This window comes from Mixophyes fleayi, chromosome 11 (genome assembly GCF_038048845.1).
Source record: "Mixophyes fleayi isolate aMixFle1 chromosome 11, aMixFle1.hap1, whole genome shotgun sequence".
NCBI lineage: Eukaryota > Metazoa > Chordata > Amphibia > Anura > Limnodynastidae > Mixophyes > Mixophyes fleayi.
In genome coordinates, this window is record NC_134412.1 from 81,278,621 (window position 1) to 81,422,799 (window position 144,179).

Sequence of the window (144,179 nt, forward strand, 5' to 3'; positions counted from 1 at the left end):
GTTTTAGAAAATATAAATTTTTCTTCATGCATTTGATGGGACATGTACTTATCCTGCAGTGTGTTCTATCTGTCTACATACAGCCAGTAACATTTAGGCAGAACGTTCGCATACCCAGATTCAAACATATCTTGAGGTCCACTTGGAATTGAATAAGGGAGCACTTATGCTCAATTTAAAAAAAAAAAAAAACGCATCTTGCGTGCAGGCTGCGTTGGAAGCTGAATCAGACCCATTTTGTCTACCTGTAAGAGTGTGAAGTTAAGATCTCAATGAAATTTTAATTAAAAAAAATATGATGCCCCTCAGACCAGGTGTAAACTATTAATTGCAAATGAGCTAACATTGTTACAATTACGACCACTACGTTTCCGAGTAAAATTCTGCGTTTGCTTCATTTGCGATTTTACGCCATATCCTACAATAGATCTCGCTTTTACGCTCATTGTCAGGCCAGGTTTCAAAACCAGCTTCCCACTTTATCAGCAGCCTATGAAAGGTAATTAGTCAATCAGACAATTAACATTGCCTGGACCCCCCCCCCCCCCCCCCCCCCCCAGATTAAATATACCTTTACGAATATGTCAGAGTAGGGGTTAAATTGACAGCTTTAAAACGCAGCGCTTAATCTGTAGAATTCTGATACATAATAATGAATGGAGACTCGGAGCTCGCTAATACACTCTACTCCTAAACCTCCATTCATTACCCTGCGCCGGTGCTTTAGCAATTAAGCTCTGCGTGTGAAAGCTGTCCCTTTAAACCCTCCTGTGATATTACCCATGTTGACACCAGTGATCAGATGGTGCACATGTATGAAGACCTAGCATGCAGCTGTGTAGACTAGTCATTGGCAGGCAGTAATGTGTGCTTTATATTGTATTATTTCCTTGCAAGAGCAGCAACATGTAAGGAGACGCTGGAGCTGGTCAGCAAGTGAAGCACAGGCTGCATTTTGACAATAGTGGGGATGTATTTTCCATGCACAGAACATTCCCCGTTTGTTTCCCCTCCCCCCAAGTCTGCTGCTATCTGATCTATGATGATATGTGATCTCTAGGATACACTCACACAAGTACCGGGCATTGCTGCACAGCTAGGCACAATGTCTCTCTCCTAGTCCCCCTCTCTGCTTTAAATCCTTTACCATGTTGCCATGCTTCCTCTGCTACATTTCACTCTTCTGCTTTTGTTGTTTGCTCATATTACCTCTAGGTCTCCTCTGCCCTTCAGTTTGTGTGTGTCTGGACTACCACACAATAGATTGCAGGGACCAAGGTCTTCCAAGACTCCCCAACCTCTTCCCATTGGATATAAGGAAACTGCTGGCAGCCAACAACCACATCCAATCGATCCCCGCCGATCTGTTCTTATTTTACGCCGATCTGGTCTATCTGGATCTGAGGAACAACTCGTTGACCTCGCTGGCTGAGGGCACCTTCAGCAGCTCCACCAGGCTGGTCTTCCTGGATTTAAGTTACAACAACCTGACGCAGCTCGATGCCGGGATTTTTAAATCGGCCGAGAAGCTGATAAAGTTGAGCCTGGGGAACAACAATCTGTCGGAGGTGCACGATGGAGCCTTCGATAAGTTGCAGTCGCTCCAAGTGCTGGAATTGAACGACAATAACTTGCAAAGTTTGAGTGTCCCTGCCCTGGAGTCGCTGCCATCTCTCAGGACTATCCGTCTGGAGGGTAACCCGTGGGTATGTGACTGCGAGTTTGCCAACCTCTTTTTTTGGATTGATGAAAACTCTAATAAACTACAAAAAGGTGGGTGATACAATAATCTAGCCGTGCCTCAGTTATACCAGCCTGGGACTGTCATTTCATTTAATTGTGTCCCATGTTTAAGTTTATTGTAGCAGAATTTAACCCTTGGGTTACATAAGGTTTCTCCATTGTAAAGAGCTGAGTATATTTTCACCAGTTAAGTAGTTAAATAAGGTGTTATGTGATTATAGATAATTAGACCACCAACAGACTTCCTCTTTACACCCAGACAGGAAATGAGATATGAACTTGGTTATTGTGATATGTACATATATAGTTATATGGTATTCCTTTTGCCCCATAACAACACATTGGCTTCCTGTTCTGACCGAATTTCGCCTCCCTTCTGCTGGAGCCCCGGTGCACCACTGCTGCCTGCCAGAGCCAGGTGGGCAGTATGCTACAAAGGAGCAGGATGGATGGAGTGCTGGGGTAATACTGGGCAGCTATGGGGGAGCGTCTGGGGCAATACTGGAGAGGTACAGTGGAGGAGCATGGGGTAAGGTCAGGAGGAATACTGGAGAGGTACAGTGGAGGAGCATGGGGTAAGGTCTGGGGTAATACTGGAGAGGTACAGTGGAGGAGCATGGGGTAAGGTCTGGGGTAATACTGGAGAGGTACAGTGGAGGAGCATGGGGTAAGGTCTGGGGGAATACTGGAGAGGTACAGTGGGGGAGTATGGGGTAAGGTCTGGGGTAATACTGGAGAGGTACAGTGGAGGAGCATGGGGTAAGGTCTGGGGCAATACTGGAGAGGTACAGTGGAGGAACATGGGGTAAGGTCTGGGGGAATACTGGAGAGGTACAGTGGAGGAGCATGGGGTAAGGTCTGGGGTAATACTGGAGAGGTACAGTGGAGGAGCATGGGGTAAGGTCTGGGGTAATACTGGAGAGGTACAGTGGAGGAGCATGGGGTAAGGTCTGGGGGAATACTGGAGAGGTACAGTGGAGGAGCATGGGGTAAGGTCTGGGGTAATACTGGAGAGGTACAGTGGAGGAGCATGGGGTAAGGTCTGGGGGAATACGGGAGAGGTACAGTGGAGGAGCATGGGGTAAGGTCTGGGGCAATACTGGAGAGGTACAGTGGAGGAGTATGGGGTAAGGTCTGGGGCAATACTGGAGAGGTACAGTGGAGGAGCATGGGGTAAGGTCTGGGGGAATACGGGAGAGGTACAGTGGAGGAGCATGGGGTAAGGTCTGGGGGAATACGGGAGAGGTACAGTGGAGGAGCATGGGGTAAGGTCTGGGGGAATACGGGAGAGGTACAGTGGAGGAGTATGGGGTAAGGTCTGGGGGAATACGGGAGAGGTACAGTGGAGGAGCATGGGGTAAGATCTGGGGTAATACTGGAGAGGTACAGTGGCGGAGCATGGGGTAAGATCTGGGGTAATACTGGAGAGGTACAGTGGAGGAGCATGGGGTAAGATCTGGGGTAATACTGGAGAGGTACAGTGGAGGAGCATGGGGTAAGGTCTGGGGCAATACTGGAGAGGTACAGTGGCGGAGCATGGGGTAAGATCTGGGGTAATACTGGAGAGGTACAGTGGCGGAGCATGGGGTAAGATCTGGGGTAATACTGGAGAGGTACAGTGGAGAAGCATGGGGTAAGGTCAGGAAGAATACTGGAGAGGTACAGTGGAGGAGCATGGGGTAAGGTCTGGGGGAATACGGGAGAGGTACAGTGGAGGAGCATGGGGTAAGGTCTGGGGGAATACTGGAGAGGTACAGTGGAGGAGCATGGGGTAAGGTCTGGGGGAATACTGGAGAGGTACAGTGGAGGAGCATGGGGTAAGGTCTGGGGGAATACTGGAGAGGTACAGTGGAGGAGCATGGGGTAAGATCTGGGGTAATACTGGAGAGGTACAGTGGAGGAGCATGGGGTAAGGTCTGGGGGAATACTGGGAAGCTACATGGAAGAGAATGGCGGAGAGCCTGGGAGAATACCGGGGAGCTACAGTGGAGGAGCTCATCCTCAATAACCAAATGATAGGTGAGTCCATGTGGCACCTGTATAATTAAGAAATAATAAGTACTTGTCACACAGAGATAGAACAACTGCACTTTATTCTAGAACTTAGGTCCTTGAAACAGTATTGACATAATGTCATTTTGAAAAGCAGAATAGGAGAAAAGTACTTTGAATTTAGGAGCCAAATAAGATTTTCTGTAGCCCGGGAATGTATGCACTCATTCAGACCTATAGAAATTACCCTAAAAGCATTGGTGACAGAAGCAATCTTTAGGACAACTCAACCTGGTTCTAGCTGTTTCTCCACTCCGGTCACAGAAGGTATATGATTTCCATCTCACTATTGGACTCTAAAAGAGAAAAGGAAAGCTTAGTCCTTGTTTAACTTTGCTCTTGACAGATAGCACAATCCAGCTACAACAGGAGTAGGAGCTGCATACGTTTGGTAAATATATTTATCACTTATATCTTGATTACAAATAACAGCTACTTTATCTTGGCACATTCACTATGTTTTTAAATTGGCCATAATGTATACTGCATGTTTGCAACATTTTTCATAACAATTGTTTGACTTTTTGTGAAAATGGAAATCATATTCTCAGAGACCATTGTCAGCACCTTTAACACCCGTTGGTACTATGCTGAATTCATTACTATAGAAACTTTGGCTTTATGGTATAAGTAGATTTTGTTTAATATTAATTTGTAGCTGAGAATAATTGGGGGCGATCCTGCAACAGTCTAATGGTATGTCTAGGGTGCTCCTAAAAGTGAATAAAAATGGTTTTCCAGGGAATTGAAGAAGCTCTGTATGTAGCACACAACACTGTACTACGAGTGACCTGGGAGCCTGGCTGTTACTAGCAAATTTTACCAGTGAGGATAACAGTGGAGATAAGTGCTTACAATCTATTTTAATGATTCCTTTTAATATCACACAAACTGTCAACGATGGTACAGTAAAGAAACATATAGATTCCTAGCCAATTAAAAGCTGGAAACTGAGTGTTGCTGTGGGATGGGATAAACTGAATTGATGTGGTGATTAGACATAATTAGGGTTAGTGCTGAATAAGGCTGGGTACATTCTACAGAAATTATTTTCTGATGCGATATCGTTAACACTTTTCACAAGGACTGAAAGTCCCGATCAGCATGCAGTTTCTTGTGTACACACTATACACGTATTACACGATTTACCTTCAGACCTGTGCTCTTCATCTGTCATAACCATCAGTCATAACCATCAGCTGAAAAGATCCTGACTTTGTAAACTCTATGGAGATCTGCCTACACTGCTGGTCCTGAGTGCGTACACACTGCTGCATATGAACGTGGTTCTTGTAATTCTGGAGCGGGGGTCAAAAAGTAGAGATGGTCACTGACCCCCTGTGAACTGGTTTTGGATCTGAATTAGCTTCGTGTTTTGGTTTTGGCAAAACCACCCTTGTGTGTTTTGGATTTTTTGGAAAAATCCTAAAATATGCTAAAATCACATAATGTTGCTCTTTTTTTTGTTCCTACATTTTTATTAACCTCAATAACTCTAATTTCAAGTCATTTGCAGTCAATTTTAACCACCTCACAGATCACAGTATTATTTTCATACACTTTTGGACAAATACTGCAACGACCTGGCTGGATGGTAAGCGACAGAGCAATGACACAAACACACGGCAGTTCCTAGTACATCTAGGACACATTGGCACACAGCAGTGGCAGAAAAGATAAATGGGGGTCCTCCCTCCCTCCCACCCTCCGTGATGTTGGATCTTAAAAAGGAATTCAAAACTCACGAGATCCGAGATCGTCACAATGACGTTTTGCCTCGTATTCAATTCAGAGGGCGCGTGACAGTATCGAGCACTTGGCTCCGCACTCGGATCCCCTAAGTTAGGTTGTGTTCGGTTCTCGAGGAACCGAACCTGAGTATCTCTATCAAAAAGTAGTCAGTTATTCCTAAGGGTGCACTCAGAGCTACAGCACCCAAAGGTCTATTTCACCTTAAGCATGGGACTGATATGCAGTTAAGCTGCTTTGCACCTGATAGTTGTTATATATCAGTTTTCAGTATTGGTGTAATGATTGCATTAAATCGAACACTGTAGTATAATAATATGGCATATTAATACATAGTGGGATAGCAATACCTATTAGTTCAATTAAATAGATAAGATAAGGGTTGAAATGTAACAAAATATATATGCTACATCTAATATGTTACCAATCACAGTAGTAGTTGATACACGTTTAGTAGTTTCACTGGTGGTGGTATCTCATGGCAAGTAGTATTTATTTTGTGTCAGGACAAAGTGGCAATAATATAAATTTTTGTCTAATAGCACATATGCCATGGTGTGTGTATTTGAATTCCTTAATATAAATTAAAAAGTGCATCAATTTAAAATAAACCTGTTTGCAATGGTGAATAACTATACTCCTGCCCGATTTGGCAAAATATCTTATTCCAAACTACCATAAATGTGTGTAGAAGCTTAGTCTATACTATTACATGCAAATACAGTTTTGTCACTCGTTCATTAATCATAATTACATCTACAGAGTACCATTATAAACCACTAATTTACTTTAGACCTTTACAGGAAGGAAATTGGCATTTTTATTCTTTACAGTTCAGTGCAGCTTGAAACACGGTGCCCAATAAAGGTGACTCATTTGCCTTGTTATAGGCATGGCTTAAATGTTTTTGTATCTTACGCCTCAGAACTTGATATTACATTCAAGCACTGAAAGTTTGTGCAATGTATGTTAACACAGACTACTAAAAGCTCTCTGACGCTGGGACTTGGGTGCAAACGCAGGATTTGTAGAGGGGGGGGGGGGTTTCCACATCACGCCGCCAGCGGGCGTGACCAATATGCATGGGGGCGTAGCTATAATTTTAGACAGTGCTTGGCTGCTCTCAAACTCTTCCTATCCCCATAATATACATGGGCAATGCTGCGTGCAGTACTGTTAGGTGCACGCAGCTCTCCCTTTTCAAGCAGAGCTATGTGAAGCGGGGGCAGCGTCCAGCCCCCTCAATTATACAGTGCCCCAGGCTTGGAGGGGGTTTTCAGGCATTAGGAAACCCCTCTCGGTTTGCCTATGAGACTCTACAGAAAATGTAATCAAATGGTCCTATTCACACACAGATTCTGACGAGCGCTCTCTTTCGTGTTGCCAGGTTTAATTTTGCTTGCTATAGAATGGGAGTTCTATAGGAGCGCTGATTTAGTACATAGTACACTATGCTGAAGGGAGGTTTTGAGAACACACTTTGAACACTCGGATAAAACAAGGAAAAAGAACAAAGTTTTGTCTATGCATTCGAATGGAGTTGTTGTTCACAGTGGGTTGAAATGGGGCATGGAGGCAAAGATGTCCCCTCATCCCCCTCGAGGCCCCAGTAGAAGACCACCCTTGTACTGCCGGGTTTTTCCTGTGCCCCCCCCCACCCCTTGTAATCAGGTTCTGCTGGCCTCACACAAAAACTATATAATGCTACCAGCTGGATAGCCCTGTTCTAGATAGTACAGCATTAAATGGATGTATTAGTAGCAGATCAAACAAATAAGACAGTGAGGCTTAGTTATGAGTCAGGTGTTTTCATTGGAGGTAGGGCTTCACCCTATCACAGCCCTCCGCCAGTAATAGCCGCTCCAGAAATATTTTAATGGTAATTTGCAGCAATAAAAGACTTCTTATCGATACGATAATCAGCACACATTGATAAATCATACTTGCCCCTAAACTATTTTCACAATTATGGCCAATTACAGAACGGGCCTAAGATTACGCAATATTTGCATCATTGAGCCCCGCCACCTATCTATAGCGGGGGCGAGAACCGGGAGGTTGCCCTGCTCTCCCGGATATTTTGGGAGAGTAGGCAATTATGCGTTAAAGAAAAGCAGCTAATGAATCCCTACAGACTGAAGTGTCTTTTACATTTCTGTCTCCGTCACTGAAGTCATGTTGTCTTACCTGTCAGTCTTTGACTAAATCTTGGTCTTCATGAAAATGGCCACCTCCATATGCATCAATACATGGACATAGGACACAATTTCTGAACTGTGTCATCATGCCACAGATGGCGAAGCCAACCACGTCTTGTACTGGTTTAGCATCAGGGAGAATGCCAGACTCTTCAGGGAGTGAGGGAGATCACCCCTATTTCAGGGAGTCTCCCTGACATTCAGGGAGAGTTGGCAAGTATGCTGTGTCCCCATATGCCGCTTATATACAGTGACTGTTCTCAAATTGTTTTCTCAGGAAGTTTTGTTTTTACTATATGTCGTGTTTTTGAATATTCTACAAATAAAACGGCGCAACTTCTGTTGTTTCTGAATGCTGGGTGCAACTCACAGTCCTCATTATGAAGACCTGCGGAAAGTGCTGTGGATACTGTGGCACCTTATTAATGAACTGAGGTGATGCTAATTGATGATCTCGGCACAACGTATACCATAATTGCTGCAGTCATCAGAATCTGATCTTAGTGTTGGATAATGACACAGTATCACCTCTCTCTTTTTCTGTGTGCTTGGTGCAATTCTCATTATCAGTTCTCTTTTTTGCATTCTAGATAAGTTAAGATTTATTGAAGGTAAGTATTTAAAATACTGTATCGTAAAATATATTATGATCATGTTCGAAGGTCTGTATTTAGCACTTCTGCCTCACAGCATTGGGGTCACGAGTTCGATTCCCGACCATGGCCTTATATGTGAGGAGTTTGTATGTTCTCCCCGTGTTTGTGTGGGTTTCCTCCGGGTGCTCTGGTTTCCTCCCACACTCCAAAAACATACTAGTAGGTTAATTGGCTACTATTACATTGACCTTGGTGTCTCTCGGTCTGTGTGTGTGTGTGTATATTAGGGAATTTAGACTGTAAGCTCCAATGGGGCAGGGACTGATTTGAGTTCTCTGTACAGCGCTGCAGAATTAGTGGTGCTATATAAATAAATGATGATGATGATGATGAGGGTCAGCTGCCTTGGCGATAAAATATTGTTCAATATTTTTTTATTACTTTAAAAATTATGTTTTTCACCATATAATGATAAATAGGCCTCAGCCCCTGACAACTGTGTTGAAAAGTTGTCAGCTGCGATATCTTGGAGCGTTCTCACAATTGCATATCGGAAGCCGCGGTTGAAGAACAGCTGGAGGAACGCGTTGCTTAACCTTCCCGTAGGACATTTAGAAGTACAAATATTTCACTTTTGCAGCGTGGAGCAAAAATGTCAGCACTAATTTAGCTAATATTCATTTTTTGTGTGTTTACAGTGCAGGTTGCAGCCATCTGTCTGAGGCACTGATGTACAAATCAGCAGCTCCAAGGACTGTGGGATGGAAAATCATTAAAGCCTTGGCGTCTTATTACTCCTTTAAATAATGGCTTGCTTTGTATATGGTGCCCAATAATATCATCTAATTATCTGTGAGGAGCCTGCGAGATTAAGGAGCTATTATCTAGTAGTATTAGGTTGTGTATATTCAGTAGATGTCACCATCCTTCACTCTCAGACAGCAGAGGTGATTGATGGATATGTGCAGGCGCTCTGGACAGTTTCATTAAACCAATGCAACTGTTGTCTGCTAATTACTTACTATTACATCCTGTATACTGTGTCCCACGTCTCCTTCCATGTACTTGTCTGTCCTGTTCTGCAAAAATAAGTAGTCATTATTTTTTTTTAAATAAAAATAGTAGCTATTGTTGTGTCTCTAAAATGACTACTAATCATTAAATCATATATTTATTATTTTATCTCAGATTATAGGAGCAGACTAAGGGGTTTATTTATTAAGCCATAAACGACGTGGAATTGATTTTTTCTCATGGTTTAGACATTTGTAAGTTACATCGTACTTGCCTACTCTCCCGAAATTCCCGGGATGCAGAAAAACTGAACAGAATCCGCAAGCAGAGGAATAGTCAGGAAAAGCCAAAAGTTAAAAACAATCCAACAGTGTAGTACAAAGTCAAGATCTAAATATCACAATGTCAGGAACAAGCCAGGTCAGTAATCATGAATCAAGCAGTAAACAGTATAACACACTCAGAACAGTAAAGCTGTTACTCTGGCAGGGAATGACAGGCAGAGCAGGTTTATATAGTGCTTGGAAGTTCAACTCTCCTTCTCTGTGATGTCAGCAATCACTTGATTGCAACTCAGTAAACTTACACCAGCTGTGCTTGCCACCGCGATGCAGTGAGAGTTGAATACAGAGTCCTGCATCTAAATACAAGATTCCTGACAGCTAGTGAGACACAGGTGCTTTGAGCGCCTCTCTATCTCGGCTTGTGGGATGCCAGATCATACATTCTGTACTTACCTGCACACAGTTGGCATTTTAAGTGCCAAGTTCCTGGCACTCTGTGGGAAATGCATTTATAGAGTATGACAGCACTTATATGAAATAAATGGTTGTATGTTAATTTTCATTTTAAATCTTTTTGTTGCTACTTAGCCTTTACAAACCATCTATTATTTTTCCAGTAAATTAATGGAATGGGGCCATTTTGGGGCATTGGTTTTTCTTTTCATCTTCTTCTTCTGATATACTTTGTAGTTGTACGTTTGTTCTCTTCTTATTAGCCACTATTCTCCGAAGCCCAGTTCAAAGGATACATTTTTTTGCTTCGGCGACACCCTAGGAGTGGATTTATAATGAACCATTACTTGACTTAGGCAACGCAGCCAGGCAGCAGGTGTATTCCATGCTTGTTTAAATTTGACTGTTGGTTTGTTACAAATAATGTAGAATAATAATAATAATAATATTATATCTCCCAACTGTCTTAATTTAGTTCTGATTCCGGAGAGCTTTTCCTACATCCAGGATGTTTGTTCCAACCGCTTGGAATGTTAGAGGTAAGCCCCGCTCACGGATTCTCTGCACAGTGGTACAAAGCAGAAGAGATCGAGTGGGTGCGACATTCCAAGGATGTTTCTGCGGTGGGGAAGTAGGTTAGGGATGGATTTTACTAGACACACCTTTAAGGAGTGACTATGCCCCCTCGGGACACTATCACGCCCCCACTGTGACGTGACCGTGCACCTGTCCCGATCCAAAATTGTATTGTTGGAAGGTATATAAAATACTATGAATAATTGCTATGTCTTTAGACAATAAAGCAAACAAGGCAGTTGAGAATTTGTGACTTTCCCCCTCCAGTGTTGAACATGCGTGTCTGATTAAATGGAATTTAATGATTAATAACTTAATTATTTTTTAAAAAAAATTTTTTTTACCCTGAAGCTTGCATTTTATTAGTCATGTAATAAGAATCTATCAAACAATGTTAATACGTACTATACTACTCGCACTGGTACTCCCTCATTACTGCCCAAATCTCCACACTCCGGTCTCCGCTCTGCCCTTTTCCCACTAGATTGTAAGATCTCGCACGAGCAGGGTCCTCCCTTTGTTTTCACATCTGCATTTATTTTGTCTGCTCTTATTTCCCTGCTTCAGATCTTCTCTGTTTTCCCAATTGTCCTGTGCTGCGCACTGCTGACAGCTTACCAATCAATAAAAATAATAATAATAATAATTTAGCAACATAAAACTTGTCGGACCTCCCGGGCAGTTACCATGGTAACCTAAGCCTAAATTTGAATTCGATTGATCTCTCTCAGGGGTTGTAAGTCTGCACACACTGAATATGAAACACACACTGCACACTTCATACAGTAGGCAAAACGTTATCTATTTTGTATATTTAAATATCAATTTAATATAATTTTATGGCATTTGCAATACATATTGCTTATATTTACTTATTATATTTACATTACATTATATTTATATTAATTATATTTACACTTGCTAAACAGTATGGTTAAGAAAAGATAAAAGTTGTAAAAATATTTAAACAGCTGAGACATGAAAGTGCTTTATTGAAATAATAAAACATTTTTAAATGATTTTCATTGTTACCACCATACTGAAATAGCGATAACAGGACAGGTATTACAGAGGTACGAATACCGCCATCAATTAAATGGGCTTCCTCCAGCAAAGGTGAATCTTACTGCAAATAGTGGGCTTGACTCCTAAGTGCGGACAAAATGAATGTAAATTGCGTTTTTTGGTTTTTTTTTAAACGCAAGTAAATCGGGCTTACTCACGTCTGCATTCAACAAGGAGCTGATCTAAAGATACGTCTGTTGTTGAATATGGGTCTAGGTACGCTCTGCTCTAACAGACACTGCAGGATACGTCCAATATATAATGTCTAAAAAGGCACAGAAAAAAATATATTCTATTAATGTCTCCTGTTAATAATATAGTCATTAGTGATAAAACATTAAAAAAAAAATAAAAAAAAAATTCACCCCCCCATAAAATATGCTTATTATAATGTTACTATTGTCTACTGTACATAAAATGCATTTTTACAGTTGCTTCTGATTGCAAACACATGTTCTAGCTGTATACACATGTTCTAGCTGTATACACAGCTGTCGTCACTATCACTCTGCACTTACACCTGACTTGAACCTGGTGCAAGTGATACGACAGAAAAACACCTACCTTAGAGATATACAGAGCTTGAATCGGACACTGCTGCGTGTGCTTGTTTTTGGTACGACCTTACTGTACAGTGACTACGTGCATATGCCCAGTCCCCTCTCTGTTCTGCCCATGAAATCGTAGGCTGTTGTAAGAGTCCTTTGTGCTCGAAGATGAATTAGATGTTGCTGCGTTATCTGGTGTATGAACCGGTTCTGAGCATGTGCAGAGGAATTTTAAGCAAAATACAGCACATATTCCTTAATGAATCAGGCCCGGCATAATATATTGTTATATAGGGCGCAGCTGAAAAAAGATAAAATGCCAAAAAAAACAATAGTTTTGACCAGTTGTACGACTATTCGCCCTTTGATAAATTGAGCCCAATTGGAAAATTACAGTTTCTTCTTGGAAAATTCAGTATCCTTTAAAATATATTTTCAATATACGTTTTCCTTTTTATATGTTGTATAAAATTGATTATAATTTATTAACAATTTTCGGTGTAAGGGTCAGGGCACATTCATACTTCAAAACTGGGCACACACGATCAAACAGGAGATGAAACGTGCGGGGTTAGAACAACCTGTCATCAATCGGAGCTTTGGAATGTTAACAGCAGTACAGAATATCTCCGCTCAGCCAGCTCATGTGCCCATATGTAGTCAAGTACAAGTGGGAGGGCAACAGATAGCCAATCAGAGCACCTAAACATGAACGACAGAAAACATTAGTGATGTGCGTCTCTAGAGACATTGTTGTCTTAAGTGTGCACCGCTATATGAAACATAGTTCATACAACAAACTTATTATATTTCATCATCATCATCATCAGCAGCTATTTATATAGTGCCACTAATTCCGCAGAGCTGTACAGAGAACTCGCTCACATCAGTCCCTGCCACACTGGAGCTTACAGTCTAAATTCCATAAAATTTTCCCCCAGCACACTGCTATAGCCAGCAACAGATCTGCCATTTCTACTGTGGATAAAAATGCAAAAGTCTTAGTTGCACACATTTGCAAATGTATGTTAAGCCCCCCGCCACTCCACAGCACTTTTGCTAATAGGGTGGTCCTAACTCTAAACAGTGAAAGTCCCATGTATTTGGGCCATACATATATGTTTTTAAATTGAGAGCTAACTTACCAAAGAGGTACCCCAGAAGCCTCCAAACAGCAATTCAGCACCAGTACTCACTCTCAGTTACTGACACCAACGTGCCTCTCGGACAAATACAGAAATGAAAGCTGTTTATAGGCTCATAGCAGGTGCTTGAAAGGGCGGGGTTATCCAGGCTGGCTATAGCAGTGTGCTGGGGGAACATTTTGTGTGTTTGTTCCTTTTAGGATAACCCCACCTTTTTAAGCACCTGCTATAGCCTATAAATTGATTAAGCGGCTTCCACTTCTGTATTAGTCTAAATTCCATAACATAGACACATATGCCGACAGAGAGACTAGGGTCTATTTAATAGCAGCCAATTAACTTACTAGCAGGGGAGGGCTGGCAAATTTCAGCCCGGGGTGCAAGACTCAACTCAGCAGCCTATTTTTAATGAAAGAAATGCAGATGGCCTAGAGATTCAGCCCAAGGTTACCCATTATAGGACTGCCCCCCCCCCCCCCCCCAGCCTAGCCTGCCCTTGACTACTAGTATGTTTTTTGGGGGTTTTTTGGAGTGTGGAAGGAAACCGGAGCACCCACACAAACACGGGGTGAACATACAAACTCCACACTGATAAGGCCATGTTACTTAATGCTGGGTCATTGAATTTAAGAGAAATGAAATAGAGCATAACAGCAGCATTATAGTGGCTAGCTTGACTTGTTACGATACTAGGCAAGTACTGTGTGCCTAAATAAAAGAAAAGGAGCGTTATATAATAGACTCCCACTTTATTTGATGGAGCTTTAATAAGCCTATTTTCTCTAGATTTACTAATCTGTATATATTGTATTGAAGTGCCTATTAAGATTTCACTAATTATACTGCCTGGGGGCCTAATTCATTAAGGAAATTACTCATTTTTATTCAGTTTTCTCCTGGACAAAACCACGTTACAGTGAAAGCATATGGTGCATATTAGTTTATTATTTTGCACATAAGACAAATACTGGCTTTTTTTTCCCCCTAGATCAACTTTAAATTTCTGTGTACAAATAAGCTATCAATTATTTGTGCGTTACATGAAAAAACGGACAGTATTTTCCCTATGTGCAAAATAATAAACTAATTTGCACCCCTTGCATTGCAAAATGGTTTTGTCCTGAAAACTTAAATAAGAAAACTTACTCAATTTCTTGCTTAACTTTCCTTAATGGATCAGGCCCTGGATCATTGTTACATGGGCAGCAAAGAAGATGGTAATGGGTTATATATATATATATATATATATATATATATATATATATATATATATATATATATATATATATATATATATATATATATATATAGGAAGGCACACTAAAAACATTACAGGAGCTCATTATAACATATTAGCGGCACGCTATAGCAGTGTACAGCTGCTATTTTTAACAGTTTGACATTTTAATTTTTTCTTTCATTATACTTTTTTTGATTATTTTGCTAATAAACTTTGATCTACATCTATTAAAGAAATTCTTGGGATTAACCGAGAATGTTTGTTTTAATGCATATCAATAAAACTTGTACGCATGTTTCTCTGGAGTGCCCCAATATACACATTTTTCTCTTCTTTCTTCATATTTTTTTTTGGTCAATACATTCTAGTTTAATAGGGTTATGGTCATGTGACAATGGCTGTTTTATTGTGATTGGCTCCTTTAGATTTGTTTGACGTTGAATGGTTTGATTCTACTTGTGGCCGTTTTTAGCCACCGAATCCTGTCAGAGCCGTTTCTTGATTTTTCTTAGGTTCGACTATGTCCGAGCTGTTTCGGACATGTCAATTGTTCAATCTTATAGACTTCATTGTATTTTTTTTACGGTTTTCCATGCAAATAGCGAACTTTGAATTCAAATCAGTGATGCTGTTAAAATTAAAAATACTATGGAATGTAGCTATTTAGGCTCCAACAGGCAATATTTTATAGTTTATTTTAGTAAGTATTTAAATGCAAAAGTGAGCTCGAACTTCCAATCATGAACGTGAGTTAGAGAGTCGCCGTACAAGGACATTAAGGTGACCGAAGTCCAGCCAGAAATCACCGATTGACCGCAAATAGCACAAGTTCACAGTCCTCAGACTGGCTAAATTAAGTCAAATTTAGAATCGGTTCCAATGATTTAAGCATCTATATCTAAGAGCTCTTATGTTATCATACATAATCGCTGCTGTCATCTAAAAGTCTATATTTCTAACTCTATCAAGCTTTATAGTTTAAACTACATTCTGTAGGCCGTCAACAAAATTTTACGGACATATATTTCATCACTTGTCTCAAAATATCTCCCAACTCGAAACCTCCGTTCTGCACAAGATCTGCGTCTCTCTTTCACTCTCATCACATCCGCCCCTTCCCGGTTACAGGACTTTTTTCCAGGCTGCACCCACTTTGTGGAATTCCCTCCAACGCACAGTAAGACTTTCCTCTAGTCTCCAAACCTTCAAGCATCCCTGAAAACCCATCTCTTCAGACAAGCTTAGTTATAATATTCCTCAACCACATTCTTAATCTCCCTAGGTTACCCTATTACCACCCTCTACACAGCTAACACAAGACAACAACCCTCTGACCAACATTGCTGTGTGACTGATCTCACAGCCCACTTTTACCTTTGCATTCTAGCTGGTCCAGTGTGCAGTATGATGTATCACATGCCCTTGTGTATCAAACTGCCATTGTCCTATAGATTGTAAGCTTGCAAACAGGGTTCTCTTACCTCTCTGTCTGTATGTATTACCCAGTATTGTTTTATTAATGTTTGTTCCCAATTGTAAAGCGCTACGGAATTTGCTGGCGCTATATAAATAAATGTTGATGATGATAAGGATGATTCTCAAATACAGTAAGCTGCTTTCAAACTAGAAAACAAATACAGAAAACGTGTAATAAACACAATCCATTTTCAGATATATTTGTGGCTCAATGTCTCATTGTCAGTCGTATCAAGCTTACATTTCTGATTTTTATGTTTATTTTTTTTTCCAAATTCCAGCTCGGAATTGAATTTAATCTGCTTTCAGACATTATCCTAATTGGGTACCATAAATGTAAAACTTTGAACAATATAATTTGCAGGCAGTGGTTTGCTATTATGATACTTTATGATCAGATTGTTAAAGAGAAACTGTGCACTGTATAATAATTTTGGGAGCTCTGGTTTCCTCCCACCAGTCGGTCAATTGGCTTCTGACCAAATGGACTCTAGTGTGTGTGTGTGTGTGTTAGGGAATTTCGACTGTAAGCTCCAATCGGGCAGGGACTGATGTGAGTGACTACACATTCTCTGTACAGCGATACATAATATCATTGGCACTATATAAATAATAATACATAATATTTGTTTTCTCCAGAGAGGACAGTAACACTTACTATTAACCAATTTTTGTAGGTGTACAGCAGGGTAGCTGGATTTCTATGTTTACATTAACCACAGTGTATGGACTGTGCTAGTGTTGGGGTGGATTGCATTATTTATGCTGCCTTCTTGTCCAATCAGCTATAGGCCTAAACCAGGACTGTTGAAACTTAGAGGTCAGGTGACTACATAGCATGGTTGTCCACTCTCCCGGGATGTCGGAGAGGCTCCCAAATTCTGGGTAGGTCTCCCGGGAGAGCAGGGCATTCTCCCGCATCCATCCTAGACAGAAGCCTCAGTAGCGCAATTTTGCCCAAGTTGAAGTTACGCGGTCGTCCCTGCTGCACTTGCACTTCACTCCCCTACGGGATCTCCTTCATTACGGCCCATATACTTTTCCCTTGAACCTCCCCTTTGGGGTCTCCTGGAGAGGAGGTCAAAAAACTAGGTCTTCCACGGAAGAGGGCTCGGAATTAGCAGCAGAATAGAACCATTGGAGCATATATACTTGTTTTAGCCACTGCTCTTTTCTCTAACAAACTAATGTAGAAGGTGCAGTTTGCTGGCTACTCAGGCTAAGAACTGAAATATACTCAGTTGGTGTGATAAGCCATAGGGCTAGATTTACTAAGCTGCGGGTTTGAAAAAGTGGGGATGTTGCCTATAGCAACCAATCAGATTCTAGCTATCATTTTGTAGAAGGTACTAAATAAATGAAAGCTAGAATCTGATTGGTTGCTATAGGCAACATCCCCACTTTTTCAAACCCGCAGCTTAGTAAATCTAGCCCATAGTGACAGAACGACTGCCATGGTAGGGGTTGCAGTGGCTTGGGGACCGGAGATCAGCGGTATTGCCCATAGCAAAATTTGAAGCAGGGTTCTGGCGGTGTAGTGTTCCGCCCCTACATAGCTGGCTAAATTTACTATTGTTTGGGGGTGAGTATTACTGGTTCTAATATTCAGGAAAGGTCAAGTTAGTGTAAAAAGATTAATACATCTAAACAAGTAAGATTCCGGAATTTTTTTAAAGAAAATCTTCACTATTAAATCTTCATTCAGCTGACTCACCCATTCAGGTATTCAAATACGACCATCTGAACCCATTAAATCCATGTAATTCTGCTAAACAGTCAAGTCATGGACAATGTGTTCAATGTCAAACAGAAGCATTATTCACGGTGCTTCCTTGAAGTCTTGTTTTCAAGGTGAAACCTTTGTAAAGTCCTGTTTGTGCAGGCATGTAGAACAGAACACAATCTGCTCCTCATCAGTTGTCCTGACCCTTCCTGGCATTATACTCCCTGCTAAGTGTAACATTGCTCTCGGTTTAAAGAGGAACGATGCCAGATACATCGTATGCTTAATTAGCGTCATAGGGACCTTTTCATTTAAAACCATCCCATGTTCGACTCAACGAGCGCACCCCCTACTTGATCCCAAGAACTATGTACTCCACGGTAAAACAGTCTACAATATTAGGCAGAACGCAGCTCAGGAATAAATTGAGTTTTGTCAAATTGTAACAATTCCTTTTAAAAATCAATATTGTGAAAATATGTTTTAAGTATTCAAATATTCATTCCTATACCATAATGTTTCAAAAAAAATTAAGGGTATGTTCAATTAAGTCCGGAGACCGCGGTTACACATTGCATAAGTAATACGGTACCGCAACAACGCAGATTTTCCTGTGCAATCCTATGGGGGGGCACGAAAGGAAATCTGCGTTAATGCGGTATCACATAGTACCTTCGCTGTCCGTTCCGGAGCAAAACCACGATCTCCGGACAAATGGAATATGTCCCTAAATGTCAAATTTATTTATTATTTTCTCTTTGTGACCTATTTATTAAATAGGATAAAGTCTAAAATCCTGTCCTATTTAACATAGACAGCAGTGGTATAATTATCGCCACTGTACTCCTGTCACTGTCGCCAAGATAACGGGGGTACTGTAAAGAAAAAATGCTTTATTAATAAAAAAAACTAGAAAATGTCCTTTTTTTTTTTTTTTTTTGCTTTTTTTTTAAAATTATTATTTATCTCTGACCTGCACCCATGATGCTCTTCTGCTTTTCTTTCATACCCTTCAGGTTGTGACTTATGCAGCTCAATATCCCCATTGAGAAATGTATTGATGTCCTGATGCTTTACTCCAGTATGTCATTGGTACATCTGTGTCACCTGCTTTCACAGACAGTGATGGTACGGTTACTTTATCTCCACTATTCCATTTTGTTCAGGGTTGTCTCGGTTATATGGTACTGTGCACTGGACCACAATTTGTTCCTTTTTCAAGGTGGCTTTTGTTTGACCACTTGTGTATTCACTCTCATTCTCTGCATATGGTATTTTTGCTATGCTGCCAAACTTATTTAAGCAAAATATTCCTGAGTTTCCACGTACTTCATTGTTGTTGGGGAGCAGATAGATTATTATGTGAGTCTTTTTTGAGCATATTGTCACTGCTCTCTGTTTATTGTATTCATCCACAAGCTTTCCATTGACATGTTAATGTGAACTTGTCTGAGCAGGGGCAAACGCAGGATTTGTAGAGGGGGGGTTTTCACACCATGCTGCCAGTGGGCGTGACCAGCGTGCATGGGGGTGTGGTTATAATTTTAGACAGTGCTTGGCTGCTCTCCAACTCTTCCATAATATACATGGGCAATGCTGCATGCACTACTGTTAGGTGCACGCAGCTCAAGCAGAGCCGTGTGAAGCGGGAGCAGGGTCCAGACACCTCAATTATACAGTGCCCCAGGCTTGGAGGGGGGTTTCCAGGCACTAGGAACCCCCCCCCCCTCCCCCCTCGGTTTGCCTATGCTGAGATACTAGCAATGCCACTACATAGATTTTTTTCAAATCGAAGCGGGTACATTTTTATATCGTCCTATACATACTGGCCCTTAACGAGTTTGATATCACTTTCTGATTAAATGCATATTCATTAACGAGATTTACTCTTTATTGCACTTTCTGTTGCTCCTCCCGAATTTCTTTTGCACTTTCACATTTACATATGTGCTGTCACACGACGGGCTTTTGGGTTCACCTCCCAGAGTCCGACACGCCTACCTGCCCTTCTGTCTCAGCGGAGACAGAAGGGCAGGTAGGACTGTGCGGCTTCTCCTGGCGTCCATGTTTTCAGTGATTCTGCGCATGCGCAGAATTGTTATTATTTCTAACCTCTTACCACTCGCTGATTGGTTGCCCATTCATTGTCCGTATTATAACTAGCAACTCCAAACTATGTGCCGTTTTTTTTAGTCAGTTACCTGTCTCTAGGCATTGTCCAGGTGTGCTGAAGTTAAAGATGTTTTTATTATAGAGCAAACCTTACTAGCTGCAGCAACACACATCTCATCAACTATCAGTTTCTAGTTTCCTGTCTTCTACTCTACCTGTTTCAACTTTACAAAACACAACACAGCACAATAGTTGTCTCTAAGCATATAATTAAACATTATCCTAACAAAACACTACTAGCAATAATATTGCCACAGAGGCATAAAAAAACATACATTTTACACAATTTAGATACATGTTTCTTCAAATCAGTGATTGACATAAGCTTTCTAAAAAGGTTATATGTATGCGTGTTTTGTTTTTTTCTTTTGATTTATATAGAAATGCACAGTTGCACAGTGAAAGGCTAGTTTTGAGTACCTTTCCCTACCACCCCCAGGGGCAAACGCAGGATTTGTAGAGGAGGGTTTCCACACCACGCCACCAGTGGGCGTGACCAGCATGCATGGGGGCGTGGCTATAATATTAGACAGTGCTTGGCTGCTCTCCAACTCTTCCTATCCCCATAATATACATGGGCAATGCTGCATTCACTACTGTTAGGTACACGCAGGTCTCCCTTTTCAAGCAGAGCTGTGTGAAGCGGGGGCAGGGTCCAGTCACCTCAATTATACAGTGCCCCAGGCTTGGAGGGGGGTTTCCAGGGACTAGAAACCCCCTAGGTTTGCCTATGAGGGTAGCATGTGGCAGGGGCAGTGTCATTATGGAGAATGAAGAGAAGCCGGAAGCCACAAACTGATAGTTTGATCGTGGAATGAGCAGAGTCCTCAACAGTACTTGTGAATTAATGAACATCAGCCTTTGATAAGTGCAGCCACGTTTACCATTTTACCCCAACATTATGATTAAATTAGTGCAATATGGGGAATGCGTGGCACATAGAGGCAAGTGTTCTGTTAATTGATCACTAAACATAAATATTAAATACACAGGTACCAAACATATGCACATTTATTTGTTTCCGGGCACTAGGAAACCCCCCTTCGGTTTGCCTATGACCCCCACCTAGCAGGACTGTGGGTGTCCCATGACCCAGTACTTTGCGGAAACGGACCTCTACAGGTGCCACCGGAACTTAAGACATTGTCAGCAGCAAGTTCAACTCCAAACAGTGCTGTGTTACTTTCTAAGACAGTCTCTGATTGGAAAGCGCTATATAGTTATAGCTAGAAAAGAACACCCTGGAAGACTGATTAATAAGTCATAGTGACTGATTCCATGTCCTATATGGCTTCCAGCTATAATAGCGTGGATGACTTGTTGTACACCTCCGTCCAGCCCTAATGATGTAGTCCATCGGCTGGGGGCCTCCAGGATAATCAGGATTATCGAACTCTTTACATGAATGTGCAGCCCTGGGCTCCTATCAAATTACATACAAGAGGAACTTCCAGTGGACTCCATTAACCAGTTCAAACCATACCTGACAACAGTCCAGGAAATATGTGGTTCATGCAGATCTGAGCCCTGTAAGTTAAAATCGTAATTTCTATGTATCTGAACTACTACCTAGGTTGTATTCGTACCTCTGTGATATGTGCAGCTGCTGGGGGCCCGGCAGGTAGGGTGGGACCAGCAAAGCATGTCCTATCTGATCCCCACTCTGCTCTCCCACGGTGGCCTCCACACTGATGAGTCACACAAAGTCACACGTTTTTAAAATGTACAAAATATTTAAAACGTATAAGTGATGTGTATAGGTAAACAATAAACTGTTAAATTGTTTCCAAATTGTCATGTTATTAGGCAAGATTGAAGATATTATTATTATCTAAATGGTCTGACTATTACTGACCTACTAACAACCTTGGTTACATTTACTTATTCCCACGTTAGTGTTGGTGAACATTTGACACAAGCAATAAGCAGATTCGGCGCCCAAATAGTTCTAAAGCGAAGCTTGGTGTTCAAAATCCTATTAATTCCCTTTAGTAGATATCTAAATAATCTTGTGAGATCTGATATGTATCATTTTTAATGTGACTATGATATTCTAAAAGGATTGTTGAATGACTCTGATGTTTACTAATATATCAATTCATGGGCAAACCGAGGGGGGGGTGTCTAGTGCCTGGAAACCCCCCTCCAAGCCTGGGGCATTGTATAATTGAGGTGGCTGGACCCTGCCCCCACTTCACACAGCTCTGCTTGAAAAGGGAGACCTGCGTGTACCTAACAGTAGTGCACGCAGCATTGCCCATGTATATTATGGGGATAGGAAGAGTTGGAGAGCAGCCAAGCACGATCCAAAATTATAGCCACACCCTCATTCATGCTGGTCACGCCCACTGGTGGCGTGGTGTGGAAACCCCCCTCTACAAATACTGCGTTTGCACCTGTAATTAGGCTTATCACAAAAATGTATAATTTAAGCCATTAGTGTTGTTTAATCCATTTTATAACAGGATGCAGATATTGGGACTGATTGATCTGCGGATGTAAGTCCTGTGCGTTCCGTATTTTGATTGAAATTGCGCATACTCAGAAGCTGATTCTACACCACTGAGTACGAATGACCCTTCCGACAGCCTATGTGATTATTAGCCGTACCACTTGCAACAGCTACAGGGCAGGTGTAAGTGCAGTAAACATTAATAACATCATGATAAACGTACTATAGAAAACACGTACCTTAGAGGTCCCCAAAACTTGAATCGAACACTGCTGCATGCGCTCGAGCTTAACACGCCCTTACTGCACATTGACTACGTGCATACGCCAAGTCCCCTCTCCGTCCCGGACATGAAATTGTAGGCTGTCGCAAGTGTCCCTTGCGCTTGAAGGTGAATTAGGACGTTCTTGTGTTCAATGGCGCATAGTCCGTTTCTTGGCGTGTTCAGTGCGATATAACGCAAAATACTGCACATATCTGCATTTACGTTCTTTAATGAATCAGGCCCAATATCTTATAGATGTCCTAGTGTATGTTCAGTAGCTGGTTATTGTAGCAATTTTGGCTGGTAATTATTCCTCTATATGGTCTACGTGCAGTAAAATTTATTGTAACTTGTTTCATGGTTGTTAATCTTTTTCTGTTTACCGCTGTGAAATCCTGTGTATAATAGATAGGCATTATATTATATTGTCGCTCGTCAAATTGTTTTAAATTGTTTTGAACATTATTCCGCAGCTATACATGAACACATTTTATAGCCTCCGTTGTTCTGAGTAATGTTACAGCTGGTCTATTGCATCCAAATCAGTTACTCTGTTCTGTGGCTCCTAACTCTTTATAGATCCACAAATCAAAATGATTTCAGATGTGTATCTATATTTCATAGATCTCTCATTAAACTGCAATGCAAATTGACAGAAATCTAAGCCACTATTGCTTATATGTGTATTGCTGTCTGAATATATTTGTCTTAAGCTGGGGACAAACTACAGGTTTTGCAACCAATTCACGTGTCAATCACACGATACATGACCGTTTGGTAATATATTGCATTAGTGTGTACGCTCCCACGATCATGTATTTTCGTACCAAAGCACACTGCATCGTTTGATTTTATAAACGTCCTAAAAATGATGATTTGACTATGGAACGATGTTGGGGCAATCAGAGCCGGATTAACAATAGGGCTAAAGGGGCTACAGCCCAGGGGCCTCGAGCAGCTGGGGGGCCCTCCGGCATTCATCGGGTCGGGTCCGACTGTCACCTGTTCAAGGAGAATGGCAGGCAGCTAACAGCAAATGTTATGCTGTTAGCTGCCTGCTGTCACTGTAAGTCTTACGCGGCGCGCAGTAATCTCTTTAGTGAGGAGATCTCATGAGAGTGAGACTATAGGGGGGGCCTCATGGCTGGGGGGACTCACAGTACCCTTAGCCCGGGGGACTTCCTTCCCTTAATCCGGCCCTGGGGGCAATGTGGAAGTGTGTACGCACTTGCGACCAGCAGCGTAGGGAGATATCTGTACAGAGTCACAATCTTTTCAGCAGATGGTTATGAGAGATGATCACAGATCTTCATCTCTCATAAATCAGCATGCTCATCGGGACTTTCAGTCATACTTACCTACTTTTGCGAAGTCCTTTCCGGGAGATGGGCGTCACTGGAGGGCGGGAGGGTGCGGGGCGCGGCAAATCGCGTAATTTTGGCCCTGCCCCCCGTGCCGAAAATGGTGTTTTGTCGCAGAGCACGGGACCAAAATGACGCGATTCACCGCGTATCGCTGCATTTTTAGAAGACAGGAGCAGGATGCGGGATATTTGCCAGCTCTCCCGGGAGTCTCCCGGACATTCCGGGAGAGTTGGCAAGTATGCTTTCCGCAGTTGATAAAATCGATACAGAAATCGCATGTGCAGTAATTTTCTATAGTGTGTACCCAGCTTTTTCTTTTTTTAATTTATACACTGTCACCAAGAGGACCGTGCATTTAAAATGAATGACTTTGAGTATCCCACTTTAGAATACTTTACTTCCTTTATGCTTAGTGTAATAATTCTTGGGAGCAAAGACCATATAAATACAATGCTGAATTGTGGTATTTAGTGAAACATTGGTAATAGAGTATACAGTAATATAATCCCGTATCTTGATTTCAATTTAGTGCAGAGTTGGGCCAGTCTGTCAGACTGTCTATAGATCCTTATGACAACCACTTTTTCCTCATCGTAAGGACAATCTCCGAACACCACACTCCCTATTGAGGAATAGAATAATTCTCATTATGTCTTCGCTACTTAAATCTTCAGGCTGTTGGCCCCAAATCTTTTGCATGCTGTCACTTGGCAAGTGTAGGAACCAGCTGGTACCCAAAAAATAAAAATGGACAGAACGATATTCTTGAGGCTGACTTTACCCTCTGCAGATCCACAAAGGCCTTTAGCCAGAGGTAATTCTGGGCCAGTTACACTGTTTAATTCCATAATACAACTGAGATTGCTACTTACTTATTACATTTGCCTGAAGAAATAAAATATTATATTTTCTTATATTGTTTTTTTTCTTCCCTAAAACTCTGCACAATACAGACTCTTGGAAATGTTCTTAATTTAAGTGGAGATTATATTAAAAATAACTTATTTTAAAATAATATGTAGTAGGCATATTATACCATGCATATTAGACAATGACATACCTATACATTTCTCTGAAAAATAACTTCATTGTCTGTGTGTTCTAATGTCAACTGTCACCTGTTATAAGCAGATATTGTACATTAACCCCTTCACTACACAACTAGTAAGATGCTCTTTAAATATAGGGATTTGCCTTCATTGGCAAGTAAGAAATCTTCCAAACTATACATGGGGTGACACAAATGGCAGCATCCTGCTTTACTTCCAGTGTCTCTGCAAATAAGGAATCCTAACATTAAAATCCATTTCTACAGCAACACAACAAACCTACTCCATCACTGAACACTTTTACTACTCACGAGACGGTGAATGGGGCTTTTTCTTAACAGCCAATGGACAGAATCAGGTTATCACAAAGTTTGGCAAAAGCATCTCTCTCAATGGTCCCAGGTTTTGGACCTTGAAATGGGTGTATGCGCTTTTGTAAAGTAGGCGTGGTTTTGTATGAATGTGGGAGTGGTGTGTCGTTCGAGCAGATTCTGGGTGGGGCTTATTTTGCCACCAATTAGTTTTTTAAAAGAGGCCTCCAAAATCTGGGGACCACTTGACCTTTCCTTGAACCCTGGGTTGCAGATATTGTGGAGAACATAAAAACTCTTCACCGGCAGTGGGCGATAGGTGGCCCGCGGGCACCGGCAACCCGCCCAGCCGTCGCTGCAGCCCCCCATCTTATAAGAATGGGGCCAGCAGACTTCTGCGTCATGTGACCCCCCTCCACCATACCTCCCAACAGTCCCAATTTTGGCGGGATATACTGATTTATGTGCTACAAAGGGGTGGTTCTTAATAAAAAGTGGGTGGGGGTTTGCTTAGATTAGCCTGTTTATGGGCGGCGTTTGGATGGAACCAGTGGCTCTTCAGCTACTGGCTGTTGTCTATTGCTGCTTTACAAAAATAACACCCTGGGCCAAATGGAAGCAATACAATTATTCTGCCAGCCGCTGAGAGACCACGGATTAGTAGAGGTGAGAGTCTGGGGAACTCTTGGGAGTATATTTACCAAACTGCGGGTTTGAAACAGTGGAGATGTTGCCTATAGCAACCAATCAGATTTTAGCTGTCATTCTGTAGAATTTTCTAAAAAAATGATACCTGGAATCTGATTGGTTGCTATAAACCCGCAGTTTAGTAAATATTCCCCTTGGGGTTTTTTTGGGTAAAGTTCTGGTTGTCGCTTAGCTATTACCTGAATCCAGGGGCCCCTATGTGTACTATGTGTGAGTTGTATTCTGGATCTGAGGCATCCAAGATAAAGGCCCAGGAATCGGTATTTAAGGATATACTTTTCATACCTTACTTCCAGGAGCATGACGTGGGCGAGGCAAAGTGAAGATGACACATATTACATCACCGCGCCACTGATCGCTCAGGAGGCTGGGCTTGATGATGCGGTTTGCATCATTATGACATGTCCCCGCCCACTTTGCAGACAGGTGAGTGGCATTCAGGGAGAATTGCCTACCCCTCAGATCTGTCAATAATCAGAAAGTTTCCTGGATTTTTGGGGAGAGTAAGCAGCTATGGTAACAAACTCTATTTATATATTTTATTATTTATTACTATTATTATTTTGTGTTCTTTTTTTACATATATAGTATCACTTATTTTCAGCGCGGTGGGTGCTATGTGTATATCTGTTTTTATTATTTATGTAGGACAATACCGGCACAATACCGTGTCACTTGTTCCATATGCTGCATGTCATTTTCAGCATCTGTTCACATGTATTATAGACAAGTGAGACCTCCGCTCCACCTGTTCTATATGCAGGACATCATCCCCTTTAGCTGTTCTTATTCACTGTCTACAGTCGTCTCAGTAGCACATCTTCTGTATTCTGCACGTTTAATGACTCAATCAATTTTTTAAATTCTTTTTATGACTGGTAGTTTGCATCTTAATGAGCAGAACAATTGTGTTTGTGTGCTGCATTGGCCTTGCTGGTTATATATATGTGTGTGTCTGTGTAATATATATATATAATATATATATATTTATAGTATATCATCATCATTCGCTATTTATATAGCACCACTAATTCTGCAGCGCTGTACAGAGAACTCACTCTCGTCAGTCCCTGCCCCATTGGAGCTTACAGTCTAAATTCCCTAACAAACATACACACAGAGAGTGAGACTAAGGTCAATTTAATATCTGCCAATTAACCTACTAGTATGTTTTTGGAGTGTGGGAGGAAACCGGAGCACCAGGAGGAAACCCACGCAAGCACGGGGAGAACATACAAACCCCATACAGATAAGGCCATGGTCGGGAATTGAGCTCATGACCCCAGTGCTGTGAGGCAGAAGTGCTAACCACTAAGCAGCTATGCAAAATGTTATTGTATCTATAGAAGACATTTGGTAGTATATTGAAATGCATGTACTCAAATGGGTGGCCAAATTGCAAGAGAAATAGTCTGGCAGAATGGTCAGTATCACTTCCAGACCAAATCGAGCCTATTAGTTTAGTTGGAAAGTAACCAGACACCGGTAGATAGTGGTCACTTTACACCCGAATACGATGCTGCATAATTATTAACTGTGTACCTCCCAACTCCCCCGATTTCAGCAGGTTTGTCCCAACTTGTGTCGAGTGGGTGTGAGCTGCAATTCAAGGGTGTTTTTAAGGGAGGGCAGGTGAGGGGTTTTGGAGGTGACCTAGTGTTTGGAAGCAGTGGGAACTTTCCCCTTAACATGGCACGGCCAAGCCCTCTTTCGATGAGGGCTTGTCTATGTCTGGATTTAGACATCATAAATATTGGGAGGTATGTAACAGGCCTTGTGCTTGGTCTGGACCCACATGTTTCCATATAAAATTGATTGCTTAATAGTGGCGGCAGTATAGCCGAGTATGTGGGCAGCCTCCGTGTTTTACATTATGTCCTGAAGTGAGATTCTGCAACTGGAATCTAGAGATGTACAAATGGCCATGATATCCTACTTGCCGACTTTCGGATTCTCCCAGAGGGGGGTGGAGAGGGGTTGGTGTGGTACTGCAATCGTGTCATTTAGGCCCTGTTCGCAACAGTGTCATCAAGGTCCCCCGTATCGCCAACTTCACTAGAAAGTGATCCGGGAGAAAGACCTGTAGTCTCGGGGATCCACGAGAGCTACCCCGAAATTCAAGACTCTTCCAGACATTCTGGTAGAGTACCCAAGTATGCTTTATATGCAAGGATTATATGAATAAACACAGAGGTTTAGGGGTAAATTTATCAAGATGCGAGTTTCTGACGGGTTTGAAAAGCAGAGATGTTGCCTATAGCAACCAATCAGATTCTAGCTGTCATTTTGTAGAATGTACTAAATAAATGATAGCTAGAATCTGATTGGTTGCTATAGGCAACATCTCCGCTTTTCAAACCCACCGGAAACTCGCATCTTGATAAATTTGCCCCTTAGAGTTAAACTAAATACTTTTTATCTGTGCGCCTCATCGGTAATTTTATTTACCATATTTAAGAGACATTAAAGGCAAAAATCATATTTACCACATGTAAACACGTTAGAACACATACACTGAATCTGCACTGTTAATAACGTCTGACATAGAAAACAATGAAAACAGCCCATGTGAGCCATCGTCCGTCATAGACTTCTAGGTTCTGTGATTACCGCAGGGAATTTAGGCCACACTGATGAATAATTGATAGTGAACACGGTCGCTCTATTACATGTGAAGGAACTTTGACATCTTTTTCATTTAATTACACAGGCTCGTAGCCGTATTCACCAAAATCTAAAAAGTATAAAATATATATAAAGAGAAAAACAATAATGGAAAAATTGTGTATTTTGGAGAAATGTGCAAATCAAATAAAAGTGAACACTAAACTTATTACTGATACAAATATTTTTCCTGATTTATATTATAAATTCTTATTTAAAGCTTATACCTAACATTGGCTTGGCATAATTCTAATAATTCTATTTTGCAAGTACAATACCTACCTATCTTAAAGGTTAGTGAAAATGTATATTTTAGATTGTTCGCTCCTTTGAGCAGGGCTCTCCTACCTCCTGTTTCCATCACTTTTAACTGCGCTCTCCAGCTACTCAGCTCACCTCCTCTCAGTCCCTCTGCCCTCTGTCTCCTCTCGCTTCTCTCCACTCCCCTCAGTGACTCTCAACCTGTCATCCCTGCCCACCCTCTTGGGCCATAGTTACCTGCCTGTACTCCCTTTTCCCCCTCCCTCTCTCTCTTTCATGCTGTGCCTGAGCCCCCAGAGTTATAGTGCTTACTGTTACTTGTACTGTGCTGTTTCACCTTGTACTGTGCCATTGTTTGTCCTTGTACGGCGCTACAGATACTTTGTGGCACCCTATAAATAAAAATTAATAATAATAATATTTTAAATACACAGTTGTGTGATTTGTGTCCACAAAGGTCAAATGTACTCACAGCCAAAAAGATGGTTTTAAAACAACAAGTTTTCTATGTGTCAGTGAATTAAACCTACAAACTAGTGCATTAAATATGTGTGTGTATGTGTGTATATATATATATATATATATATATATAAATGTTAACCCGTGCATGAAACTCATGCATTCTAGTCAAATCAAGCTACTTAAGGTGTTAAAAAGGTTCTTGTTATGCTTTTGGGCCTAGCCCAGGCCTCCTCAGGGGAAGAGCGTTACTTCCCGACGCAAGCGCCCTTTTTTAACGTGGTTTTGTCCACATGTCACCACCTCATCATTCTTCTCCATCACCTCATCCTTCATCTTCATCGCCACATCCTTCATCAAGCTACTTAAGGTGTTAAAAACTCCCCACTGTCAGCCCTGGCAACCACCAACCACTCCCAACTGTCACTTCTCCTTCAAGAAATATATAGGTTAGTGTATAACTCTGCCCAGCAGGTGGCGCTGCAGCTTGGTTTTTTGTTTTCCACACACGCCACTAGGCATTTATATAGTAGATAGATAGATAGGTAGATATATATATAGATAGATAGATATATATATATACATTGCACAAAAATCCTGAAAGGTTTTGGTTGTAGATCTGGATTTAATTAAGATTTGTGAAAAATGGGTAATATTATGTGATTTTGAGCTGTTTTTGCTCCTCTATTACTATTTATAGCAATGACATTTATTTACAGTCTATTTACTAATGATATCTTTACAACTGTCCAAATGTTCACTAGTTTTGTCCAAAATCTGGCTAAAATTAGTCACAGAGTAGCTGCAAAAAGACATGGCAGTTTACTAAAAGATACAATCACCATTTCTGCTTTCATTTTCTTTTCATTCAATTCCATATCTCACATTATAAGTCAATGTTTCCATCCTACATTGGGACCTTTTGTCAAGACAACCACCTAAAATAACAGAAAAGCTAGATATTAAATAAACCATTTAGTTACCTGACTTCTTATGCAATCCCAGATTGTCTTCAGTTGCAGCAAAAGGAGACACAAAGGTTTACTTAAGTGTGCACGCTAAGATGTAGTTAGTAACTAGAGATGCTCAAACTAGTCCCAGTTTGATTCTCTTAACTGGTTTGGAAAAATGAATAATTTTAGAAAAAAACAAAAATCGAGAAAGTGGAACAGGTTTGAACATATTAAAGCCAGTTCACACACTTCTGAGTTAAATTTTAATGTTGTTGTTGTTGTTGTTGTTGTTGTGTTTTTTTTGTTTTTTTTATTGTGAACCTCTAAATTATTTAAACATATTTGAATGTGTTTTAAAAAATAAAAATGAAACCCTAATTTTAACACAAGCGGTGAAGGCGAGACTCAAACGCGGACCTTGAGGTTGATCACCAATACTCACCTGCCAACATGGACAGCAAATTTGGAACTACAAGTACGAATCAGGGTCCATTGCCGATTGTACCAGAAGTATGTTTCGGGGTTCTCAAACTGGCTCAAAATTATCTTTTTCTTTCTAACTGTCTCCATGGTAAAGTTGACAGCAACACCCAACATCCTTACTGCTTTGTGATTGATATTTGGTAAACCTCAATTGCAGTACAGTATAAAGTTAGTGTGGTTAACTGACAGTCGTCAAGTGACACTGTAAGGGGGGTATTCAATTGTTGCCGGTAACGCTCTCAAACGAGCGCTCTAAAAATATTAGCGTTAATACGGTAATTACTCGCTAAATAGTAGGGCTTATAGTATAAACATCCAAAAAGAAGTAATCCCTTTCAGTGTATTGCCTCAGACAAAAAAATAGCCGTAACAAGTCAAAAAGGCATAAGCAAGCGTCTCAAGCCAGCACCTCTATGTAACTATTTCCACAATCCGTGCTCTTAACCACCGAGCCAATCTTTCTAGGAAATGTAAATTCCCTCATGTCTGATATATGAGCTAGATGCTTAAGAAACAAAAATAAAACATTTATGCTGTTGACCTTTTCAGGATTTCCAAGAAAACATCTCAGTGGCGAGCAACAGCAAAATCCAATCCCAGGTCAGGTGAAACTTACATTTCTCACATTTCCCCATTACAATTAGAAATAGACATTTGAGGATGTAGAAAATTCTTATCGCGTAACCATGCGTGGTTCTTATTTCCTACAAGTCACTGTATTACTCTGCTTATGTTGTATGTATGTTTATGGATGTCTGCCGATGTTTCGTGGTAGGCATTTAACATACTTGGTTGTATACAAAAGTTTTGACACCTCATTGAATCTGTTCTTGAAAAGACATTAATATAACCTTTGCTGTGCGTAATCCTAAACAGGACAAGTTTCTCCACATTATACTGAATAATTACTTTGGTACTTGTTAAGTATATGGGCACCACTACTTGAAACATGGACACCGCTCACCCGTCATTTCAGGGAGGATTCAATTGTTATCTTAAGCGTGAGTGGGGAGCTGACGCCGTTGTACTTAATCCCCCTTTCTCTCTCCAAATCCCATCTATAGCATTGTCTCCCCTGCCGCTGCGCAAGATCAAGTGGCGTTGGTTGTTGGATTGACCACCAAGCTCTAGGTACCCGGGAGCCGAAGGGGTCAATGCTGCTCATTGATCATCTCCGACAGTAGTTTACACTCAAGATGACTCTTCCTGAAGTGACAAGGGGTGTTGACTGAAATGTGTAGTTGGCTGTTCAAATATTGGCTATATATATATATATTTATTTTTTTATTGTGAATTTGACTTAGGTCAGAGCCCCTATCATTTTAAGCGGTCTAATTATGACCCATCTCATTTTAGTCACGATAATTATAATTTCTTAACGCAAAGATAAGAAATTATTCAATGTTGCACTTTATTAAAATTTTTCAGCCGGTACAACGACTCTGATAACATCCCGTCCTGGAGAATACTCTATAGTAATTGCAGTTGCGATCACTTTGGTACTAATGGCCTTTGCACAATTTGCATTGGGGAGGAGCACTAAGCCTGCTGGGGTCAAGCTCCAAATTTCCAGGATATTTTAGCGGTCCCGATAATTACCTATGGGGATTTTATTTGCGGTCGAAGCTGTGGGGAACCTCTAACAATAATTAGGCAGGATGAGTTAATCCTCTGAAAACTGCAGTTTTCTGGCGATTTAACGTGATAAAATCTCTTTGGAGGCCCATCTTCAAAACTGATTACACATGGCCATAAAAGAGATGAAGTTGGTGCAAATAGAAGTATCTGTAGACAAAGAGCCTTACAGAGGTGCTTTCATGCTTCATTATAGCATTTGTTAAAACTCGTCTTGTGCAATCTCATTTGCAGGAAATGGGGAGAGAAATTAATTTATACCGTAGTTGCCAACATTGGCAACTTGTGTCCCAGAAGGTGCGGGAGGCAGGTGGGTGTGTGGGGGCGGGTCTTGAAGAATTGCGTTGTTAGCCCCGCCCCATCACGGTTTTGGCCAATAAAAATAGGGGGTGGGGCCATGATGACTCATTTACGGCACCAGTAAGCCCGGCCCCCTCCATTTAATTTGTAGAGCCGGCCGGGAATTGTCAGAATTGCCTGCTCTCCCGGGAGACCAACCCGGATTTCGGGAGTCTCCCGGACATTCCAGGAGAGTTGGCAAGTATGATTTATACTAATTGTGTAAATTACTTTATTGTAAATACCAAAGCCAAGTTTGGCATGGAAGGCCCGTTAAAGCAAACCTCCCAACATGTGTTATTTAAAATGCAAACCGAGTGCATGAAGGATGCTGTGACATTTCAGGCAAATTTTATTTTGTGGTGGGAGGTGCACTTTTCCTGCTTTCCGCACTGTATTTGTAGATTTTTACATTTCACAGTATTTATATGTTCATACTGCTCTTTGGGGTGATTAGAGTATAATAAGTGAGTAGTCTGGGCTGTATAATAAATGACAGGAGAACTTCTGCTTGTAGCGCATAGTCCACATTCCACTGGAGAAACCGACACAATTCCACAGCCCACCGAAGACCATTCTACAGAACAGATCTGAAATTGTCCCTCTTCTCTGCTACACATACAACACATAACAGGTCAGTGATCACCAGGTGCCTCTTCAGCTTCTACAGAATCGATACCAGAATCTCTCTATGTACTTTTAAATTAATTACACCGTCCACAGAAATAAATAAATAAGTAAATGCACTCAAATATACCCCTCTGACCTGGCAGTGAATTCTAGAAGCACATGTCACAAGAGAACACACAAATCTAACCCCGGGTCAGGCAAATTACACTTTTCTCACGTTTCTCTCCCTAAATTTATAAATAGTCATTAAAGGATCATGAAGCACAATGTAATCAGGGCAATGTCATACAATCTCTTGGGCTTTAAATTAGCTACAACTTGTGTTTTAACCAGCACGGTAGTTTTTCTTCCACTTGTTTTATAGACCTGTGGGGTCTATTTATTAAGATCCCTCCGTCGCAAAGTTTTGGTTTTGGTTTTCGATTTTATAGAAAAAATCCTAAAATATGCTAAAATCACATATTTTTGCTCTTTTTTTGTTCCTACATTATTATTAACTTCAATAACACTAATTTCAAGTCATTTGCAGTCAATTTTGACCACCTCACAGATCACAATATTATTTTCATACACGTTCGGACAAATACTGCAGCGACCTGGCTGGATGCTAAGTGACAGAGCAATGACACAAACACATGGCAGTTCCTAGGACACATTGGCACACAGCAGTGGCAGAATAGAAAAGTGGGGCAAGATGGAATTGTCCTTGGGCCCGCCTTATGTTGGATCTTAAAAGGGAATCCAAAAATTGCGAAATCCGACGACGTAGCGCTACGGAATCTGCTGGTGTTATATAGATAACTGATGATGATGTATACCTTCGTCTATTGCCATCCCGAGTTGAAGATAGCAATTGGAGGACATTTGTTAAATAGATTTAAATAGATTTCCCTGATGAAGTTTCGTCAGAGACCCCTGTGAAGTTTCCCCTCCAATGTTGTTTTTTTGGCTGGAACTTGCGTGAACAATTTTTATAGAGGTGTATGATTTATTGCAAATACATAGGAGATATTGTATCCTGTTCCGTAGATTATAGGGATATCACAAGTCACTGAAGAATTCCACATAAAGACACAAAGCCATAGGCTGCATGCCTTTCTGGGGCTGGCTGGCAAATTTTAGCCAGCGGGGGCGAAACTCAGCTCAGCAGTCTATTAGGAACGTTTTAAAGTAAAAAAAAATACAGGTAAATCAGCCCGAGGTAGCCCACTATGGGACCGCCCGGGGGGGGGGGGGGAATTCTCCCACAACCCAGCCTGCCTATGATGTCTTTATTCACGTCATGGAACTTTGAAGTGAGTTTTAATTTCCTTATAATTTACTGTACATCATAGAATTATAATAAAATATGTTTGTTAAATTGAAATAAGTAATGTTTGCAGAAATAAAAGCTTAAATATTGAACACTTAGTTAAATGGTCCTGGTAATATTCTGATGCTAGGATGCTGAATCTATAGGTTTATTTTTTGTATAGTATTATTACTATTGCCAATCTACTATAACCAGGGGGATTAACTCGGTCAAGTCTGTAGCCAGACAAAACCTCTCTAACTTTATTTAAATTTTTGTGTGTGTGTGTATGTTGGGGAATTTAGACTGTAAGCTCCAATGGGGCAGGGACTGATGTGAATGAGTTCTCTGTACAGCGTTGCAGAGTTAGTGGTGCTATATAAATAAACAGATGATGATGATTATTTCAGTGACTTTTCGCTTATGGTGAATACTGGTTACACTTGAAAATTGCACTTACTGTCATTGTGTCCACAACATACCTGCCATCTCTCCCGGAATGTCCAGGAGGCTCCTGAATTTCCAGGAGTTCTCCGGGCTCCTTGAAGAGTAGGCCACCCCTGGTTTCTGCCTGAAGTGGACGGGACGAGAGCTTGATGATTCGATTTGCTGGAAATCACGTCATCATGGCTCCGTCCCATGCAGTGCTTTTTTATAGGGTAGAATGGTAGGACAAAGCCCGTCCTTCAGCAAACATGATTGAAGCTTTTTACAGAGCCTATATGACCAGAATATGATGTGTAATCACAGTGGCGGACAAAGGTCGTGGAGGACCACAGGGCAGAGACTATAAATAATCCCGACCTCACCTTCCAATTTTTTTCACTGGAATGTCTTCCAGTTCTCCCTTTTTCTCACCCACAGCTCTCCCATCCTTCAGCTCTCATGTATCTCTTTTTTTTTTTTTTTTTTTTTTTGTATCTGCTTTTTTTTCCCTCCACTTTGATTTCTTTAATCCATGTGATCCTTTTTTGTTATCCCCTCCTACTCTATTCCCACTCCGTGCTCTCTCATTTTAGCCACCACAATTCCCAAAAAACAGGTAGTTGGCTGCTCCTCTCCTTCCCACGCACCGTTCGTGTGTGTACGGAGAAAATTACAGTGTTCTCTAATCAGTCAGCATGCAGCGGTGGGGATCCCGTGCCCTGGGTAATCAGAACATAGTGCACACATACATAGTACTTTACAGAAGCAACACGCAATCATTTTCTGCAAAGTATTCTTGACCATGTAAGTGACCTCTTGTGGCCAAATAAGATATTACATATACATCAAGCTAAACGAACAAAAAAGCTTTTTTAATAAAATATCCTGCTGTAAACCAATCACACATTATTTATTTTTGCATATCTTGCACTAGACTAATAAAAGCAATTATCTGTTTTTTTTTGTGGGTTTTTTTGCTAGGGTTTACAGCAAATTTGCACTGCTTGGACTATGTTGCTACTAAACTGTTTCTGCTGATGTTATGGATGATTGTAATGAGAAATTCTGAAAAACAATATTTTCACTTTTTCTACTATAAAAATGGAGATAATAAAAGCACTTAGGTGGCCGGGGCAGTGCGGTGAAAGGCGGAAATCATTTATGTGTGTTTTTAGAAGATTTTGGATGTAATGCTCCAAATTCTGGAAAACAAACCTCTTATTCAGAGAGTCCCAAGAATTCCTAATAATAGATCAAATAAATACATATATATGTAACACTCATTCAGCCTTATTAAAGTTAGGCTACCATTACTTAGTAGAGATGCTCAGGCTCGGTATCTCGGAAATGGAACACACTCGAACTTAGAGGATCCGAGTACAGAGACGAGCCAGTTCGGTACTGTCGCGCGCCCTCGGAATTGAAAATGAGGCAAAGCGTCATTCTTGACGTCGTTGGATTTCGGATCTCGCGAGTTTTGAATTCCTTTTTAAGATCCAACATAGCGAGGGGTGGGAGGGAGGACGGACCCCCATTTTTCTTTTCTGCCACTGCTGTGTGCCAATGTGTCCTAGATGTGCTAGGAACTGCAGTGTGTTTGTGTCGTTGCTCTGTCGCTTACCATCCAGCCAGGTCGCTGCAGTATTTGTCCAAAAGTGTATAAAAATAATATTGTGATCTGTGAGGTGGTCAAAATTGACTGCAAATGACTTGACATTAGTGTTATTGAGGTTAATAATAATGTAGAGCAAAAAAGAGCAAAATTATGTGATTTTAGCATATTTTAGGATTTTTCCAAAAAATCCAAAACCAAAACACACGAGGGTGGTTTTGCCAAAACCACAGCACAAAGCTAATCCAGATCCAAAACCAAAACCAGTTCACGGGGGTTAGTGAGCATCTCTATTAGTTAGACATGTGATCCTCTGACCATGTACTGCATCAGTGTTTCTCAAACTCCTTCTCAGGATCCCTGACAGTGCAGGTTTTCCTGGTGACAAAGGTAATAATTAGTACCACCTGTTGATCTGTTACAATGTATCAGTCAGTAATGAATACACCTGTGCTCCAACAAGAAGATATAGAAAACCTGCACTGTTAGGGGGTCCTGAGTACAAGGTTTAAGAAACACTGCACTACCTGATATTCCTGTGAATGTAAATCTAACTCTGTTCCCTCCATTTGTTCCCCCTTTTTTTTCAGGCGTGGAGGAAATTCAGTGCACCTTAGAGGACCGTAAAATTTTCCTGCACGAACTGTCAGACATCAGTTTCAGCGAATGCAAATTCAGTTTGTCACTGACGGACTTTTTAATCATCATCTTTTCCGGAGTCGCTGTGTCAATCGCTGCCATTTTCTCCAGCTTTTTCCTGGCCACCACTGTGCACTGTTTCCATAAATGTGCCCCAAGCAAGGACGAGGATGAAGATGAAGAGTAAGAACTCCGCCGCGCGGGCACAACGTCTTCCTGGTGACGCGGGTACCATTGTGGTGCCTCTAAAATTATAGACTGTATGAGATCAAATTGTGTTTAATAACACCCCAGAGCTGGTAGTGTACTCCTGGTACAACCGGTGGATACTTACAATGGATTTCCATTAGTTATACGTTTCTGGTAAGAAAGAATACACCTATTTTGAGCAGATACTTAATGGGGATTTCCACCTTCAGATAACTTTAACTTAAATTTATTGGCTTCTATTTGCCCTTTTGCAACTTTTACTACACATGTTGCTTTGTGTTCATCCTTCTGTGTTTATGCAGCTATATGTTTATATAACCAGGCAGAGTTGCTGATATTCATTGTCCTCAGATATAAAACAGCTGTGAGCTTTTCGCATTGGGTACAACTGTATCCTGGAAGAACTTTGTGTCGTATCCCACGGCAACGGAACCTTTTGAAGATAAAAAAAGACCAGGCTAAAAAACTAGAAAGGAAAAGCAGCATAGGTAGTATATGTTACAGGGGAGCATTCACAAGCCAATATATTAAGGTTGTCAGTAGGTGAGTAAATTATTAAGTTAAAGTTGACACTGAAAAACAGCATTTGAAAATAAAAGTGTGCAAACTGTTATTTTTGGTGCTTGCGGATAGTCCTAAATTCTCCAGTAGTAACAACAATTCAGAATTGGCGTAGTTTAGCCTGTAGGAACTTTGCGTGGCAATAGCTGCCAGTGTAAAAGCTGACTCGATCAGAAACACTGCCTCTAGTGGAGGATTAGGACAATAACGACCCCAGGCTAGCCCTTGGGTTATAAGCCTCCAACACTGAAACATATATATATATATACCTCCATTGCTAAACTATTTACCTCCCATTCATAAGATGTTCCTGAAAATTGTCTACACAATTCCATTTTATCACCAATACCCCCCCCCCCCCCCCCAAGATCCTGAAAACCTCTCTCCAATATGAATATCCTTGTTTCACTTATCAGAGACATACATTCAGATTTATTCCATAAACCACTGAAAATGTTTCCAGCATTATGCAACACCTGTACTGTTATTATTGATACCTTTTAAGGGAATCTAAATTTCATACGGATGGGGTAGGGATATTGCAAGTAGAAGATATGATTCTCAACAACCCATATATAAATGTGCAATTTAAAGGCACACTAACACATTTTTCTTTTTAAAGAGTTCCTATATGATTTATCGTCTGGTTTTATAAAGAAATATATTTATATAATTATTTTTACAGCACGGCTTGCGGCACATTCAGCAATTAAACAGCCAACGTGAAGCATCACAATTGCTCTCGTTGTCTTTCCAGATAATATACTCTCTTAAATCTGTGTGTGAAAAAAATCCCCACCATCTCTACCTGCGTCCTTCCCCTGCTATACCACAGGCTAATTTCTTATCAGACGTTGTTCAGAGGGGAAGCAGAGTCCTGGGAGAGGGAGGGACCTCTAAGAACGTAATATACAGCTCAAAACAAACAGAGTTTTCACATTTACTTTTCTGCAAAAAAAGCATAAATAAATATTTTGAGGCTAGTGTCCCTTTTATTAATGATGTGTTAGATTACTGGTGCCTAGGAAAACTGTACTGTAACCCATAGCAACCAATCACATTCCGGCTGTCATTTTTCTTATACAGTTAACAAGTGGAAATAAATGTCTAATTAATTGCTAATAGCTCCTAAATATTCATAAGTGGCCCAAAATGTCTTCAAACACTTACCTATTGCTGTATCTTAATGTTGTATTTTCTTGACAGATTATGAAACATATCAAAAATATTTATCTCTAAGTACATGGATTTAAAACAAATGATTCACTAGAGCAATTTGTTTTTGCTTTCAGTTATACTAGCTGGTTAATGTCTGAATTCTAGAACACACCTGATATTAAGGTCCCTTTCGGAGACCTCTATGCACCCTGTGTAAGGTGTAACCGGCAGGATTGCATTCATTGTTGCATATTTTAATGCTAACTAGAGTTTACCATGTACTTACATTGCAGGAATGTGCTCATCAATAAATACTTTTAATAATGCTAATGTACTGGAAGTCTACTGTGTGCTGACAGCTGAGCTAGATTTTGGACGACCAACTAAATTCATATGAGATATAATGTAGGGTAAGTTATTTTTGCTTACAGTGGGCTATATCCAAACCATTATACAATTGCATTATTTAAAACCAATGAGGGGTAACATAACACTGACATAGTTTCCAGGTGTATTCTTCCACAGGCTAGGAAATGGTTGTTGCGCTCATCCGCTCAGTCTGTTTGTACTCAAAGAACAGGCCACACCCTCCTGTGTCACATGATGCATTCTGAAAATGTTCGTTGTGATGTCTGATTGTCGGTAAATAGCAAAAGAACCTTGATTCTGCCACTGTTGACGCCTCTGTCCAGATTGAGGTTTAGAGGTAAATGTGTCAAGCCGTGAATATCCGGCGGGTTTGAAAAGTGGAGGTATTGCCTATATCAGCCAATCAGATTGTAGTAATTTATTTAGTACATTCTACAAAATGACAGCTAGAATCTGATTGGTTGCTATAGGCATCAACTCCACTTTTCAAACCCACCGGAAACTCGCAGCTTGATACATTTACCCCTTGGTCTTTGACTAACTTTTCTCAAAAGATAAAATTACAAAATAGGAGAAGCATCAAATAAGCACTAACGACATACCTCACAACATTCAGAAAATCAGGACAAAATAAGCCCAATCCATGCAAACATTTCTACATGCCACACATCTGGTTGGGAGCCATGTAAAGGGATCATTTTTTTAGGGAACTCGCACAATATAGAAAATCTAATAATCTATTACAGCAAAATAATTAGTTTTTTTTAAATTAGTTATGACCGACAAAAAGAACTGAAATAACATTAAGATAAAACAGACCTTGCAATAAACCACTATACTCGGTGCATACTTGGCTTTAGAATTCTGACAAGGCAGTTGCTGGTATCTAATGCCACTGAATCGAATATCAGCAACTGCTTAGTCACAATTCTAATGCTCGTAATATTGTGACTAATAAAGTTTATAGCCTTGTATGCTTTTTTTTTTTCCCCTTTTGTGGTAGTTAACAATACTGAAAAAATAGTTATTTTGCAGTAATAAAACTATTTTATACATTTGTTTCAATTTTGTGTTAGCTCTCTTAATACCAAATGAGCTATAACCCATAGCAGCCAATCAGATTATTGCTTTTATTGTGTAAGCAGTACTGGAAAAAATAACAAATTCTGATTGGTTGTTATGGCTTACATTTGTGCATGTTCCATTATATTTCTATTAAATATAATAAAAATAGGTGTGGTGTTTCTAACTCAATATATTCAATTTTCAATTATATTGAATTTTACCTTATAATACATTTCTATATTAAGCCTATATCTTGCTGAGAGCTTTCCAATTAATAAAACATATTGTGGTATAAATATATGTGAAATAAAAAAAACAGCAGTGACCATTTGGTTATGAAATCGAAGAGACTTGATCATTACTCTAGTGCCATGTGTGGAATAATTTAAATAAATATTTATAAAGGACAGATGTTTTGTATTATGACTCCCAATATTGTATTACCCTATTGTGTTACAAATGTATTGTATGTATTTATATTGCACAATGCAATCTGGTGTGAATTTTGTTCCTTGTCCTTTATGATTTTGATGTCACAAATATGTTGTACATATTTGTTGTACTTTATTAATAAAATGATAGTCCACTCAATGTATTGTTTTGGTGATTTGTTGAGCTGCCGATAGCGTTTACCTAGTAACTAGCTTAAATATCATTTACACATCATCATGACCTGGTCAGTGCAATTAAGCATACTTGCCAACTTTTTCTCGTTGGCTTCAGGGAGATCCTGGGGGGAGTGGGGGGGGGGCTTGACAAATTACATCCTTTTGGCACCGCCCCCTAAATGATTGTCACAATTTTGGCCAATTACAACAGGGGCGGGGCTAAGAAGACACGGTATTTGTGTCATTAAGCCCCGCCACTTATCTATTGTGGGAACGAGATCCGGGAGGTTACCCTGCTCTCCCGGGAGCCCCGGAGGTCTCCCAATAATGCAGGAATCTCCCGGACATTCCGGGAGAGTAGGCAGCTATGCGTTAAAGAAAAGCCGCTAATGAATCTCTAGAGACAGAAGTGTCTTTTACATTTCTGTCTTTGTTACTGAAGTCATGTTGTCTTACCTGTCAGTCTTTGATTAAATCTTGGTCTCCATGAAAATGGCCACTTTCATAGGCATCAATACATGGACATAGGACACAATTTTTGAACTGTCATCATGCCACAGATGGCGAAGCCAACCACATCTTGTACTGGCTCAGCATCAGGGAGAATGCCAGACTCTTCAGAAAGTGAGGGAGATCCCCCCTATTTCAGGGAGTCTCCCTGACATTCAGGCAGAGTTGGCAAGTATGCAATTAAGACTGCAGATTATACAACAGTCTATAATTGATAATGCACCTTTATATCTCTCCAGATAACAATTTCAATACAGACCCTTTTTTAGAAGGACATATAGTCTCTAGCACAGTGTTTCCCAAACCCAGTCCTCAGGGACCTCTAACAGTGCAGGTTTTCCATATCTCCTTGCTTTAGCACAGGTGTAGTCATTACTGGCTGACACATTGTAACAGATCCACAGGTGGTGTAATTATTTTGCTTGTTACCTGGAAGTTCTGCAGTGTTAGGGGCCCCTGAGGACTGGGTTTAGCAAACCTTCGACTTTAAGATCTCATGGACAGGGTCTTCTCTACCTATTGTCCCACGTCTGTCTACTGTCTGACTCCCTCGTATGTCCTCTCATGTCTTTTTCATTACCTTATCTATGTGTGACTTGCTTCTCTACCCGGCGCCACGGAATCTGTGGCGCCTTATAAAAAAATGATAATGCATTCTTATAATCCTGTGCATTACTATGATCATTGATACTATTTGATATATGTTGGCTCAAAATGTACTTAAGGATATACTGATTCTATTTAGAAAGTTTGATGTCCTTTATTATGCCAATTTTTGGTACATTTTACAGTCACTTACAAATACATTTGCATTTTCGGGTCTGTTATTATTAATACACCATGTTCTCTGAATCATGTACACTTTTGAGATGTTGTTTGAGCTGCAATATGTGTGAATAGTTAACATTATAAGGTTAATTTTTACATCATTTGCTATAGAATATATACTATATGACACAGCATTAGATTATTACCAGGATAAAGGAACCAATTTAGATGATATTATATATTTATAAGAATTCCGTAGCTCTGGATAAAGTAAGCAAATCGGAAATAGATGAGTTTTATATAATTAATGGTTTTTATTCTCTTCTGTTCACAATTTCTAACTAATCAGGCTATAATTTTCCTTTAGATTTCACAAGGGAACACATACTAAAGGATTATTCATTTTTAGTATGTGGAGTAATAAATATTATATTTTAATATTGTTACAATTTCTTTCTTTCTTCTATATTGGATCATTTTTCTTGTTTTGTTTCTTTTCATTTACATAATAACAATATATTCCACAGAGCACACTCTGCAACATGAAGAGTAATATATATAAATTTACACTTAATTATATACAGGGTAAGAATCTTTTTCTGTGCAGATAGTATGTTTCTTTTACTTTTGCAGAAGGGTGAGTTCTCTCAAACTGCGTGGGGTACCTGGCATAGATCCTCACACTTCTGCTTGTTTGGGGAAAGGGAAGTCTTGAAAATATAAAATTTTATTTGGTGGTACACTTTAATACAAAACCGTAAACTATATATACATTTATTATTTTTATAGCAGTTTAGTTAAACATGAACAGTGAACTTTTCCGCAAAAATATTCTTCTTCTGCATTTGGTAGTTAAATGACGCGCGTTTCGCCAGCGGAATTCGGCAAGTCCTACTCCAACATCGCTGCACAGCAGGATGAACTGAGCTAGACCTATTAATTCACCAAAATATGAATTTACAATGCTGCAAAATGGCAAGGCAACAGTGGAACATGTATATTGTATAACCAATGCTTTTCACCCCTGCGCAATAGGTTGTTCCACCATGAATTTCGGTTCACGCTAAATTTTGAGGCTCTTTCTCTCAACTCTAAAGAGAATCTTTATTGTGACATCCATATATTGGCTAATATTATTAATAGAGAACAATGAAACTGTGCCATCCAGTGACCAACCTATCATTAAAAATAGATGACAGATTTGACGTTGCTAAGCTACACCTTTTTAAAGGCCGTATCTCCGAAATCCATTGTAATGTGCTACTTTAATTTAACATATAAGCCACTGAAAAGACTACAGGTAATCCCTCCCTCAAAATTAGATGAACTCAAAAGGGTTTATATGCAAATTTGCTTTAAAATAGAAGAACCAATCAACAATGAGCTTTTATTTGTCTAGTGTGAGTTAGAAAATGAAAGCAAATATGTTATTGGTTTGTGCAAATGTTACTAAACAACCCCCCAGTATGTGCTACCAGGAATGAAGTCTCTGAGGAGGACTTCTGACAACCCAAAAATTACTTCAGTGGAACCTTCAGCACCTTAGGTCAACCTTCTGTTTCCAGAACCAATGTTCATGATCATCATCACCATTTATTGATGAATCTACTGATAGAACATTAATGTGATTATGCTTCGATAACCCATGGAGACCTGTCCTTTCAGTGATTCTAGGACCAACGCTGTCATTGATGAAGCTGAAGAATACGGAACATCCTCCTAGCAACTTGTGAATATGGAAAACATCATTTAAAGTGTAAAAGTAAGAACAGATATTTCAAACTAATGAAGTATAGATTATTGTAAAATAATAGAATGTCCCTTCATTTCCATCTATACAGGGCAAATGGTGCTACTACCAGAAAGCAGATAATGTTTACATTACGAAACATCCATTATTTGTCACTTCTATACTAATAATCCAATGCTAATAACTCTTTCTTCAGCCCGACATCCACATGAACAAAAACCTGGCCACGGAACTTGTGTACAGATCCGGCTTATCCTCTAGGCCACGCAAGTACATTTATCTTGGAATTTTGTTTTTTTTGTAACCATTTACTTGCCTATGTACTGACTTGGGATCATCATCATCACCATTTATTTATATAGCGCCACAGGTTCCACAGCGCTGTACAGAGAACTCTCACATCAGTCCCTGCCCCATTGGAGCTTACAGTCTAAATTCCCTAACATGCACACAGACAGAGAGAGGGAGAGAGAGACTGGGTCAATTTTTAATAGCAGCCAATTAACCTACCAGTATATTTTTGGAGTGTGGGAGGAAACCGGAGCACCCGGAGGAAACCCAGGCAAACACAGGGAGAACATACAAATTCCACACAGATAAGGCCATGGTCGGGAATTGAACTCCTGACCCCAGCGCTGTGAGGCAGAAGTGCAAACCACTTACAATTGCTATTATCCCAACCCTGGTTATTCAAGAACAGCCATCTATTTGTTTATTGTGGTTCTGTCTCCACACTGCCTCCAGCGGTGGGGTGCACCTACTAGCACACAAGTAATAAAATGTATTCTTGTACTCACAAGTGTTAGTGACGTCACTGTGTCACTTGTAAACGCAGCTATTTTGTGAACCAATCAGATTGCAGTTTATTAATTCACTCGTGACAAGTGGCCTAATTGAGGCCTGTGTGAAGGCAGCCATTTTTAAAGATGAATTAATGTTTATTAGGATTGATACCTCCTCAGGAGCGGTTAACAGGTGCACCTTGGGGAATCTGTTTAGAAACATTGCGTTCTTAACTACAGTATATATATGATAGATAAGACTTTACTTCTTCTGCCCTGTTAAACACAATGCAATTTGTCACAACCGAGAAATGCACAGTAGACATAATTATCCCTAATTTGTTGGAACTTTTTTAAAGATCATGTTAGAAATTCATTCAATTTTTTTTTTTTTTATGGATGGTGAAATTTATTTGTTAGTAACGTGACTTCAGGGCTTATTCACAAATACCAAAATGGGTAAGAAAAATATCACCAGTGTCCCAGTCAATGTTCTACTTTATTCCATTAATAGAACCTGACAGATACAGAGCAAAAGAACTCTATGCTTGCTGTTCCGACACTGCTTCAGGACTAAAGTCATTTTTCAGAAGCCAACGTTGAGTACACATTCGAAAGATTTGTTCCTGATTTGACATCTCGATGTTAATATGAGTCAGCATTAAAGGCCATGACAATACAAATTTGGGAGATTTGTTTTCTAGGTTGACCAAAATAACATTTCAATTTCAGACCTTTATACCTTTAACAATGATTTTACTTTTTGTATAGCTAACACAAATCACATTGTTTTAATAATTATATGAATAGGTCATCACATATTCTACATACTTTTACTGAGACTGTTGTAGACTACATTGTTCAAGTTTGTGTTTTAAATGAAAAATAATAATTTGAGATAATTTGAAGTATACTGAAAAAATCAGAGATAAGACACTTTCCTGTAGCTGGTTGTACCAGGGTACAAGAGAAACCAGACATGGTCAAACACTGTGTATGGGAGGAGTCCCAGGACAGGGTGTGTAACTAAAATCTGCTCAGTAACAAGAAAGCTATATAAGACTGTGTAAATGCATTCATTGTTAATCATATACTTGTTAGAATGTTGCAGCTATGCTTGCATGCCTGAAAACAGAAACTCGCTTATGATTTTTGACATCATAGTGATTGAAAAAGTCCTACCTATAACAATGATCCGCAGTACTATCTAGCTGCTTTTGATTGGCTGATTTTGTATCGACTCCTCCCAACTCATACTACTTAGATTGATGGTGTTGCTGAGGTATCAAGCCGCGGCCGCCTATTCTTTTCACTAAGTAATCACTGTAAGTGTCCTTCTTGCAAAGTCTATGTTGGACATTATATATTACATCATTATTGTTTACATACTCCTGCCATAGGCTGCAGTTGTAAGGAATGTTTTCTGGTATTTTGCCATTTCTCATTTACTTCCAAACTGAACTGTTGGACAAAAAAAATGTCCTTTTATATTTGCACTGTGTGTTGTAGAATGTAGAGTAAATATTAAAGGTGACTGAACTGGCGAATACAAACAAGGAGGCAAAAGTAGATCAGTCACATGTGTTTTACCTGAGATTTTATTGATTATTTTGAATTTTTTGTTGTTGCAATTACAACACAAACTATCACACAAATGATATGCATAGCAAAATAGTACAAAAAACAAGTGTAAGTGATAATTGTAGACAAAGCAGTAGATTTATCAAACCTTCTAAAAAGGTAAAGTGAAGTTGTTCCCCTTGGCAACTAATCAGATTCTAGCTATCATTTTCTAGAATGTACTATAGAATGGTAGCTAGAATCTGATTGGTTGCTATGGGCAACAACTCCATGTTGTTGTTTTTTTAGAAGGTTTGATAAGTCTACCCCAAACAGAAAGGTGAGAACCAACCCTGGACTGGCCTTCTGGCGTTTCCCAGAGGGGCTGGTACATCTGAGCCTATTAGTGGGTTGGTCTGGGCTCCCAAATTTGTTATAAGGAGTTGTTCATCCTCGGTCAGCCCCTGCACTCTCTGTAGTATTCCCCAATTACTAGGACAGGGTTGAACCAATATATAAAGACCATGATGGATTACCCAACGAGTGAGAGAGCCATCGGTGACATTATTAGGCTGATCAACCTTAGGCACCTACATATATGTATGTTAGTGAACTTTTATATATGGTTTTAGTCCCAGGAAGACCCTGCCAAAAATAGTGACAAAAGCAGCAAGTTAATTATCTTGCAGTAAAATAATCATTGGCTCCGCCTTTTAGAATGTGGCATTATTGGAATGTTAATTGAATTATCAATATGTGACTCCATGATGTGGCGGTATCACATTGTAGATTTCAACTGCAAAAGTCACCCAGACTTTATGGTCGTGGTACATCCGCCCTCCGATTTTAAATGGTTGTATTGTGAATCACTACTGAGGGGCAACCAGGGTATTGTAGGATTTGTATTTTCACTTGTTGTTCCCAAAAATTGTCTATTTGTTTTTCACTTGAATTTTGATGGTTGCAAGGTGGAATCTGATATGATTTATCTTGATTTCAGGCAAGCACATACAATTTCAACAAGGGACTATTTACATTATTTATGTTACCAGAAACCGCAGACCCCATTTAAAGTTTAAATCAGGACAGGCGGGTAAAACTAGCACTAATCTTTCGCTGCCTTTATTTACAGCAAACACAGAAATCTGTCGCAGCATCTCCCAGGAACGCCATCTGTTTTCCAAACCAGAATCTTTCTTTTTATCTTTGGACAGTCATTATTGCATACTTCAAAATTGCAGGTGCATGAAGTGGGTACAGTGGGACAGCACGCTCCATGGGGTGTATGGGGTACAATGGCCACGGAATCAGGAGGGCACTGAAGGGCTTCTGGCTTCGGACAAGTCACATTGGTGCATAACCGCTCCTCTGTAAGGACAGAATAGGCACAATTACCGCACTGGGCCTGTTACTAAATTATGGTATGTGTACAAAACTACATTTCTAACAATAGATATTATATATACATAATGTTTATGCATTATTAGGTCCTCAAAAGACCAGGGCATTATATATAATTACACACTGGAGTTTCCTACTGTCTTAAAAGCAGAAAGTGGCTTTTGTCGTGAAGTTTTCATCTCTCTGCCCCCCAAGCTATAGTGGCAATTACATTTTTTTGTTGGAACAAAACTATTTTCTTGTTTGCTAAATTTGTTTCTCCCATACATTTTTAGTAGAATTACAGAGCAACTCTGCGTTTTGGCTAAGTGCAGCATCTGTTCGTATGGTGAGTGGCCTAGTCTATCATGATGAGCGGACTACCTTATTTCTCTGGCCAATGGGCTAGATGCCTGGAGCCAGCTCAGTACTCCTCCTTTGCCGCTTGAACGAGGGGTGTCTAAAAATGTAACATGTGCACCAAATAAAGTAAATTTGCACCATACTCTTTGAATTTTTAAGACGGCATTATTTTTCTTTTGCCCTATTCTTTTGGACAGGATAAGCACTATTTATTTTTTCTACACATAGTACTTTTCACATTTTTCGTTGTTGTCTATTTCACAAGGTTGGGGGAGGACGGTCAGACCCTTATGTGTTACTATTCTCCCCATGACATTGGAAGTCCCCTCTTACGTGGGGGCTGAAGACTCCAGTGACCTCAGAGAAACGGGGCTCGCCCAAGTCTTGCAGTGGAGGTGGGCCTGAAGACCCTTGCCCTCTAACGGGCCTTATGGCTCTGGTGCCTGGGGAGTGATGGGACCCCCCTTCTACAGCTGAGGGGGTCCTGAAGACCCTTACCCCCTAAAGGGCCTTATGGCTCCAAGGGCAGAGAGGAACTGGGCCCTTCTCCATAACAATTATACAGCACTTAGCAGGAAACATCACAGAAAACATTATAAGAACAAAAGTCATACTTAGAGCTTGGTAACATTTATTCCCATCACTGAACTCATAAGTACGATCGCATCCTCCACTTGAACAAACACATTCCTTATCCACAATGTCGCAACCACTGCGGGTACAAGGATACTCGAAGAGACCGTCATAAGAGGCTTCAAAAACAAGAGGGGAAAAAAACATGATTAGTATAGTTATATACTCAAATAGAATAATAGTTATGTAGAGGTAATTATTTGTTCATGTTGAATCTATCTATTCTAATTATCTATCTATTTATCTATCGCATATCTATCTATTTATCTATCACATATCTATCTATCTCATTTCTATCTATCTATCTCATATCTATCTCATATTTATCTATCTCATATATATCTCATCTATCTATCTCATATCTATCTATCTATCTCATATCTATCTCATATTTATCTATCTCATATATATCTCATCTATCTATCTCATATTTATCTATCTCATATATATCTCATCTATCTATCTGATATCTATCTATCGCATATCTATCTATCTATCTATCTATCTCATATATATCTCATCTATCTATCTCATATCTATCTATTTATCTATCACATATCTATCTATCTGATATCTATCGCATATCTATCTATCTATCTCATATATATTTCATATATCTCATATCTATCTATCTCATATCTATCTATCTATCTCATATCTATCTCATATCTATCTATCTCATATATATTTCATATATCTCATATCTATCCATCTATCTCATATCTTTCTATCTATATCTATCCAGTGGCGGATCCAGGGGGGGGGGGGGGGGGGGGGCGATCGCCCCCCCTAGCAGACGCTTGCTGCCGACGGCTGCACAGTATGTGCAGGTCCGTCCAGCCGTGACAGGCAGGGACAGTGTGCTGCCCGGCTGCTCTGACTGTGTGTAAAACACAATCAGAGCAGCCGGGCAGCACACTGTCCCTGCCTGTCACGGCTGGACGGACCTGCACATAGTATGCAGCCGTCGGCAGCCTAAGATGTTAGAAAGGGGCGGGGCCTAAATCCTCCCCCCCCCCTAAATCGCCCCGGGTACAGCATTTTTCTAGATCCGCCCCTGTATCTATATATATATCTATCTATCTATCTCATATCTATCTATATATCTCATATCTATCCATCTATCTCATATCTATCTATCTATCTCCTACATAGAGCGACTTACTACTTATCATATCATGGAGGCCTCTATCTCGCCCACTTCACTTGGAAGTGGGCAGGATACAGGAGAACTGCCTGCTCTCCCAGGAGCCTGGGAGACCTCCATGGAATTTGAAAGTCTCCCGATAAATTCCGGGAGAGTTGATATGTATGCAAAAACTATACTGCCAAGAATACCTTCAGCACAATATGCATTCGTAGTCATAAATGGACCTATTCAATTTAGCGCAAAGTGCCTCCGGAACGCCTCCCATAGGGTGGGTAATTGAATAAGCCCCAGTGTCTCAAAAAGTAAATGCACCCGTGACCCACACAATCTAGCTAAAATGATGTATACCAAGGCAATGCATGGAGATAGCTGGGGTTAGTAGGATAGTATTTATAGTAAACTTGGACATACCCTTCACCATATGATGTGGGGTCATGGCATTAATCATGTTTTGTGATTGCATTATAAAAGGGAACAGTTGTGACCTATACCACTCATTGAAGGTTTTGATTTATGTACAGTAGTAAAACAATATTTACACCTAACCTACAATTATAAATTGAGCAGAAGGCATGCTATTTGCGGTGTACCCATCTCTACACATAGCGGAGGCAGCCATCTTGTGCGCTGCACCGATATTAATGAGAATACAGTCTTCTAATCCACTAGGAACCATTGAGGTATAAGATACCCTCACAATGGTGACATCACCAGTTTCATGTGAGCTGATAGGTTGTATTGTTGCGGATACTGGAGGTTGTATTGTTGCGGATACTGGAGATTGTATTGTTGCGGATACTGGAGATTGTATTGTTGCGGATACTGGGTCAACCTACGACTTGGCTGCTTCCACCGAGTATAGACAACAGACAAACTTTAAAAGTATATACATAAAAACAAATATTGGAAGCCTAAAAACACATAAATGTGCTTATAAACCTACGGTCATCAAAGCGGGGGTCGCAATATAGGGCGGAATACTGGAAGAAATCTAGAATGCAGGTGTGTTTAGTTATACAGTCACAGTGTCCCATGGCTCTATAACATCCATTTTGCTTGGGGCAGTTCTCATCATCGTCTTCAAAATATTCAGCTCTACCATAGCCTGGTAAACCTGTAAACAAAAGATATAACATTACTTTTTTTACCTGTTTTAGTTTTTATACAAACATATTATTTAAAGACAAGGCATTGCCACTAATCGTAAAGGACTAGCTCTATACGTGTGGAAGTGTGGCAACATCATGGATCATTTGTGAGTCATTATTCGGCATTTCCTCCCCAAAAATTCACCGTGAAAGTGTTCGCAGTTGCCCAACTATCAAAGGCAGACACCTCTGTGTATGGTACCACGTATAACTCAACAAGGAAAGTGTAGGGCTCATGGTCAGTGGTTTCATTAGAATTTTTTTACTGGTTGAAATTTTGTAGTTCATTAGGTGATCTCGCCTTCATTTCATTGGTTGAAATTCACACTATTGGTTGGTCAGTTCTCTGTAGAACAGTGTTTGGAATTGTGAGGGTAATAATGAAAGTCTTTGGCTGGGAAAGTGAGGAAAGGTGGAACAAGAGGGGAATAAAGTGTTAAGGAGAGATCAGAGGCAGGAATAGAAGGGAGAGAAACAGATAAGCTGGGTGAAAGAGTCACATGAAAATGTAATTTTATGTGGGACATACCAGTAAAATGAACTAGTTTCCAGTGTTCTTACCCATTAAATGAACAGAGAACGAGTGATGAAATAAAATGTATTATGTGCATATGGGGCACCAAGTCCCGCTAGATTAAACTGCATAAATATCCCCACCAGCAGCATGATTACATTAATACCTCCCACTACATTACATTATTGCCATCATGTTACATTAATAGCCTCCCACTATCCCAATAGCCACACAATATTAGGTTAATAGACCACACTACATTACATTAATACCCTACCCACCCCACACGCACACTTAGCAGCTAGGCTGCTTGGTAGTCAATTTCTGTGGGAGACATACGCCTCCATTTGCTTCCTGCAGGGTCTCTTAATGTGGGGATCCAGCACAGCTCACATGTGCTGAAGAGTGGAGGGGCAAGGCTGGAACACATGCAGGGGGAGTAAAGTGAGAAGGGGAGGGGTAGAGGTAAGAGCAGAGAGGAACAAGAGGAGAGGAACAGCAGGGGGAGTTATGAAATGAACGGACAGACCTACAGGGAGGACTATCAGATCAGGCCCTTGTCTTGTATGGCTCTGCACCCTGTGCCCTGGATCCCCCCTCCCACATTACAGTACAACTGTGGGTGCAAGGTGAGCCTATAAGACAAGATGCAGGTGCGGGCCCCCTTAACTCATGGGCCCGTGTGCACTGCACAACTTGCACCCGTTCTGGATACACCACTGTCTTTAGGGATAGTCTATATCAAAATGCCACTTCTCTTGTTTAGCATGTTGGATGCAATTATTAGTATCTGTTATTATTCAGCTCTGTCTTCAGTAAGAGAGTGGAGTTTGTATGTTCTCCCTGTCTTTGCGTGGGTTTCCTCCGGGTGCTCTGGTTTCCTCCCACACTCCAAAAACATACTGGTAGGTTAATTGGCTGCTATCAAAATTGACCCTAGTCTGTCTCTGTGTGTGTGTGTGTATGTTAGGGAATTTAGACTGTAAGCCCCAATGGGGCAGGGTCTGATGTGAGTAAGTTCTCTGTACAGTGCTGCGGAATCGGTGGCGCTATATAAATAAATGGTGATGATGATGAAGAGAGTATCAAGGGTGCCTTTATGTCATGTGTCATATTGGCATATTTTAATATTTTAATAACATTGGTTTAAGAGGGTTTATCAATTGTATTCATTTTGCAGGGCTGGGAAGGCTTTTTGAGCATGCACTGAACCATGAATCCCTCCCAAATGCTCATTCCCCACCCCTTAAAGCTCATTTGAATATCTCTTCCCAAAACACAAGACTTTGGGAGCAGTATCAGGCATAGTACTGAGGCTAGCCAAGATTCAGCAAGGAACGTCCATTCCGCCCATCTCCTACCATTAGAAAGGGTAACATTTTGTACCTACCCCACAGTTTCATCCATCCTGATGCACAAAACCACAATCACCCATGAAATCAATCACAAGCGTCCAAAAATAGTAACATGACATCACAAAAGAGAAAAACACGCACATTATACCTTATTAACATTCTCAGTAGGCAGTTGTTTGTAGAGATAAGTAAAAGATTTGCCAAACTCTGTGTTTGTACTCATTTCATTGTTTTGGGGCCAGAGAATCAGTTCATGAATTCTAATCCTAATAATAGATTGTGAAACATTTTAAAAGTAGATAATAGCCGATCAGAGAGCAGGGGGGTTATCACATAAGTTTCAATGACTCTGCATTGTGATGCTTCTGTTATTTAAAACGTAGCCATGTTAGCATTTGACCACCCAAAAAATAAATTGCTATCAGGAATCACTAGGGTGCAGAGGGAAGACAAAGGCTAAGAGTAGGGTGAGCTATTTAGCAGTGTGGTCACCTAAGTATGGAAAGGCCAGAATGTAGATGCTATGCCTACCTTTCCTTCACCTAACCCTGCCCTCCCCCATCCCTCTTCTCTCTCACTTTAACCTTTCTATACCTCGCCTCCTCTTTCTTGCTCCCTGCTCTCTCCCCTTAGTGTTCTCGTCCCTCACCACCTCTTGCCACTCTGTATCTCCTGTCAGTCTCCCCCGCACCTTTAGATTGTAAGCTCCCTTGAGCAGAGCCCTCTTTCCTCCTGTCCTCCTCTTGTTTTCCTTTGCCCCTAACCCTCCGCCTCTTCTCTCCATTTCGTCACTTGAATCCTGCTCCCACCTTTCCTCCTCTCCATCTCGTCCTGAACCTGTAAATGTTGCCCAATCTACTGGGCACAGGCTCATCCCTTTATTTACTCCCCCAACTCTCTCCTTCCCTTCCTATGTGTACATTGGAATTCACTTTTACCCCTTTGCCCTGTGCACTTCTCTCTGCTAAATTGGTACTTGTTTATACATATTGCTCTTTGTCTATATTTATTACTCTTTGCTTGTGCTGCACTTTGTTTTGTACTACCTTGTATGCCATGTATTGTTACTCTGTACTGTTATCCCAAGCTCTATGTACGACACTGCGGATCCTTTGTGGCACCTTATAAATAAAAGATAATAATAATATGTCATTGGTAGTGGAATATTTAATGGCTATTTGGAAAGGACAATGGTCTGCCGATTTCCACAACAGTGCTACTGGTCAGATGGTCTGTCTTTGTTGGGCTTAAACAGTAAGTTCTAGATGACATATGAATATATTTTTTTAATTCACTATCTCCTGTTGTCGCCATCCTGAAATAGCAATAGCGAAAGGAGGATTGTGGCAGTGAAAATAACCAAAGGTGAAACTAGCGAGGGACGTGGGGAGGAGGTAACTGGGGCCCTCAGCTTGCTAGTTCTCCATGCAGCGGGCCCCATTATCACCATGGGCCCCAGTGCATCCCACTTGCTGCACCAATGGTAGTTCCGCCACTGCGTGTAACGATTCTTTCGCTGGAGAAACTTGGTGAATCTCTTCACCGGAGATGGATACGGAGATGCCCTATCTCCACCGAAAACCCCAGAAGATAGGGCCTTTCTCAGCTTAATAAATACAGCCCAATGTGTGGCAGCTTAATCATTGTTTTGGGTGTACATTATTGCAGTAGGGGAAATAAATACTTACTTTTGCATACTCCTGCCATAGGTATTTCAACCAGCCCTTGTCCAATAACAGATGCACATTTATAGTCCCTGTCACAGTACCCAAACTCCCAGTCCGCTCCTCCACAGAACTCTCCGTTTTGCTTGGCGCAGTGCGTGCAGCACCCGCACGGATCTATAGCTCGGTTTCCACGGCAGGGAGATAAAAGCGGCTGGCATTTTCTTTTTTCGCAGGCGGTGCAGTTGTAGGCTGACTGTGCTGGCATTAAGCAGGGGAAAATAACGAACAAGAGTAGAAATAATCTCATTGTCACAAAAACAGCAGCTAAAAAGCACACAGGGAACGTCTTCTGCTCTTACGCTGTTTACACTTCTTCTTTCAAATAAACTTTGGAATTAAAAGGCATTTTATATTTGCAGTGTTTGTTGGGAAAAGCAAACATTACGGGGCACTGAACTGGTGCGTACAAAGAGACAAACCCACCAGTCACATGTATTCACACATGTCAAATAGTCACACTAATACGCATCATAAAGCAGACTGCAAAAATAAAGAAGTGGGGCCTGAGTCATTAAGAAGAACAAAGCATAAAAAAAGAGTAACTTTGCATTGGAGGGGGAAGGGAGTAAATTTAAAATGTAGGGACAGGTTTATAGTTGGGATAGGGCATGTCCTAGATCAACTTTACATTTCAGTGTAAAAATAAAGTATTTGTGTGCTACATGAAAAACAGACCGCATTTAACTTATGTGCAATATAATAAACTAATTAGCACCCCTTGCATTGTAACATGGTTTGTCCCAGAGAAAACTTACTCCTTATTTTTTGCCTTACTTTCCTTAATGACTCAAATTAACAAGAATAGGAGATATGATATCTTTTTAAAGTAAACCATGGCAGCAAATCAACAGGATATTTCACAATTCAATCATTTAAAATAGACATATAAACAACTGTGGTGTTTTATTTTTAATTACAGTACAGAATAATATCCCAATTTGCTATGCCCAGAGCCATTTCTAGCTAATCCGGCCCCGATTTCAAGTCTTCAAGACAGCACACTAAACTTTTACTAGTCAGTATATACATATATGTTTTAAATGCTAAATTATCATATGTTCTAAAATAAAATGAGGTAGAATGATGATTTAAAAAAATGAATCACTGTTTAGTTCTCTAACATACGAGGAGACATGAAGGGCCCTGCACCAGGAGGCCGTGGGCAGTTGAAGAGAAATTAATTTGACCACAAAACGCGTCGTAGAGTGATGCTGATGACTGTGATTGGCCAGTTGTTACGGACTGCAGAGGTAAGAAACAGTCCACAACGTTCTAAGGTGATTATTGTATCAATAGATAATGTGAGTGAAAGTACATATGTTTTCCATGTTGTAATATTGCATAAATTCATTAAGTATATTTACTCGTTTTCTATTTTTAGCTATCCAGCGCCCTCCATGTTTTGTGAACTTGAGTCAGTACATAGACCATACTTGCCAACTTTCGGCAAGTGTATTTTGGGAGAGGGGCGTGACTAGAGGGTGGGAGGAGGCGGGCCCCGCGCCTGCAAAGCAAATGTCGTTCTGTTGCGGGGGTGGGGCCAAAATTACGCAATTCACCGCGAATCGCGTCATTTAGGCTAGGCAGTTGCGGGATGCGGGAGACTTGCCTGCTCTCCCAGGTGTCCGTGAGACCGACCCGAATTTCGGGAGTCTCACGGACATTCCGGGAGAGTTGGCAAGTATGACATAGACAAATGCTGTTCAGTTTGGCATTTGGAAAGTACTTTCCTGAATCCACAGATTGCTGGCTATCCTGGTTTAAATACTTCAACAATGATAAATCTGCGTTACTGGTGGCCTAGACTGGATGGATGCCACTGCTCAGTTTACGCTCAAAACAAGGTCTCTCGTCAGTTTCCGCATAGGGTACACACACAGGGCACATACACACAAGGCACATACACATGGGGTGCACATGTGTTCAGCAAAAGGCTGCTCTCCCTATGTAAACGAATCAGTTGTGGTTGCTGGTGTGTCGACTACAGACTCCAGTGGGAGCAACCCCTTTCTTCTATGCTACGGCCATAGAGAAGCAGCGTGTGACCCATAGGGGTCAACTTATCAAGAGTTCCCCGGTGTCTAGATTTTTCATTACCGCATAGAGCAGCGATAGAAAATCTGTTAATGTGTAATTTATCATAAAAATGTTTCCTGGTGATACTGACTGGCAGCAGAACTATGCAGGAGGCCCCCAGCAATGGCTACCGCCTGTGATAGCCTTTACCGGCTGAAGCCGTAAATCCTACGATAAATCCCCTTGCCCCCCCCCCCCCCCCACTGCTCCAATGCAACATGGTTTTGCCAAGGTGCAAAGTTACTCTTTTTGTTTATGCTTTGCTCTTCTTAATGATTCAGGCCCCACTTCTTCATTTTTGCAGTCTGTTTTATGATGCATATTAGCGTGACTATTTGACATCTGTGAACACATAGGGCGAAAGAAAAGACTTGCTCCCGCTGTGCCCTGTGATAACCACACCAGCCGCCACGGCATGCCACCGGATACTTTCCTCCAACTTCCTGAAGATACTGCTTTTCATTCCTACAGGAGATTAAAGTGGTCACCAACATGACAATAATACACGAAGCATAAATTTTAGACTTATTCGCTGCTTGGCATAACAGGATTTGCTTGGGAAACACTATTTTATTTAAATGATAATCCTAATCAGGCTATAGCAACAATAGTAACATATTATTTTCAGAATTATCCTGATTAGCCTAAAATCATTACAGAAGGTCTCCTGAAACCCCTCACTGTGACATATTGCAGCGGGCAGAGAACTGGTCCAAAAGTGCAACTCAGTAAATGGGACACATACAGCAGGTAGAGTACTGATGCGAAAGTCAATCGTCTGACACCATGAGCAAAGACCAAACAAATACTATAAACAAGTATTGGCGCATCAGTTCCTGGTATTGTAAGTAGTAATCCCTTTTGGCAAAAAAAATATATCTTTATTGCTGTAAGTACATTATGATTAGAGATGCTCACTGACCCCCGTGAACTAGTTTTTAGTTTTGGTTTTGGATCTGGATTAGCTTTGTGTATTGGTTTGGCAAAACCAAAACCACCCTCGTTGGTTTTGGTTTTGGTTTTGGATTTTTTAGAAAAAATAGCCTAAAATATGCTAAAATCCCATATTTTTGCTGCTTTTTTGCTCCTACATTATTATTAACCTCAATAACACTAATTTCAAGTCATTTGCAGTCAATTTTGACCACCTCACAGATCACAATATTATTTTCATACACTTTCGGACAAATACTGCAGCGACCTGGCTGGATGGTAAGCGACAGAGCAATGACACAAACACACGGCAGTTCCTAGCACATCTAGGGCACATTGGCACACAGCAGTGGCAGAAAAGAAAAATGGTGCAAGATGGAATTGTCCTTGGGTTCGCCCTTCCTCCCACCCACCGTTATTTTGGATCTTAAAAAGGAATCCAAAAATCGCGAGATCCGACGTAACGATGACGTTTTGCCTCGTTTTTAATTCCGAGGGCACGCAAAAGTACCGGCTCGGCTCGGTACTCTGATCTGCTAAGTTCGGATGTGTTCGGTTCTCGAGGAACCGAGCCTGAGCATCTCTAGTTATGATACAAACTAAAGACTTTATTTACACTTTAAATACATTATTTCTTCCTGGGTTTTTTATTTATTTATATAAGTATTGTTCTATTTATTAAAAATATCACCTGTGTAAACTAGACACAGTTGCTGGTAGACTGCAGTATTAGCTGTGGGGCTGCAAGGCTGACAGTCTAGGGCTTCTACAGGACACAAGAAACATTTGCTCCAGGTGGATTCACTTGTGATTAGCAGTAGATACGTTAAAGTTTACAAACAGTTGTCATTTATTGCAGAAAGATATTTCCCGAATGACATTTTCAATTCCCTGCTGGTTTTTTGAAACTGCCATCCAGAATCACTGTTTCCTGCTCTTACTACCCTTTGAGCGACTCTGTCCAAATTATTAAACCACTGGTGGGAGCACCTTACACATCCTGACATGAACACAGCATCATACAAAGTACAACTAGAATGGTTTTATACTCGTACTTCTCTAATCAGTTACTCACCTTTGTGTCTCAGGATATTCCTACTGGTTATGATGGACCTATAAAAACGCTGTTAATAAACTAATTATTATCAACATTTATTGTTATTTTGTTATCTAAATTTCCCACAGTGATATTTTAATATAAAAGAGTTACCGTGTAGCTAAAAATTAATAAATAGTTATTCATTTTAAAATTAAACCATGTGTCACAAAGCTGTTGCTGGCTGAAAAACATTAAGAAACCCTTTAATAAAATTGTGGGCCTGAATCACGCAAATTGCACGCAAGGTACAGTTTAAAAAAAGACCACGGAACTTCAGAATGTTTCCGACTGAATGCAACTATAAAGGTATCTCAAGAATCTGGGTGTAAATACGCTCTCCCAACTGTCCCTAGGCAGCCAGAAAGAACAGACCACAGTATACGTACAAGCGTATGTGCAATCTAAGATCAAATCAACACGCATAAAAAAAATATATTTGTTTTAAAATAAGTAAACAACTCTTCACAGTATAATCATTAATAAAAATATGGATTTAAAAAATCTATATTTTATTTTTTACATTCAATACATAAATAAATACGCTTTTAAAGCGTATTTATGGGGACAGCGTTAAGTGCCAGTAATTAGGTTAATGCAGAAGAAATCTATGATTTCTCCAGACCCCTTGATAAATAACACAAAGTGGTAAAAGAGTGTTCACCACTTGTTAGACAGACCCATCTATGTCTGCAGCTTTGTTGATTTCTATTGTTCTCGGAACTCAGGACTATTGTCAGCTCTGATGACCTTTGATCTCAGAAGCATTTGTTGCACACGTTTCTCACCACATGCAGCCCGAACTTGACTCTCTGTCACAACTCCCACCCACGTTGAGCACCACACGTGAAATAATGATAAAGTGACAGCATTTGTATTAAGTCATACACTGATACTTCATTGTATGTAATATTGTAAAGCTGTCATGGGGCAAAATAGAAAATCCATGTCTGAGCACCACAGCACACCACTCTGTATTCCATTTCTAACCCCACGCCTCCCTATCTCGATCCCCTTCTTCATCTTACACCTTACCCCCTCAAACACATTCTCTATCCTCTCTCTCCGCATTCCCCATACTCATAGCCTCCTCAACCTCCTTCTCTACTACCTCCATCTTCACCTCATTTCCCTCCTCACCAGTGTGGTTTTCCTCCCTGGGTTTTCGCTCTGCAACCCCCTCCAGGATCTCCCCCACCTCTGGTTTCCATTCAAAGCCTTTCACACACACCTAGCGCATCCATGTATGTGCCATGACGACATGACACACATGTGGATGATAATAAAGTTCAGTAGGCTTGCAGGTGGGCTTTATAAGCCCAGACTGTCTTTCCTAGCCTTCTCTTCCACCCGGACAGTCAGGACACGAACGGATGCAAGTATTCCTTCTCCCTCTTCCGCATCACCCCCACTCCCCACTCTTCCTTCTACCAATAGATATTATTACCACTGTGGGCACACTATTGCTTCTATGGGACACTATGCAAGGGGTTAATTGCCTGAAAATGGGTTAATTGCTGCATAATGGGGCATATGTGCTGCATACTGCGAGAGTATGGCTGATACATATACTGGGGACAATATATTCTAGAAGACTATGGCTGATACTATAGTAAAACGATATTATGTGTAAGATTGTTATTGGTGATTGAAATACTGAAGCTTTGCATCTACGTGCAACCTTTCCAGATGTAAGTATCATTGACCCTGTGTTGTGTTATGTGTATCTAAGTGTATATGGCTAGCTATTCATACTGTAAAAATGTATAGCAGAATCTGTGTGTTAGTGGCTAGAAGGAAATTATTGCAAGTCCCACATTTCATCTACTATGATATGCTTGCAAATCATATAAAGTGATTCATACTATTATATACATACGTCTAACATTTAAGCTATTAAATGGTCATTAACATATTTGCCTCGCTATTAGCCCCTCTTTAACACTAACATAATGGGATAAAGAGGTAAAATCTCACATAGTTACTAATTGTCCCTAATTTCCAGAGACAGTCCCATGTTTTAAGATTTGTCCCTGGAAATGTCTCTATTTTTCAGTATTGACCAACTGCGCAATAAAACTCGTCTTTTTCTGTTCAATGCGTTTTTTACCATCTACTGTTAATTACACGATATTATTTATTGTACAGGAGTATTTAAAATTAAAAGGTGCAATATAATAAAGTTCTGTAAACAAGACATTATAGATATTGTCCACCAAGACAGTATTGTGAGATACATCGACGATGTGTCCTTGGAAATAATTATAGGATGTTGGCAGCTATGATCTCATTGTTACATAAAATAAATGAAATGAAACACAAATATATTCCAGGAACAGAGCAATCTAGGTAGCTTGGGGTCCATTGTAGTTGAATATTTTTCTACAGAAATAGTTGATTTATTGTGCAATAACAAGCAATCATTAATGGATGTTTACCTGGACTTGCCAACACACAAGAGCACACTCATTATTTTTTAGCATGTTTTTAACTTCATCCTCTCCTGTGATTGCTATATCATCTTATGAAAAAGACAATATTGTTTAGCTTAACGGAATATTATACTAACAAATAACTTGCATATGTTTGCAGAGCTTGTTTTGCAAATTAAAGCAATGGCTTAAATATTGCTTGGTAGTAAACAGTAGGACAGATATTTTCATGATGGTGTGACCACCAGGGGGAACTGTTCTAGTACAGTTTGGGGAGGTCATTTGAAAACTGGAAAAATTCCATTTATTCATGAACCAATTCACTTAATGGTGTGGGCAGCCCTAATTAAAAAGGCTCTGTACAACCTTTTCCTCCACATGAAAATGTGCATGGTAGAAAGGCTTAAAATACAAGAGGGAAGCCACAGACTGAGCGTTAGATCGTGGAAGGAGCAAAGACCCCCAAACAAACAAGGGAACTCCTATTTTTAACATTTATTAAGCTATAAACCATGCACAAACAACTTTTTCTGCATGATTTAGGCATTTTAAAGTAACCCTCCTATCCAACAACGACCTAATGCAGGATCACAGTGGCCTAGTGGTTTAGCACTTCTGCCTCACAGCACTGGGGTCATGAGTTCAATTCCCGACCATGGCCTTATCTGTGTGGAGTTTGTATGTTCTCCCTGTGTTTGCATGGGTTTCCTCTGTGTGCTCCAAAAACATACTGGTAGGTTAATTGGCTGCTATTAAATTGCCCTTAGTCTGTCTGTCTGTGTGTGTATGTTAGGGGATTTGGATTGTAAGCTCCAATGGGCTGAGGGACTGAAGTGACTGAGTGCTGCAGAATTAGTGGCGCTATATAAATAACGATGATAATGATTTATCATAGATATCTCCTGCATTAAACTGCAAAAAGCCTTGGTTTTCGGAGCTTGATCCCCTACTTTCCTGTTATGCTTCACCCCTTTTGTGGATCTTCTTATCCCTCTCTGCAACCTTCTTACTTCCCTCCCTCCCCTCAGTTAAGTACTGGATAATGGCTCTGTGCATGTGGGATCTAAGGTCAGGGGTCAGAACCAGAGTCTTTGGGAGGATACTTAACTGGGAGAAATGCGGCCATTAGTAAATAGTCCCCTATCTGTGAGCATCACCTCTCAGAGGTTTTGTATAGTGGTAATTAGCATGGACATCAAAAAATATAACATTCATCATCACCATTTATTTATATAGCGCCACGGATTCCGCAGCGCTGTACAGAGAACTCACATCAGTCCCTGCCCCATTGGAGCTTACAGTCTACATTCCCTAACACATACATACACAGACAGAGAGAGAGAGAGAGAGACTAGGGTCAATTTTGATAGCAGCCAATTGACCTACCAGTATGGTTTTTGGAGTGTGAGAGGAAACCGGAGCACCCGGAGGAAACCCACTCAAACACGGGGAGAACATACAAACTCCACACAGATAAGGCCATGGTCGAGAATTGAACTCATGACCCCAGTGCTGTGAGGCAGAATTGCTAACCACTAAGCCACCTGCCCATTCTAACATTATACTATAATAATCATAGTATGGCCAACATATATAGCATGCTATCATCATCAACATTTATTTGTATAACGCAAGCAAATTCCATAGTGCTTTACAATTGGGATGTCCACTATGTGCATACAAATTTCTATGCATTGTTTAAAATAAACATATTTGTTTTGCTTTTTTTATTTAATTAGTACTTGTGCAATGTATGTGTTTTTGCTAGACCAACTTTTCCACCCTCTCGCCACGATAGCAATTAGAAAAGAAAATTAACACATTTTTCTTGCAGCTGACAGTAGCACTATTGGTATTAAAAGTAAAGTACCCCAAAGACCAACAGTGCAACCTCTCCAAAACACCATTCTGCCTGCAACCTGGCTACAAAGCATATAGCAGTTGGCAAGCTGATGCTATGCATGCACAAACACAGCAAATCATCCTCAATATGCTTGACATATTGACATATAATTCACTCTGAATATTGTATTCGATTAAATAAGTTATACACTGGTGCTTGAATTACTACATGATGTCAGGGATCACCAGCGGGGGAGAGATGATGATAAGGAGTGGATCCTATAATTTTGGAAGTGTTAATGGAAAATACATTTTCTGTGTATGCAACACTTTTTTTTCTTATATACCTTGTGCTGTTATGTCATTTTAGAATTATCCTTTTCTATTAGTAACATAGGTGTCTTTCTCTGTGTAGTGTAAGCCTTATATGTTTATAATAAGAGAACAACTTCTACTCAGCTACATAACAAACAACCAAAACTCTCATCCACTCTCTAGTTACCTCTCCCAACCTCCTCCTCTCCCCACTTCAATCTATCCTCAATGCCACTGCTACACTGATTTTCCTCTATTGCACCGCCCGACATTTAGAATCCTGAAAGCAGGGGTAAAGAAAAAGCCCCGCCCCCGATCCACCCATACTCTCACTCCCACTATCCATCAGCTGCTCCCCACCTATGTCCATCAGTTAGTTTCTCCCCACCTATTGAACTCACTCCCACTATCCATCAGCTGCTCCCCACCTATGGAACTCACTTCCACTAACCATCAGTTGCTCCCCACCAATGGAACTCACTCCCACTATCCATCAGCTGCTCTCCACCTATTGAACTCGCTCCCACTATCCATCAGCTGCTTCCCACCTATGGAACTCGCTCCCACTATCCATCAGCTGCTTCCCACCTATGGAACTCGCTCCCACTATCCATCAGTTGCTCCCCACCTATTGAACTCCCTTCCACTATCCATCAGCTGCTCCCCACCTATTGAACTCACTTCCACTATCCATCAGCTGCTTCCCACCTATTGAACTCACTTCCACTATCCATCAGCTGCTTCCCACCTATTGAACTCACTCCCACTGTCCATCCGCTGCTCCCCACCTATTGAACTCACTTCCACTATCCATTAGCTGCTTCTCACCTATTGAACTCACTCCCACTGTCCATCCGCTGCACCCACCTATTGAACTCACTTCCACTATCCATCAGCTGCTCCCCACCTATTGAACTCCCTTCCACTATCCATCAGCTGCTCCCCACCTATGTCCATCAGTTAGTTTCTCCCCACCTATTGAACTCACTCCCACTATCCATCAGCTGCTCCCCACCTATGGAACTCACTCCCACTATCCATCAGCTGCTCCCCGCCTATGGAACTCACTCCCAGTATCCATCCGTTGCCTCCCACCTATTGAACTCACTTCCACTATCCATCAGCTGCTCCCCACCTATTGAACTCACTCCTACTATCCATCAGCTGCTCCCCGCCTATGGAACTCACTACCGCTATCCATCAGCTGCTCCCCACCTATGGAACTCACTTCCACTATCCATCAGCTGCTCCCCACCTATTGAACTCACTCCTACTATCCATCAGCTGCTCCCCGCCTATGGAACTCACTACCGCTATCCATCAGCTGCTCCCCACCTATGGAACTCACTTCCACTATCCATCAGCTGCTCCCCACCTATTGAACTCACTCCTACTATCCATCAGCTGCTCCCCGCCTATGGAACTCACTACCGCTATCCATCAGCTGCTCCCCACCTATGGAACTCACTCCCACTATCCATCAGCTGCTCCCCACCTATTGAACTCACTCCCACTATCCATCAGCTGTTCCCCGCCTATGGAACTCACTCCCACTATCCATCAGTCTCCAAGGTTTCAAACCCTGCCTAAAAAGTCATGTTTTCATCAAATCCTACCAGTAGTCCTAGCTCATCCTTTTCTACCCCACACACCTACACACCTACTGTATGTCATACGCTTTTGTATCTACCCCTCCCCTCTAGATCGTAAGCTCTCCCAGGCAGGGGTCTTTATCTTCTTGTTTTCCTGCCTACCCTTATCCTGTCCACCAGCCCTTTCTGCCTGATCCCTGTCTTCTCCTACACCAGTGTTTGTTGTGCTTATGTTCCGGAGCAGAAGCTGGTGTGATCACACTTTGTTCTCACCTTCTGCTCTGTTTCACGTAATTTGTTGTTGTGTTGCTCATTGATGTTTCGTTCTACTTCCCTTTGTACAGCACTGCGGACCTTTGTGGTGCTTTATATATAAATGATAATAATAACAAGGGTATATCATACTTGCCTACTCTCCCTGAATTTGTAGGAGATTTCTAAATTTTGGGGAGTCTTCGGACTCCCGGAAGAGTAGGCATCTTCCCTGTTCGTGGCTGAGGCGGGGCTAAACTGCACCATTTGCATCAGAAATCTCCTCCCACCCCCCCCCCCCCCCTGCCTATGCAATGCCATGAATTTCACCATTTCATAGCAGGGGGCGGGGTCATGGTGAGACACAATTGCATCACCACGCCCCCTAATGCACTTGTCACATGCATTAAAAAGGAGTAACTTTGCACTTGGGCAAAACCATATTGCATTGGAGGGGGAGGTAAATTTAAAATGTGGGGTCAGAATTATAGCTGGGGTAGGGCATGTCCTAGATCAGCTTTAAATTTCAGTGCAAAAATAAAGCTATCAAGTATTTGTGTGTTACATGAAAATACAGCCAGTATTAACTTATGCGCAAAATGATAAACTAATTTGCACTCCTTGTATTGTAACATGGTTTGTCCCGGAGAACATTTACTCCTTTTTTTTGCCTTACTTTCCTTAATGGCTCAGTCCCAGAGTGTCCATCATGTTACTAGAACAGCTGCAATAATGCATTTTCTGAACTGTCGATGTTCAGGACAGTTTCTGTGGAAAATAACAGCTATGCCTATAATTGTGCTGTGGACTGATATTGCCACCTGCTGACTAAACTTGCAAACTACAACACCAAATTAAAGTTTTTTTCCCCCACTTCCACTCCACTCTTTTCCCTGGGTTCTTCAATAAACGCAATTATCCTCTAGTCTAAACCCAGCATGTGGGAAGTGTCTTACACACCAGTTATGCACAGTACTGCAGGCATTAATTATAATTAGTGTTATTACAATACATGGCATTACATGATGAATATTTGTTGGTGGGGCTACATATTTTGGCTGCTATCAAAAATTGATCCTAGTCTGTCTCTCTCTCGGTCTGTTTGTGTATGTTAGGGACTTTAGACTGTAAGCTCCAATGGTGCAGGGACGGATGTGAGAGAGTTCTCTGTACAGCGCTGCGGAATCAGTGGTGCTATATAAATAGCTGATGATGATGATTGTATCGTTTGATTTTATTTTATAAACGGACTAAAAATCTCTAGAAACGCTGGAACGCTCCAAACCTACAGTGTGTATGCACTCATGATTGGGATCTCCATAAAGTTTACAGAGTCACAATCTTTTCAGCAGATGGTTATGACAGATGAAGAGCACAGATCTGAAGGTAAATCTTGTTAATCGTCTATAGTGTGTACACAGGAATCAGCTGCTGATCGGGACTTTCAATCGTTGGTAACATCGTTAACGATATTGCATCGGAATAAATTTTTTGGAGTGTGTACCCAGCCTTAGAAAGCACGCTCCCCAGTCATACATCTTTCCAAGACAATAATCTATAACACTCAGCTGGAACAAGCCGGGGATACACTGACAAATAACACAACCAGAATTCCCTGATTTAAATGTCGCTAAAAATAAAGGCACGTTTTAAAGATTATCTAAGGAACACAGATACGTCCACAAGTAAGGAACAACCTGACAGTGTCATACTAGAGATGCTTTGGCTGTGGATTTGTGCAACAAGTGTCTTGATAAAGTGCATTGAGGGTTTTACGCATTGTGGTGGAAAGAGGATGACAAGCTACAGACGTGTGGATATTCTATAGATTGTTCTGTAGTCTGCACATGGCTTTAGCATTAATAAAGAAATGTTGTACTGTGTGTTATGGAACCACTCTAGAGAAAATGACACATTAGTATTGTTTAAAATTACGGTATTTATTTATTTTTTAATTCAGAAAAAAAAGGTAACAAAAATGCTTAGCTCCCAGAACTTGAGCTGTAATCTGTAAGGAAATAAAATGCAACAGATGTTGCAGTCTGCCACACACACCTGAAATAAAAAATATTAATACTAAAAGGGGAAAACATGACAAACGTTATGCTCAAAATGAAATAAACATAAACAAGGGACCTTCTGACATGAATATTACAAGGATAAACTTGCATTAGGTAATGAGCTGCACAAACCTCCCAATACTGATTACCCCCAATTCTCAGAACCGCAAAAAGGGCATGGCTATCCAAAAAAGTGGTCTTGAGGTTTTTTTAGGAAGATGAGCATGGTTTTGTGGATCTATGGGTTGTGTGAGCAGACTGAGGGGCTTGGGTGGGTCATGAGTGAGGATATGAAACATGATTGGTTCTCCGGGGGTACTGTATAGGTTGGGCACAATACATGTATCCCACAATGCACCAATGCTGACAGATCAGCCATACATATACTATACATTACATAAGTCATGTTGGCCTAGTGGTTAGCATTTCTGCCTTACAGCACTTGGGTCATGAGTTCAATTCCTGACCATGGCCTTTTCTGTGAGGAGTTTGTATGTTCTCCCCGTGTTTGCGTGGGTTTCCTCTGGGTGCTCTGGTTTCCTCTCACACTTGAAAAACATATTAGTAGGTTAATTGACTGTTTACAAAGTGACCCTAGTCTGTGTGTGTGTTTTAGGGAATTTAGACTGTAAGCCCCAATGGGGCAGGGACTGATGTGAGTGAGTTCTCTGTACAGCGCTGCGGAATTAGTGGCGCTATATAAATTAATGGTGATGATGATAAGTCTGCAAGTACACATGTCAAAGACCCACCACACTTCTTACCAATTGTAGACGAGTTGGTGTGACAATGTTCTACCAGTTGTACCTTGCCTGGGAATGTAGAGACCCTTTGGACTGAAAGTAAAACTGTACTGGACAGTTCTTTGTAAAGATGGTAGACGTCAATTGATAGAAAGACAGCATGAATTAAGCAGCGAGCTCTGTGGACTGAGGACCTCATTGTGATGCACATTCTGGCCGAAATAACTGTACTCCATCTGTGTGGGAACAATATTAGTACATGCTGTGTGCACATCCCATTATAGCATCACTGTACAGTAACATTTATATCCCTCTCCATTGAATTCATAGGGCATATAAACCGCTGTATTCAACATCGAGAATATGTTTGGCATGCAAGGTTATTAAGGAAATACTCCAGTAGTCCGGTAAGTTTGTTCGAATTTTTATTTACATGATTAATCAATCCATTGAGTTGATCACTAGGTTGAGTTAACTTATTGCGGAGAACATATGACAATTAAGTCTAAAGCTTTATTGGTATCTCCTGTAAAGCAGTGGACAGCATGGAGGGGGCTACGCCACTACGGCTGGTCCTGAATGCAGACGGTGGTGGGCGCCTATAAGATGCTGAATAGACACTTCTCAGCTCCTCAGAAGATTGGTCTCGCCAGAGTTTCTGCTTTTCTTGCAAAAGACCGAAGTTGGTTGGTGGATCTGGAATAAAATAAAATTCTAAAGACCCATCTTTTGGAGCACAAGTTCTAATTTACGTGACAATTGTTCAAGAAATAAATCTGAGACGATGTACAGACACTGAGATGAATATGGAGTGAGGAACCTTCAAAATAGTTCATTGCATTCTGTGAAATTCAATAAAAAGCAACAATTCAGGAGATTTATACCACTGTACATTGTATCAGATGTCTGATTTATCTGCTCTTTAGTATCTTGGTCCTGTAATAATAGTGCCTGTATTTGAAAGATTTTTACCTTTTAGTATCTGTCACTATGAATCAGCAGCTTTTGATATATTATGGTATGAAAACCTACCTATGTATCAAGTTCAAGTTAACCATATGCTACAAGAAATATTTTCTTCCTTTCACTTTTAGTAATTGAAACAAGAGTGAGGAAATTGATGGCGCAAGTATTCTACTAGTTTACAAACTAACCTGGTCTATACCGTTATAGATTTTAAGAAATTGACAAACACTGAAGAGATGGAGAAAATCAGGTAGAAGGGTTGTGTGTGTCTCCCTGATTTCCTTTCATACACTTTGCAAACAACCAGGACTGGAAAAATGGCAGTAACAGAGATCTTTGATTTGATCTGGCTAGTTGTAATTAGAGATGCTCACTGACCCCCGTGAACTGGTTTTGGTTTTGGATCTGGATTAGCTTCAAGTTTTGGTTTTGGCAAAACCGCCCTCGTGTGTTTTAGTTTTGGTTTTGGATTTTTTTTAGAAAAAAACTGACAATATGCTAAAATCACATAATTTTGCTCTTTTTTTGTTCCTACATTATTATTAACCTCAATAACACTAATTTCAAGTCATTTGCAGTCCATTTAGACCACCTCACAGGTCACAATATTATTTGCATACACTTTCAAACAAAGACTGCAGCGACCTGGCTGGATGGTAAGCGACAGAGCAATGACACAAACACACGTCAGTTCCTAGCACATCTAGGACACATTGGCACACAGCAGTGGCAGAAAAGGTAAATGGGGATCCGCCCTCCCTCCCACCCTCCGTGATGTTGGATCTTTAAAAGGAATCCAAAACTCGTGAGATCCGAGATGTCACAATGACGTTTTGCCTAGTCAATTCCGAGGGCGCGCGACAGTACCGAGCCGGCTCTGCTCGGTACTTGGATCCCCTAAGTTCGGGTGTGTTCGGTTCTCGAGGAACTGAGCCTAAACATCTCTAGTTGTAATAGCTGATTAGAGAGCCTGGTTAGCTGGAGTGGTGAGAGATTGGTGGGATACTACTGCATTTTGGCAGTCTGAGTTTTGGCTATTTAGTAGAGATTTACGTTTTAGAACATTGCATTATTTTGACCAAGAACCAGTGTTCTAAAGACAGGATACTCTGAACTGACAGAACATTAAAGGGAATCAGATGTTTTGCACTTCTGTAAGACTATATCACACTGACAGCAGTATCGCTATGCTGTGACATGGGAAAAGTTTACCCTACTTAATTTACTGTTATGCCGACTGAGCATATCCTGGATTTAGAGCACGCATACTGTCCGGTCTCTGTAGACGTCACCGAGGTAGAAAATCTGCCCTGTGCAAAAGTATAAGGGCCCTGAGTCATTAAGACACACAAAATAAACGTATTGTGCTTTTTTCTTTTCTAAACAAACGGAAATCGTGCATACATGTATTCAACTAGAAGCAGGCCCGTCTTTCCCGTTGGGCACAATGGGCAGGTTCCCTGGGGCCCTGCAGCTCAGGGGGGCCCGTCGGAGGCAGCACAAAAAACAAACCTGAAAAAAAAGAAGAAGAAAATACCTTGCTGTCAGCTGGCGATCCGGCTCCCTCCATGGTCTCCTCCTCCATGCGGCGCTCGCAGTGCATGTCGGGCGTGACGTCATCACGCCCGCCCGACATCCATTGCGGAGCGCGATGGAGGGAGCCGGATCGCCAGCTGACAGCAAGGTATTTTCATCTTCTTTTTTTTCAGGTTTGTTTTTTGTGCTGACTCCGACGGGCCCCCCTGTGCTGCAGAGCCCATATATATAGTCACTTTTTTTTTTTAATATAGATATGTATATATAGGGGCCCCGGTGCACTGCTTTGCCCGGGGGCTCAAAATGTTGTTAAGAGGGCCCTGACTAGAAGTGGATCTGTAGAAACATTTCTTGTTGAATAGGGTCTAGGTGCGCTCTGTCTAAACGGAACTTGCCGTATTGAAACAGACACAACACACTACAGGATACGTACAATCCATATGTGGAAAGTCCAAGCAGAACATGCAGAAAAATAAATGTTCAATTATTGTCTCCTGTCGATATTACATTCACCACTTTCTTTTAATTAAACTTGTTTAATTTCTAAAATACTACTTTCTCCTTTATGGCTTAAATTAATCTGTGAGACGACATTGTTAACCATTTGCCACCATAGACACAACTGAGGAACCTTGTGCTTCAGAAGAAGCTTACACACAGCGGAGGCAGCCATTTTGTGGCTAATACCGCAGTGACGTCACAAGTGCCAAGTGAATTGATATATAGCCTTCTCGTGAATAACACAAAATGGCTGCTTCTATTGTGTGTAAGCTATGGGCATAGGCAAACCGAGGGGGGGTTTCCTAGTGCCTGGAAATCCCCGGCCCAGCCTGGGGTACTGTATGCTTGAGGTGGCTGGACCCTGCCCCGGGACCACCCACTTTGCAGCTTGTGTGCAGATCGTTTCTGTCTGCTCTGTTCACAGCTATCTCTCCCCAAGTATTGAAAGCAGCAAGAACAGGTAGGAGAGAGCAGGACAGTCTGTCAACTGTTCTGACACACTCAGTCAGGACTTTGTCCTGATTGTAGGGACAGATTGAGGTATGTCTCACTTCACACGGCTCTGCTTGAAAATGGAGAGCTGCGTGCACATAACAGTAGTGCACGCAGCATTGCCCATGTATATGATGGGGATAGGAAGAGTTGGAGAGAAGCCAAGCACTGTCTAAAATTATAGCCACGCCCCGAAGCATGCTGGCCACGCCCACTGGCGGTGTGGCATGGAAACCCCTCTCTACAAATCCTGCATTTGCCCCTGATGGGTACACTTTAGAAAACAAATGGTAGACATTGATACCGACTGTATATCTGTTATGTTGTTCTATAAAGAGAAGATTGAAGTAAGAGGCCCGTAAGACAGAGATATCACAGCTTACATCATCTTCTAACTTGATTCAGAAAATGCAGACTGATTTTGTTTACCTGCTACTGGAAAGTCCGATCTCTCTGGTGCCCACGTTAAACTGTTTCCATCCCAGCTGCGGAGTGGGGGCAAAGTAGAGTTTCCATGTCTTACAAAATTGTCATCATATTGCGATACTAGGTTCCTAGAATCAAGTTCTCCTTGATGGGTAATTAAATGTTGTTTTGGTAAACCCTGTAACACAACATGGAAGAACATGTGTATCTCTCTCCAAACATATACGATAATGATTGATAGCTACACAATACTGCTTATAGTCCAGCCGACATAAGGCAACTGGCCATAGGATCATTACCTGGACAGATAATGAACATGTGCAATAAAGCCAGAGGTACTCGGGTCACTCAAACAGCTAGAACTAGTCCGATTGGGTCACCTTCATGAGTGGGTGGAGCATAGGACTGGCTCACGTGTGGCCACTTTAAGGCCCTTTACTCACTGCATGAAAAAATGATGCTTTCAATAACATTTTTAATGCTACTAAATGCATGTAAACAGGTATGTGGATGGATCATATTGGTTCCAATGAGCCCATACCCACTTACACTGCGGTTGATGTCTTATGGACGCTGTCTGCTCTATTAACTTACGTTCACGGCAACCACCATCACAAGTGGAAGCACTGGTTACCGCATGAGCTCACATGGCTGATCAGCAGAACACAGGGATGGCTATGAGTAGAGAAATTAATTCTCTTCAGCAGGGCTTTCCACTGAAGCCCTGCACAGCCGCATAAATATTTTAGGAAGCTGTCATTTCCACACTTCACTCTTCATTTTAATGATTTTTTTTTAAACCAGCTTAAAGCACATCAACACAATCACATGACCAGAACACAAGTACAATATAAAAGCTGATTTACCTCCATCCTTTTAAGGTAAAATCTCCTCTGTATTCGATCCGGTTTACTGTCTTGGTAGCGAACAAAGTCTATGTCATAACAACTGTTGGTTGTCAAGAGGTTGCTTCTTTTAAACTACAAAGGAAACAATAAAAATACATTTTAAAAAAACTGTGATTATACACTAGATGGCAAGTGATCGGGGGCAGAACTACCTTGGTAGCAGGGGTGCAGTTGCTTTGTTGCCCACAGCTGGGGGGCTCTTCGACCCTGTCAAATCATGAGGAAGCAGCAGAGGAGTTACAGATAATTTCTCACTTGCTCTGGCTTACTGATGCTCCCAACATATCACCCAACCGTCCAGATTTAGACAGCACATCTATATTTGAGGGGACTGTCCCACTGTCCCACATATCAGGACTTTGTGGTGATTCTGAGACAATTGGGAGATATCTCCCACCAGGTGATGCCCCCTTTCAATGCCTCACACACCAACAGCCGGTGCGCATGGCATTGGATGGTGGTTTTAGGGGAGGGGAAGGGGCTGAGGGCGTCCCAGCACTCCCAAATCTCTGGGCATGCCCCAAGGGGAACGTGACAAGCCCTCAATGTAATGTGTCTCGCCCCTATGTAGCGTGACCATGCACCCCTTCTTTTGTGCAGCATGCACACTGTGTCTGGACTCCTAAACCATAAGGGTTGGTGGGTAAGGTCATAGTAACCAAAAGGAGGCCTGTGATAGGTTGACTATGTAGGCTGCTTCTTATTGGTTACTATAATAGCAGTCATGAGCTGATTCATGTATGTGGTCTTTACAAAATGTTGCCGTGGGGCCCACAAATATCTAGTTACACCCCTGCAGTCTATAGTTTGGTATACGTAAAGATGAGTCACTTAAACATTTAAAAAAAAAGCACATTTTTCTCTCCATTCAATGTGAACAGTCTAAACCAGGGGAGGTTAGAGGAGGGGTCACAGAGCCTGTTCTGCCTTGTCAGTGGCAGGCTGGGATTGTGATGTCACAGCGCAGCAATACAATACCAGCAGGGGCAAACGCAGGATTTGTAGAGGGGGGTTTCCACACCACGCGCCAGTGGGCGTGACCAGCTTGTATGGGGGCGTGGCTATAATTTTAGACAGTGCTTGGCTGCTCTCAAACTCTTCCTATCCCAATAATATACATGGGCAATGCTGCGTGCTCTACTGTCAGGGGCACGCAGCTCTCCCTTTTCAAGCAGAGCTGTGTGAAGCGGGAGCAGGGTCCAGCCACCTCAATTATACAGAGACCCACGCTTGGAAGGGGGTTTCCAGGCATTAGGCAACCCCCCTCAGTTTGCCTATGACCAGCCTATCACTGCACAGAGGAGCAGCAACATCACAGCACAAGATAGGTAGCTTGTAGGGTGCACTGAAGTTTAATTACACACCCCATTTTCTTATTGTAGACCATGATGTCACTCATTCAGTGTTTCAGACACCCCCAAATAAGGGCATCCTGTACCATTCAGATAACTGTAGATCACATAGAACAACATCAACAATATTTGTGTATTTTTGTTCTCCAACAGATCTTGATAATAGTACATCAGCAATATAAAGCTATAAACAATTAATGTCCTCTGTATCCTCCCATTTTAGGCTCCATGTGGCCAAGTTCTATTATAGACCTTTAGGATTGGAAAATGAATATGCATAAATACAGTGGATCCCAATACGTTCCTGCTATTTTGCATACATATGTATATATTATATCTGGAGAGTGGTGATGTCACTCCCGTAAAATATAACTGACATTGAGAGAGCAAATATATGCCAGCTCCTTGTGAGTGTTCTATGATGAAATGAGATGTAGAACTGTTGTTGGTAATGGTGAAACACCCCTGGGGGTATATTTACTAAACTGTGGGTTTCATAAAGTGGAGATGTTGCCTACAGCAACCAATCAGATTCTAGATGTCATTTTGTAGAATGTACTAAATAAATGAAAATTAGAATCTGATTGGTTGCTATAGGCAACATCTCCACTTTATCAAACCCACAGTTTAGTCAATATAACCCCTGGAGGTAGATATGAGCCAGATTGGCAGATCTGATTCCCCTCTGGGTCCAAATACCCCAGCTGATTTTTAAATTACTTCCTTTCAACGTCACAAATACTATTGATAAAATGAAAGTACCTTTTTCCTCTCCTCTACCCAGTTTCCAATGAGAACTTTGTTGTCATATCGTTGTTCTATTCTCCATCCTGGAAGAGACCATTTTTTACTCTCTGAATATTCAGCCATGGTGGCTGCGGTGAATTAGGATTTTCCTCTGTGCAGCCTTTTGTGTTACCACAGACCTATAGTTACTGGGAGATCAGATCTCGGTGCTCTTACTGCAGTCAGACTGTTGACTGTTGCCATGGTAACCACAACAATCACCTTAATTCCATTGTGTCAATTCATTGCTGTGCAACTATCAGTATCACTTTACTGCTCATTTATCAGGAGCCTATAGAAAATGACATATTGTACTTTTTATGCACAGCTGATTTATATAAATCTCGTACACACGGTATTATAAAATAACTTCACTGCCCAAAAAATATTGCCTGGAGATTACCCAATGGGGAAATTCACAAATGTTTTGTGTTTCTATAAGAAGGACCAATACATAGTTTCCATTATTGTAACTTAATACGCAGGGACACTTGTATCATGTATTTGTGTACATGCTAAGCGGTGCTGTGTACATAGATCTCGGTACTATACCATACCAAACATCTGTCCCAATTTTTTTGGGACAGTTTAACGCATAGGTAAGCAAAATGTGTTTCTCCAGCTGTGGTGGAATTAGAAATTCTAAGCGTTTCAATCAAAAGTGGGTGTTTCCTGGTGGATCAGTGAGTGTGTTAGACTGGGTCAGGCAAAGGTCGTTTTGTTCCGATTTTGCATGTATAAATGTTAGGAGGTGTAATGTGTGTAATGTGCTTAACAAAAGCGGTTTATAATTAGAGACATGCAAGATTTTTAAAACAGTTCAGTAAAATTTTAACCCATAGTTGCCAACATTGGGAACTTGTGTCCCGGGAGGTCTGGGAGGCAGGTGGGTGAGTGGGGGCGGGACTAGAAGAATTGTGTCGTTAGCCCTGGCCCCCAAAGCCGTCATCCCTTTTTTGGGTCAATAAAAATAGTGGGTGGGGTCATGATGACACGTGCACAGTGCCACTAAGCCCCCCCCCCCCCTCTATTTAATTTGCAGAGCCGGCCGGGAATCGGGAGAATTGCCTGCTGTCCCGGGTGTCTGGGAAACCGACTCGGATTTCAGGAGTCTCCCGAACATTCCGGGAGAATTCGCAAGTATGTTTTATCCTGGTTCCGCTTTTGGCCACTAAACTTTGTAGAAAGTACGACTATGTCTTGCTGAATTACACTACACCAGATATGGTAACCCAATTGCTGAGGAACTACATACCCAAGGCATACTGGGATTTGTAGTTCCACAGCAGCTGGACAGTCTACCTGCGCGTTAAACTGTCCTTGCCCCCCACTGATTATAATGAAAATGCTAATTCTTAGCAATGGTGTTTCCACCAGGGATAATTTGGATACAGAATGTCACACATTTTGCTGGGGGGAATTTGGCCGTATGCGTTCCCCGTCCAACCACATGCAGAATGTATTGAATGCCATAGTCCCAGTTTTATTTATAAATTGCCCGAAATGTGACTTTACAAATGGCATGTATCGAGGTAAAATAAAAACAAATAAATCTTTTCTCCTCTATATTATTACTTTATAGACACAATAGAGTAAGCCTTGGTAGGAAAAAGTCATCCAATATGCAGAATGTTAACAAATGTTCTGTGCAGTTGGTCAATATTGATAAATAGGAATATTTTCATGGACAAAAATTAAAAGGAAAGAAAAAATCTTTAAAGGCTCTTTAAATTAGAGACAATTGGCAACCAAACCAATATGCAGCCAAATTTAAGAATTAAAATAAATATTCTTTGCAAATGTGTCATTCATTAAATATGGCAATTGTTTTTAAAGTTTAACTTCTCACATGAACATCACAAAAAGAATTACTATTATTCCCAACTTTTAAAACCATGAAGGCGTTAAGAAATTGTGAAAACATTTGTGCGTTTCACATATTTTTGTTCCATCTTTTACAACGTTTATGAATTTGTTATTAATGGATATAATTATTTATTATTACTTATATTTATGTTGTGTTTTTGTACATTTTACATTGCATTTAAACTAGGGTCAGAGCAAGTGGTGTACACAAGGATATAAGCAGAGGCGGAGCTATCACCGTTTCTTGTAGCTACAAGTCCTGGATGTTAGGACGACCTGGAGATGACAGTCCATCGGCAACTTAGGTCTCTGCTCTGCTCTTATGAATTCTGGAACCGAAAGGTCATAGAGGTCAACTCTGCACATGTGCAAACCCCTGGGCATGTTCAGAGGATGGGCCTCAGGAGGCTGAACCGGCATCGCCACGGCCAATCCAAAGTTTACCATTTGGCCCGGTGATAGACAGCTAAGCCCACTGGCACCTTTACCTTTTCTTGTCTCCATCTTCCCAAGTTTCTTATAACTTGGAGACTCCATACACCTGTAACCCTATGAGACAGGGTTGTCCGGTATTACTTGGAGAGCTCTAGGCCCTGGTTTCATGAGGCTGTACTTGATGACCTACAGAATAATGTAAGGATTGATGGGTTGCATATTACTGCTATGGTGTGAATGACTCTAGACCGGGGTGCAGACGGGTGTGTGTCATTCAACGCCACTTTTAACAAAGAATTTCCTCCAAAACTGAAAGTGTTGTTTTTGTTGGAATTCAACAGTTTACGCTCTAATACAGAAAGCTACTTACATGGGGTCCAGTTCTCCCCCCGTCTCATAAGCTTCTGTGATGGATCCCATGGTTTAAACAGCCCTAGTAGGAGAGAGAAATACATCTCTGGAACCTTGGGGCTCGTGGGGGGTACCAGTATTGGGTCATTCAGACCCTTTGCACTTAAATATATACACAATGGGTCTGACTTAGAGTTGTGCAGAACTTCAACTGTGGGCAACATAAACGAAGTGTAATTTTGAGTTCAGCGTAACCTACAGCTACGGTTCCCTATATATGGGGGGGCATGCTTACTACAGTCTGGCAGGTCCTTTGGAGATGCCATCTATTTAGAGTAGATCGTATCTTCAGGTACGCCTCTTAGGAGGAATATCATTTTTGTTCTGCATATTTCTGCTTGGAGGTGTTGCTAGAATCCGTTGACAAAACACCAGGGGGTATATTTACTAAACTGTGGGTTTGGAAAAGTGGAGTTGTTGCCTATAGCAACCAATCAGATTCTAGCTATCATTTATTTAGTACATTCTGCAAAATGACAGCTAGAATCTGATTGGTTGCTATAGGCAACATCTCCACTTTTTCAAGCCCGCAGTTTAGTAAATCTTGCCCTGGAAGTCTGTGTGTGTGTGTGGAGGGGGGGGGGGGTGAACTCTAAAGATTACCTCTCCTAGCCCAATCTAAGGGACACCAGTGGCTGCACATGGAGATGTGGCAGAAACCCATCCAGCCAATGACGTTAACGGTCCTCTCATTGACCACACCCAGACCTGTGTGGAAACTTGAACTAAAGGATTGCTAGCATCCGATATTGACCACCACACAGTATGGTAGACTGCTATACACTGGAAGTAACAAGTCTAATAAGTACTAAGCAAATTAACTTCCTACTAGAACATGCTGGTTCCTGTGATGGAATTGGCTGAACTGAAATAGTCTATGATGCTGTTAGCATTATAAGGTTCTGATTGGTTACCTGGCTAGCCCCTCCCACCGCTTGTTCATGTGTACCCAGTATGGAAGAATTAATGCAACAGGTGCTCTGATCCTTGTCAAAGGCATTTAAAAAGCAACTAGGAAATAGGCTGCCCCAACCCTCATATGCAAATTACAAATTGTTTATTTTAATTTCACTTTATTGCAATTCATACAACTTCAAGTTATGTGCATCATTATGTTAGGTCATGTTATCAGGGCCGGTGCTAGGGTCCATGGCGCACTAGGCATTTTTACAAAAAACGGCGCCCCCCCCGCGCAAAAATCGGCGCCCTCCTCCCCCCTCACCCCGTCTTTCCTTACCTTGTCTCACCACCGCCGCCTCTCTGCTCCGTCTCCTCCCCTCCACTCACTGACACTAGTGAGTGGAGGGGAGGAGACGGAGCAGAGAGGCGGCGGTGGTGAGCAATAGCCTCTTCCCCCCTCCCCGTGCATCTGAATGCTGTGCGACGGCCGTGACAGGTATGCCAAAGTTGTCAAGTATGAGTTAAATTACCCCAATTTGTGTTGTGAAGTCCTATTGTGAAGATAGCCTATAAATAAATATCAAACACTGTTCATAAAGTTGACAATGTTATCAACAGCCAGCTTTCCAGATTCAAATGTAAGCTTTCCACTGTCAAAGAAAGTGACAATACCATGGAATCCATCTTTAACATGGTACCAGGTGACCGGGACTCCATTGTCTTCTAGCCGCTTCTTATAGAGCAGTCCATCATCGCGGAGAACGTCAAACTCGCATGTTAGGATGTAGGCTTTTGGTAGAAGACCCATCACAGAGTCCTCAGCCAGCAGCGGAGAGAAGTGAGGTTCAAACACTTGTTTGTGAGCTTCATAAACATCCTCAGAATGTGAGGCCATGACGCGGGGCTGGTAGCCCCGGACCTTAAACTCATCAGGAATATTATCAGGACTTAACCACTTCCTAAACTGCAGTTTCATTTCCACGGGAACATGGTCTCCATCTAGGACTTCTTCCATCATGGACATGTTGCCTTCCGTGTAGTTCATCATATAGAATACAGCTCGCTCCCTGTACAGAATAGGCACGGCTCTGTTTTGTATATACGAAGGCAAGTGGAAGTCGATCGCTTGGACTACTGGGTAGATCAGCACCTGGGCCAGAGGCTTTGGAAGATCAGTCCTGCTCACTAGGGCTTGACAAACAGCGGCCGTGAGGTTACCCCCCGCGCTATCTCCACTTATTATAACAGAGGACGAGTCTACACCATATTCCTGTGCGCTCTTCAGGAAGTGAATGGTGACACTGAGACAGTCGTCAAATGCGGCAGGGTAACGGTGTTCTGGTGTCAGGCGGTATCTAAACAAAACAAAAATATATCATGTTAATTTCACCAGGAAATAAATGTGTGTGTTGGAGTCCTGCATGAAGTTGGCCAACCGCACTCAGTGTGGATTGGTTTTGGATCACTCACTGATGGCGTTTAATGTATGTAGCTCCATAGTGAAGCAGATATGGAACAGAGTAAAAGAGTGAACCAAAAAAAGCAACATTTTATTTTGGTTTTATTGTTTGCCTTTTTTAATGTGAAAAATTCTGCATGACCCACAATCTCTCCTGAGTGACCATGTAAAGTTGGGTGTATAATGTAGCATAACTCCAACTAAAGTGGTTCGTTCATGGTTAATCTTCCATCCTCTACGATCTGCTAGTAACAGCCGCAATCTTGCTGAGCAGGCATCAAATATTCAAGAAGGGATACCGTTATAAGCCTGAGTGAGGGGCGTTTTAAACCCACCAGCTACCTGTGGTGCTCTGCAGGACAACCCATTCCCCAAAATGAAGCATTATACCAATAACATATAAAGTTAGATAACTACAACTAACCGTCTACCGCAGGCTTTCGCTGGCTGCACTCCTCGCTGACTGCAGGTGGAAGAGCTTCACCCTTAACTCAGTGATAGACATTTATGTTGCTGCTGCCCATATAAACCAACCAGACTCTGACTTTCAGTTTTCTCATGTACTCTATCTTGTGCTCCAGCTATCATGTCCTCCGTAAACACCTCGTCTACACCAACAGTCTTTGCCCTCTTCATACACGCAGTGAAATCTTATTTTTAATAATAACATTCTGTATGGTGGGTTGTGTCCTGTACACTATTGTCCCAATTGTGATTTAGGCTGGACAGCCTTGATTTGGGGTGACTGTCCCACCTTCACGATAGTCAGCACTTTTGTCCCAAATCCTGGGAAATTGGGGGAGTAGGTCCTCGCACACCCTAGTGAGCAGGGACATCACCAAAGTGCCAGGCGTCTGGTGTGTACTACAGTTCAAGGGGGGCTAGGGCAGTCTAGCTCTTCTGAAGTGCTGTGTGGCCGTGCCACGTTATCCCCACCAGGGGCAAACACAGGATTTGGAGAGGGGGGTTTCCAAACCACGCCGCCAGCGGGCGTGACCAGCATGCATGGGGGCGTGGCTATAATATTAGACAGTGCTCGGCTGCTCTCCAACTCTTCCTATCCCCATAATATACATGGGCAATGCTGTGTGCACTACTGTTAGATGCACGCAGCTCTCCCTTTTCAAGCAGAACTGTGTGAAGCTGGAGCAGGGTCCAGCCACCTCAATTATACAGTGCCACAGGCTTGGAGGGGGGTTTCCAGGCACTAGAACCCCCCTTGGTTTGCCTATGCCAACTAAACAGGAGACCAATGTTGGGAGCTCCTGCAATCTACTTAGGTCCTGATCTGATGGGTATCTGTAACTTTAAAAATGACCTGAAATTTACTACAATGGTTTTCAAGTGCTTTGGTTTTTTTTTAGCAATTTTACATGGAATTGTGTAAAATAAGATCTGCCTGTAAGAGACATCCTTTGCACTTCCCTGTGCCATTCATAAAATACATTATACAAGATATCTGATCATTGTCTTATATCTCACATGAAGGGACAACATGATAAAGCTGAAGAGGAAGATTGTGGCTCAGTGGTCAAGCGATCAGCCAGAAACAGCATCACGTAGAGATCTACTTACCCAACAGAGACAACCACTGATTCTGTCCCTTTTGAAAGGTAGCGACATAAAATGTCATAGGAATCTAAACACAAATGGAACCGTGTATTAGTAATGATAACACACATAACATAAAATATCCAATATAGATATACTCTAATGGACACAAGCATTTGCCTATCTAAGAAACTGGTGCGCAGCTCTGTTATATAAAACAAACCATCAGTCTTATCTCTTGCAGATTCTGTTTAATATCACAAGGTACTTTCTGTCAATAGAAGTATAGCTTTCAGTCTTATTCTTAAAATAACCGTATGATTCATTTATGAAAGTACAAAGGCTCTGTTATGATGTCACGTGCCTACTGTTACGCAGATACCCCCAGTTTTACAGGTAAGCCCATGGTTTCGCAGGCTAGCATCTGTAGGACAGCAAAAGTTTTTACTTTCTGTTGGAAGGAGTCATTGCTGAGTGCCATTAGGGGTATGGTTGACTCGTCTCTTTCATCTGCTGCAAAATTGAGATTTTATTTTGCAGGACAAGATTGTGTAAATCAAATTAATTTCCTTACCAATACTTCCGAACATCCAACCTCCTCCGTGGAAGAACAGGACGCCTTTTCTGCCACCAGCAGATGGCGATCTAGGCTGGTAAACTCTGACCGGAATCCCTTCAATCTGCAGGTCTTTGATGAAGAGTTTGGGATCTTCTCCTAACTTTCTGATCATGAGTTTATTTCTGACGTAACGTGTGAATCCCAGCTGACTGCATATAAGCATATTCTGAAGTATTCTCCCCTGTTTGATAAGAAGACAGACATTGTTTTAAATGTGTTGCAAATATTATCTATAGTTGTCAACTCTCCCTAATTTCCAGAGAACAGATAGTCCCTATTTTTAGCATTAAAATTAAGATGTATATTTTTCTGCATGTTAGATGCCATTCTTGCCAACTGTCCTTATGCTCTAGGATAGTGATGGCTAACCTGTGACACTCCAGGTGTTTGTGAAACTACAAGTCCCAGCATGCTCTGCCAGCTATCAGCTAGTTATCTACTGGCAAAGCATGCTGGGGCTTGTAGTTTCACAACACCTGGAGTGTCATAGGTTAGCCATCACTGCTGTAGGACCTGTAAGTTAGCACTTATTGTAGAGGTACTTAAAACTGAATTGAAAATTGGTTTAGTTTACCTAAGGGACTGGTAGCAGCCAATCCTAACAGCGCATGTTTTCCATATCTCCTTGCTGGAGCGCAGGTGTATTCATTACTAAATGACACATCAGTGGTATAATTATCTCACTTGTCACCTGGAAAACCTGCACTGTTAGGGCTGCCTGACGACTGGGTTTGGGAAACACTGTGATAGCACTTAGCAGTCTCATTTGTCATAATTGCAGGGCCCGAACTATTGCAAATGTAGCGAAGTCATTAGAAAAGAAGATCTCTGGTTAATCTGCAGCTAAAATAAATAGTGTGGTTTATTTATTGAAGTCTGTGACAAGGGGCGTTAGACAGATTTTCACAGAAATATGGCATTGTGCAGTGAACAAAGTACAGTCACACCTCTGTTAAACATATCAGATTGTTTTTCCATTTTTAGATCCACCCAATCCCTTGTTGTGCAATTTTGTACTTAAGTACAAGAACATTTTAATAATCTTAATCATTAATAATTAATTAATTCATTAATTAATTAATAATCATTTCTACCTACCATAGAGTTTGAATATGAGAGGCCTTTCAAAAGCTTCTATTTCAGCCCCTGGTTTCCCTGTATGTCAGTCTCAGGCAGTATTTGCAGTGCTGCCCCCCCCCCCCCCTCCTTTTTTCCAGAGGTAAATATTTAAAAGCTGGCACTGTCCCTGGGTATCAGATACACTTGTAACTACACACGTGTAGTTTAAAATGGGCAGTAGAATTAATATTACTATATTCATTCAATGATGCCAATGATTGAAAGATTAAACTTATGTAAACTGCTAAAGTATGTCCTTGATTTGAAGGTAGGGCATGGAGAGCAGATTAGGGAAGCTTTGCCAGTACTGCATACATCCCTACTTTTTAAAGATCCCTGAGCAAAGTCCAGGTGGCGATGTGAGCCATCTTGGCACCGCTCCTGTATACGCAATGCCATGATTCGTATCATTACCAAGCAGGGCAATGATGGTGCGATTCACAGCAAATCGTGTCATCAAGCTTGCACCCACTGCAGTAGGGAAATGAGCAGATGCAGGCGGGTGATCTACTCTCCCGGGAGTCTGGGATACCTCCCCGAAATTAAGGAGACTCCTGAGGGTAAATTTATCAAGCTGCCAATTTGAGATAGTGGAGATGTTGCCTATAGCAACCAATCAGATTCTAGCTGTCATTTTGCAGAATGCACTAAATAAATGATAACTAGAACCTGATTGGTTGCTATAGGCAACATCTCCACTTTTTCAAACCCACAGCTTGATAAATTTACCCCTGGACATTCTGGGAGACTAGACAATGTGTTGTACTTAGACACGGGTACAGATAAATTAGTCCTCTGCAGTATGATATAATTGCAGCAGCTCTTTCAGTATACCTCCCAACATATAGACAACACTTTACAAGCTACTGACAGAACCAGAGGGCCTCAATGCAGGAAAAGCAACAGTGGGACTCCCAGCATTAAGCCCTATATATGAGTTGCATTTAAGCTTTGAATCCATAGCTAATGGATTCAAACATTTCCAAATGCAGTTTTATGCAATCGGGTTGAAGGTTAATAGTGTCAGCTTGTACAATGTTAATGGATAAACTATTATCTTGTATACTTTGGCTCTGTACAATGATAGTAACAGAAAAGTAATAAGTACATATAAAATGGAAATACTTAGATAAGGGTGATAACAGCAAGCAGCGCCTCCTTTTACTCAACACATTCAGAAAATGTATGGTCTATTCACATTCTATAGCTAAAATCATAATAGACAACCTCCTGTACACTTGTGGAGGCTTAATGATGCGATAACGCCATTAAGCCGCACCCCGTCATTCAATTCCGCAAATTTGAATTTATAACATGGGCGGGGCCCCCCTACACTTGTCACATGACCTGTCCTCCGGGGGTTTATATGATGGAGGAGACGGGCACCATTTTAGTTGAGACACAGAATGTCTAAGCACACCTCTGTCTGTCATCTACTCTCACTGGAGGCAGTCGTTGTGTGGGCTGAACCATTATTCAGGGACTAGTGGCATTAATGCGGCATGAGGCACAAAGTGTGGACACTAGTTCCTAGTGAATTGATAGGGTGGACACTGGTTCATCACTCAAAATGGCTGCCGCGACTTTGCATAGACAACAGGTTCATATCAAAACAAATCTACTTCAAATACAAAGTCCTGTGGCCCCTTCTTTCCTGTATTGCTAGAGGTGAATAAAATGCACAGGTGCCTGTAGCCTGTGGCAGCCAACCAGCAATTAGAAGTAGAGAAAGCAGACGCGCTCGCCAAGGCTACATGGAAACACTGAGGAAATATATTATGTGTCAGACTATAAAGGAGAAATTGCCATCGTAAATCCGACACCTGGTGCATTTGAAAGAAAAACAATGTCTATTGGTAATACCATGACAGAGCTTTCTCTGTTCATTTTGCTCTATTTATTATCCTTTCCCTGGTTTTTGCAAACTTTAGATTTTCTTTCACTTATTTTCTCATTTTATTAAAAGTACAAATCCAGGATTTATGTTCATTCACACAAAACTGATCTATTCGTTTGCCCTACAGAGCCCAGACTGCAAGCACATTTCAAGAAATAAATCACATTTGTGGTGCTGCACTTATAAAATAGTTTACCAAAAGTACTTATAGTAGCCTGATGGGTTTAACTTCAGTGAATTATACCATGCAGTATTACGTAGGGCTCATCCAACAAGGTTACTCATCTAGTCTGTCGTGTTCAACTGTGTGTGAATATTGCACTTTTATGAATGACGTCACATAGTTCAGTCCATTTTCTTTTCTCCAATATGAATTGCCGTTGTGAAAGAAATAATGATGTCATAGGCAAACCGAGGGGGGTTTCCTAGTTCCTGGAAACCCCCCTCCAACCCTGGGGCACTGTATAATTGAGGTGGCTGGACCCTGCCCCCGCTTCACGCGGCTCTGCTCGAAAAGGGAGAGCTGCATGCACCTAACAGTAGTACACGCAGCATTGCCCATGTATATTATGGGGATAGGAAGAGTTGGAGAGCAGCCAAGCACTGTCTAAAATTATAGCCACGCCCCCATGCATGCTGGTCCGGCCCACTGGTGGCGTGGTGCGGAAACCTTCCCTCTGCAAATCCTGGGTTTGTCTTTAAGTAAGCAATGTGACTTGTATAGAAATATTTGGTATCGGAATGAAATTAGTTAGAATAGCTTACGTGCAGAAGTGCACAGTTGCAGTAATTGTGATTGGAATGGCGAGTTCTTCTCTGAGCTGAGAAAAGGACTGTAGAACCGAGATAGCAGGGTGTCCATACTACAGGGTACAAGACAAGATAAGATGGGTGGTCATGACCAAAGTTTTGCAGCGATGCTTAAAGGACATAGTAAACTAAAAAGAAATGTGCCAACTGTTACACAACGTAAGCATAAAGATAAGTTGAGCATGCTATATTCTTTGTATAAATACTAGTGCTTAAAGCTTCAATAAACAGAGGTGATTTGACAGACTCCTGTGCGACTGATCAATTCTCCAGCGCTGACCAAATCAGAAGGGATCTTTGTCGGTGACAAAGTCTGGTTCCGTTAACACTGTTTACTGGACAGTAGTGGTTTTTGTGGTGTCTTTGTTTGTCTTTCTTTGTTTCACCTCATGGGGTTACTACAGGGGTATATTTACTAAACTGCAGGTTTGAAAAACTGGAGATGTTGCCTATAGCAACCAATCAGATTCTAGCTGTCATTTTGTAGAATGTACTAAATAAATGATAACTAGAATCTGATTGGTTGCTATAGGCAACATCACCACAATTTTCAAACCCACAGTTTAGTAAATATACCCCTAGGAGTGTTTTTAATAGGTTCTACATATTCGGGAGTGACATCATGATGATGTCATTGATGGTTTTGTCACCACAGGTTTAAAAGTCCGTGTTGGCGCCTGTATGTCATAAGCCATTTCGGTGGATTGCTCGCTACATTTTTTTTCTCGAACCAATCAGCATCCATCATTCTAGACCTAAACTAAACCTAGTCTAAACCTAGACTAATGACAGACAAAATCTAACTGCTTGCAATGGGTCACGGCACTTGTTCACTAAATAACTGCCCGGTTCATAAGTGACCACTTTTCCAATAAGCCTGTGCCCAGCTTTCTTAGTGAAAACACACACTTCCTGTAACACGCAGCGATATTTATGACACCGCTAAGGTGCAGCCCGCGCTAAAACTGGTATTTTGTGATGTCATGCACATGGCCTTGTGCACCCTTTATACTGGCAAACATACGACTTATAAGTGCGTCATGGTGGCAGTGACCAGGGGCTGGCTGGCAAGTTTTAGCCCGGGGGGGGGCAAGACTTGACTCAGCAGCCTATCAGGAACATTTTAAAGAAAAAACAATGCAGATGGCCCAGTGACCCAGCCCAAGGTAGCCCACTATGGGACCTGCCCGGGGAGCCCCCCAGCCCAGCCAGTCCATGAATGACAATATATTAAATGAGCTTCAATGGGTGGCGATGGCATATTCGGGAGGACAGCCCTACATTAGCTGGATGCAGAGCCTGTTTACTTCTGCAAAAACTGATCTAATTTTTATATATTTTTAGGGATAGGAAAGATTAGACGTCTGCTTATACCTTCAAGGGAAGCCTTTCACACCAAGCAGGTGCATTCAATGGGAAAGTGCTTATGTAAGCACACAAATACCATTGTAATAAAAACACACAAATGTACAGAAGGTGAAACATGCAATAAATATAGTTCCAATGTCCCTACTCTCGCAAATATCTAAAGAGCAGCATTTTTAGATATCATTTGTCCAAACATAGACAGGACTTTGAGGTGAGGTTTTTCCATTCCCATCTGGACTCACAATCCTGCAGGTGGTCATCTGTACAGAGGTACTTCATTTGCACATACAAAATGCACAAAAATAGTGAAATAAATGTCACAATGGGGCTAGATGGAAGAATGGCTTATTTTCTAGGGTCAAATTCCATTTGTTCCTGGTGATAATCGGAGCACAATGATCACAGGCAGTGTCTAAGGGGGAATGACAGTTTTATGGCCTTGAGGCTAATTGGAAGGGACTTTGTGGAGATAATGTAAATTGATTACAGACTGGTAGAAGAAGTCCAGCAGGTTATTAACACAACACTACAGGTCTTTCTTGTTTGGTTTCTAGTGAAACTTGAATTAAGCACTGACACAAATCTAAGTGTTTATCTAGCTATGGAACTCTGAAGCACACAAAGGGGGGTGTTCAATTGACCACAAGTTTTTATTTTTCCCGCCGCGTTAAAAAAAACAAACTCACACGCGGATTTTTATCTGCTATAGCGACCGTTTTTAATTAACGCAGCATTAAAACTCGTGCAATTCAATTGTAAAAGAGGGAACGCTGCCCCCGCGCGTTAAACATTGCGTTTGCGAGTTTTTAGGGGGGTTTTAACGCGGTCATGTATAACACAAAAAAAAAGGATTAGCATACTTTTTGATACATTAGATTGTATTACACAACCATTCTAGTTGATTACAGTACTTTCTTTAGGATATTTTTTTATTTAACTATTTTTTACTATAGAATCATCTACACCATGTCAAAACTCAGTAGGCCATACATATTTGTACCAAAAACATACATAAATATATTTAATTAGTGATTTTTATTTTATTTATTTTTTATGTTTTTTTTTCCCATTATTTTTTCACAAGAAAATCAACTTTTGCATGTTAGGCATTACTGATAAACATAGTTTATCTTTTTTTTTATTATTACATGATTTCAAATAGTTTTCTTAGGTCTTTTTATTTTTATCACACCCCAAAGTGGTGCGAGATAAAACAGCATATTGGCCTGTTTAACGCACCGCGTTAAAAAACAATTGAATAGCTTTTAACGCGGCTCCCTCTCGCACACCCTATACTTTCAATAGACCTTCTACTGGAGCGCGAGAGGACCGTTTCATGAAAAGAAACGGGGCGTTAAAAATAGAATTGAATCGTGGGTAAAGTTAACCCGCTCGAAAATGATAAAAAACAGCTTTAATGTTAACGGGTATGTCCAAAACAGTCAATTAGTACAGCCCTATATATTGAATCCTTAACAAATATTAACAGTTTGTGTGTTTGTTTTTTGTGCTCGTTTTAAGGTTGTAAACAATTACTGAACTTTGTTAACAGGAAACCAAAAGAAACGGTGCTAAGTCCACTGTGTAGAAGTTTACTTTGAAGAACCAAAAGCAAAATAAAACTCGATACACTACATGTGTACAAAGCCAAGACCAAAACAATACTGCGAAACAAAATAGATTTACAGTGAGCGATTTTGAGGTTAGGAAGTGGTTTGCAGCTTACGTCTCTCCAGTTGTTGTGTAACTACAAGGTCCAGCAGGCTGGCACTTGTTGTCCCACAACAGCTAGAGGGCTGCGGGATGATTTAGAGGGTGTACTTACCACCACTGCTATACCAATCATGACACCGTGGATGATCCGAAGCTTGCCGGGGTTGGCAACCCCCGGAGGAATTTCTGAGTTTGAAAATTCAAAATAAATGATGCCCACCACTAGCAGAAAAATGAGTGCAATGAAAATTCCTACAAGGATCACTAGAAGAGCGAGAGCTAGACCCATGTTTCTTGCTTCCCAGTGCTCAGTACAATGAGATCTGACTTTGAATTGACATCTGACTACTTCCTGTTTTTCTACTTAATATAAATGGGAGTCTTACAACAGCCTGTGGGAGTGTCAGCCAGTGCATTGATAGGGAACGTATGTTTAGTCACCCACTCTGTCAATATAAAACTAATTGTAGACTTTAATGAGAAATCCATGTAAGAAATTGGGCACTTCCACCCTGCATAGTGCAATTTACCTGTTTAACTTCTTCATTACGCACATGCAAACTGGTTTCTTTTATGTAACCCCCTGTCACTGTGTGTAGTGTGGGGTGCAAAGGGTACACAGTGCACCTCCTTCTCAAGCCCTGGCTAGCTGATGGGCATGGGTGTAAATGATCAGGGGGTCCCTGCACATGCAGGTGTTTCTTTGTAGTTAGTGGGACACAGGTAATGTCACTTTGGTGCAGTGTAATAGAAGTCACAATAATTTGGGCGCCAGACCATCTCTATAACAAACTGAACTTTTATTTACACTCTTCCTCCAGCACGATAATCATAATGGTTGCAGAATACATACATCTCCTTACTCTCTCCAGCACAGTTCTTAATGAGCAATACGAATATGGTTGCAAATATCTTATCACTCCTCCTGCACAGTTCTTAATGTTATCCAGATGTTAAATAACATAATTTAAATGTCTCTTACACTCCATACTCACTGCAGATCACCCTTTCTGCAGGGGCACATGCATGGATGCTAATAGGCAGGCAGCCTCTCCTCCATGCAGCTCTGACACACTCTGTGTACCTCTCAACTGCAGCTCACCCCTCCTCTGCGGGGATGATGTCTCCTGTGCTCTGACACGTCACTCCGTGTACTCTCAGCCTCAGGATCTGACACTACAGCTACCATGCCTCTTGTAGCAGCCCTCACTCCAGGGCCTCTTCCATGCGAAGTGTCCCCCTCTCTCTTGGGTTCTCTATAGTGGCATGGAGTTCTCCCCCTCATCCAGGGCACACATTCCTTGCCCTGGCTCAGTCACCATGCTCAGACTTCCAGGGAATGCTGGGGGAGCCTGGGAGCTTCCACCCCAGGTCCCCAGCTACAACTCTCCTCTCCTGTGTCTCCTCTCTATCTCCTTTCCCCCTTGCTGACAGCCCCTCCTTCCTCTCCCTCAGTCTCCAGGCTGGGCTGGGTTATCCCCATGGTAACCTGTTTATGTAACTTTCCATAAACTATTAGCTTACCATCTAGGTGACCCCTCCTGAATTCACAGAAGTACAGGTTTAACTAAAACACCACTAGGGGGGTGTTACATTTAAGATTTTTTTTAAAAGCATCTTGGAATAAGTATCCACAAGGGGTTATACAATAAGGAAGGAATGGATTGAAACAATTAAACGAAAGTGGTAAATCCTTGCTTAAAACGCTCAATGCAGCATATGAAAATATGATCAAGACTGAAGAGGTAAGATTGGGATGTCAGTGTAGTGAAAAGGAAGAATCAAGTTCCAGTTTGCAATAAAAGATTTAAATCCAGAGTCAATACTGTTTACAGTTACTTAATGGTCAATTAAAGTTCTCACGTAACGATTGCAATGTTCAATCAACCCTATATTGGTGTGTGCAGCTCTTAAACGATTCTTCCATCTCGTTACATAAGTATGTATTTAAGGGGGGAGAGAGGAAAGGAGTATGGTGAATTAACGTTTCAACAATTTATTAAAATAACCTATTAAAATTACACTCACAGTCAGAAGAATGAATGAACGCTGGTTTGTGTAATTGAATCTCCCTCGTGCCGCTGGACCATCAGTCCCATCGTCATCATCATAAAACATTTATTTATATAGCACCAACAAATTCCGTAGCGCTTTACAATTGGGGACAAACACAGTAATAAACAATACTTTGGTAATACAGACAGAGAGGTGAGAAGACCCTGCTCACAAGCTTACAATCTATGGGACAATGGGAGTTGGATACGTGAGGTTAAGTCTACATATTGTACATGGGTCCAGCCAGAGTACAGGGGTAAAAAGTACTTAGTGGCCTATATGATCCAGTCACACAGCAATGTTGGCCAGCGGGTCAGAGGGTTGTTGTCTTGTGTGAATTGTGTAAAGGGTGGTAAATGGGTAACCTAGGGAGATTAAGAGGGGGGTTGAGGAATATTATAAACTTGCCTGAAGAGGTGGGTTTTCAGAGAACGATTGTAGGTCTGTAGACCAGAGGAAAGTCTTATTGTGCGAAAGAGGGAATTCCATAGAGTGGGTGAAGCTCCAAAAAAGTCCTGTAACTGAGAATGGGAGGATGTGATGAGAGTGGAAGAGAGACGCAGATCTTTTGCAGAAAGGAGCTGTCAAGTTGGGAGATATTGTGAGACAAGTGAGGAGATGTATGTCGGTGCAATTTTGTTGATGGCCTTGTATGTTAGTGGAAGAATTTTATATTGAACAGGGCCAGATTAAGGGCCACGTGGGCCTGGAAATGATAAAGGACCTATTGTGAGAAGTGCCATTGCACCGGAGGTGTGGCCAGTGATGTGTGGGTGTGGCCAGCTGTGTGTGGGCGTGGCCAGCACCATGGAGGGCAAAGCTTGCACTTCCCTCCAACCACCTACATCTCCCTCCCATCTTCCCTTATATAAAGAGTGCACCACTAACTGGTCACACAGCATGTATGTAAAGTGAAGTGTGGAAATACATCCCAGGTGTCCCTCATGCCGGGACAAGCTCCTGGCTAATCAGGATAGTCCCCTAAAATCAGGACTATGCTGATGGAATCGTTAGAATTGAGAGGTAAAGGTGTGTTTTCTTATTGACCATTGAGGACAAAAATACAAACAATGGTCGATTATTTTTATTTATAAAGTGCTTTAAGAGACACATACATGAAAAATGCTAATTTTCAGGTTTTTAACATTGAACGGTACAGTATGCTGAAAACTTAAAAAAATAAAATAAAAAATAAACCTTAAATCTATGTAAATATAAATATATATATTTATATATATATATATATATATAGTAATCAATAGGAAGTGGTCAACTGTGCTCCCTAAATAATGCAGCCACACAGGGAGTGAATAAGGAAGAGGATTCCTTAATTCCCAAAAGATAACAAGTTATACGGTGTACTCCCTAGGCGCAAGTGATTTTGAATATCAGTTTGTACAGTGACAATTGGTAGAAATAAAATTAAAGATTTTATTCACAATAGTTTTCAATTAAACGTTCTGGTCAGAACAATATTTTACAATTTTATAGATCATATTCGTTATGCAAGGTAGGAAAAGCCTAAAGTAATTGCAGTGATCAGAAACCAGGTTAAAATTGGTAGATGGTATTCCAAAGACGTTCCTTCTGTATGCTTGCCCCTCTTCCCTCCCCTGGTGTAGGGAGATGAATGTCAACGATACCCAAAAATCTGCATACGGGCATAAGCATACTATCTTTGGAGTAGGTTAATAATATTTAACCTACTCAGGTTCAGGACATCTAATAGTGGAACGAACTCTTCAACCAGGCAAGTTGCACTATTGCCGAATCCCGTGGCCAGTCTCGATGCTGCTGGGGTTTCCTGCCCTTTTCAAAATTAAAAACTGCTTTACAATATTTATAAAGATATAACCCTTACAAAACTCAGCATACTATGAAGACAGCTTTATACATTTTCCTTTTTATTTGAAGTTGTGTAAATCTGTGTTTAAAATACTGTCAGAACCCCCAATATCTTGTTTCCCTCAGCTGTAAAGAGATCTAGTTTAAAGCTTCATCCATGTGAGCAGAGCCGGATTTAGACCTCATAGGGCCCTAGGCAGGATACTGTTTTTGGGGCCCCTCCCTGCAACAATCCATAGCACTATATTTTTGCAGCCTACCATATACCCCTATAGTTACGTAGAAGTGAAAGCATGTGCCGCCGCATGCCTACCATATACCCCTATAGTTAAGTAGATATGAAAGTATGAAAGCATGTGCCGCCGCGCAGCGGCGGCACGCCACCAAAGGAGGTGAGGGCGTGGCTTGCATCTTTGGGGGCGTACCTAACATGTGAAAAGAGCAAGGCCACCCTGCTGCAGAAAAAGGCACCCCTAAATAATTACCAAGCAGTCCCGTTTTTTTAAGTAGTTGGGTCAAAACAACATAATAAATATTGAAGTCAGGGCAGAAATACTTACTTAAGTTGTTTGCAAAAATAATACGCATAAATCCAAGTATGTGCTCTTGTCACTTTTTGTCCCTCTATCATCACACTGTGCCCCTTCATTGTCACTTTTGCCCCTTCACAATATCACATGTGCCCTTTCACCATCACCTCTGTGTCCATCACGATCACCACCTCTGTGCCCTTCACCATCACCACCTCTGTGCCCTTCACCATCACTACCTCTGTGCCCTTCACCATCACCACCTCTGTGCCCCTTCACCATCACCATCTCTGTGCCCTTCACCATCACCACTTCTGTGCCAATCACCATCACCACCTCTGTGCCCATCACCACCTCTGTGCCCTTCACCATCACCACCTCTGTGCCCATCACCACTTCTGTGCCAATCACCATCACCACTTCTGTGCCAATCACCATCTCTGTGCCCTTCACCATCACCACCTCTGTGCCCTTCACCATCACCACCTCTGTGCCCATCACCACTTCTGTGCCAATCACCATCACCACTTCTGTGCCAATCACCATCTCTGTGCCCTTCACCATCACCACCTCTGTGCCCTTCACTATCACCACTTCTGTGCCAATCACTATCACCACTTCTGTGCCAATCACCATCTCTGTGCCCTTCACCACCTCTGTGCCCATCACCACTTCTGTGTCCCTTCACCATCACCACTTCTGTGCCCCATCACCATCACCATTTCTGTGCCCCTTCACCATCACCACTTCTGTGCCCCTTCACCATCACCACTTCTGTGCCCCTTCACCACCTCTGTGCCCTTCACCATCACCACCTCTGTGCCCATCACCATCACCACTTCTGTGCCCCTTCACCATCACCACTTCTGTGCCCCTTCACCATCACCACTTCTGTGCCCCTTCACCATCACCACTTCTGTCCCTTGTTTTACTTACCTTTCTATTGCGCGCTGCTCCTCCTCCGTCAGTCCAGATTAGAGATGGTCACTGACCCCCGTGTTTTGGTTTTGGATTCGGTTTTGGATCTGGATTACCGTCGTGTTTTGGTTTTGGTTTTGGTTTTGCAAAACCGCCATTGCGTGTTTTGGTTTTGGTTTTGGTTTTGTTTGGTTTTGTTTTGCAATTTGTTATAAAAATTACATTTATTGGTGCTAAAATAACATAATTTAGGTATTATTTTGTAGCTACATTATTATTAACCTCAGTAACACTAATTTCCAGTCATTTTTTATTCAATTTTGAACACCTCCTATGTCACAATATGATTTTCATACACTTGAAAAGAAAAATTGCTGCAGTTCTTGCCAGTGATAACAAAAAGGCCATTGTCATGCCTGGGCATAAGACCAAAAATCCACCTCTTAAGTGTGGAATTATTTTTACACGAATCCTGGCAAGAGTTGTCGATCCATTTGTAACATTTTGAAAGCCACACTCAGTAGAGGTAGGGACCTTAACCATCTGGGATCCTCATCCATGTTTCGTCATTTTTCAGCGAGTTATTGGCAAACTGTTGGGAAAATCAGAAACTTTGGTTAAAAAAAAATTAACAACAAGCATTCCAGCATAATCTACCTCCCTTCTCTCATCTACATCCCAGCACCTGCAATCTTCCCCCCCAACAATTGGCAAGTAAACAATCCTCTGCAAGAGGAAGCAAGAATGAAACCTGTCACCCAGTCGCAAAGCGGATCACAGACGCCCTGGGTACTATGCTAGCGTTAGATCTGTGTCCAATGTCCACTATTAATACAGTTGGTTTAAGACATTTAATTGAGGTGTTATGTCCCTGTTAGCAAATGTCATCACTATACCATTTTACTAGAAAAGCTTATTCTCTCCTGTACCGGAAAGTTCCTAAAAATGTCATTATTGGGTGACAAAATGGTATTCTACCCACTGTACACTTAACCACAGATATGTGTACAAGCGGAACTGGGCAAACAAAAGATTATATGACTGTGAAAGCCCACTGGGTTGGTCTTTCGCCTTCCCCAGCATGGACAGCAGCAGCATGTACCCAGGTGCATCACATTTTTGAGAAGTAGGCTACTCTGTGTATCAGCAGCTTCACTAAGAGGCATACAGCTGACAAACTGTTCCAAAAACTAAGGGATGTCATTGAAAGATGGCTAATCCTGCTTGGAGTCTCCTGAGGATATGTCATTTCTGATTACGACCCCAATATTGGTCCAGCATTACAGCGGGGCTGAATTCCATCACATTTCCTGTTTTGCACACACTATCAACTTGGTGTTACAGAACTTTTGAAAAATGACATGCAGGAGATGCTGTTTGTGTCCATAAACATTTAGGGTCAATTTGTGGTTTCTGCAACAGCATGTAGGAGAATACAGCAGCTGCAAGAAGACTAGCATTTGAGGGGAATATACTTTAGTCCAGCGAAGTAGTTACCTGTGAAGAAAGTGCAGACACAGTTAGCTTGAGTCAAGTGATTGCCTTAATAATAGATTTTGAAAAGGTGCTACATAAAATTATAGTGTGCAATAAAACAAAGTAAATGTGCTAACTATATTTTAATTGTAGATGAAATACTTAATTTTCTTTGCAAGGATCCCAGACTTATCAACATCTTGTTGGGACGTCTTCTCCTTCAGTTTCTCTGGCAACTGCTTGTAATAAAAGAAATTGCTTTCCCAAGACACCCAGTGATGATGCAGATGAGTCCGCTAAACATTTTGATATTTGCTGTGCTGTAAAAGAATTGCCCAAAAACCGTGACAGCTCTGCCCTAAAATCAACTAGTCATTCCCTTTGGAAGGCCATTATCAGCAATTACATCATACTACACAGACTTCTATGATATTGGGATATTGGGATGAATTAGTATTGTTGGAGGAAGATTATCACTAAACCCTGCCACCTCTCCAGTTTCGCAATGAGCTATGGTACAATAAAATGTAACTGCAGATTTAGACCAAGACTGTCAGCCCTATTATTTCTATTTCAGCAATTACAATTAGCAATGGAGCAATGGAGCTCTTCTCTTTGGGTGTTACCTATATAACGCAGCACAATTTGCCTGCAAATTCTACAGACAAGCCTGCTTGTCTTCCTCTCCATCAATGACTCTTAGCAATTGAGCACTCGTCTTTGGGTGTATATTACACCCAAACATTATTAGTGAAAATTATGAAAAATACAGTTTAATCCCTGATAGGCCCTCCACCATCCTTTGCATGTTAATAGTAGGATTGGTTGGAATTATGGTCAAGGTCACACATTTTTTTGACAAATCCTTCAAACCAGCCCAGATGTCAAACTGTTGTGGTCTGCCCCCTGCGTCATCCCTGCTTGTGTTTGGAAAGTGCATATTGGTGCCAGAACCTCACATGCCAGAACTGCTCCCACTGGTGCCACACTGCTGCAGGACTTACACAATCAACCGCATCCTCATCGTCGGATACCCAAATCTCCCCCACATCCTCTTCTAAAGACAAAGTGTCATCCTCACTTGGTGTATCACCGGCTACACTCGGGCTGTTCAGGCACACATCAGCAGAACTGCTGAAAGGGCCCTTCTTTATGGGTAGACTAACAGAATGGTCACGATTAGACATCCCACTGTTGGATGGACTCTCCACAGGGATTGTTGTCATTTGTGAATCAGAGCAAATATTCTCCTGTAATGCCTCACTGTTATCTTGCAGCTCGGCTTTGACGCGTAACAGTAGTTGTGCACCAATTGTAGGCTGGGTAACTTTTTGGGATCTGCCACTAATAGCCAAAGGTGAAGGCCTCATTCTCTCTTTGCCACTGCGTGTGTAGAATGGCATGCTTGCAATTTTTTTTTTATCGTCACTTAACTTTTGCTCAGTTACACTTCTTTTTCGCTTCAATACAGTAAAATTTTTTTGGGTTTTTGTTTTTTGCACTAATTTGAAAACACTCTGTTGTTTGACATCGCCTTGGCCAGATGACGTACTGGGAACACTAACATCAGGACTGGTGACAGAACCTGGTTGCTCATTTAGATCATATGTGGACTGCTTTGAATCCATTCTGAGCGCAAACCACTGGGGAGTGCTAAAAATTATTGAGTAGATACTGCTGACAGATATGACTTTTGACAGCCAGAAATATTAATGCACAATTAGGGAGGACACCCCAAAAACACTGAGGAGTGCTACAAATTATTGAGTAGATACTGCTGACAGATATGACTTTTGACAGCCAGAAATATTAATGCACAATTAGGGAGGACACCCCAAAAACACTGAGGAGTGCTAAAAATTATTGAGTAGATACTGCTGACAGATATGACTTTTGACAGCCAGAAATATTAATGCACAATTATGGGGGACACCCCAAAAACACTGAGGTGTGCTACAAATTATTGAGTAGATACTGCTGACAGATATGACTTTTGACAGCCAGAAATATTAATGCACAATTAGGGAGGACACCCCAAAAACACTGAGGAGTGCTAAAAATTATTGAGTAGATACTGCTGACAGATATGACTTTTGACAGCCAGAAATATTAATGCACAATTATGGGGGACACCCCAAAAACACTGAGGTGTGCTACAAATTATTGAGTAGATACTGCTGACAGATATGACTTTTGACAGCCAGAAATATTAATGCACAATTATGGGGGACACCCCAAAAACACTGAGGTGTGCTACAAATTATTGAGTAGATACTGCTGACAGATATGACTTTTGACAGCCAGAAATATTAATGCACAATTAGGGAGGACACCCCTAAAAACACTGAGGAGTGCTAAAAATTATTGAGTAGATACTGCTGACAGATATGACTTTTGACAGCCAGAAATATTAATGCACAATTAGGGAGGACACCCCAAAAACACTGAGGTGTGCTACAAATTATTGAGTAGATACTGCTGACAGATATGACTTTTGACAGCCAGAAATATTAATGCACAATTAGGGAGGACACCCCTAAAAACACTGAGGAGTGCTAAAAATTATTGAGTAGATACTGCTGACAGATATGACTTTTGACAGCCAGAAATATTAATGCACAATTATGGGGGACACCCCAAAAACACTGAGGTGTGCTACAAATTATTGAGTAGATACTGCTGACAGATATGACTTTTGACAGCCAGAAATATTAATGCACAATTATGGGGGACACCCCAAAAGCGCTGGGGAGTGCCAAATATGAAGAAAAAATAATAAACCTCTATCCTCCTCTCTGCACTAGCGATTTTGGTTAGAGCAATTGCAAGAACAATATGGTATTCTCTGTCCCTGCTCTAATTAGCCTATGACTACACCCTGCTCTCTCCCTCTGTCAAATGGCGATGGATTGCTGTGGAGGCGTGTATTTATAAAGTTGAAGTATCGCGAGAACCGAGTCCCGAGATCCGACGACGTCACAATGACGTTCGGCCTCGATTTGGATTCGGAATGGGCGGGAGAGTACCGAGCTGCTCAGCTCGGTACTCGGATACCCAAAGTTCGGGTGGGTTCGGTTCTCGGAGAACCGGACCCGCCCATCTCTAGTCCAGATGTAAAAAAAAAAAAAAAAAAAAAGAGAAAGAGTCACGTGATCGCTCGTCGGGTCCCGGCAGCCTCTCCTCCTCTCTCTATCACTGAGAGGAGAAGAGGCTGCCGGGACCGATTTTATTTTTTTTTTTTTCATTTTTTTAAAAATTACTCCTGTCCCCCCCAGCTGTGCCCCCCCAGAGCCGCTAGGCCCTAGGCAGGTGCCTAGGTTGCCTAGCGGTAAATCCGGCCCTGCATGTGAGTGATTGTACTAGTATGTTTCAATTTTTCAGTTCTCCGCAATGCTTTAACTAGTCCTTGACAAACTTATTTGTCCAGAGCTCTGGTCTGAATTTGCATCCATTATTACAGGAAGTGCTCTAATTAGCCCCTCAAGATAACTGCATGTGTGGAATAGCAAAAGTTTGCATCTTCTGGTGGGCAGATTGGGGCTTTCCTCCCTCTCATATTGTGCCCACATACAATTTTTTTTATTTTCCCCAGAAGGAGAGAGGTCAGGGGGGAGAGGTAGATTTGGGTGTCTTCTGCATAAAGGTGGTATTAGAGGCTGAAGGACCATATTAGTTCACCAAGAGATAATCTATAAAGAGAGAAAAGCAGAGGACAAAGAACAGAACCTTGAGGAGTCTTGAGCCACGAGATATAGTGTGAGTGGAGGGGAGGATGTGCCAGCAGTAGAGACACTGAAAGAACATTCAGAAAGTTAAGAGGTGAACCAGAAGAGACCAATGTCACAAAGGTCAAGGCAGTGAAAAGTGTGCAGGAGAAGAGGGTAGTGAAATCAGTAGAGAGGTCAAGGAAGATGAGTAAGTATGGATCCTTTGATTAGCTGTGAGCAGACCATTGGTCACTTTAATGAGCAGTAGCAGAGGCTCTGGTTTAATTTTGCAGGTACCTTTTAGTATCTTGGATGTTGCACTTGTCTCTGATGACATTGAGAGGCTATGTTCATTGATGGCATTAAGAAAAGTCTCTGCACTAACGTAACAAGCAAGCAGGTTTGGTGGGCTAGTAACTTGGTGGTTTACTGACAGCACTGGGCTGCACGGTGATTTAGTACGGACAGCACAGCGGCTTAGTGGTTAGCACTTCTGCCTCACAGCACTGAGGTTATGAGTTTGATTCCCGACAATGGCCTTATCTGTGTGGAGTTTGAATGTACTGTCTGTGTGGGTTTCCCTGGATGCTCCACTTTTCTCCCACACTCCATAAACATACTAGTAGGTTAATTGGCTGTTATTAAATTGCCCTTAGTCTCTCTCGGTCTGTGTGTGTATGTTAAGGAATTTTTCTCAGCAAACTCCAATGGTGCAGGGACTGATTTGAGTGAGTTCTCTGTACAGCACTTCGTAATTTGGGGTGCTATATAGAAAATCATGATGAAGAGTTCTTCTTTTGAATCATAAGGCAGTTTTCATTTTTTAGGCATTTGAATGTTGCACCAGGCTGGTTAATAACATTGAGAAATATATCCAGAAACTCTGATGGCAAAAGCTAGCTTAGTTGTCTAGAAGCCCAGTAATCACCTGGCTATGATGGGGATGTTTAGATGTAAGGTTCTCATTAGGCTTTGATGTTATAGATTGTTATTTGAATCCCTACGTGTGCTCTCTCTTACTACCATGAATGTTGCATTAGACTGTTTTGTGACATTGAGAAAAGTACATAAGCTGGCCCAACAAGCAACCACCAATGATGGTAGAGTCCCGGGTTTGAATCTGCAGACAGGTGTAATTTTAGTACTTAGTATATTGCACATGATTGGTGCCTTTTAAAAACATGTTACCTACTAAAGATTTTGTGCTGGGTCACTGGACTAGTATCCATGTGCTCTACTAGCAGAGATGTTGAAGTCCTGGTTTATGTTCCCCCAGACAGCATTCTGTTAATACATTGGATGTTGCTCCAGGCTGGTTGATGACATTGAGCATAATCTCCCCTCATACTTAGCAAACAAGCTGGCTCTGTAGACTTTTATCCAGATTCTCTGTTCACAGCTAATGGTGGAGTCTCTGGTTTGAACCCCAATACAGGCTTCTTTTAACTACCTTGCATGAGGCACCAGGATCAATTATGACAATGAGAAAACCTCACTTACTTAAGCTTAGCCTGGCTCAGAGGACTAGTATCCTGGTTCTCTGCTTGTAGAGATAATTGAGTTCTTAGTTCAAATCCCCAAACAGTTGTAGCCTTTGTACCTTGGATTTTACACCTGGTTTGTTAAATACATTGAGAAAAATCTCTGGAATTGTTTAGACCATATGTTGGCTCAGATGACTAGTAGCCTGGTGCTTTCCTGTTATTAGAAGGCTGAGGTCCTGGTTCAAATCCCTTTTGTACATTGGTTGGTGCACCTGGCTGGTTCATGACATTAAAAAGAGCCTTCCTACTTACATGAAGGATGCTCTGTCTTTATTCACATTGAGGGCATGAGTAAGTCTGCAAGTAGTAAAGTGCTCAACTGACAGCAGTGTTCATGTCAAAATTGAGGAAAGTAGTAGTCTAGTGTAGTAATAATGTAAGAAAAAATACACAGACAGTAGTAGAGGCGGCTCTGGTTTGATTTTGCAGGTAAACGTTATTTTAGTATCTTGAATGTTACACTAGTCTCTGATGACTTTGAGCAGCTAGGTACATTGATGGCATTGAGAAATGTCTCTGTACTAACATAACAAACAGCAGATTTGGTGGACTAGTAGCTCAGTGTGCTACTGATAGCAATGGGAGGGTTCTTGGTTTGAGTCCTAAGGCAGGTTTCATTTTAAGGATTTTGAATGTTGCACCAGGCTGGTTGATAACATTGAGCATAAGCTACTCTCATACTTAGCAAACAAGCTGGCTCTGTAGACTTGTGTCCAGGTTCTCTATTCACAGCTAATAGTAGAGGCTCTGGTTTGAACCCTGAGACAGGCTTCTTTTTAACTACATTGCCTGATGCACCAGGATGAATTATGACACTGAGATACACCACTTATGTAAGCTTAAGCTGGCTCAGAGGACTAGTAGCCTGGTTCTCTGCTTGTAAGGGTGATGTAGGTCTTAGTTCAAATCCTCAAACACCTGTAGCTTTTATATGTTGGATTCTACACCTGGATTGTTGAAGATATTGTGAAAAATCTCCTCTCTTGCGTAAGCCCTTTGTTGGCTCAGATGACTGGTGCACAATGTGCTCTCCTGTCATTAGGATTGCTGAGATCCTGGTTCAAATCCCCCCAGCACATTGGCCCATGACCCCAGCTGGCCCATGACCCCAAGAAGAGCCATCCCAAAGGATGCTCTATCCTTATTCACATTGAAGGCATAAGTTACTGTGCAAGCACTCACAAGCAAAGCACTCACAAGCAAAGCACTCACAAGCAAAGCACTCACAAGCAAAGCACTCACAAGCAAAGCACTCACAAGCAAAGCACTCACAAGCAAAGCACTCACAAGCAAAGCACTCACAAGACAGTAGTCCGGTGGGAGGACAAGACAGTAGTCCGGTGGGAGGACAAGACAGTAGTCCGGTGGGAGGACAAGACAGTAGTCCGGTGGGAGGACAACTGTCTAAAAAATAATTTCTCTTTTCATAAAGTGGCTGTTGTACTTTTAGATATAGATACAACAGCCTAGTATATTAAAGAATTCTATACAAACAAGTTACCATATCATCACTAGGAGAGAACCCAATAACCAGCCCCAGACCAGGCTAATGACTTTGGAAAGACCATCAAGCCTGTCTGGGGATTCAAACCTGGACCTCCTGCATCATAGTCAGTAACCTTACTACTAGCCAACTGAGCCAGTACATGATGTAAGCAGCCATGAGACTTTTATCAATACAATGAAGGGTCCTGGGGCAAAATCAAAGGCACTGCAAATGTTACCTGGTTGGGGGTTCAAACCAGGAACTCCATATAATTTGTAAACAGACCTCTTAACCATTGGGCTACCAAGCTAGAACATGTAGAGAAGCTTTTCTCATGGACTTTATCAAGCCTCTTGCAACATGAAATGTGCAAAGAAGGAAGCCACTTTGAATTCCAAGCAGAACATCTACTATGACTGTCCATGGGCTCCTCACTACTAATCAACTGAGCTAACTTACACTTTTCTCAATGTCTTCAATCAGCCTGCTGCAACATTCAGTTTACTAAAATGAAACCAGACAGGGGATTCAAACCAGAGACTCTTCAGCTCTCCATATAGAGAAGCAGGCAACTAGCCTGCTGAGCCATTTCTTCCTTAATGAACAGTGTGAGACTTTTCTCACTGTCTTCAATCACTTTGTATCATGAATGGGCCATGTTTCTAAACTGCAAGTCCCAGCAAACTATACAAAATTACTTAAAGGAAGAAATGGCTCAGCAGGCTAGTTGCCTGCTTCTTTATATGGAGTGCTGAAGAGTCTCTGGATTGAATTCCCTGTCTGGTTTCATTTTAGTAAATTGAATATTGCAGCAGTATGATTGAAGACATTGAGAAAATAATAAGTCAACTAGTAGTGAGGTGCCTGTGGACAGTCATAGTAGAGGTTCTGCTTGGAATTCAAAGTGGCTTCCTTCTTTGCATATTTCAGGTTGCAATGGGCTTGATGAAGTCCATGAGAAAAGCCTCTCTACATGTTCTAGCTTGGTAGCCCAATGGTTAAGAGATCTGTTTATAAATTATATGGAGTCCCTGGTTTGAACCCCCAACCAGGTAACATTTGCAGTGACTTTGATTTTGCTCCAGACCCCTTGATGGTATTGATAAAAGTCTCACTGCTTCTCATATTATGTACTGGCTCAGTTGACTAGTACCCAGGTTGCTGACTATGATGCTGGAGGTCCTGGTTTGAATCCCCAGACAGGCTAGATGGTCTTTCCTAAGTCATTAGCCTGGTCTGGGGCTGGTTATTGGGTTCTCTCCTGGTGATGATATGGTAACTTGTTTGTCTAGAATTCTTTAATATACTAAAAGTGCCACAGCCACTTTATGAAAAGAGAAACTATTTTTACATTGTCTTGTCGCCGGGCTGCTGTCTTGTGAGGAGCTTTGCTGTCTTGTGAGGAGCTTTGCTGTCTTGTGAGGAGCTTTGCTGTCTTGTGAGGAGCTTTGCTGTCTTGTGAGGAGCTTTGCTGTCTTGTGAGGAGCTTTGCTGTCTTGTGAGGAGCTTTGCTGTCTTGTGAGGAGCTTTGCTGTCTTGTGAGGAGCTTTGCTGTCTTGTGAGGAGCTTTGCTGTCTTGTGAGGAGCTTTGCTGTCTTGTGAGGAGCTTTGCTGCTTGCATGGTAACTTATGCCTTCAAGGTGAATAAAGACAGAGCATCCTTTGGGATTGCTCTTCTTGGGGTCATGGGCCAGCCAGGTGCATGGGCCAATGTGCTGGGGGGATTTGAACCAGGATCTCAGCAATCCTAATGACAGGAGAGCACCTTGTGCACCAGTCATCTGAGCCAACAAAGGGCTTATGCAAGAGCAGAGATTTTTCACAATATCTTCAACAAACCAGGTGTAGAATCCAACATATAAAAGCTACAGCTGTTTGAGGATTTGAACTAAGACCTAGATCACTCTTACAAGCAGAGAACCAAGCTACTAGCTCTCTGAGCCAGCTTAAGCTTACATAAGTGGCTTATGTCAGTGTCATAATTAATCCTGGTGCATCAGGCTATGTAGTTAAAAAGAAGCATGTCTCAGGGTTCAAACCAAAGCCTCTACTATTAGCTGTGAATAGAGAACCTGGACACAAGTCTACAGAGCCAGCTTGTTTGCTAAGTATGAGGGGCGCTTATGTTCAATGTTATCAACCAGCCTGGTGCAACATTCAAATGCCTAAAAATGAAACCTGCCTTAGGACTCAAACCAAGAACCCTTCCATTGCTACTAGTAGCACACTAAGCTACTAGTCCACCAAAGCTACTTGCTTGTTATGTTAGTGCAGAGACTTTTCTCAATGCCATCAATGAGCCTAGCTTCTCAATATCTTCAGAGACTAGTGTAACGTCCAAGATACTAAAATAAAGTTTACCTGCAAAATCAAACCCGAGCCTTTACTACTGTCTGTGTATTCAAACCTGGACAGAGTTATCTTACTCCTTTCTGCTACTCAGCTAGTAGCTGTTAACAGCCACTTTATGAAAAGAGAACTTTTTTTTTTTCTTCTTACATTGTTATATTTCCACTAGACTACTCTTCTCTCTGTATTGATATGATCTCTGCTGACACTTTACTGCTTGCATACTTACTTATGCCCTCAATGTGAATAAATACAGACTGTCCTTCAAGTAAGTAGGAATATTCTTCTCAACATCACGAACCAGCCAGGTGCACCAACCAATGTACAAAGGGGGATTTGAACCAGGATCTCAGCCATCTAAAGACAAAAGAGTACCTAGCTACTAGTCAACTGAGCCAACATACAGTGTAAGTAACACTTGAGACTTTTCTCAATGTCTTCAACAAGCCAGGTGTAAAATCCAAGTACAGAAAGCTAAAGCTGTTTGTGGATTTGAACTAAGACCTAAACAAGCTTAACAAGCAGAGAACTAGGCTACGATTCCTCTGAGCCAACAAATGGTGTGAGCGACTGAGCGGAGACTTTTCTCAATGTCTTCAACAAGCCAGGTGTAAATCCAAGGTACAAAAGCTACAGCTGTTTGTGGATTTGAACTAAGAGCGCATCTCTACAAGCAGAGACCAGGATACTAGTCCTCTGAGCCAGCTTAAGCTTGTGTAAGTGAACTACTTCAGTGTCATAATTCATCCTGAGGCATCAGGCAAGGTAGTTAAAAGGAGTCTCTGGGGTTCAAACCAGAGACTCCAGCATTAGCTGCAAACAGAGACTCTGAACATGAGTCTACAGAGCCACCTTGCTTGCTAAGTATGAGGGGAGATTATGTCCTGGTTCAAATTTCCCTTTGTACATTGGTTGGTGCACCTGGCTGGTTCATGACATTTAGAAGAGTTGTCCTACTTACCTGAAGGATTCTGTCTTTATTCACATTGAGGGCATAAGTTACTGTGCAAGCAGTAAAGTACTCACAGCAGAGCTCCTATCAATACAGAGAGAAGAGTAGTCTAGAGACAAGTTAATAATGTAAAAAAAAAAAAAGTTCTCTTTTTTCATAAAGTGGCTGTTGTACTTTTAGACACAACAGCCAAGTATATTAAAGAATTCTAGACAAACAAGTAAGTTACCATAACATCACCAGGAGAGATCCCAATAACCAGCCCCAGACCAGGCTAATGACTTAGGAAAGACCATCAAGCCTGTCTGGGGATTCAAACTGGGACCTCCAGCATCATAGTCAGCAAACTGGGTACTAGTCAACTGAGCCAGTACATGGTCTATGCACCAGTAAGACTTTTATCAATACCATCAAGGAGCCTGGACCAAAATCAAAGAAGCCGCAAATGTTGTCTGGATGGGGATTCAAACCAGGGAATTCATATAAACTGTAAACAGAGCTCCTATCTGCTGGGCCACCAAGCTAGAGCATTTGCTGATGATATGGAGAAACTTTTCTCATGGACTTTATTAGGCCTGTTGCAATATGTAATGTGCTAAAAAGGAAGCCACTTGGAGTTCAAAGCAGAACCTCTACTATGACTGTCCATGGGCTCCTCACTACTAGTCAACTGAGCTAGCTTATACTTTTATCAATGTCTTTAATAAGCCTGCTGCAACATTCAGTTTACTAAAATGAAACCAGACAGGGGATTCAAACCTGAGGCTGCTCTAACACTGCAACTAAAGAACCTGGCTATTAGCCCACTAAGCCATTTCTTTCTAGAAGGAATTTGAGAGACTTTTCTCACTATCTTCAATCAGTAACTTTGTATCAGGAATGGGCCAAGTTTCTGAACTGCAAGTCCCAGCAAACTCAATAAACCTGTGTTTGACCATCAATGGAGAGAGTCCAGCCACAACTGAAGTCCTCTATTTCTCTGACTGCAAAAGCCTTTGGTATGTGATTAACTTATATTTCTACATAGGTACCTTTAGAGTTCTGAAACAATGGTGTCAAATCATTCTGCCCTGTGGTGGGGTTTGTACATGTCAAGGACTATAGGTAGGGGAAGGTGACAAGTGATATGTGGAGTGATGATGATGATTTTGGTGGGGCTCACCTCTCCAACAGACAAATCACTGCTGGGGGCAGTTTGTGGTAGTGGTTAAAGAGAGACCTTTGGGGCCTCCTCACACTTGGAGTTAGATACAAACCTGAAAATACCTTACTGTGTGATGAATTTCAGATATTAGTCTAAGAGATAGGCACAAAGGGCCTGATTCATTAAGGATAGTAAATGCCAATACGTGACGTATTTTGCGTAAAATTGATTTGAGTATGTCTAGAAGCAATCCATAGCCATAGAGCACAGCTACATCTAATTCAATGAACCCTACTACAGACCATAATTTTGTGGACGGATCTGGGATTACAATAGGCATATGCATGTAGTCAATGTACAGTAAGGGCGTGCCAAGCTTGAGCATACACAGCAGTGTCAGATTCAAGCTTTGGGTATCTCTATGGTAATAGTTTTTCTGCCATATCACTTGCACCAGCCATAGGTCAGGTGTACGTGCCGAGTAATAGTGATGATAACTGTGTATACATGCTAGAACATGTGTTTGCAATCAACTGTAAAAATGCATTTTATATACACTAGACATTAATAACATCCTGATAAATGTATTGGGGGTGGGCCACCCTATCTGCCCACCCCCATTAGCTTCATCACCGTGGGAATAATGAAGGGTATATAACCTGTGCCTTTTGACTATATTGGGTGTTCGTGGATTAGTGACTGGGAACTGCGCTGTGTACACTGTGCTAGTAGGGATTCATCTGCCTGGTGACTGTATATCCACCTGTCTGTATTGCCATTAACTGAATAAACTGTGATTTGGTTGCATCAAACTTCTTAGGTGATTTCAAAGAACCCCCCCTGGATGTACGGTCTTCACAGGTCCTCATTGTGTAGATCCATTTTAATTCGACTTTTCCATTTACTTTCTTATCGAAATCACCTCTTCTCCAATGTTCTGCTATTAATCTTATAGCCATAATTTCCTTGTGGTTGATTTTAAAATGGTTTGGTTGTCTGTCTCTAGTCCCAATTTAATGTTCCTTATATGTTCAGCAATTCTTGTCTTTAATTTCCTATATGTTCGGTCCACACATTGCAATCCAAAAGGACATGTGATCAACTAAATCCCCCCATCATTGATCCCAAAATCCTGTTTTGTCATTTTTGAAGTGTACTGTAGTGTCAGTTTTGTGTTTGTGGTTCGGGTAGTCCTACATGTTACACAGCTATTGCAGTAACAAAAATCCCTTTTTGCTGTTGTTTTCTGTTGCCAACTAAATTTTCCCCTGGTTGTATGTGGTAGATGACTTGAGACCAGTTTTTGCTTCAAGTTTTGAGTATCCATATTTGTCAACTTGACCTCTTGTCACAGTGTGATAATACTCAGTTTCTGATTTTTCAACTTATTTTCCATTTTCAATAACCTGCTCTGCTTTAGTTAATTCAGGTAACACGTGAATAAGAATCAAGTTGGCTGGTATAACTATATTTTTATTTTGTTGGCATCACACAGAGAATATAAATGTACTCCATAATTTAATGGACTAGTTCTCCCAAGTATAGGTGTAGATCATATAAATATTTGTACTCTACTCAAATTCTACAGTTAAAGGGTCTGATTCATTAAGGAAAGGAAAGCAAAAAAATGAGTAACTTTGCACCTTGGCAAGACCATGTTGCACTGGAGGGGGAGTTAAATGTAAAATGTGGGGACAGATCTATAGTTGGGGAAGAGCATGTCCTAGATCAACTTTTGATGTCAGTGTAAAAATAAATCTATCAAGTATTTGTATCCTACCTGAAAAAACAGCCATTATTTTTGTGATGTGCAAAGTAATAAACTCATTTGCACCCCTTGCATTGCAGCATGGTTTTGCCAAGGTTCAAAGTTACTCATTTCTTTGCTTTACTTTCCTTAATGAATCAGGCTCGTAGTGTCCAGGAAGAACTGAATACATTTTTAGTTCCTAAGTTTTATTATCATTATGCTAAGACACAACTTGTATAAAGTAAAACCTCAAAACCTCACATACAGTGCATTTGTCTTAGGGGGGATATGGGGGAGGGAATAAGGCCAGAGGCGGACAGCCATAAATTGAAAGCTTAATACTATTTTGTCACATTGTGGTCCAGATTTATTGTGCGTGACATTAAGGGCTAGATTTACTAAACTGCGGGTTTGAAAAAGTGGAGATGTTGCCTATAGCAACCAATCAGATTCTAGCTATCATTTATTTAGTGCATTCTACAAAATGACAGCTAGAATCTGATTAGTTGCTATAGGCAACATCTGCACTTTTTCAAACCCGCAGTTTAGTAAATATACCCCTCGGACTTCATCCACTTTTTATATTTTTTTCTTAAATGACAATTGCACTTTTAATACACTGTTGTTGAATATACGACTTGTTTATAGCTACTTAAATGGTGGGGTCCCTGACACTGCCTTGTTCTGTTCACAAAGGACATTTATGTGTAAGGTGCTGGAAAGGGAGAGCTTATCTCAAAATGAAACGCACCCTGCTGTCAGCCAGTAAAAAAAGACTAACTAAACCTGTCTCCTATTTATTAAAGGGAGATCAGCCCTAAACACTGCAAAAAGGTGATCATTTTTAAAAGATTTAAAATTTGTCCCTATTTTCCAAAGCCCACGGTCGGTAGAGGCTATCACAGGCCGGTCCTCCTGAGAGGCAAAGTATTTACCAAGGACTGGTACAAGTACCGCTGCTATCCTCAGATTGCCAACACCATCTCAGAATGACGTTATACAAATGTACATACAGGTATAAATAATAAAGCATTTGCTTTTTTATTAAAGTAATTTTCTGTGGGGGTTTAATGGAAAAAAAAAATAATTATTTTTTTTACTTCATTTTTTATGTTTTTGTAGAATCTGTTGCACGGCCGAGCCGGCTCACGCAGGCGCATTGGGTTACATGACTGGCTTGGTAAGCAGTAAGACTCCATTTACCACTGCCAGACAGTAATACCAGAGAGCAGAGCATCGCTCACCTGCCCCAGTGACATTTGCTTTATAAATTGCTCCATAAAAGATTTTTTGTTCCTGCTATAAGTCACACACATTGGTAAATATAGGGAAATGTATGATAAGCCATCCGCCACTTCACTGTGGTTCTGCCTTCTTCATCTGTGAGTGCATCATTCACTGGGGCAGCATGGTGGTTTAGTGGTTAGCACTTCTACCTTACAGCACTGGCATCATGAATTTGATTCCTATAACCTTATCTGTGAGGAGTTTGTATGTTCTCCCCGTGTTTGAGTGGGTTTCCTCCAGGTGCTCCGGTTTCCTCCCACACTCCAAAAAACTTACTAGTAAGTTAATTGGCTGTTATTAAATTGCCCTTAGTCTCTCTCGGTCTGTGTGTGTCTATATTAGGGAATTTAGACTGTAAGCTCCAATGGGGCAGGGACTGATGTGAGTGAAACCTCTGTACAGCGCTGCGGAATTAGTGGCGCTATATAAATAGCGGATGATGATTCACTTCACTTGGATCAAGCAGATTGATGTCTGTTTTCTAGTTTCCAATGATCCATAGCTGTAAGTAGGCATTGTACCTATCAATTTAGGACACTGAGAGCTGGTAAATCCAACTTACCTTTGCAGACAATGGGGTGAATGAACGATGGTGTGCTTTTATTCGGCACTTTGCAAATCACCACACATCCCCAGAGGTTTTGATTTCTAAACCTCTCGATTTACTATACTGAAGTTTGGAGGATGAAAGGTCAAAACGCTGCCAATGTGTAGCAGTCTGATAACCACTATGCTGTATGCGGTACAGGCTGAACCGCTAATGTTGGTTATACCTTCTGATGTTACTATAGGTGTTCAGCGGTGTTAATGTGGATGTTAAGCCACAACGCTTTTGTAACTTAAACAAGTTGCTGTTTCTATAAAGATGATAACAACAGATGAATGCAGTTACTCACAGTTGCTAGTAGTACAGCAGTATTCAGCAGTAACAACAGTTGCAGCAATCTGGCAATAGAGATATATATACAGCACACATTTGTATGTAGATATGCTGGTATGCAGATGCAGTCTTATATATGATGCAGGATTAACCATACTTGCCAACTCTCCCGGAATGTCCGGGAGACTCTCGCATTTCGCGAGAGTCTCACGGACTACCGGGAGAGTGTGGCAATCTCCTGCATCTGGCAGAATTCTGCCCACTTCCCTAGAAAGCAATTCACCGGGAATCGCGGCTACTGTGCAGGTACTTGTGGTAGTTTATTGTGGACACAGACTCTCTAATATAGTCAGAGGAGCCTCCGGTTATAGTTGTGATACGTTTGAGGGCTTTATATTATTGTGGGCACGCAGCTCTCTAAGCTGCGACTTGTCTGTTCAATAGTCTGGGTGTACGTGCGGCTCGAAAAATCTGAATTTCCATTTTCGGAGGCTTGGGAATGAGCAGTAGCGCAAACCGGACATTGGAGTTCTGCCCCACTTCCTGTTTCCTCCTAGACCACCGGGGAAAGCAGGTGCTGCCATGGAAACTGAAAAAGGAGACGGAGCAAAGCGCTCCTAAATACTAACAGTAAAATCTAGATGGGAAACATCTGGTTTTACCCCTTTGTGTAGGATTCTGCAAGCTGGCACTTGTAGAACTACAAGTACCACCATGCACATGGGCTCAAGTGTATACGGACAATTGTAGTGCCACAATGTGTTTGCTCAGTAATATAAGTTATAAATAGTGTTGCCCCATTCCTATAAGTAATAAATTGAGTCCCTCCATTACTATATGTAATAAAATAATAGCGCCCCCTTTCCTATAAATAATATATAAGTATTCCTATAAATAGTTCTACAACTATGTAAGAACAGTCAGCAGCTGATAAGTGCATGCACTACGTCTTCACATGATTACCTTGGTGCTCATTGGCCAGGGATACCAGGAGAGGCCCAGTACTAGTCAGGGCCCCCCAGAGACCAGGGGCTAGATTTACTAAGCTGCGGGTTTGAAAAAGTGGGGATGTTGCCTATAGCAACCAATCAGATTCTAGCTTTCATTTATTTAGTGCTTTCTACAAAATGACAGCTAGAATCTGATTGGTTGCTATAGGCAACATCCCCACTTTTTCAAACCCGCAGCTTAGTAAATCTAGCCCCAGGTCCGATACTAAATAGCACGGGCTCTTAGAGAAAGGGAGGGATGGGGTTTTCAATTTTTAATTCATCAATTTATTTTTTTGAAGTTCCAACAGGTAAAATAGATCTAACAGCGTGCGGTGTGAGCCGTCTCTCTTATCAGAAATGGGTCTAAAATAAAAACCTGCCTTTTTTCTGGCGGTTTGAGGTACGGTGTTCAAACTGCACAAAATTGCCCAAAAAAAATGAGTGGATTTGCCAAACCACACTTTAGTTAAGTCATAGTTGCCTACTCTCCCGAATTTCTAGGAGTCCTCCTGGACTCCCAGGAGAGCAGAGCAACCTCCCGGTTCCTAACCGCCTCAATAGTAAAGTGGGGATTAGGACGAGAATCGTGTGTTATTGTGGCCCCGCCCCTTGCTGTAATTGGTCAGTAAATGCGATGGATGTTTAAGGGGCAGGGCCAAATGACACAGTCCACCTCCCCCGATCTCCCGGAGCACTCTTTGCCAAAGTTGTCAAGTATGAGTTAAATTACCCCAATTTGTGTTGTGAAGTCCTATTGTGAGGATAGCCTATAAATAAATATCAAACACTGTTCATAAAGTTGACAATGTTATCAACAGCTAGCTTTCCAGATTCAAATGAAAGCTTTCCATTGTCAAAGAAACTAACAATACCATGGAATCCATCTTTAACATGGTACCAGGTGACCGGGACTCCATTGTCTTCTAGCCGCTTCTTATAGAGTAGTCCATCATCGCGGAGAAGGTCAAACTCGCATGTTAGGATGTAGGCTTTTGGTAGAAGACCCATCACAGAGTCCTCAGCCAGCAGCGGAGAGATGTGAGGTTCAAGAGCTTGTTTGAGAGCTTCATAAACATCCTCATTATGTGAGGCCATGACTTGTGGCTGGTAGCCCCGGACCTTAAACTCATCAGGAATATTATCAGGACTTAACCACTTCCTAAACTTCAGTTTCATGTCGACAGGAACATGGCTTCCATTCAGGACTTCTTCCGTCATGGACATGTTGCCTCCCAGGTAGTTTAACACATAGAATACAGCATCTTCTCTGCACAAAACAGGCACTGTTCTGTTTTGTATATAGGAAGGCAAATGGAAGTCGATACCTTGGACTGCTGGGTAGATCAGGACCTGGGCCAGAGGCTTTTGAAGATCTGTCCTGCTCACTAGGGCTTGACAAATAGTAGCCGTGAGGTTACCCCCCGCGCTATCTCCACTTATTATAAGAGAGGAAGAGTCTACACCATATTCCTGTGCGCTCTTCAGGAAGTGAATAGTGACATTGAGACAGTCGTCAAATGCGGCAGGGTACCGGTGTTCTGGTGTCAGACGGTATCTAAACAAAAGAAAATGATATGTTAATTTCACCAGGAAATAAGTGTGTGTATTGGAGTCATACAAGAAGTTGGCCAACCGCTGCCAGTGTGGGTGGTTCTGTTTGATCATTGATGGTGTTCAGTTATGTAGCTCATTAGTGAAGCAGATATGGAACAGAGTAAATGAGCAAATGAAAAAATAAACAGATATTCTTTCTTGTTATTGTTTGTCTGTATGACCCACTCTGCTTCGTGATGCACAAGTGAATAAGCATGTAAACAAGTGCACATGATGCAACTCCAACTAATGTGGTTTTGACATGGTTAAGTTTGCTTTCTCTACAATTTGTTGGTAACAGCGGCAATCTTGCCAGGAATGGATCAAATATTCAGGAAGAGATATTAATGTAAGCTGGGATGTTTCAAACCATAAGCTCCTTGTGGTGGCCTGTGGAAGACCTAGTTCCTGCCAAAAGGACCATTATATCAGTTGTATATAAATATAGATTATTATCACCTCACCGCAGGCAGTCACTGGCCACTCCTCACTTTCGGCATGTGGGAGAGCTTCCTCCTTCACTCAGTGATTAACATTTATGAAAATGTGCGGCTACCCAGAGAATCCAATTTCTTCATATAACAACCCGCTATGCCCTGCATGACCATCTTGCTCTGCACGCCACGTTATGCCCTGAACCTGTACATCTACCATTTAAATACATAAAGGCATTGGGGTTTCTGTGATTTAACGATTATCTGTCATTTTACTAATTAGCTGACATTTGCTACTCTGGTTTTCAAGTGTTTTTTTGTTTTACAATGTTACATGAAATTGTATAAAAATTATATTTGCCTATAAGATATTTTGCACTTGTCTGTACCATTCATTAAATACATTATACAAGATATGTGATCATTGTCTTATATCTCACATGAAGGGACAACATGATAAAGCTGAAGGGGAAGATTGTGGTTCAGAGGTCAATTGATCAGTCAAACAGCGGCACGTAGAGATCTACTTATCCAACAGAGACAACCACTGATTCTGCCCCTTTTGAGATGTAGCAACATAAAATGTCATAGGAATCTAAACACAAATGGAACCGTGTATTAGTAAAAGTAACACACGGGCGCAGTGTGGGTGGAGAAAGTGGAGCATGTGCTCTGGGTGCTAGATGGGGGAGAGCGGGGGCAAACACCCCCATAGAATGTAACTCATCCTGCAGTAAAGAGTTGAAGTGGGGGGGGGGGTGTATATGTGATACCCTGCAAATCACAGGTATATTACTGTATGCAATCATTCAGAAAACTACAGTTCCCCAGAGTGACTCTGGGAAGTTAAATGCAAATTGCATCTGCTATTTTGGGATGGGCAAACTGCAGTGAATGAACTAGAAGGTTCCAGGAAATTCTTGGGGAAAAGGAGAGGAGTCAAAAACGGACTGGCTAGAGAGAGAAGTGATGCGTGACTGCTGGCTGAACTAATGTAGGATCTTCCCATAAAGAGCCACTGAATCTATGGCTGAACTATTGTCCTGAGGGATGTTTGCAGCCAGCCCAGAAAGAAGCACCTTTGCAGTATAGGAAAAGAACTTGCCATGATATGTCAACAGGACTCATATGAAGACATATAATATTGCAATTGAGAGGTGTTATAGCACTGTCTAAAGGAAGAGTTTATTCCAGCCAAATCTGATATATTTAAAGTTATCTGCAAGTTGAGTGGGACATAGAGAGCAATCTTTTATCACAAGAGTTTGTCTGTAGTGCATCAGAAATTTGACTCTATTGTGAAACTGCTTAAAATGGACGCTGATGAGAGAATTGCAAATTGCTTAACCCTACAGTTGCTGGGAGACAGCTGCTTATTCCATTAGATGGATTGCTAAGTGGACACTGTCATTTACACTGGAAATCATTTATTGTTTATGAAGCTCAGAAGTCACACATGCCTACTGATTTCACCTTGTACAAGTAAATAAGCTTTATGTGTCAGCTGAAACTTTGCCTAAACCTGTGGATAATAAATTTACCCCCTTGGGTTCTGTATTTCATAAAGTGAACTAGAAAGCATCTAACCTGAACAAGCTGGATTAATCCTTGTTGCATCTCTGATTTTTGTCTGATAAATATAATTGGTATACTTGCACTAAAAGTATTGTGATTGATTGGTCTAATTTATCTGCTGCCGCAGCATTTAGTGTAGTGGTCTAATTAACTTGTAGCAACCGGTTGTCTCCTAAAGTATCTATCCAGTGAAATGCATTTCACTGAAGCACAGTGCCCAAGTCTAAAGTGAGATATATTTATTCAGTGAGCTATGTGTTGTGTCGATTTGTTTGCATATTGTTGAACCAAGATTCATAGAATGTTATTTATTTTGTGACATGTTGAATAACATTGCATGTTGATGGTATCGTGCTATTACTTCTCTACACTACCGCTACTTATTGTCACGAGCCACGGTGATCCGCGGCTCGTTTCCTCATCAGCGTCCCAGCTGTCATGGCAACAGCCGGGACGTAATTTCCGTATCCAGTCGTCCAAACCGTCTCCATGGCAATGGTCAGGACGCTTTCTAATACAGCTCCGCGTCCCAACAACGCTGACAGCTGGGCACGCGCGCAGACTAAAGAATAGCCTGTGGTCTAATTAATTTGTATTAATTTACTAGGCAGCACCTGGGGCTAGTTATAGGGCAGGACCCTGATTGGCTTCCTTCTGTATTTAAGGCAGGGAGGGCTTCGCCTCCCTGCCAGTTATAGCGTTTCAGTCCTGTGCTGACCTGCTGTGGGATTTCTATTTGCCTGATCTGCTGTTGTGACCCTTGCCTGTACCTTGGACCTTGCCTGTTTGCCTGTGACCCTGACTTTTTGGCTTGTATTCCAGACTTTGCTGTTTTGCTACGTGCCTCTGACCTTGGCCTTCCTCTGACCACCCGCTCCAGTCTGGGCTAGCGCTAGTTCCATCTGCGCTGTGGCCATCTTGGATGAGCTTTTACTACTCTGAGCCTAAGACCTGGGGGCATCTGAGTACCTGTGAGCACATAAAGCTCTACGGGAAAGGCGGCTGCTAAAGGTGAAGATCTCTACTCTAACTGTTCTAAAAGCTCATCCTGGTAGTCGTTGGCCATAACACTTATCTGCTGCTGTAGTAAAGCCTTATGCCACAAGTAAAGAATAAACCCACGAGTTTATGCAGTTTCCTTGTTTTATTCCAACACTACGGGGGGGACCTACGCCTTTCTACCACACCACCGGGCCTGTAGAATCATTCCTTATACTACTTTTGGGGTGCCAACCATCTTCCCTGTTATACATACTCAGTATATTATGGCTCTTTTTTGGTACAACTCTTATAACACATAACATAAATATATTATATAGATATATCTCTTGAAGTTACTTTTTCAATATAACAATGAGAAAAGATTATATCAAAATTGTATTTGGGTTTCTGCCTTGTTCGTGTTCCTGGAATTTGATGAACATATAAATATTACAAGAAGATGACTTTTTACATTTGATTTGTATTTTAAGGTCCTTTAATTTACTGAAATTGAAAGTACTGCTGATAGCTAGCTGAGAGCGAGGAATGACTTTCTGTAATCATCGTTAAGTGTCTCTCACTGGCTTCCTATCCACCTGATGTCACCTCACTCATTATTAATTTAAAAAGTAAATAAAAATAAATCAAACAGTATTTTAGGAGAAAGACTAAAAAATGTAAAATGAATAAAGAAGGTTTTTTTGCTGTTTAAAAATAACTTTCTGTTCTGTAGGAACTTGGTGTGTACTGACAAAACCATCCTACATGAAACACAATCATTTAATGTATTTTCAGTCTGGACATAGATTATCCCATTTGTTTCCTTACCAATACTTCCGAACATCCATCCATCCTCCATGGAAGAACATGACGCCTTTCCTCCCACCTGAAGATGGTGATCTAGGCTAGTAAACTCTGACCGGAATCCCTTCTATCTGCAGGTCTTTGATGAAGAGTTTTGGATCTTCTCCTAACTTTCTGGCCAAGAGTTTGTCTGTGGCGAGACGGGTGAAATCTCTCTGCATATAGACATTTTCTGAAGTATTTTCCCCTGTTTGAATAGAAGACAGAAACTTTTTAAGTATATTGTAAATATTCATCATAGTGGCCAACTCGCATTTTCAGTGGATCTGTCAGCTACACACAGTGGGGGCAGCCATTTTGTAGACCAAACCAATGTCCATGTTAACGCATCATATTAATTCACTAGTGACGTTACTGATGCATGCAGAACACAGCATTAAAGTGCCTCATGCCTCAGTGATGTCACTGGTTCCTAGTATACTGCATTCTCCTAAATATTGATTTAGCTTCCCTAAGGGACAGGCAGCAGCAGATTGCATTCAATAGCACTTTGCAACCTCATTTGTCATAATCACACGGCCCTATTACTCATGAAGCCCATCCATTATAAAAGATCCCCTGTCATTCTGCAACTAAATTAAATGGCAGTGTAATTTATTCATCAACTTCTGTGACAAGGGACAGATTGTCACAGAAATACGGCAGTGTGCATCATCATCGTCGTTTAGTAGTAAGGTCAACAAATTCCACAGCGCCATACAGTCGACATACACATCACGTGGATATGAATAAACAAAATAATAAATAAACACAAAACATGCGAGTGCAAATACAAATCATAAGAGTATAAATAAACCAAGTGCAAGTTCAAGGGAAAATCATAACAGTCACACAAACAGAAAAACACATAAGAGGTACATCTGATGTAGACAGAGGGATATGAGACAGAGGGCCCTGATCATAAAAGCTTACACTCTAGAGCGTGCAATGAAGAAGGTACAGTTATACCTCTGGCTGCCAAGGCTGGCAGATATCTGTAGAACTAAGAACTGGACACTTTCCTCTGAATAAATTATCGTTTCGATAACGGAACCGGTCAGGACTTTATTTCAAGTGGTTGTTTAACACTGCGGCCCTAACACCTACACATGCTGATTCATATGACCCCTGGCTCACCGCGATCTGTGGTTGGCGAAGGAATCTTGTTTGACAACTTATACAGAACTGTAATTCTGCTCACATTCGTGTGATAAAGCTATGAATGTTGGCTTTTTAACACCGCTATTTACCTCTTCTATACCATCAAGTTTCCATATGATGTTTCAAGGGTGTGCAAGTATAACGTATTTCCATAAGTTGCCACCCTGACTTTTTACTCTGTTGTACACCAGGGGGTAAAGGTATTAATCTCCGGATTCTTCAACTCCCGCGAGTTCGGCGTCTTCAGCGCTTAAATTTAAAGCGGCGCTGCCTTGTAAAGGGAAACTTCCCTTTACAATGCAGCGCCGCTTTAAATTTAAGCGCCGAAGACACTGAACTTGCGGGAGTTAAAGAATCCGGAGATTAATACATTTACCCCCAAGTCTAATCAGTGAAACATTCTAAATCTATCACTATAGGTGTCATTAGAGAGACTTTTAAACTTTTGGTGATTTGCCATAAACATACAATCTTTACAGTTATTCTATGGATCCAAAGCAGTGATTCATGTAAAAACACCAGACTAAATATAATTGCTTTGCTCAGTTATTCAATTTATATTGTTTATAAGGTTATTTTTATGTATTATTAAAATGGTTATATATATTTTATCTACTCATTTTGTTGGTATATATCCCAATTGGCTCATCTTCTGAGTTGTATTTCCCCTTTCTTCTTGTAATCCCTGCAGGAATGTCTGCATTTGAAAATTCAAAATAAACAATGCCCACCACAAGCAAAAGAAATAGTGCAATATAAATTGCTACAAATACCAGTAGAGTGAGAGCTAAAACCATGTTCCTTGTTTCCCAGTGCTCAGCATCAACCTTACTATGAACGGACACCCGGATACTTTCCGTTTTGCTATTCACTCCTTAAGAAAATTGTGAATCTGGCAGCAGCATGTGGGACCTTGCACCTTTGTATGTGATCTGCAGACAGAGAAGGACATTTGCAGACAAAAAATTGCACAAAAGTAATAGTGAAGTGTGTGTTACTATGGAAAAAAGATTGTATCTGATGACAGACTGAGCTGGGCTATCAGAGAATGACAGGTTAATCATATTGAGGTTAATTGGAAGGAACTTTGTGCAGATCATGCAAATGGATTACAGACTTGTAGCAGTTTATTATTAATTCTTACCTACATGTTTTTGTTGTTTGATATGTAATCAACCTTGAATTCAGAGAGAGGGAGTTTTTGTGCTCATTTTAAGTACTAAGTTTGTAAAACATTGCTGAAGTTTGTTAATAGAGCACAAAAAAATTGTGCAAACTACTATATGTAAATGTTTATTTTAAAGAACCAAAACAAAATAAGACTTGATGCAACACATGTTCTAAGCAAAGACCTAAACAATACTGAATTGCAAAATAGATATAAAAGGTAACAACTTATGTCTCATTAGTTATTGTGTAACTACAAGATCCAGGATGCTGAGACCAGACCCTCTAATTCAGTGTTTCTCAAATCCAGTCCCCAGGACCCACTAACAGTGCAGGATTACCAGGTGACCAGTGAAAAAATTATACCACCTGCTACACTGGGTCAGTCAGTAATGAATACACCTGTGCTCCAGCAAGGAGATATGGAAAACATGTACTGCTAGGGGGAAATGAGGACTGGATTTGAGAAACACTGCTCTAATTGGTACAAAATTATCTGCCCCAGAACTTCCCACTTAATTTAGTGTTTTTTTTAATCAGAGAATTAAACCAACACATGTATCTGTAATAGTAAATTAAGTGTGAAGTTCTGGAGCAGATTGTATGTCCCAGACGGGAGGGGACCTGTTGGAGGATCTGTGTGACTTATTGATCCACAACAATCAGAGAGCTGCAGGTTGTCTAAGTTAGATTTAGAGGATGTACTTACCACCACAGATATACCAATCATGGCACAGTGTATGATCCGAAGCTTGCTGGGGTTGGCAATCCCTGCGGGAATGTCTGCATTTGAAAATTCGAAATAAACGATGCCCGACACAAGCAAAAGTAATAGTGCAATAAAAATTGCTACAAATACCAGTAGAGCGAGAGCTAAACCCATATTCCTTGTTTCCCAGTGCTCAGCACCAACCCTTACTATGAGCTGACACCAGGATACTTCCTGTTTGGCTATTCATTCATTAAGATAATTGGGAATCTGGCAACAGCCTGTGAGAGTGGCAGCCAGTGCATTGGTAGAAAATGAATGCCTAGTCTGGCAGTGGGATCATCACCATCATCATCTATTTGTAATGTGCCACAAATGCCACAGCGCCGGACAGTCAGCATACAAATCACACAAATACAAAATAAACATAGTAACAAAATAACAAGCCAATCAGCAGGGTTCAGCAAATGTCACGTGTTTATAGCCTTATAAAGAGAGCTTATTGCCCCTCTGGCGCTCATTTTTCTGGATTGCCCAAGAGTAAAACATTTGTGAATGTTGTTATTTCTGTTTGTGACATGTGACTAATCAGGCAATACATTGCTCAACATCACAGCTGTTGTATTTTTTAAATATGCACTGTCTGGGGCAAGAAAATTAATGCTTACACTTGTCATTAGCACCAGGGCCACCAAGAGAAAATTTTGGCCACAGTACAGCCGACTAGTATGTAAACGTATGCCCCACCGTGTGGTGTCAAAGGGGGTGTGGCCATAATATTGGGGGTGTGGCTGTGCAACATTGGGGGCGTGTCTAGCAGGGAAAAGCACTAGGCCACTCTAATACAGAAAAGCCCTGCATTGATGCATACACCATTGGCAGAAGTGTGCAGTGCCCACTCGCCGGAGCGTGACATATGTCCCGGCAGTCCTGACTTTCAGGACAGCGGGACAGTGACCTAAAAGCAGCATTTTTTTGTGGAAGATATGTCATTTCAATTTAATGTTTTTGCAAATATTTGTTTTGTGCTGTAACTGAATCTTGTAGAAGAGCCTGCTGTTTCATTACCATTATCTGTAAATTGCATTACTATTGTATTGGACCTTGCATAAATTATTTAAAGGATAGCTGCTCCTGCATCACACTGCTGCTCCTGCATCACACTGTGTCCCCTGCATCACACTGCTGCCCCTTCAGCACACTGCTGCTCCTGCATCACACTGCTGACCTTTCATCACACTGCTGCTCCTGCATCACACTGCTGCTCCTGCATCACACTGTGCCCCCTTCATCACACTGCTGCCCCTGCATCACACTGCTGCTCCTGCATCACACTGCTGCCCCTGCATCACACTGCTGCTCCTGCATCACACTGTGCCCCCTTCATCACACTGCTGCCCCTTCATCACACTGCTGATCCTTCATCACACTGCTGACGCTTCATTACACTGTACCCCCCTGCATCACACTGCTGCCCCTTCAGCACACTGCTGCTCCTGCATCACACTGCTGACCTTTCATCACACTGCTGCTCCTGCATCACACTACTACCCCTTTATCACACTGCTACCCTTTCGGCACACTGCCCTCCCTGCATCACACTGCTGCCCCTTCAGCACACTGCTGCTCCTGCATCACACTGCTGACCCTGCATCACACTGCTGACCTTTCATCACACTGCTGCTCCTGTATCACACTACTACCCCTTTATCACACTGCTACCCTTTCGGCACACTGCCCTCCCTGCATCACACTGCTGCCCCTTCAGCACACTGCTGCTCCTGCATCACACTGCTGACCTTTCATCACACTGCTGCTCCTGCATCACACTACTACCCCTTTATCACACTGCTACCCTTTCGGCACACTGCCCTCCCTTCATCACACTGCTGCCCCTTCATCACACTGCTGATATAATGTTCCCTGCAGTCACAGAGATGGAGAGACCGCTGAGCACCAATCAGAGAGTGGCCAGAAGAGAATGGGCAAATTTATTTTCTTAAGGCAAGCTCACTGTTATAGAGATAAATGTTTGGGAGTACCCACTGACCACTAATGAGAAAGAGCACATATATACTATTAAAGAAGAGACTGAAAGCATTAGGATAAATACTGTAATTGTGCAGTTGGAGATCTTACCTTTAGTGAGTAAAGAAAAACACCAACAGTTTTTGTTTTTTAAAAAACATGGTTTATTTTTCTCTGGTTATTTACAAGCTGTGATATGGGGCTGGTGTATGCACATACAACATGGTAATGTGTATTCCAGTTCCAGGTGAACCCCAGCTAGAGTGGATTGTGATACCTGTAGTCTGGCTACAACAGATCAGGTGTATGCAATCACTTCTTCTAAGCCAGGACTGGCCAATCAGTGCCTCTCCAGGTGTTGTGAAACTACATGTCCCAGCATACCTTGCCAGCTATCGGCTGGTTGTCTACTGGCAGAGCATGCTGGTGCTTGTAGTTTCACAACACCTGGAGAGCCACTGATTGGCCAGGCCTGTGCTCAGCAGTTTCAGGAGAGTGCGGTCACATGCTCTGAGGGGGGGACCAATTCCTGTAACAATGAGCACTTCCTGTATTGTTTCCATATTTTGCCTGGTGCAACCTGAATAGTTACCACATGAGGGAGAAGTTAAGTTTGAGTTTTTTGCATTACAGACAGCCTCTGTATAAATATTTGGCCAGTTCCTGCAGATAAATAAACACAGTATAAAGCAGTTGTTTCTATGGGTGCCTTATTTTGTATGCACTGACATCCGCAAAGTTTTTTATTTTTGTTATTATTCTTTCATTTTGCTTTTATTTTTAATTTTATTGCACCAGTGAAAAACAGAATACACAACTATGTAGGTACTTAGACCAAAACAACTGTCATAAATAAAAGTTTGACAATACATAACTCGTCTACAGCGTGGGACATAAGTGTGGGTCAGGGGCGGGCTGGCCCGGGGGGCAGGGGGGCAACGGCCCCCCGGACCGCTGGGTCAGACGGCCATTAGGGCCGGGGGTAGGCCGGCCACCCCCCCCTCCCCCCGATGCAAAATACATCATTTCTCCCCACGGCCGCATCTGATCATATCAGATGCGACCGTGTCAGCGCACAGACGGCCGCATCCCCTGTCATGTGATGCGGCCACCTGTGTGCCCCCCGGGATTCCCTCTCCCAGCACGCGCCTGGTGTGGGTACACCCTTTTAAAATAGAAATGAGTAAAGAAATATTAATCCATTGTCTACACATGATCTGAGTGATTCTGGCCACATACCCTAAAATGTTGTCCACCACACCCAGATCACATGTACTCTAAATATTGTATTTGTGTCTAGAATTGTACTATATATCTATATGCATGTTGTACTTAATAGAAAAAAAAATCTTAATGGGAAACCTTAAAATGCAAATGGCGGTACACAATAATTACTATTAGCATTCACAAATAAAAGCTTGTGAGACCTACAAATGTTTAAAGTGCAAGTAAAGTCACTATTAATCTATAGCATATATAGCAAATGCTGCGTAGAATAAAAAACAGGAAATAGTGTGTTTATACTTAGTTAAATGTGTCCACCCTGCTCTCTTTCAGTTCTCTGCAGCAGGCTGAGATGTTAGGTGGGAGGAGCTTCTTTAAGCAGGCAGAGTGTGAAAGGCAGCTTTGCAAACTTGCTCTGTGTAGATTGGTTGATTCATACAACGAGGTAAGTGTCAGTGATTCCTTAATTTTTCTACATACTGTATCGTACATGATGCTCCCTGTGTCAACAATGTGGAAGATTCGAAAACTATCTGTTTATTCCATTAAAAGGAAGGGCCCCACTGCATTGGGGAACTGGACACACCTTTCCGAAGAGTGTGCCCTGGGGTAGGATGTGAGCTGATCATGTACCTTTCACATTCAATAATGGGACAACCTCTTCAGTAAGGTGCACTCTGCTGCAGACCATTTCTCCTCCTTTAAGGCTAGAGATGGTCACTGACCCCCGTGTTTTGGTTTTGGATTCGGTTTTGGATCTGGATTACCGTCGTGTTTTGGTTTTGGTTTTGGTTTTGCAAAACCGCCATTGCGTGTTTTGGTTTTGGTTTTGGTTTTGTTTGGTTTTGTTTTGCTATTTTTTGGGAAAATCCATGTTTTTGGGCCTAAATTAACCCAATTTAGTGCTCCAACTGTTTTAGAGACAAGTAATCTAATTGTTGAGGTAATAAATCATCCAAAAAAACAGTTTAATTCTTCGTTGGTAGGCCTATTCTACACACAAAACAGATTGTCTTCCTCTCCATCTATGCATATTGGCAATGCAGCCATCGTCTTTGAATGTATATTACACCCTACACTTATAGTTAAATATGTAAAGAAATGGAAAAAGCCAGTTTGCTTTCTGTCTCTCAAGGCCCCCCTCCACTTGTATAAAATAGCAAAAAATTCAGCCATTATAGACTGTACAATATTAATTGACATGGAGAAAGCCAGTTTGGTTTCTGTCTCTCTAGGCCCCCCTCCACTTGTATAAAATACTAAAAAATTCAGCCATTATAGACTGTACAATATTAATTGACATGGAGAAAGACAGTTTGGGGTCACTCTGTCTCTCTAGGCCCCCCTCCACTTGTATAAAATACCAAAAAATTCAGCCATTATAGACTGTACAATATTAATTGACATGGAGAAAGCCAGTTTGGTTTCTGTCTCTCTAGCCCCCCCTCCACTTGTATAAAATACTAAAAAATTCAGCCATTATAGACTGTACAATATTAATTGACATGGAGAAAGACAGTTTGGGGTCACTCTGTCTCTCTAGGCCCCCCTCCACTTGTATAAAATACCAAAAAATTCAGCCATTATAGACTGTACAATATTAATTGACATGGAGAAAGCCAGTTTGGTTTCTGTCTCTCTAGGCCCCCCTCCACTTGTATAAAATACTAAAAAATTCAGCCATTATAGACTGTACAATATTAATTGACATGGAGAAAGACAGTTTGGGGTCACTCTGTCTCTCTAGGCCCCCCTCCACTTGTATAAAATACTAAAAAATTCAGCCATTATAGACTGTACAATATTAATTGACATGGAGAAAGACAGTTTGGGGTCACTCTGTCTCTCTAGGCCCCCCTCCACTTGTATAAAATACCAAAAAATTCAGCCATTATAGACTGTACAATATTAATTGACATGGAGAAAGACAGTTTGGTTTCTGTCTCTCTAGGCCCCCCTCCACTTGTATAAAATACTAAAAAATTCAGCCATTATAGACTGTACAATATTAATTGACATGGAGAAAGACAGTTTGGGGTCACTCTGTCTCTCTAGGCCCCCCTCCACTTGTATAAAATACCAAAAAATTCAGCCATTATAGACTGTACAATATTAATTGACATGGAGAAAGACAGTTTGGTTTCTGTCTCTCTAGGCCCCCCTCCACTTGTATAAAATACTAAAAAATTCAGCCATTATAGACTGTACAATATTAATTGACATGGAGAAAGACAGTTTGGGGTCACTCTGTCTCTCTAGGCCCCCCTCCACTTGTATAAAATACCAAAAAATTCAGCCATTATAGACTGTACAATATTAATTGACATGGAGAAAGACAGTTTGGTTTCTGTCTCTCTAGGCCCCCCTCCACTTGTATAAAATACTAAAAAATTCAGCCATTATAGACTGTACAATATTAATTGACATGGAGAAAGACAGTTTGGGGTCACTCTGTCTCTCTAGGCCCCCCTCCACTTGTATAAAATACCAAAAAATTCAGCCATTATAGACTGTACAATATTAATTGACATGGAGAAAGCCAGTTTGGTTTCTGTCTCTCTAGGCCCCCCTCCACTTGTATAAAATACTAAAAAATTCAGCCATTATAGACTGTACAATATTATGAAAAATGGACAAAGCCAGTTTAGGGTCACTCTGTCTATGACACCCTACCCTTAAGGATAAATTGCCCTAACAGCAGCCTTTCAAGATGGTATGTGATATGGAAATGCCACAAGTCCCTTTCCTCTTTGGGGGTAGATTGCACCCTACACTTACATAGAAAGTTTTAAAAAGATGTTATCGGCATCATCTTCAGCTTCATCCTCACCCTCATCAGTGTGTACGTCATCATCACAGACTATCAATTCATCGCCGCTTGAATCCGCCATTAGAGAACAGTCAGTGCTTGGATGTCTTGGATGGTGAAGGCCTTCCTCGTGGAAGATGTAGTTCATTTTTATAAACATCATTTTCTCCACATTTTTGGGAAGTAACCTTCTACGGCGATCACTGACTAAGTTCCCTGCTGTGCTGAACACTCGTTCAGAGTACACACTGGAGGGTGGGCAGCTTAGGTATTGCAAAGCAAGTTTGTACATGGGTTTCCAAATGGCTTGCTTTTCTTCCCAGTAAGGAAAGGGACTGTCTGACATTTCCATATCAACTACCTCTTGAAAGTAATCCTCCACCATCCTTTGCATGTTTATACTCATATTGGATGGACTTATGGGCAAAGTGACACTTTTTTTTGAAAAATCCTTCAAACCAGCCCAGATGTTAAATTGTTCTCGTCTGCCCCCTGTGTCTTCCCTGCTTCTTTTTTGGAAATTTAATTTTTTACGAGCAACAGCTTGAGAAAGTGAAGGAGGACACGTCGTCAAGCCGAGGCCCAGTTCAGCGGCCAACTTGCTGAGCAATAGCTCCTTGCAAAAGTTCACATCTCGCTCATTTACAAGTAAAGACTCAATGTAGGTTTTAAACCTTGGATCAAGCACAGTGGCCAAAACGTACTGATCCGAGTTCAAGATCTTAATAACTCGAGGATCATTGTGAAGCGAATTAAGTACTTGATCGACAAGGCCAACATACTTTGCTGAATTGCTTGCTTTCAGCTCCTCCTTCATTTTCTCAAGCTGCTTTTCCAATAGTCTAATTAAAGGAATGACTTGGCTCAAACTAGCAGAGTCTGCACTGACCTCACATGTCACAACTTCAAATGGTTTCAGCACCTTGCACAGCACTGAAAGGATTCCCCACTGTGCAAGAGTGAAATACATCCCCCCTCCTTTCCCAATGTCATGACTTGTGCAATATGCTTGGATGGCTTTGCGCTGTTCCTCCATCCTCTGAAGCATGTACAGGGTGGAATTCCACCGAGTTACCACCTCTTGCTTAAGTTGGTGGCAGGGCAAGTTAAACTGCTCTTGGAGCTGCTGTAATCTCCTACATGCTGTGGCTGAATGCCTGAAATGGCCTGAAATTTTACGGGCCACCGAAAGCATCTCCTGCACCTCACGGTTATTTCGTAGGAAGCTCTGCACCACCAAGTTGATGGTGTGAGCAAAACAGGGAATATGTTGGAAATCACCCAGCTGTAATGCTCGCACTATATTGTTGGCGTTATCTGAAATGACATACCCTGGGGAGAGTCCGAGTGGTATAAGCCATGCATCAATCACATCTCTCAGTTTGCGTAACAAATTGTCAGCCGTATGCCTGTTAGTGAAGCCGGTGATACAAAGAGTGGCCTGCCTGTGACAAATGTTACGTAGTGGTGTACATGCTGCTGCTGTTCCTGCTGGTGAAGGTGAATGACCAACCCAGTGGGCTGTCACAGTCATATAGTCTTTGGTTTGGCCACTTCCACTTGTCCACATATCTGTGGTTAAGTGAACAGTGGGCAGAATGGCATTTTTCAGCGCAATCTCTACATTTTTACACACTTTTTGGTATAGTTGTGGAATAGCTTTACGGGAGAAATGGTGTCGCGATGGAATTCTGTAACGCGGACACAAAACCTCAATTAACTGTGAAAAACCAGCTGCGTTTATTGTGGAGATTGGACGCAGATCTAACACTAACATTGCAGCCATGGCGTCTGTGATTCGCTTGGCGACTGGGTGACTGCTGTCATATTTGCTTCCCCTCGCAAATGATTGTTTCACAGTTAATTGCTGAAATGTAGGACTGCTCATTTTATTCACCTGCCTCTGGGATGACGATTCACCCCCAGCAGCAGCAACAGCAGCAGCAGGACTAACGCTTTCTTCAGAGGAATCAATAATAGTGCCGGAGTCATCCAGCCTTAAGTGGGATGCCGGGCTAACTCCGAGCGCTACTGAGGATATTGATGAGGATGGTGTGGTGGGTGTATTTTGTAGCCGTCGGTATGTCGGTGAGCGGAGGGTCTTAGCTGATGAGGGAGTGCTTGTATTCTTTTGGGAAGAACTTTCAGCTTTTCCCAACACTTTGCCATGAACTCTCGTTAAATGGCGTAACATAGACGAGGTTCCAAGATGGTTAAGGTCCCTCCCTCGACTGACTGTGGCTTCACATACACTACAAATGGCTATACAATTGTTGTCTGGATTTGGGTAGAAATAATTCCACACATAAGAAGTGGATTTTTTTGTTTTATGCCCAGGCATGACAATGGCCTTTTTCTTGTCACGTGCCAGAACTGCTGCCACTGGTGCAGGACTTACACAAACAACCTCATCCTCATCAACATCCTCATTAGCGCCCTCGTCGCCTACACAAATCTCCCCCTCATCCTCTTCTAATTCCAAAGTGGCATCCTCAATTTGGGTATCAACGGCTACACTCGGGCTATTAAGGCACACATCAGCAGAATGCTCACGATTAGACATCCCACTGTTGGATGGACTCTCCACAGGGATTGTTGTCATTTGTGAATCAGAGCAAATATTCTCCTGTAATGCCTCACTGGTATCTTGCAGCTCAGCTTTGACGCGTAACAGTAGTTGTGCACCAATTGTAGCCTGGGTAACTTTTTGGGATCTGCCACTAATAGCCAAAGGTGAAGGCCTCATTCTCTCTTTGCCACTGCGTGTGTAGAATGGCATGCTTGCAATTTTTTTTTTATCGTCACTTAACTTTTGCTCAGTTACACTTCTTTTTCGCTTCAATACAGTAAATTTTTTTTTGGTTTTTGTTTTTTGCACTAATTTGAAAACACTCTGTTGTTTGACATCGCCTTGGCCAGATGACGTACTGGGAACACTAACATCAGGACTGGTGACAGAACCTGGTTGCTCATTTAGATCATATGTGGACTGCTTTGAATCCATTCTGAGCGCAAACCACTGAGGAGTGCTAAAAATTATTGAGTAGATACTGCTGACAGATATGACTTTTGACAGCCAGAAATATTAATGCACAATTAGGGAGGACACCCCAAAAACACTGAGGAGTGCTAAAAATTATTGAGTAGATACTGCTGACAGATATGACTTTTGACAGCCAGAAATATTAATGCACAATTAGGGAGGACACCCCAAAAACACTGAGGAGTGCTAAAAATTATTGAGTAGATACTGCTGACAGATATGACTTTTGACAGCCAGAAATATTAATGCACAATTAGGGAGGACACCCCAAAAACACTGAGGAGTGCTACAAATTATTGAGTAGATACTGCTGACAGATATGACTTTTGACAGCCAGAAATATTAATGCACAATTAGGGAGGACACCCCAAAAACACTGAGGAGTGCTAAAAATTATTGAGTAGATACTGCTGACAGATATGACTTTTGACAGCCAGAAATATTAATGCACAATTAGGGAGGACACCCCAAAAACACTGAGGAGTGCTACAAATTATTGAGTAGATACTGCTGACAGATATGACTTTTGACAGCCAGAAATATTAATGCACAATTAGGGAGGACACCCCAAAAACACTGAGGAGTGCTAAAAATTATTGAGTAGATACTGCTGACAGATATGACTTTTGACAGCCAGAAATATTAATGCACAATTAGGGAGGACACCCCAAAAACACTGAGGAGTGCTACAAATTATTGAGTAGATACTGCTGACAGATATGACTTTTGACAGCCAGAAATATTAATGCACAATTAGGGAGGACACCCCAAAAACACTGAGGAGTGCTAAAAATTATTGAGTAGATACTGCTGACAGATATGACTTTTGACAGCCAGAAATATTAATGCACAATTAGGGAGGACACCCCAAAAACACTGAGGAGTGCTAAAAATTATTGAGTAGATACTGCTGACAGATATGACTTTTGACAGCCAGAAATATTAATGCACAATTAGGGAGGACACCCCAAAAACACTGAGGAGTGCTACAAATTATTGAGTAGATACTGCTGACAGATATGACTTTTGACAGCCAGAAATATTAATGCACAATTAGGGAGGACACCCCAAAAACACTGAGGAGTGCTAAAAATTATTGAGTAGATACTGCTGACAGATATGACTTTTGACAGCCAGAAATATTAATGCACAATTAGGGAGGACACCCCAAAAACACTGAGGAGTGCTACAAATTATTGAGTAGATACTGCTGACAGATATGACTTTTGACAGCCAGAAATATTAATGCACAATTAGGGAGGACACCCCAAAAACACTGAGGAGTGCTACAAATTATTGAGTAGATACTGCTGACAGATATGACTTTTGACAGCCAGAAATATTAATGCACAATTAGGGAGGACACCCCAAAAACACTGAGGAGTGCTAAAAATTATTGAGTAGATACTGCTGACAGATATGACTTTTGACAGCCAGAAATATTAATGCACAATTAGGGAGGACACCCCAAAAACACTGAGGAGTGCTACAAATTATTGAGTAGATACTGCTGACAGATATGACTTTTGACAGCCAGAAATATTAATGCACAATTAGGGAGGACACCCCAAAAACACTGAGGAGTGCTAAAAATTATTGAGTAGATACTGCTGACAGATATGACTTTTGACAGCCAGAAATATTAATGCACAATTAGGGAGGACACCCCAAAAACACTGAGGAGTGCTACAAATTATTGAGTAGATACTGCTGACAGATATGACTTTTGACAGCCAGAAATATTAATGCACAATTAGGGAGGACACCCCAAAAACACTGAGGAGTGCTAAAAATTATTGAGTAGATACTGCTGACAGATATGACTTTTGACAGCCAGAAATATTAATGCACAATTAGGGAGGACACCCCAAAAACACTGAGGAGTGCTAAAAATTATTGAGTAGATACTGCTGACAGATATGACTTTTGACAGCCAGAAATATTAATGCACAATTAGGGAGGACACCCCAAAAACACTGAGGAGTGCTACAAATTATTGAGTAGATACTGCTGACAGATATGACTTTTGACAGCCAGAAATATTAATGCACAATTAGGGAGGACACCCCAAAAACACTGAGGAGTGCTAAAAATTATTGAGTAGATACTGCTGACAGATATGACTTTTGACAGCCAGAAATATTAATGCACAATTAGGGAGGACACCCCAAAAACACTGAGGTGTGCTACAAATTATTTAGTAGATAATGCTGACAGATATGACTTTTGACAGCCAGAAATATTAATGCACAATTATGGGGGACACCCCAAAAGCGCTGGGGAGTGCCAAATATGAAGAAAAAATAATAAACCTCTATCCTCCTCTCTGCACTAGCGATTTTGGTTAGAGCAATTGCAAGAACAATATGGTATTCTCTGTCCCTGCTCTAATTAGCCTATGACTACACCCTGCTCTCTCCCTCTGTCAAATGGCGATGGATTGCTGTGGAGGCGTGTATTTATAAAGTTGAAGTATCGCGAGAACCGAGTCCCGAGATCCGACGACGTCACAATGACGTTCGGCCTCGATTTGGATTCGGAATGGGCGGGAGAGTACCGAGCTGCTCAGCTCGGTACTCGGATACCCAAAGTTCGGGTGGGTTCGGTTCTCGGAGAACCGGACCCGCCCATCTCTATTTAAGGCAGACTTCAATTTAAAGTCTTTACTTGGCCGGCAGCCAAACCCTGGTGTCAGTGATAGTCTATATACATGACTGGAAGGTAATCTAGTAGTGTAAAAATGAACATGGCTCCTACCAGGATGGCTGTGGGCAGCGGAGTGTAAATGTAATTACAAGAATTTAGAATGACAAAAATTCAAAGATTTTTAATAAAGGTCACAACATTATCTACAGCCATCTTTCCAGAAGTAACATTAGGTTTATCAAAGAAGCTCACAATCCCATGGAATCCATCTTTGACATGATACCAGGTGACTGGGACTCCATTCTCTTCCAGGCGTCTCTTATAGAGTAGCTCTTCATCACGCAGAACGTCAAATTCACATGTCAAGAGATACGCTTTTGGTAGAAGACCAATCACAGAGTCCTCAGCCAGCAGCGGAGAGAAGTGAGGTTCAAACACACGTTTGATTTTTTCATAGAGATCGCTGTTAAAGGAGGCCGCCGTATGGGGCTTGTAACCTTTGGCCTTAAACTCCTCAGGAATATTATCAACATTCAACCACTTGCTGAATTTCATCCTCATTTGAGGAGGAACATGACGGCCATCTAGAATTTCTTTACATAGATCCTCACTTAGATTGCTACCTACATAGTGCAGTTTGTAGAATAGTGTGCGCTCTCGGAGTAACAGAGGGACCATGCTGTTTTGTTGGTACGATGGCAAATTATAGTCGACCATTTGGACAACTGGGTAAATCAGCACCTGGGCCAGAGGCTTTGGTAGATCTGTCCTGGTCACCAGGGCTTGGCAAACAGCGGCCGTGAGGTTACCCCCCGCGCTATCTCCACATATTATAATGGAGGAAGAATCCACTCCATGTTCCGCTGCCTTCTTTAAAAAGTGAATTGTGGCACCGAGACAGTCGTCAAAAGCCGCTGGGTACTTGTGTTCTGGTGCCAGGCGGTACCTAAAATAAATATTTCCATAGTCATTATTTGTAAACCTTTTGCTGCCAAATGGTCTCTCCTAAAATTGTACCTGAGGGGGGTCAAATTCTAAATGTGTCATGTTTAACCATTTTGTTAGTTGGGCTCTCTTTTGTTAACATAGTTATGTAAATATATTTCAGTTTTCATATGCATTATTTAGGATAAAATGGGGAAACATTTTTAAAAATTTTATTTTTTGTGACTCTTCTTTTGGATGTTTACGTCACTCAGGGATTTGATTTAAAAAAAAATACAAATTTATGACATTAAGTATAAAGGATGAAGCATATACGAAACTAATACATCCTAAAGTATTGTTACAAAGACACAAGTTGACGTTTCAGAATGGACAAAGTAAAAAGTGAAGAGTAAGACTATGGGGTATATTTACTAAACTGCGGGCTTGAAAAAGTGGAGATGTTACCTATAGCAACCAATCAGATTCTAGTTATCATTTATTTAGTACATTCCAAGTAGAGAATATAAATTGAAGTCTGCCTTATATGAGGTGAAATGGTCTGCAGCAGGATGTACCTTAGCGAAGAGGTTGTCCCATTATCGGATATGAAAGGTTCATGATCGGCTCACATCCTACCCCAGGGCAAACTCTTCGGAAAGGTACGCTCAGTTCCCCAATGCAGTGGGGCCTTTCCTTTTAATGGAATAAACAGATAGCTTTTAGAATTTCTCACATTGTTGACACAGGGAGAGCATCCGGTGCGATATAGTATGTAGAAAAACGAAGGTACATGACATCACCGCATATATGTAACCTTCTTCAAGGATCTTTTATATTGAACATCTCATGTGCACAGAAAAAGTTAATTATCTTGTGTAACAAAGGTTATGTTAAACCTGAAGACGAAGCTTTTCCCACATCCTCAGGACAGAGTTCTTATAGGATCGTATTTAGGTCAAAAAGCTGAGACTTAGGGGTATATCTAATAAACGGCGGGTTTGAAAAAGTGGAGATGTTGCCTATAGCAACCAATCAGATTCTTGCTGTCATTTTGTAGAAGGTACTAAATAATTGATAACTAGAATCTGATTGGTTGCTATAGGCAACATCTCCACTTTTTAAAAACCACAGGTTAGTAAATATACCCCTAAAAGTAAACAGTAAAGATGCATGTTACTCTTTAATTTTTTTCTTTTTACTTTTTTTATTTGTCCTTATGAAAGAATAGTTTTCTATTCTGAAATGACGACTGGCATCTATATTAAAATAATTCAAGATGCATTGAAATTGTATATACTGCATTCTTTACACTTGATGTCATGCATTTGTATTTTTTTTTTAAATCAAATCCCTGAGTGAAGTCTTTCGGTGCAAATGGTATATGAAGTATCTTGGTAAAAGCACCAGGGTATCTTACCGATTCTGTATTTTGAGCCTAGTGATGGCAAGTGTGGGAGGGGGGGTGGTGAGGCGACCACATCACAGTGGCTCAGGTCCCTATAAAACGCCGAGGTTCACAGCATGCCACAGTAGGGGAGATGGGGCCTGATGACGGGATCCAGGAGGGCGCCTGCTCTCCAGGGATAGTGGGCAAACATGGGGTTATATGATACAGTTACACATGTTGGTCTGGGGTCAGAGGATTGTGTAAGCACAAAAAGAGAACACGTGAAAGTTTTGTGTGAACAGTGTAGATGCATGGTAATCGGGCAGAATAGTCTAGGGGTTAAGGAGGTGGTTCGGGAATTTAATAAGCTTGCCTGAAGAGGTGAGTGTTCAGGGAACACATGAAGCTTTGTAGCTTAATACTTAAGTTCTACACTTAAGCAGTTCAAATGTTAACTTAGACTTCTAAGAATGTAATTATTATACATTTGGGTGTATATATGTGTTGTATATCTGTGCATCCCTCTATATGGTTTGGTAGTCCCCTATAGCCTGTAGTATGATGTGGACACCCTTTCCTACCTTTCAGAGATTTTTGTTTTTTTTTGTATTACAGTCAGGCACAATTTGACCACAATGTGTGTATTGTGCATATTCTAAAGGTAAATGATGTATAAGTCTAGTATTGAAATTAGGGTTTGTGTGAATCCTGATGTTTTCTGGTTTTGTCTTATAATCAGGGACTACAAATATGTTCAGCTTTAGTACAATTAGCTTTAAAGTAAATACCTAATCGTTTCACACAGAAATACAAATCAGTAAAAACACTACTTAGAAAGTTGGTTGAACTGCCATTTATAATGGGTGCCTAGTTCCTTCTGCAAATGCAGTTTCCCTGAGGGAAAAGACAAAACGCGTTGGGTGCTTGGTTCACACATTATTTTGCAATCCCAGAGAATCATAATACATGTCATTAACTCATCTTCGTGAAGTTGGCTGAAACAATAGAACATATTGGTGAAAGATGAAGTCTACATACCCAACTGAGACCACTACAGCCCCAGATTTCTTTGCTATGTATCGGCATAGAACGTCATAGGTATCTATAAAAATAAATAAACGCATTAAGTAAAACACTGGAACTGGTGATGGTTTTCCACAACTGTCAAGAAACTTGGATACTTAATTTCATGGATGGGCCACAGATCATATATTAGGAAGACTATATATAATGATGCAAAGATGAGTGGTAGAAACTAGGGATAGGCAAACTCTGTTATTTTCACTTTTTGACGTAGCAGCTCACAGATTTACACACCTGTTAACATTCCCGATTTTATACTGGGCCACTCACCTAGTCTGCACAAACCACACCCATCTATGCCCAAGTCGACACCCATTTGGGCTAAAGCCACACCCATTTTCTGGTAGGCTTTTATGGTGCTGAGGAACGACCCACAAAAATCAGGACTGTTAGCTGGGATTGGCCCTAAATCCAGCAAAAATAGGAGTTTTTGTCATATTCACGGTTTCTTCTTATTTATGAAAGCCCATGACTGGTGAAGACGTGTGGCTTATTACATACAGCCAGCCGCTGGTGATACACACAAGCACTATGGTGATAGCCGAGAGCGGAAAAATGAAAGATGCTGTATTATTATCATTAAGCATCTTTTCAAAAAAGATGCCCGCGCAAACATCTATTGATAAATTGTGCAGCAAAAAATTCCAGTAAACCTTCACTATCGCAGGATCATGATAAACAGAGTCCTTATTTCTCTTATGTCAGGAGGCTGGTCTGACAGCCAAAATATAATGGATCATTTAAATTTACTTTACTGTATACTAATGTTATATGGGACAAGGTGATGGTTTAGAACAGTGTTGGCTAACCTGTGACACTCCAGGTGTTGTAGAACTACAAGTCCCAGCATGCTTTGGCAATATATAGCAGCTTATTGCTGGAAGGGTATGCTGTAACTTGTAGTTTTACAACACCTGGAGTGTCACAGGTTAGCCAACATTGGTTTAGGCCTAGTGATGGGATTACGCCACCACCACATTGTCTGTTTTTTAAGCACATTTAAACATGCATCTTAAATTGTAGATGTTATACATCACAGTGCTGCACCAACGCCATTACACATGAAACATTCACTGCAGTATGTACAGGGGAATGAGGGTTTTTATAGGAACATTGCACCGAGCAACAGGGTAATTCATTTAACCCCAAAGGAACCATGGCACCGTAGCCTGTACCTGGGGGCTGGGAGGAAGGGGGACACTGGCGCTGCCGCCAATAGGAGCAGCGATAGTGGAGTATAGGGGCATGAAAACTGAAATCCAGACCCGGATACACATCCTTTAAACACATCCTTTACGGCCTATGAAAGGACAGAGCACAGGGATTAATATGTGTATGGATGAAACGGCCGTGCATTCTGAAACAACAAGTCTGTAAAATGTGTGAGACGTCATGGAATATAACTCAGTATGTCCCTTATCAGCACTTGGATTCACTTTAGATCTGTAAGACAAAGTGCACAATATCCAGTGCAGGGAGTGAGCTAATACAGACAGAGCTGGCTCAGCTGTAAATTTACAGATATATATATATATATATATACAGTGTAATGACTGAAACTTTGACGTCTATCCTGAATTACCAGCAGAACTAGATTAACCGTGACCTACCAACCCCACTGGGAGTACAAGAGCACCTGCTCAGAGATCTGGTCTTTACAGAATCTCATTTTTCAAGCCTCATGTCAGACACACAGGGGTATATTTACTGTTGCCTATAGCAACCAATCAGATTCTAGCTGTCATTTATTTAGTACATTCCACAAAATGACAGCTAGAATCTGATTGGTTGCTATAGGCAACATCTCCACTTTTTCAAACCTGCAGTTTAGTAAATATACCCCACATGGTGCATAAATATACTGTGCAATAATATTTAATGGGACGATTTGCTGCTGTTAAGGTGCAGTCATTGTGCACTACAAGTCCCATTCATGACACGTTCACTGAACATGGTTATAATAATGGGATTTCTTTGTTTTGTTTTTACATTTCTATCCTTAATAAATATTAACTTAAATGCAGATAATATAAAGAGATCATGAGAATTGCATCCAATATATTGAATAAGAGCAATTACACTGTGCAAGGGTGCAGCTGAGAAGAACAGACTATGGGCTAGATTTACTAAGCTGTGGGTTTGAAAAAGTGGGGATGTTGCCTATAGCAACCAATCAGATTCTAGCTGTCATTTATTTAGTACAATCTACAAAATGACAGCTAGAATCTGATTGGTTGCTATAGGCAACATCTCCACTTTTTCAAACCCGCAGTTTAGTAAATATACCCCTATGACTGCTTTTCAGCATCCCGAGAGGCCATGCAAGACAGCAGGACAGATATGTAAAATATCGGATGGCTACCGGTGATCCGAGGCTTCAATTGTAAAATCACACAAAAAATTAGGGGGTCTGCGTTTTCGTGGATGTATGGACAGCTTACAAGAGCATTACTCTAGGGCCAATTGGTGGTTTGTTAGCTGCCATTTGTGGATTGTACGTCTTATGCCTCCGTCAAACAGCAGCATGGGAGAGAGGTATTCTCTTTACAAATTCAGTACTGAAAAACAGTGACAGCATTTACTCATGTGCAGAATGTTCCGGCCTATTAGGCAGATTTTCCTCCTCAATTAAAAACTGCAAAGTGCCTTATAGTTCAGTCAGGTAAAAAAAAACTACTAGTGAATTGCTGCATTTCATTATTATTATTCAGTCCACATAATTCCTGTCTACACTATACAGAGCAATAGGTGAGCCACAATAGAGGGTATATTTACTAAACAGCGGGTTTGAAAAAAGTGGAGATGTTGCCTATAGCAACCATTCAGATTCTAGCTGTCGTTTTGTAGAATGTACTAAATAAATGAAAACTAGAATCTGATTGGTTGCTATAGGCAACAACTCCTCTTTTTCAAACCAGCAGTTTAGTAAATATACCCCTAGGTGTCTTCCTTACCAATACTTCCAAATACGAATCCTCCTCCATGAAAATACATAATTCCTTTTCTGTCACCAACAGAGGGCGCTCGGGGCTGGTAGACCCTCACAGGCACCCCTTCAAATTGCAAGTTTTTCATAAAGAGCTCCGGATCCTCCTCAAACTTGGGCTTAGCAAATCTCATGGCAAATTGGAAACAGGCAATCTCGCTGCATATTCCAAGTTTCTCCAATGTCTTCCCCTATTTATGTGACCAAACAACAAAATTATTAGCTGTAAGTATTAATATTTTTCAGTATCAATGATAAACAGTGAAATGCGCATCCCACAGCTATTGGCTAAAAGGTTGTTAGTACAGTTCTAAAAGGTCAAACAGCAAAACATATTCCAGAATGTAAAACAGGAAATCTATGATCCAGTAGTTCTTTTTTGTTTTTCAATGTCTGCCTATGTTTCCTACCTTGCTTCCGGGAAAATCAGAAGCAAGGTAGGAAAACGGCGAGGTGGGCTGGGCTTGTGGTCAGTGGGTGGGGCGATTGTGCTATCAAGTCCTGCCCACCTCAGTATAACTCATCACACCCTGTCCCTAGCTGTTTACTGGGGAACACTAGCAGCATCAAGCTCCACCCACCACGCAGCAAGTAAGTGCTCCCGACAGAATTGCACGCTTGTCTCTGGTGTCCAGGAGGTCTCCCTCTAATTTGGGAGCAGGCCGCTATGGTTATGTAATATATAGCAAGCTAAACTATAACTATAAACTATATACTACATTCTTATTCTCCCGGAATTTCAGGAGGAGGTTTCCGAATTTCGTTGAGTCCTCCCCGACTACCAGAAGAGTAGGCATCCTCCTGGGTCTTGGTGGAGGTGGGGCTTAATGACGCGATTGACGCACACAATGCCATGGATTTCGGTATTTCATAGCAGCGGGAGGGGACCACAGTGACGCGATGGTGGCACAACGCCCCCTCCTGCTCTTGTTACCCGACCTCCCCTCTGGTATGAGCTAAGCAGAGCTAGTTAAAGAGAACCTGAAACCTTTTGGACAATTGTCTTTTTACATAGTTCCTTGTGCATAATAAAGTATAGAAAAAAGAGAAACCTGAGTTCCTCTGTGCCCTCTTCGTCCTAGAGCACAGTCTATCTTGTGTGCTATATGCAAATAGCTGGACTCTATTTCTGAGTTAGGCTTCATCGTGTGGTATGGATCACTGCTGGATGGCATTGACGCATGGGAAGCTGTGGCGTAAGGAGAAAGTTGGGAGCAGGCATACCGTGGCATGATGCCAACCCAGAAGCAGAGCCCCTCTATTTGCAGGCAGCACAGTTGATTTATTTTTATGCTCCCTCACAGGCAAAAGGGCCACAGAGAGACCCAATTTCTATAAATGACTAGTGGGGTGGGGTGTAATTTCAGAGGTGATGAATGTATTTTTGTGGATGTTATGTATGAGTGAAGAAGGGTGTGTGTCCAGGGATAGTGCAGGGGGGGGTGTCCAGGGATAGTGCAGGGCGGGTGTCCAGGGATAGTGCAGGGGGGGTGTCCAGGGATAGTGCAGGGGGGAGTGTCCAGGGATAGAGCAGGGGGGTGTGTCCAGGGATAGTGCAGGGGGGGGTGTCCAGGGATAGTGCAAGGGTGTGTGTCCAGGGATAGTGCAGGGGGGGTGTCCAGGGATAGTGCAGAGAGGGGGTTTCCAGGGATAGTGCACGGGGGGATAGTGCAGGGGTGTGTGTCCAGGGATAGTGCAGGGGGGGGTGACCGGGGATAGTGCAGGGGGTGTGTCCATGGATAGTGCATGGGGGTGTGCCCATGGATAGTGCAGGGGGTGTGTCCATGGATAGTGCATGGGGGTGTGTCCATGGATAGTGCATGGGGGTGTGTCCATGGATAGTGCATGGGGGTGTGTTCAGGGATAGTGCGGGGGGGGGTGTCCAGGGATAGTGCAGGGGGGGTGACCAGGGATAGTGCAGGGGGGGTGTCCAGGGATAGTGCAGGGGGGGTGACCAGGGATAGTGCAGGGGGGGTAACCAGGGATAGTGCAGGGGGGGTGTCCAGGATTGATGCATGGGGGTGTGGCTACAGATGTTTTCAAGCAGAGTTAGTGCTTCTTGCAAACCATCCACAGTGGGGTGTGGAGGCAATGCTACATTTTGGGGAGAGGTGTAATTTGGGAGGGGGAGCATGCATATTTTTAATTCTTTTATCAATGTGCTTGAAGTGTGTAGTTGCCCGCTGTTTCGGAATGTCCAGTAGAGCAGGATATTCTCCTGCATCCTCCCACTTCCTAGTGTAGTGACCAGTATAGGATGGCCTCCATGACGCGATTCGTGGTGAATTGCGTCATTTTGGGCCCGCCCCTCACAGTCAAATGACACATTTGCATTGCATGGGCGGGCCATAAGGACGCGCTTCGCACACCAATACTTGCAACTCCCCTTTGGGATCACGGAAGGGAGAAAAAAATTCTGCCAAGTAATGAAAAGTGCACAAAAAATTGCTAGGTCACTGACTGTAACCTCAAGAGTACCCGACCTTATGAATTTGCATTTAGTGTGTTTAGTGAACCCAGTGTTTGCCACAGAGACAGAATGCACGTTTTCTGCACAGCTACCAATCTTTTCATGTTATGTGATTATCATAATGTATCATAGAGCATTAGAAAAAAACTAAATGATACAACTGCTTTCTGTAACACTGGTTTAGGAAATGTACTCACCAGGATGGAGAAAGCAGCTGTTATTCCATGAATTCTCCAAAGATCTGTAGGATTTGCAACCCCAGGTGGGATATCGGCTTTTGAACATTCATAGTAAGTGACACCCGCAAACAATAAAACAGAAAACAGAAGAAAAACGGCTATTAGAGCCCCCAGTGTGGCAAGTCCTTCACACATCCTTTAGCTGTCAGGATTGTTGCTGCTGCACAGAAGGTGAAACTTTGTACTTCCTGGATCCTCCCTTGGTGATAACAATAATAGATCAGATTTCATCTATCTCAGAATACTTAAACATTGCAATATATATTAAACAAATAACAGTGGCAAAATACTAAACAAACATCCAATATTTGTTTTTGCAACTCGTATTTCTAAATTAATAATAAAAAAGATATATATTTATATTTTTGGTGTAGGGACAGAGAGTGTACCAGCATGGTCGTAGTCACACAACACAGGGGCGTAACTAGGAGTGTGCGACAGGGGCGACCGCCCAGGGCGCACCGCTGAAGGGGGGCGCAATTTAGGAATATTTTAGGTTCATTTGGTTAAAGTTGAGTGTTAGGGGGGCGGCATCTGTCTTTCTCGCCCCAGGCGCTAGAGTTCTAAGTCACGGCTCTGGGGGCGTGACACGTCCCCCAAGGGGCATAGCTGAAGCATTGGGCTACCATCATCACCCTTATCCTCTCCTCCCCTAAAACAAATCTTCAATGCCAGTGGCATTAAAGTGGCCCCCGTTGGAGGATACACCTCCAAACTACAAGAGAATGTTGGCACACAGTCAGTCTATTTTTATATTTGCTGAAGAAATATTCACGCTCAGCAGCACAGGGGAGCTACAACCACATCACTTTTTAGTTAAATGTATGTTAACTTAGTTCTTTAAACATTGGGCTCTGACTATTCATAGTTGCCTACTCTCCCAAAATGTCAGAGAGACTCCCAAAAGTCAGGGAGTTCTCCCGGACTCCCGGGAGAGCAGAGCAGCCTCCCACATCCTGCCATTATTTTAGTGATATGGGTTGGGGGGGGGGGGCCAAACCATAGTGTTGCGATTCCCAGCAACTCGCGTTACCCTGGTACCGCCCCCCCCCTGCTGCAATAGACCGAAAATGTGTTCATTTGGTCAAGCAGGGCGTGGCCTAATGACGCGATTGTCTAGCCCCCAGGACACGGCCGTGAGATCTCCCCTCAGTAATTTAATGTACTTACACTATGGAAGAGATATTCTTCATCATGCAAGATAATTACCGTTAATACTATATTAAGTGGATATCATAGTGATATTAGGCCAATATCAATGACATATTGGCATTGAGATGCTTCCTCTTTTTTTTCTTTGCCCTTTTGTGTCACGATGAGTAACTCTGACCCTCTCCATCCCACCAACACTTTTATTATTATTATTTTTATTTCGTTTTCCCACATGGAACAAAGCTTAATCACGGCCTCCGCGCGTTGACTTTTCCGACTTTAGTATACTTAGATCAGTTTAATACCACTGGACTACATCACGCCCCCCCCCCCCACCCCCCCAATAGTCCAAGGAGTATATTTACCAAACTGCATGTTGGAAAAAGTGGAGATGTTGCCTCTAGCAACCAATCAGATTCTAGCTGTCATTTTGTAGAGTGCACTAAATAAATGACAGCTAGAATCTGATTGTTTGCTATAGGCAACATATCCACTTTTTCAAACCCGCAGTTTAGTAAATCTAGCCCCAAATGTACACAGTCCCGATTTGTAGTTCCTAAAAAGGGTGGTGCTTCACAAATGAATTGCATGGGTCTAGGTAATTGTGGGCTTGCTTGTTTGAATCGAAGGGCACGGTCAGGTAATACATAGTGTGGTCGGGTCCCAAATTTTGTTTTGTCTACGCTGGCAATTGTAGCCTTGTATAGATTTCCCCAACCCATCATTCTGTTCTTCATTTATGGAGCTTTATCATGAAACACATAGTGGCTCCGTCCTCTTTAGATTGTAAGCTCTCATGAGCAGGTCCATCTATCCTTTTGTTTCTTCCCTCCCTTCCCCCTCTTCTCTACTTGCTTCCCACCCCTCTCTTGCCACCTTCAGAAATTGCCCTTTCTAATATGACTTGATTTAAATGACCCTTCTTGTATCACAACTTGTATTTGTTACGCATGCTCTTCCGTTCTACTTGTGCTATGTATGTTTGTAAAATTTTGTGTATGTGAATCGTGTCTACTTTGTTTGTACTACGGTCGTGTATGGTGCTGTAGAACTTTGTAGCGCCTATTAAATAAACACTAAGAAGAAGAATCTCCTTTTAATAAACAAATCCGGTTATATTACTTTAGCCATAAAAAACATAAATGTACCCAAAATTCCTTAAACT

General features: G+C 41.5%; 5 protein-coding genes and 1 pseudogene across 5 annotated transcripts; 1 reads left to right on the forward strand and 5 right to left on the reverse strand.

The window, feature by feature from the left end:
* Positions 1-1,058: 1,058 nt before the first annotated feature.
* LRRC38 (leucine rich repeat containing 38) lies at positions 1,059-41,517 on the forward strand. The gene is made up of 2 exons (XM_075189934.1): positions 1,059-1,773; positions 37,527-41,517. The coding sequence occupies exons 1-2, from the start codon at positions 1,149-1,151 to the stop codon at positions 37,760-37,762; spliced, it is 861 nt and encodes a 286-aa protein (XP_075046035.1). The 5' UTR covers positions 1,059-1,148; the 3' UTR covers positions 37,763-41,517.
* A 6,413-nt stretch (positions 41,518-47,930) lies between these two features.
* Positions 47,931-55,527, reverse strand: LOC142107601 (cysteine-rich motor neuron 1 protein-like). The gene is made up of 4 exons (XM_075191121.1): positions 55,148-55,527; positions 51,386-51,556; positions 49,274-49,411; positions 47,931-48,284 (listed from the first exon to the last, which is right to left on the reverse strand). The coding sequence occupies exons 1-4, from the start codon at positions 55,431-55,433 to the stop codon at positions 48,043-48,045; spliced, it is 837 nt and encodes a 278-aa protein (XP_075047222.1). The 5' UTR covers positions 55,434-55,527; the 3' UTR covers positions 47,931-48,042.
* Positions 55,528-68,939: 13,412 nt separating this feature from the next.
* Positions 68,940-75,676, reverse strand: CFAP107 (cilia and flagella associated protein 107). The gene is made up of 4 exons (XM_075191122.1): positions 75,471-75,676; positions 73,315-73,428; positions 72,452-72,626; positions 68,940-69,223 (listed from the first exon to the last, which is right to left on the reverse strand). Exons 1-4 carry the CDS (start codon positions 75,576-75,578, stop codon positions 69,033-69,035), a joined length of 588 nt encoding a protein of 195 aa, XP_075047223.1. The 5' UTR covers positions 75,579-75,676; the 3' UTR covers positions 68,940-69,032.
* Positions 75,677-79,595: 3,919 nt separating this feature from the next.
* Positions 79,596-89,991, reverse strand: LOC142106887 (arylacetamide deacetylase-like 4). The gene is made up of 4 exons (XM_075189936.1): positions 89,755-89,991; positions 82,691-82,916; positions 82,141-82,204; positions 79,596-80,461 (listed from the first exon to the last, which is right to left on the reverse strand). Exons 1-4 carry the CDS (start codon positions 89,929-89,931, stop codon positions 79,687-79,689), a joined length of 1,242 nt encoding a protein of 413 aa, XP_075046037.1. The 5' UTR covers positions 89,932-89,991; the 3' UTR covers positions 79,596-79,686.
* Positions 89,992-109,149: 19,158 nt separating this feature from the next.
* LOC142106888 (arylacetamide deacetylase-like 4) lies at positions 109,150-121,229 on the reverse strand (annotated as a pseudogene).
* Positions 121,230-132,936: 11,707 nt separating this feature from the next.
* Positions 132,937-142,193, reverse strand: LOC142106893 (arylacetamide deacetylase-like 4). The gene is made up of 4 exons (XM_075189942.1): positions 141,821-142,193; positions 139,122-139,344; positions 136,123-136,186; positions 132,937-133,716 (listed from the first exon to the last, which is right to left on the reverse strand). The coding sequence occupies exons 1-4, from the start codon at positions 141,995-141,997 to the stop codon at positions 132,942-132,944; spliced, it is 1,239 nt and encodes a 412-aa protein (XP_075046043.1). The 5' UTR covers positions 141,998-142,193; the 3' UTR covers positions 132,937-132,941.
* Positions 142,194-144,179: the final 1,986 nt, after the last annotated feature.

Excerpts from the sequence above, each read along its gene's own strand:
- LRRC38 (XM_075189934.1), top strand. The coding sequence starts at position 1,149 with ATGTTGCCATGCTTCCTCTGCTACATTTCACTCTTCTGCTTTTGTTGT. Across the intron at positions 1,774-37,526 it reads CTCTAATAAACTACAAAAAG|GCGTGGAGGAAATTCAGTGC; the intron begins GTGGGTGATACA and ends CTTTTTTTTCAG.
- LOC142107601 (XM_075191121.1), bottom strand. The coding sequence starts at position 55,433 with ATGAGATTATTTCTACTCTTGTTCGTTATTTTCCCCTGCTTAATGCCA. Across the intron at positions 49,412-51,385 it reads CGACCCCCGCTTTGATGACC|CCTCTTATGACGGTCTCTTC; the intron begins GTAGGTTTATAA and ends TTGTTTTTGAAG. Across the intron at positions 48,285-49,273 it reads TAAATGTTACCAAGCTCTAA|AGGAGCGGTTATGCACCAAT; the intron begins GTATGACTTTTG and ends CTGTCCTTACAG.
- CFAP107 (XM_075191122.1), bottom strand. The coding sequence starts at position 75,578 with ATGGCTGAATATTCAGAGAGTAAAAAATGGTCTCTTCCAGGATGGAGA. Across the intron at positions 73,429-75,470 it reads GGGTAGAGGAGAGGAAAAAG|TTTAAAAGAAGCAACCTCTT; the intron begins GTACTTTCATTT and ends TTTCCTTTGTAG. Across the intron at positions 69,224-72,451 it reads ATCGGACTTTCCAGTAGCAG|ATCCACCAACCAACTTCGGT; the intron begins GTAAACAAAATC and ends ATTTTATTCCAG.
- LOC142106887 (XM_075189936.1), bottom strand. The coding sequence starts at position 89,931 with ATGGGTCTAGCTCTCGCTCTTCTAGTGATCCTTGTAGGAATTTTCATT. Across the intron at positions 82,917-89,754 it reads TGATTGGTATAGCAGTGGTG|GGGAGAATACTTCAGAATAT; the intron begins GTAAGTACACCC and ends CTTATCAAACAG. Across the intron at positions 82,205-82,690 it reads TTGGATGTTCGGAAGTATTG|ATTCCTATGACATTTTATGT; the intron begins GTAAGGAAATTA and ends ATTTGTGTTTAG.
- LOC142106893 (XM_075189942.1), bottom strand. The coding sequence starts at position 141,997 with ATGTGTGAAGGACTTGCCACACTGGGGGCTCTAATAGCCGTTTTTCTT. Across the intron at positions 139,345-141,820 it reads CAGCTGCTTTCTCCATCCTG|GGGAAGACATTGGAGAAACT; the intron begins GTGAGTACATTT and ends TCACATAAATAG. Across the intron at positions 136,187-139,121 it reads ATTCGTATTTGGAAGTATTG|ATACCTATGACGTTCTATGC; the intron begins GTAAGGAAGACA and ends TTATTTTTATAG.